The sequence below is a fragment of the Dipodomys merriami genome, unplaced genomic scaffold (genome assembly GCF_024711535.1).
Source record: "Dipodomys merriami isolate MVZ:Mamm:240054 unplaced genomic scaffold, mDipMer1.0.p SCAF_106, whole genome shotgun sequence".
Classification (NCBI taxonomy): domain Eukaryota; kingdom Metazoa; phylum Chordata; class Mammalia; order Rodentia; family Heteromyidae; genus Dipodomys; species Dipodomys merriami.
The window spans coordinates 1,626,086-1,762,391 of NW_027202338.1; the positions used below are offsets into that span (position 1 = coordinate 1,626,086).

The 136,306-nt window shown below is 53.0% G+C and overlaps 8 protein-coding genes across 15 annotated transcripts in view; 5 read left to right on the forward strand and 3 right to left on the reverse strand.

Annotated features, from left to right (window-relative positions):
- Window positions 1–204: 204 nt before the first annotated feature.
- On the reverse strand, window positions 205–10,678 carry LOC138813054 (SH3KBP1-binding protein 1). Of its 2 annotated transcripts, none has more exons than XM_070001320.1 (18): window positions 10,558–10,678; window positions 10,272–10,325; window positions 10,088–10,133; window positions 9,880–9,953; window positions 9,275–9,333; window positions 8,949–9,029; window positions 7,642–7,803; window positions 7,470–7,560; window positions 7,170–7,360; window positions 5,845–5,960; window positions 4,624–4,711; window positions 4,416–4,532; window positions 3,247–3,417; window positions 2,956–3,111; window positions 2,451–2,547; window positions 1,977–2,155; window positions 1,566–1,677; window positions 205–1,429 (listed from the first exon to the last, which is right to left on the reverse strand). In XM_070001320.1, exons 1-18 carry the CDS (start codon window positions 10,641–10,643, stop codon window positions 1,198–1,200), a joined length of 2,112 nt encoding a protein of 703 aa, XP_069857421.1. In that variant the 5' UTR covers window positions 10,644–10,678; the 3' UTR covers window positions 205–1,197. The 2 variants fall into 2 exon arrangements, with proteins under 2 accessions (XP_069857421.1, XP_069857420.1); XM_070001319.1 differs by having other exon boundaries at window positions 1,566–1,680.
- Window positions 10,679–11,289: 611 nt separating this feature from the next.
- Window positions 11,290–71,503, reverse strand: LOC138813078 (spectrin beta chain, non-erythrocytic 4). 2 transcript variants are annotated; one of them, XM_070001324.1, is made up of 36 exons: window positions 71,380–71,503; window positions 69,397–69,583; window positions 65,519–65,670; window positions 64,594–64,767; window positions 64,023–64,114; window positions 62,907–62,987; window positions 61,811–61,926; window positions 60,766–60,878; window positions 60,493–60,680; window positions 60,291–60,408; window positions 59,043–59,201; window positions 57,769–58,071; window positions 56,488–56,638; window positions 53,118–54,087; window positions 50,961–51,098; window positions 49,210–49,960; window positions 47,778–47,980; window positions 45,894–45,984; window positions 42,261–42,407; window positions 40,721–40,984; window positions 29,167–29,391; window positions 28,113–28,202; window positions 27,192–27,470; window positions 26,944–27,074; window positions 24,802–25,006; window positions 23,410–23,790; window positions 22,732–22,976; window positions 20,839–20,977; window positions 20,661–20,745; window positions 18,997–19,193; window positions 17,394–18,019; window positions 16,151–16,223; window positions 14,538–14,830; window positions 13,567–13,740; window positions 13,355–13,397; window positions 11,290–12,402 (listed from the first exon to the last, which is right to left on the reverse strand). In XM_070001324.1, exons 2-36 carry the CDS (start codon window positions 69,566–69,568, stop codon window positions 12,244–12,246), a joined length of 7,728 nt encoding a protein of 2,575 aa, XP_069857425.1. In that variant the 5' UTR covers window positions 69,569–69,583; window positions 71,380–71,503; the 3' UTR covers window positions 11,290–12,243. The 2 variants fall into 2 exon arrangements, with proteins under 2 accessions (XP_069857425.1, XP_069857426.1); XM_070001325.1 differs by lacking the exons at window positions 45,894–45,984; window positions 47,778–47,980; window positions 49,210–49,960; ... (13 more) ...; window positions 69,397–69,583; window positions 71,380–71,503 and adding an exon at window positions 44,391–44,468.
- Window positions 71,504–75,105: 3,602 nt separating this feature from the next.
- On the forward strand, window positions 75,106–85,828 carry LOC138813100 (flavin reductase (NADPH)). Its single transcript, XM_070001326.1, has 5 exons — window positions 75,106–75,268; window positions 81,996–82,160; window positions 82,300–82,389; window positions 84,781–84,909; window positions 85,570–85,828. Exons 1-5 carry the CDS (start codon window positions 75,190–75,192, stop codon window positions 85,725–85,727), a joined length of 621 nt encoding a protein of 206 aa, XP_069857427.1. The 5' UTR covers window positions 75,106–75,189; the 3' UTR covers window positions 85,728–85,828.
- A 1,985-nt stretch (window positions 85,829–87,813) lies between these two features.
- Window positions 87,814–90,887, forward strand: LOC138813112 (SERTA domain-containing protein 3-like). The gene is made up of 2 exons (XM_070001333.1): window positions 87,814–88,153; window positions 89,699–90,887. The coding sequence occupies exon 2, from the start codon at window positions 89,705–89,707 to the stop codon at window positions 90,296–90,298; it is 594 nt and encodes a 197-aa protein (XP_069857434.1). The 5' UTR covers window positions 87,814–88,153; window positions 89,699–89,704; the 3' UTR covers window positions 90,299–90,887.
- A 5,152-nt stretch (window positions 90,888–96,039) lies between these two features.
- Window positions 96,040–99,190, forward strand: LOC138811747 (SERTA domain-containing protein 1-like). 3 transcript variants are annotated; one of them, XM_069999542.1, is made up of 2 exons: window positions 96,040–96,175; window positions 98,143–99,190. In XM_069999542.1, exon 2 carries the CDS (start codon window positions 98,143–98,145, stop codon window positions 98,851–98,853), a length of 711 nt encoding a protein of 236 aa, XP_069855643.1. In that variant the 5' UTR covers window positions 96,040–96,175; the 3' UTR covers window positions 98,854–99,190. The 3 variants fall into 3 exon arrangements, with proteins under 3 accessions (XP_069855643.1, XP_069855662.1, XP_069855652.1); XM_069999561.1 differs by lacking the exon at window positions 96,040–96,175 and adding an exon at window positions 96,231–96,538; XM_069999551.1 differs by lacking the exon at window positions 96,040–96,175 and adding an exon at window positions 96,231–96,518.
- A 7,388-nt stretch (window positions 99,191–106,578) lies between these two features.
- LOC138813126 (periaxin-like) lies at window positions 106,579–122,150 on the forward strand. Of its 2 annotated transcripts, XM_070001334.1 has the most exons (7): window positions 106,579–106,636; window positions 110,563–110,606; window positions 110,692–110,790; window positions 111,649–111,774; window positions 114,155–114,311; window positions 117,401–117,597; window positions 118,251–122,150. In XM_070001334.1, exons 4-7 carry the CDS (start codon window positions 111,748–111,750, stop codon window positions 121,938–121,940), a joined length of 4,071 nt encoding a protein of 1,356 aa, XP_069857435.1. In that variant the 5' UTR covers window positions 106,579–106,636; window positions 110,563–110,606; window positions 110,692–110,790; window positions 111,649–111,747; the 3' UTR covers window positions 121,941–122,150. The 2 variants fall into 2 exon arrangements, with proteins under 2 accessions (XP_069857435.1, XP_069857439.1); XM_070001338.1 differs by lacking the exons at window positions 106,579–106,636; window positions 110,563–110,606; window positions 110,692–110,790 and having other exon boundaries at window positions 111,656–111,774; window positions 118,251–118,544; window positions 119,295–122,150.
- Window positions 122,151–124,328: 2,178 nt separating this feature from the next.
- LOC138813144 (homeodomain-interacting protein kinase 4) lies at window positions 124,329–131,862 on the forward strand. The gene is made up of 4 exons (XM_070001346.1): window positions 124,329–125,035; window positions 127,167–127,523; window positions 129,339–130,172; window positions 131,353–131,862. The coding sequence occupies exons 1-4, from the start codon at window positions 124,571–124,573 to the stop codon at window positions 131,536–131,538; spliced, it is 1,842 nt and encodes a 613-aa protein (XP_069857447.1). The 5' UTR covers window positions 124,329–124,570; the 3' UTR covers window positions 131,539–131,862.
- A 399-nt stretch (window positions 131,863–132,261) lies between these two features.
- LOC138813155 (5'-3' exonuclease PLD3) overlaps window positions 132,262–136,306 on the reverse strand; it is a 15,311-nt gene continuing 11,266 nt past the window's right edge. For all 3 annotated transcript variants that reach the window (XM_070001359.1, XM_070001368.1, XM_070001376.1), the window contains exons 9-12: window positions 135,041–135,180; window positions 133,668–133,833; window positions 132,902–133,001; window positions 132,262–132,785 (exon numbers count right to left, since the gene is read on the reverse strand). In XM_070001359.1, the coding sequence (XP_069857460.1) occupies window positions 132,598–132,785; window positions 132,902–133,001; window positions 133,668–133,833; window positions 135,041–135,180 (594 nt within the window). In that variant the 3' untranslated portion in view covers window positions 132,262–132,597. The remainder of the gene's footprint in view (window positions 132,786–132,901; window positions 133,002–133,667; window positions 133,834–135,040; window positions 135,181–136,306) is intronic.

Below are 136,306 nucleotides of genomic sequence, written 5' to 3' on the forward strand. Positions count from 1 at the left end.
GTATTTTAGATGGGGGGAGCATTATATAATATCTCTGTATTCTAGACATGCTGCCATTTTATATGCCTCCCCCTTCTCTATAATTCCTAACAGTCACATATTTCTCAGTGTTCTGAATGTCCTAGAATATTTAAAACAAAAATCCATGACAGGCATGCAACTCAGTGGCTGAGAACTTGCCTAGCATGCATAAGGCCTTGGGGTTTGATTTTGTTTTGTTTTCCGTTGTGGGGCTTTAACTCTGGGCCTGTGCACTGTCCCTCAGCTCTTCAGCACAAGGTGAGTATTCTATCACTTAAGCCACAGCTTCACTTCTGGTTTTCTGGTGGTTTATTGGAGATAAAGAGTCTCCTGAGCTGACTTTGAATAACTGGTGTGAGCCACAGGCGCCCAGCTAAGGCCTTGGGTTTTACCCCCAGCACCAAGCAAAACAAAATTTGCTTTGGAGTTTGAGGAAATCTGAAACACACAGGTTTTAGAATCCATTTCCTTTTAGGTCAACTGTTTACTCTAGATTTTGAGAGTCAGGAATCTCCATGCCATTTGGGTGTAGTAGTCCATGTCCATAATTCCAGCTACTTGGGAGACAAGACCTACAGCCATCCATCACAGTGAGCATACTAAAGGGTTCAGAAATGCTCATCTGAACCAACTCCAGCCAATGATCATCAGCCCTATGATTTCTGCTGCTAGAAAGCAAAAGAATGTTAAAGAGCTCCCTAAGATCGTCTTGCCACTGATTGACTATGATGCATCCTAGAGGAAAGCAAATCCAAGAGATAAGAGAAAACCATTGGGGGATGAGGGTTTTGAACCCCTGGATCCAGCCATGCCTGAAGTCAGATGGTAAGCCATTTCTTAAACCAGGAGAGGCAAATACTCATAAATTTACCACCAGGAACCTGGTTAGGACCCACATCTCCCTAGGGGCCACACCCGCCCAAAAAAATCTAAGAATACAAAATAGGGTGTTGGCAGTGAAAATGTTATTGAGGAGAGTGACTTTGGCTTCCTAAAAAAGTAGGGGGGGGGAGGGGAGGAGGGGAAATGGAGACCTAGTAACAAATGATTGCTTCCAGGAGGCCCTGGCCCTGAACCCAGGGCTCCCACTGGAAGCAGGCGGAGGGGGGGGAGGGGAGGGAGGACACCTGAGTCCCCTGGGAGCAGAGTATCCAAAGGCACCTTGGCAAGCTGCGTTTAAAAGGAAGTTTCATTGAGTTTCTTCTTGGGAGATGCAAGGGGTGTCCCAAGACCCGCCGAGGGCCGAGGGGCTGGTGTGGGTGGCCGCCGGGGCTCTGGCGCGCTCCGTACCAGTTCCTGGCATCTTTCCACAAAGCTGCCTCCCCCTCGGCGCCGGATCTCTGCTTGTGGGGGGCTGGGGCTCCCATGGCGGCCACACAGTGAGGTGTTGCTGGAGGCTGAGTGGAGACTGAAGGGGGTGGGGGAGGTGGGCACCAGGCATCATGGGGCAGTGGGCTGCCCCTCCCACCAAGGGCTACACTGCTGTCGCCTGTCCTACCCCCCTCCACACACACCATAAAATGGGGGAGAAATAGAGCTACTACCTGGTAAGTGAGGTCCGGGGTGAGGGGCTGGGGAGGGAGGCCCGGGAGGAAGCCAGCGGGGCCAGCTCACACTGCTCCAACTGTCCCATTAACTCTTCCTCCGTCAGACCACCTGCTGGGGGCCCAGAAAGCAGCGTCAGGGAGCAAGACAGTAGTGTAAGCATCCAGGGTTGAGATGGATGAAAAGATTTGGAGAGTGCCAGGCAGGGGTCAGAGGTGAAGGGGGGGCAGGGAAGTGAGGGTAAGGAGCTGGAGGACAGGGTAAGAAGGGAGATCACACCAAAGTAGGCTTTGATTCAGGCTCTGGAGTGACAGGGGGGCCCTGGGCTGGGTTCAAACTGAGGCAGGGAGGGTGGGCGTTGGTGGTATAGTGGGTAGCATAGCTGCCTTCCAAAGTGAGGCAGGGAGTACCAGGTGCCTGGCCAAGGCCATCCATGGCTGTGGTCAGATCCCACATGGCCAGGCTGCCATTGGCCTGCCCAGTGAGCAGGTAACGCCGGGGTCTGGAGCCCAGTCGCCGGGATCCCTCGCACTCCAGCACGGTGAAGGCGGTCGTGGCAGAGCCGTCCACGGAGCGCACGGAGCACACCCTGTGGACAACAAGCCATCAGGGGCTGCGCTGGCTGTGCAAGTCCGCGAGAGAGAGAGAGAGAGAGAGAGAGAGAGAGAGAGAGAGAGAGTGTGTGTGTGTGTGTGTGTGTGTGTGTGTGTGTGTGTGGTTTTGCTTTTTCTGGTTCTAGGACTTGAACTGAGGGCCTGGGCACCATCCCTTAACTTTTCCACTAAGATTAGCACTCTACCATTTGAGCCACCAAGCATGCTTGCCCCCCCCCCCGCCGTGGAGACCCCATTTCTGGCCTCTGTGGCCCAGAGGACAGTCCTTACCGCTGCCCAGTGGCTGAAAGACGCACGAAGAGCTGGCTGGCGCTGGGCACCACCTTCTGAATGAACACCTGCTGGTCATCTCGCTCACCATAGGGGCCTGGACAGCCAGGGGTGGGTGTTCAGGGCTAGCCAGGGACCCTTGGACCTCCAGACCCTAAGGCCTGCTTTCCCACTGCTGAACCCCCTTCTAGACCTAGGTCCTGTTCCCAGGCTGCTGGGTGGGCTCAGGGAAGAAGAGAGGGACCAGTGGTTAATTCAAGCCCATCAGGGGATTGGGTGCTGGACTGTGGGGGTGGGTGAGGCCCTGGGCCAGGAGGCTATCAGTAGGAATTGGTGAATGTGACAGCCCCACAGGAGTCATCAGGGGGTCAAGTGGAGGTTAGCAGGGGCCAGCAATCAATGGTGAAGGTCAACTAGAGCAGCTCAATTGGTCGATAGAGACCTACAGGGGTCAATGGAGAGGGGCGGGCATGGCAGTGGGGAGGGGCCAGGAGCCAGGAAGTACCAATGTCATTGCCAGCACTGCAGCCTCCATGCCCATCAGCTGACTCCAGAGCTAGGATCTTGAAGGATGCCAGGGGCGTGGAGCCCGGCTGTGTGGAGATCATGCCACGGAAACGGGTCACGGACCACGTCCGCACGTGGTTGTTGTCAGCACAGACTAAGGAGAGCACAGGACGGCAGAGAGTCAGGCTCAGCCATGGGATTCACAAAGCTCAACCCTTCCAGAACCCCAGAGTGACTCTTTTTTGCCTCTCTGCGGCCATCCAGCTGGTCTCTCCTGCAGGGGACCCACCTGAAATGAGGTGCTTCTCAGACAGCATGATTTTGATGACAGGGCTGCGATGCACAGTGAAGGTCTGGAAGAGCTGGGGCCCCGAGCCCACGGTCTCGGGGTGCTGCACAATGACTCGCACACCCCCCGAACTGGTGCCATAGGCAATCTCAATCCAGTTCCCACTGTCACCTGGTGGGGGACAAAGACAGGACCTGCATCACAGAGAGACAAAAACCAAGGGGGACAGAAAGAGGCAGATCCAGGGGAGATGCCAGAGAGCAGGGGGCAAGGCAGAGAGACAGACAGACAGGCAGGCAGGCAGGTAGACAGATACAGACAGACACAGAGAGAGATGCTAAGATGAGGGAAATACGGGGCTAGGAAGACAAAGGAGCAGAGTACAAAGACCACAAGCAAAATTTAAGACAATAAGAGAGAAGAGATAGAAAAACAGAGACACGGGGAACTGGGAAACTGAATTAGGATGACACAGAATCAGACAAACAGATAGATATGACATGAAGAGAGAAAAATGAAAGTCTGCTGGGCAGGAAGTCTACAGGACTTTTTCTTCCCGGGGTTGACTTCAAACTACAATCCTCAGATCTCAGGCTCCTGAGTAGCTAGGATTGCAGGTGTGAGCCACCAATGCCCAGCTACCTTTCTGGTTTTATGAACATACAAATGTCATGCCTTAGACTGGCGCCAGTGGCTCACGCTTGTAATCCTAGCTACTCAAGAGGCTGAGATCTGAGGATCTCCGTTCAAAGCCAGTCTGGGCAGGAACTCCCATGAGTTTTGCCATTAACCACTCCTATCTCCAGTTAACCACCAGAAAATCAGAAGTAGCAGTGTGGCTCAAGTGGTAGAGCCTTAAGTTGAAGAGCTCAGGGACAGCACCCAGGCCCAGAGTTCAAGCCCCACCACCAACAAACAAACAAACAAAAGTCATGTCTTGACCATAGGGATGGAAGAGAAACATCAAAATGAACTCCCAGAGGCCAGTTCTGCCTCCAGTGGAGAGGCTTGGCCCCAGCTAAGCCCTAAAAACAGTGCTCCATGAATGTTTGCTAAATGACTCAATAATAAATCCCATGCTAGGCCACACAAGTGGCAACGTGGCTACAGGCTGGGCCTGGGCTGGCTGGTAATGAGGTGGGGGCAGAGTAAGTTGTGTGAGAGCTTACTGGTCTTGGGGGTGAGGTAGACACTGAGGGCGGTGACCCCATCCTCCGCAGGGTCCCGGTAGAGTTCGCTGACAAGGAGGTCATTGTCCTTCATGCGTAGCGGAAACTTCTGTACATCTGGGGACGATGGGGGGGTGGGGAGGGGTGAGTGAGGCCGGTTCCAGGCACCCAGCTGGACCCCTCTGGTCCCCAGGAAGCTGTTGCTCACCCACATAGTAGATGGAGCCATTGCTGCAGCCCAGGAGGAGGAAAGAGCCAGCTGCATCATAACTGGTAATTGGCTGCACCTCTTGGACCTGAAGCCAGGACAGGCAGGGCAGGAGGTGGTAGGTAGTATGGTACCTTCCACACCTTCGCTTCTATTGTACCTCTCACAAGGTGCCCTCCTTCCCTCCAAGTCCCAGCCTGGCCAGGTATAGTCTATCTCTACGTGTCCTGTACCTCCTTTTTGAACTTTTTTTTTTTTTGTCAGTCGTGGGGCTTGAACTCTGGGCCTGGGAGCTGTCTCTGAACTTTTTTTTTTATTAATAAGGTTTTTTTTTTTTTGTGAAAATACCATACAGAGTGGGTTACAATTACATGGGCAAGGTAATGAGTACATTTCTTATCAAGCATTGTTGCCTCCTCCTTTGTTTCCCCTTCCCATCCCAGCCCTCCCATCTCCCCGGCCCCCCCTCTGCCATAACATCTTGTACATATCTCATTGTTGCAATGGGTCCACCTGTATCCCTGCTTAAACAATTTGTTTTTTCCCTTCCCCTCCACAAATTATACCAACATCAAATACAGTGAAAACAGGGATTCTACCGTGGAGGACTCTGAGCTCTTTTGTTCAAGGCTAATGCTCTAACAGTTGGAGCCACAGCGCCACTTCTAGTTTTTGCATGGTTAATGGGAGATAAGAGTCTCATGGACACTTTTCTGCTTGGGCTGGCTTTGAACTGTGATCTTTAGATCCCAGCCTCCTGAGTAGCTAGGATTACAGGTCTGAGCTACCAGCACATGGCCTTCCCTTTTGAACTTCCATCTCTGTCTCTCCTTAATTTGTTTTCTGTGTACTGGGCATAGGGCTTGAATTCAGGGCCTGGGCACTGTCCCTGAGCTTTTTTGCTCAAGGCCAGTGCTCTACTACTTGAGCCACAGCACTACTTCTGGTTTTCTGGTTGTTCATGAGAGGTAAGTGTCTCATAGACTTTCCTACTCAGGCTGGCTTCCAACCCCAATTGTCAGATCTCAGCCTCCTGAGTAGCTAGTATTACAGGCGTGAGCCACCAGTGCCTGGCCTGGGAAGACCTTTGACACACACATAACCAGGCTCTGCCCACCACTGGGTCTCCTGGCTTTCTCTAGGTAGAGTGGGAAAGAAAGGAACTCCTCTTTCAGGCTACATGATCTGGAAAGGGGACCCCAGGCTGGCCAGAGCTCTGACCTGCCAGTGCTTGGTGACAGCATTCCACACCCCAATGCGTCCCGTGTGGCTTGTGGCGATGAGTTGGTTCCCCACGAAGAACAAGGCCTCCACAGGCACACCCAGATGGAAGACTCCTGTGGGGGACAAGGAGGGGACAAGGAGAGTCAGACGGGACCCCATTTCACAGGGAGGGATGTGGCAGTAGGAACGCCAAGGCTCAGAGGATCCTATTGGGCCATGGAATTCTCTCCAGTAGAAATTCCAGCAGAAAGTAAAAAAAAAAGCTGGGTGCAGGTAGCCCATACCTATCATCCTCCATATACAGGAGACTGAGATCTGAGGATAGCAGTTCAAAGCCAGCTCAGGCAGGAAAGTCTGTGAGACTCTTATTTCCAATTTCTCAGCAAAAAGCAGTAAGTGGACCAGCCTTAAGTGAAAAAGCGAAAGGACAGCACTCAGGCCCTGAGTTCAAGTCCTAGTATTTGCACAAACAAAAACAAATGAATAAAAATATGTTGATTTAGGATGGATATATTTTTTCCCAAGGACAGATTGGTTTAAAAGTTGAGCACTGGGCTGGGAAGGTGGCTCAGTGGTAGAGTACTTGCCTTGCATGCATGAGGCTCTGGGTTCGATTCCTCAGCACCACATAAGCAAAAAGAAAAAAGCCGGAAGTGGCGCTGTGGCTCAAGTGGTAGAGCGCTAGCTTTGAGCTGAGGGACAGCGCCCAGGCCCAGAGTTCAGGCCCCATGACCAGACCCCCAAAAAAAAAAAAAAAAAAAAAAAAGTTGAGCACCAACAGCAACACAGATTCTAACAGGCCCTGGGATTTTACTCCCATGGAACATTCTAACAGAGCAAAGAGATCTAACAAAGAGCAGACTTTGATGGAGAAAATTGTACCAGGGAGGACTTTCCTAAGAAGATTTTCCTAAGAAGAGGATTTTCCTAAGAGACCAAAGAATTCCAACCAGATTTGAAATTCTTTTTTTCTCACCCAGTACTGAGGTTTGAAGTAAGGGCCTCACACATGCGTGGCTGGTGCTCAACCACTTGTGCCATGCTTCCCTGGCTTTTTGCTGGTTATATCAGAAATAGAATCTCAACGACTTTCCTGCCCCAGACTGGCTTCAATCTGAGATCTAAACTTCAGCCTCCTGAGTTACTAGGATTACAGGTGTGAAGCATGATGCTCAGCCAGGATATGAAATTCTGAAGGGTTGGAGCATTCTCATGGGATACAGAGAATTCTCATGGGGTTAAGAATGTTGTGGGGTGGGCTATTTTAACAGGCTACAGAATTCTCCAGGACAGAGGGTTCTGGAAAAGTCCAGCAGCAGTACCTATCTCAGAGCCTCCGCCTTCCGCCTGCAAAGCCCACAGCAGGATCTCGTTGCCTGTGGCCACGGCCACCATCTTGTCATGCTCTCCCAGTGCTCCACCAGGTACGCGGGCCGTTAGTGCCAAGCGCTCGATGGGCCAGTCTAGGCGGGGGCTAGAAAATACCAGCTGCCAGCCAGAGGCTTCCTTCAGCCTGATGGATGTGAGGAGAAGGGAGGGGAGAGATTACTAACCACCATCTCAGACCATCCCCATCTAAGATCAGACCCTCCCCGCCCCCCCCAGCTCCCCTTTCCTGGCACCTATAGCAGACAAGAAACTGGGCATAGGCCACAGCAATCCAGTTGTGGTGACCGCACACCAATCGCACCATCCCAGGTTCCTCCGGTTGTCCTTGGGAAAAAGAGAAGGGCCTATAATAGGATCACAGGGGTCCACAGGCTGTCCTTACCTCCCTGGAAGACAGAAAGCTACCTGATGGTGGAGAAGGGCCTCGCTCATCCAGCATTCGACCCAGCAGCCCTGCATTTCCCAGATTGGGGGGCATCGTGTTGCTTCGACGTACAGGGGCTGGGCGTACCCCACCCTGCTGGGGCCCCACCAGGCTATGTCGGTTTCGGCGCTTCACTGGGAACACTGGGGGAGGGATAGAGTAGTGATAGTTGTAATGACAGTTATGGGTGTATATTGCCTCCTTCATGTTCATACAGATGCAGCATTCAATGACACTGAGTCACACAGCAAGTTTGTCCCTTCCCAGTGCCTGTAAGTCTATTGCAGAGCAGAGTTTAGGGCTACTACAATATTAACATGAAGAGAAGCTTTCAGCCAGCCACAGTGGTTCATGTTGATAATCCTAGCTACTTAGGAGGCTGAGATCTAAGGATCATGGTTCAATGTCAGCCCCAGCAGGAAAGTCCAGGAGACAATTAGCTCCAATTTACCAACAAAAAAATCTGGAAATGAAAGTGTAGCTCAAGTGGTAGAACTCCAGCCTTGAAGTGGCTCAGTGGTAGAGTGCTTGCTTTGCATGCATGAGGCCCTGGGTTCAATTCTTAAGCTCCACATGAGCAGAAAAAGCCGCAAGTAGCACTGTGGCTCAAGTGGTAGAGTGCTAGCCTTGAGCTGAAGAGCTGAGGGACAGCGCCCAGGCCGAGTTCAAGCCTCATGACCAACCAAAAAAAAAAAAGGAAAAGAAAAAGCCAAGTGAGAGCCTAAGGCCCCGAGTTCAAGCCCAGTGTTAGCATTCATGTGTGCATGCATGCATGTACACATATTTTTTGGAAACGGGTAAAGCTAAGGAAAATAATAGCATAGGTCCTGGCAAACTTTACAACTGTAGATAATGACTGAGGCTAAGGAAATAAAGCCATACATCAAATCTCCCCATTCTGTCCCTTCTACTAATCAGCAGTCTAGTGGACTACAATTCCCAACAGCCTCTGGGGGCACTTTCTACAAAAGGTGGACTGGCTGGTTGTCTTGAGGAGTCTAATCAATAATTTCCTCCTTTCTATGTGAAGGACCCTAGTTATTCCAAAATCTTCCCAAACAGAAAACAATGCTGGACTACAACTTCCATTGTGCTCTAGTGTATGCTTTTGAGATTTCAAGGAATTAGCTGGCCCACTGCCTCATGGAAAATACTGTTTCCTACTTCCTCTCCAAGCATCAGGCCAAACATCTGATACAGAACTACAATTCCCATCAGGTCTCAGGACTCACAAGGCTGAAGCATTGTGGGAAATATAGATTACAGCCTATCCTTTGGGATTTCTCACCTGGTGGAGGTAGATAACCATTGAAGAGAACATTTCCACAGGAAGATCGATCCAACTCCTCCCTCAGCTGTAGACGACGAACTGCAACAAAGGACTCAAAGCTGGGCTTTAAGGGATGCTGAGGCAGGTCCCTTTCTACCTCCCTATCTCTTTCTCTACAGAATAAGCAAATCCCCTCAGAGGCAGAGCCAAATCCCTGTGGTCTTAGTTCTAACCCAACCCTCTTTCAGGAGAGAGAGGGAATAAAGATAGGGAACATTCAGGAAGCATCCCCAGAAGGCTGGTTGCCTATGCAGTGAGCATATTAACTGAGAATCCCCACTTACCTAGTGGAGTAAGCCCATAGAACTGGGCTTCATGAAGGAGACTGGAACCGTGGACACCCCTGGGTAGAGGAATTGACTAGGGGTCAAGGTCTGGAGTATAGGAAAGGGCAAAGAATTCTGAAGGGGAAGTTAAAGAAAACTGTACAGAAAATTTGGGAAGGCAGTTTTTTTTCCCTTCTTTTCCCTCCCTCCTCCTTCTTTCCTTGCCCTTCCTCCTTCCTCCCTCTCTCTCTCTTTTTCTTTCTTTCTTTTTATTTGTCAGTACTACTGCTTAAACACAGGGCCTACTGCAGTCCCAGAGCTTTTTCACTCAAGGCTGGCACTCTACCACTTGAGCCATAGCAATACTTCTCACGACTTTTTGGAGATATGAGTTTCCTAGACTTTTCCTGCCTGGGTTGGTTTTGAACTGTGCTCCTCAGACCTCAGCCTCCTGAGTAGCTGAAATTACAGTTATGAGCCATTCTCCCTAGCCAAAGCACTCATTTCTACTAGAATCAAGATTCTAAGTAAGCCAAATGGAGCGGAGCTTTTTGGTTATCTTAAGACATTTCTAAGGGTTTGAAGATGGTGGTGTTTCCTCCCTCCTTTTCATCCATACTAACCTGGGGTCCAATTCTTTGGTGCGTAGGAAGTTGAGGATGGGGGCAAAGACGGTGGGGTCCCTGTCGATGAAGATCTGAGGGAGGAACAGAGGGAGGGATGGAAAGATGGGGGGGGGTTGAAAAGGATGGACAGGACAAAGAGCGGGACTGAGTGGGATGCTTTCCCCGCTATGGGCCGCCCCATTTCAACCCTGGCTTGACTACTCACTGCCCCAGTCTCATCTTTCAGAGTCGAGATGCGTCCGCTCAGAAGACTACAGGAAGGAGACACAGCAGGTAATCACACACCAGAGATGGGAGAAGGGAAAATGGTGCAGATTAGGTTCCCCCCCCCTCCCACCCCGCCCTCTTTTCCCACCCCTACCCCGCCCCAAACTCCCTTCCCCGATCACCTGGAAAAGAAGGAGTCTGGGATCCAGGTGAGCGTTTGGCGGGAGGTACTGAATCTAAACCGGGAAAGCAAGAGATGAAGAATGGGGAGGAGGGTGAAACACGACGCCCCCTGCCCCCCCCCCGCCGGACGCCGCGAGTTCGCGGCCCACCCCGGGAGGCTCCGGGCCTCCCCGCACGGGGGCGGGGCGACCCTTGATTGACAGGGATGAAGTTACGACTCCCATCCGGCTCCCCGGCTCCGAGGATGGGCGGGGAGGGGGTGTCTAAGGAATCTCGCACCATCACCTCTTGCCTCCTACGTTCAGATGAATCACTTCCCCGGGAGGGCCGCGACCCAGGACCCCCTCGGCCGCCGTCTCAGCCGCCGCCATGGCCCCTGGGGGTGAGCCGGCCAGCTTGCACTCACTTCCGGGTGTGCACTCAAATCCCGCCCCCGATGCTTGCTCATTGGTTAGGAGACTCCCGGGACAGCTGGTGATTGGACAGAGTGCTCGCAGGTCGCAACTAGTTCTCCGCCTCCTTAAAGGGATCCGCCTTTCCTGCCCTGGACGGAGCGGACGGGCGCCGTGGCTTCTTTGGGGAAGTTTGTTTGTTTTTTTCCATCGCTTCAGGGTTTGCGGTTTAGATGTGACTTTAGTGGTTCATCAAAGCGCACGTGTGAGTGCCAGTGGCTCATGACTGGAATTGTAGCTACTCAGGAGGCCGAGAACTGAGAATCTGGGTTCAGAGCCAGCCCTGGCAGGTCTATGAGACTCATCTCCAATTAAGCATCAAAAAGCCGGAAGTGAAGGTATGGTTTAAGTGGTAGAGTGCTCAGCCTTGAAGGAAAAAGCTAAGGGACAGTGCCCAGGCCCTGAGTCCAGCGCCCAGTACCAGTACAGAGGAGCATGTATTTAGACCAAGAAATCAGCCCACACGGAGGGGTACATAAAGATGGTCCCTGCACCCCGCCACCCCAGCCCACTCTTCAAGCCTCCTGCTTGAGCCGGTAACACGCGAACAAACCAGTACAGATCGTCAAAGCCAAAGGGTTTATTATAGGTACATACAGTGTGCGCCAGCCACACTGCCCCATACCCACACCCCGGGGCTCCAGCGGCTCCTCCAGGCGGCCATGGGGGGACTGCCACAACCCGATACCCTGCCAGACTCCCCAGAGAGGTGCTCCAGCCAGAAGCATGCAGGGGGGAGGGCTCTCCCTCTCCCCTCCCTTCCTGTGACATGTCATTTACAGTTGGGGGGGGAGGAGAGAGGAAGACAGGTGTTTGTTTTTCTTGAGCTTTGACGCCCCTCCCATTTAAAAGCCTTGGCGCGGATGCGGGTGGAGGTGGGGGAGTGGGGAAGGATAGAGGTGGGGGTCGACGTTTTGCAAAAATAAACTAAGTCAGGAATTAACCGCATGGCTCTGAGGTGGCAGAGTGCAGGGACCTGGGCCCCTTAGCTCCCCCCTCCCAGACAGAAGTCAAGGCAGCATTGGAAGTGAGGTAAAGGCAAGGAGGGGCTGTCCCCTCCCCACCCCTAGCACCCTGGATGGTCCAGGGGACCTCACCAGCGCCCCCCGTGCCCATCCTTAGGGCGGAGAGGAGTCCAGGAATGATTGCCCCCACCACTTCAGTTTTTTTGGGGGGGGGCAGGATCTGGGGACTGGAGTAGGGGAGGGGCTTGACTTAAGTGGCCCCCTGCCCGCCACCCCCCAAGCTCAGTTATTGCATAAAAATAATGGATCCCCAGCACCTGGGGTGGGGGGATGGGGCTGGCGAGCGGGAAGGGGCCCAAGATATGGCTATAGGGGCAGCAATTCCCCCACACATACACCCACCCATTTCTTGGGGTGTGGGAGAAGTCCCCTCCTTTCTAGTGCCCGTCAGGGTGCCTCCGCGGCCATTGCGGAAGGGAAAGTGTCTTTGTGCCCACAGTGCAAGAGAGGAGGGCCAGGGAGATTTGTCAGAACCTGGGGGCAGGTGCTGGGGATCACTTCCGGCGCCCACTGGCCCTGCGCTCCCCGGCTTCTCGCTTGGGATTGCCCTCATCTGTAGACGATGTGGTAGGGAGTGTCTGGCCCCAACGGGCAATCTCTGCATGTTCGGCCACCGAAGCCGCCACAGCCTCCAGCCAACCGTTCATCTCCTCCTGGAGGAAGAAGCAGGACACAGGGTCCATATTTGGAAGACAGGAACTGAATGATCTAGATCAGAATGCCCTCATTCCCCCCTCTATTACACCGGGGTAATCATATTAATAAAGATGAGGACACAAGCACTTACACAGCAATCTATAATGTACCATTGTCTGTCCAGGGCACTTTTGTGAATTCTTTCACTTACACATATCTAGGATTATATGCAATCTCTGCTAGAGATAAATCATCAAAACAGGGAAAATATCCTGGCAGATACAGTTCAGTGATATTTTCCAGACTCTGAGTAAAGTACTTTGTATGTATCAACTAATTTAATTCTCACAAATACACTATCATAACAAATTATTTTACAGATAAGGAAAATGAGGGCTGGCAGAATAAGGCCTACTTCACAGTTGTGTGTGTGTGTGTGTGTGTGTGTGTGTGCGCACACACGCACGTGCTGGCAATGTAGCTTTGCACTGTCTCTTAGCTTTTTCACTCAAAGCTGGTGCTCTACCACTTGAGCCTCACTCCCACTTCCCGTATTTCTTTTGCGGGTTAATTGGAACGAAGAGTCTCATGGGCTATTCTTGCCCAGGCTGGCATTGAACCTGGAGCCTCAGATCTTATCCTGAGATTACAGGTGTGAGCCACTGGTGCCCAGACCCTGGATCACCCCTATTGGAAATTAGTCTCTCCTCTTATCTTTCCAGTATCACCTAAGTACCCAAGGTAAGGAAGTTGGACTTTGGCATCAGGGACTACAGCCCTCGCTGAGCCTCTTCCTACCACTCCTGGTTTAGGGGCCTTCCCTGGGTTCCCACTACCCATAGGCTTGTCATTATAGCCTTGATAACTCTAGCCTATGTACATACCTGCTATAGCCCTATCACTCTGGATCAGGACCCAGTCACCCAACCAGCCATATCACTTTGAGGGCTACACAGAGGGTCATCTCACCTCATCTTTAGCCTGAAGCAAATACTCGCTGCCATCTTGGGTCCTGGAGGAGGAGACATAGGACTTGAAAGATCTCAAGCGGCCCAGTTTCCCTCTTCCTCCCTTCCCAATGTCCTTCAGGGGAGCCCAGGGCCTGCTGGGTAAAGGAAGCTGGGCCTTTTGGATCCCTCCCACCTGCCATGGATGGGGTCGGGGGATGGGGGCCTGCTCACTGGAGCTTGAAGACGTGTTTCTTTTTCTTGTAGTCATTAGCCACCTCGCTGGTGGCCTTGTGCAGGCTGAGCAGTGGCTCCCCACCATGCGTGCCCCCTGAGGCTGGGCCTTTGGCATCCTTGTAGAAGCCTAGCTCCCCCTTGCTGAGCACACAGTAGAGGCTCACCCACGACCTGGGTAGATGACGTAAGAGTTTTAGGCAAAGCTACAACACTGTGGCTTGGCAGTAGACCTTCCTACCAATAGGCCTTTGTCCAAGCTAGTTAGCACATTTACCCAGGACTCTCTTTCCTGTGGCTGGCTGTTCCTGCACTGTGGGAATCATCTAAGGCTCCCAATATCAAGCCTATTGCCCAGTGCGGTGCCTCCAGGGCTTGTCTTTCTTTAGCCTACTCCCACTATAGTCAATTACTGTCTCCTCCAGGTTCTGTGCATCACCATCCCTTACTCAAGGCTAGCACTCCACCACCGGGAGCCACCCTTTCACTTCTGGCTTTCCGCTGATTAACTGAAGGTAAGAATCTCTCAGACTTTTCTGCCTGGGCTGGCTTGAACTCTTGATCCTCGGATCTCAGCCTCCTGAGTGACTGAGACAGGCATGCCTCCTCAAGACTCCCAGATGGTGTATGACATCTTGAGCCTCTACCTCATATGTCACTGGAACCCTCGTGACAAGACTCCACCTCTGGCTTGCTCCTTAACCATAGTCTCTAGCTTTGAACCGCGATCCTCACATCTCAGCCTCCCGAGCAGCTAGGATGACAGGCGTGAGCCACCAGTGCCCGGCTTCAGGACATTTTTGTCAAGGTCCCAACCTATCTCCGTCCACTCAGCCACGAACTAGACTCTCTCCCATTCATAGCTTTCGCTACCTAGAAGTTGAGTCCCGCCTCTCACATGCTTTGCTATTCACTGATTGGACATTGTGAGCCTGGAGGCTCCGCCTTCGAAAGCCCGCCCACATGCTCACCGATTGGATGACTTGCGGTTGGCGTCCAGCTCGCGCTTGCGCAACAGGAAGCCCTCGTGCTGCACCGTGTGAGTGGGCGGGGGCGGAGGCGCGGGGGCGGAGCCTCCCTGGGCCGGGGCGGAGCGTGAGCGCCTGCTTCCCCCGCCCTCGCCACCCTCTCTGGGCCTCGGCCGCCGTCGGGGCTTGGGCCGGTCCCGAGCCCGCGGCCGATCTGGCCGAGGTGTCCGTTCGGGCGGCTCAAGCCCATTAGGCAGGCGGCCGGGGGGAAGCTCGCGAGGCTGGGGCAGCGATGGCTGTGTGAATGAAGGGAAGGGCATGGAGGTTATCTGTCTGGAGGCGCCCTGGGTCTGGGTCCCATCCCTCTGCAGGGCTCATCCTCTGCCTTGGAGGCTAGCATGGAAGGAACTCGGGACTGGTTGGTTAACTCTTTGGGGGCTCCTTTAGATCTTGGGTGTGAGTCTGCCAGGAATCCTGCCCAAATGTGGGAAGAAAAGGGGGCTGGACCTATAGGTCGGGTGTAAAGGGAAATCTAGGGGTGTCTTCTCTTTTTTGTGGCTGTCCATGAGGAAATTTGGGTCCCCACAGGCTGAAGAAATAGGGAGTCCAGGACATGAGCCTAATTATGTGTGTAGGGTGAAGGGTAAGGATTGGGGAGGGGATGATCTCTTAGGTTAGAGGTTCTACCTATGTGTGTATGTGTGTGTGTGTGTGTGTGTGTGTGTGTGTGTGTGTGTGTTGGTGTGTGTGTGTTGCAAGTCCTGGGGCTTGAACTCAGGACCTGGCACTGGTCACTTAGCTTCTTTTGCCCAAGGCTAGCACTCTACCACTTGAGCCACAGCAACACTTGTGGCTTTTTCTGTGTATGTGGTACTGAGGAATGAACCCAGAGCTTCATGCATGTTAGGCAAGCACTCTACCACTAAGCCACATTCCCAGCCAGAGATTCCACCTTTATAAGAAGGATTTTTCTTTTGTCATTTGTGGGGCTTGAACTCAGGCCTAGACACTGTCACTGAGCTTTTTTCACTTGAGGCTAATGCTCTACCACTTTTGAGCCATAGTGCCACTTCTGGTTTTCTGGTGGTGAATTGAAGATGAGTCTCACAGACTTTCCTGCCTGGGCTGGCTTTGGATGGCGATCCTCAGATCTCAACTTCCTGAGTAGCTAGGATTACAGGTGTAAGCCATCAACACCAGGCCTAAGGGAGAATTTTTCAGATTGTAGGGCGCCTCTCGGTGTCCTAAGAGTTCCATGTTGAAGCTGGGTGCTGCCCACACCTGTAATCGTAGCAACTCAAAGATGAAATCTGAGGATCACAGTTTGAAGCCAGCCTAAGCAGGAAAGTCCGTGAGACTGTTATCTCCAATAAACTGCTCAGAAAAAGCTGAAAGTGGCGCTGTGGATCGTGCTAGAGCACAAAGAGGCTCAGGGTTGGTGTTCAGTCCCTGAGTTCAAGCCCCAAGACAGGCCAAAAAATAAAAAAAGAGTTCCACATTGGCTGTGCAGGTGCAGGTACAGAGATGGACACTGATCACTGTTTCTGAGATCCTTGGTCCTGCTCTAAGGAGAGGGGTCTTCATAGTCCCCCACAGCCAGCCATTGGTCAACTTACCACTGCAGCTGGGAGCCCCGGGCCTGCCTCTTTCTCCTGCAGCTGTTCCACAATGTCAGCCAGGGTGGCCTTCCTGAGGGAGGAGGGACAAAAAGATTCAATGGAGCAGGAGTGCGTTTTTATCAGAGCCTGGCATGCCTGACTAGAGAGAGGGGCTTCTGTCTGTTAGCCTAAAACACCAGTGCCTGTCCACTGTTCACTGTCTCCACAGATGTGTGAAAATACCAATGCCCAATACAAAGCCTCTCTTCCCTTTAAGATTTGACAGTACTGAGGTTAAAACTCAGAGGAGCCATGGCACCAGTATCTCTTGTAGATTGTGTGTGTGTGTGCGCGTGCATGCCCGCACACGCACGCCAGTACTTAAGGCTGTGAAAACTCATAGTCTGGGTATAGTCCCTTAGTTTTTTTGCTCAATGTTGGCATACTACCATTTGAACCATCTCTCCACTGCCTGCTTTGGGCTGGGAAGTTAGAGATTTTTAAAAATCCGACAGGCGGCCAGTCATGGCTCACGCCCATCATCCTAGCTACTCAGGAGGCTGAGATCTGAGGATCATTGTTCAAAGCCAGCCTGAGCAGGAAGGTCTGTGAGACTCCTATCTCCAATAAGCCACCAGAAAACTGGAAGTGGTGCTGTGGCTCACGTGGGAGAGCGCTTGCCTTGAGCTGAAGAGCTGAGGGACAGCACCCAGGTCCAGAGTTCAAGCCCCACGACCAACAAGAAAAAAAAAATCTCACAGGCTTTCCTGCCCAGGCTGGCTTTGAACGATGATCCTCAGATCTCAGCCTCCTGAGTAGCCAGGAGTCTAGGAGTGAGCCACCAGTGCCCAGCTCCCCCTTTGAATTTTAACCAGTCTCAGGATTAAAAAAAAAAAAAAAAGCAAGTTGCCATCTCCAAGTGTTCCAACCCACTGTCACCTTTCTATACCCCTCCCCTGAGTTCCCTTCCACTGGGATCCTCACCCCAGCCCTATCATTGATTGGTGACAAGTCTGTCACCCCCCAGGGACTTCTCCCCCAGATTCTGAGCTTCTTGGAGGCAGAGCTAGGATAGATTTGGTCTCTGCTCTTCCTCCAATCAATCAAGCAGGCTGCCCATGTGAACCATAGGCCCATCCACCTCTGGCGGGACCCAGGATGCCACCTTGCTCCTTGGGGTTCCTTACTGACTCTTGGGGGCCTTTGGGGTTCGGGGAGGTCTGGCTTCCCCGCACCCTTCCCGATCGCTGGGAGGCCTCACCCCTTGACCAGTTCTCCTCTGGTGGGCGTCTCCTGTTCGCTGGATTCCTGCCTCTCCAGCCGCCGCTCCCGCCGCTCTCTTCGCCTCTCCATTTGCTCGTAGCGGCCCAGTGTCAGGCTGTGCGCCGCCTCGTGCTCCACAGACTCCTGCCGTTCCGACCGCCGCCTCCGGGAAGTCTCCTCGGGTTGATCGGCCGACTCTTGGCGTTCAGGCCGCCGCCTCCGGGGCAGCTCCTCGGGGGCGCGATCTGCTGCTTCCTGGCGCTCGGGCCGAGGCCGGACCTGCTCCACCACCGTGATGGGGGACACTGGCGCGTCCACCGTGTCCGAGGGCGCGGCCGGCGGGGACACGGGCTCCGCCCTGGCCGGGGCCTCGGGCAGCCGGTCGATGCGCGGCTGCAGGCGCTCGGGCTTGAGCTCTTGGCGCACGTACCCCACCCGGGTCCGCACCTCGGCCGACAGCGTGTCCGAGGCCCTTCGGGCCAGGGGCTCCAAGCCTCTGTCGTAGCCCCCTGGTCGCAGCAGAGGGGCTGCTTTGGCTGCCAGTTCCGTGGGATCCCCAAAGAACTTGCGCCCCAGCAGAGGGGTGGGTGGTTGCTTGCTCTGTTCGGCCTTCAGTTTCTCGATCTGGAGTCAAGAAGGGGTGGGGGTAGAGGGGTCAGTTGGAGGGGCGGTTCTGCCTGGACATTCAGCTTTGTAGGAGCAAGGATTCCAGGCCCTGCGTTATTATTCTCTACCAGTTGCTTAATGAATGCCTATTCTTCAAGAAAACGAAGGCCAAATCTTTATTTTTAATGGCACTGGGGTTGGAACTCGGGGCCTTGAACTGGTCAGGGCAGGTTCTTGAGCTCAGTCCTTTTTTGCGTTAGTGATTTTTCAGACAGGGTATTACAGGCTTTGGTTTTGTTTTGTTTTGTTTTTTTGGTCTCCCCACCCACTTCCTGTTATTTGTTGATAGGGGTCTCACTAGCTTTTTGTTTGGGTTGGCCTGGAAATTGAGCTCTGGAAATTGAGCTCACTCAAGAGCCTCCAGAGCTCAATTTCCAGAGTAGCTGTGATTATTTTACAGGTGCCTTTCTGACCTCCCTCTACACTAATTCCTTAATATCCCAACTCAGACTTTCTTTAATATTCCAACTATTACTATTATTATTATTATTATTATTATTTGCCAATCCTGGGGCTTGAACTCAGGGCCTGGTCACTGTCCCAGAGCTTTGTTTCAAAGCTCAAGGCTAGCGCTCTACCACTGGAGCTACAGCGCCACCTCCAGCTTTTTTTGTGTATGTGGTACTGAGGAATTGAACCCAGGGCTTCATGCATGCTAGGCAAGCACTCTACCACTAAGCCACATTCCCAGCCCCCAGACTGTAAGTTATAAATGGTCTCTTCACCTCATTCTTCCAACCAGATCAAGATTCTCCTGGCCCTCTGGGCCTCTGCCATCCAGGCTCCCTGTATCCTGTACCCTCTGGCTCTTCCTAGTGCCAGTCTGTTCCTGCCCCCTTCACACCTGCTGATTGCCCAGTAAGCATCTGTCTCCACTCTCAACACAGGACCAAGGCCCCCAAGTCCAGGTGGGAGGCAGAGTCTGGGGTGCTGACCGTGGTCAGGCGCCGTAGAGAGCTGAATCTCTCTTCCCACGCTGCGGCTGCTTTGCGGAAGGCTTCATGTCGCCGGATGAGCTGCTCCACCTCGTCCACGCTGCTGCCCAGCTCCCGGCTCTGCAGGAGGGGCTCCTGAGCTGTCAGCCAGGCATCAGCCACCACCGCCTCCTGGGCAAACTGGTGTACTTCCAGCACTGGGGGCAGGCATGCAGGGAAAGCCGTTGGGGGGACATCTAATCCCTCTTTTGCTTCACCACCCATCCCTGGCCCAGACACGCTGACTGTACAGCAGAGTCAACCTAGAGCTATCTCCTCTATTTTTTTTTTTTTTTTGTCGGTCGTGGGGCTTGAACTCTGGGCCTGGGCGCTGTCCCTCAGCCTTTCAGTTCAAGGCTAGCACTCTAGCACTCTACCACTTGAGCCACAGCACCACTAATGGTTTACTGAGTGGTTTATTGGAGATAAGAGTCTCACAGATGGGCTGGGAAGGTGGCTCAGTGGTAGAGTGCTTGCCTTGCAAGCCTGAGGCCCTGGGTTCGATTCCTCAGCACCACAAAGAAAAAAGCCGGAAGCAAAAAGAAAAAAGCCGGAAGTGACGCTGTGGCTCAAGTGGTAGAGCGCTAGCCTTGAGCTGAAGAGCTGAGGGACAGCGCCCAGGCCCAGAGTTCAAGCCCCACGACCGGACCCAAAAAAAAAAAAAAAGTCTCACAGAGTTTCCTGTTCAAGATGGCTTTGAACCACAATCCTCAGATCTAGGCTCCTGAGTAGCTAGGATTACAGGTATGAGCCACTGGTGCCTGGCTTTTGAACCAAGTCCTGGGTCTTGAACCCAGGACCTGGGCACTGTCCCTGAGCTTTTGTGCTCAAGGCTAGCACTGTACTACTTGAGCCACAGCTCCACTTCTGGTTGTTGTTTTTTGGTTAGTCATGGGCCTAGGTGCTGTCCCTAAGCCCTTTTAGTGGTCTACCACTTTAAGCCACAGAGCCACTACCATTTTTCTGGTGGTTAACTGACATAAGGATGCTGAGCACCGGTAGCTCACACCTGTAATCCTAGCTACTCAGGAGGCTGAGATCTGAGGATCGTGGTTCAAAGCCAGCCCAGGCAGGAAAGTCCATGAAACTGTTATCTCCAATAAACCACCAGAAAACCAGAAGTGGCACTGTAGCTCAAGTGGTAGAGCGCTAGCCTTGAGCTGAAGAGCTGAGGGACAGAGCTCAGGCCCAGAGTTCAAGGCCCACAACCAACAAAAAATAAGTAAATAAATAGTCTCATGGAGTTTCCTACCCAGGCTTTGAAAGGCAATCCTCAGATCTCAGTCTCCTGAGCAGCTAGGATGACAGGCGTGAGCCACCAGTGCCCGCATCCAGCCTTCCCCTCACCCTCTTTTTGACTAGTTTATTGAAAGTAGACTTTGCTACTTGGTCTGGCTTTGAACCATGATCCTCAGATCTCAGCCACCTGTTCCAGGCTCTCTCCTGTAGTTCAATACCAACCAGATTCAATAGTAAGGGAGCCCTCATATTCACTCTCCCAGGCCCTTAGATTTGTTTCTTGGGACCTATGGGTTGGATGCAATATGTCCGTGTCATCCCTGGAACCTCGGTCAGCCATGAAGTATCTGTGTCCTTGAAACACACGTGTGCAGGTCTCCACTCACTCTGCTGAAGCCACTCCCAATGGCGGTCCCACTTGTCCGACACTTCTTCCTTCCTACTTCCCAGTTTGTCTAGCTGAGCCTGGATCTGAGATCAATGATTGGGTGGGAGAACATCAGGGGTAACTCCTGAGCCAATGAGAGGGGCAGAGGAGAACCCTCCACTCCCACCCCTTCCTACCTCATCAGCCATGGGACTCTTGTTGAGCAGGAGAGAGCGCCCCAGCTCCTGGCAGGCCGTCAGCTCAGGCACCCGTGCTTCCAGCTCCGTCTTCAGGCCCTGGTGGTAGTTCATAAGCACCTCCACAGAAGACACATCTCTGCAGTGGATGGTGGGCGGGGACCTGAGCCACAGGCAGCTGCCCTGCCTCTGCCTGTCCCCCATAGGCAGGTGCTAATGAGCCCAAATCCCTGAAATGGATTCTTCTCAGCTTCTCACACCTCCTCCTATGACCAAGTTGGGTCTGAAGCATCTTCACTAATTCAAGGAGAGGTGTGTGTGTGTGTGTGTGTGCTTGCGTGTGTGTGTGTGTTGTGTCTTGGTACTAGGGCTTGAGGTCAAAGGCTCACACACTTGTTTATGTTGTTTTTGTTTTTTCATTCAAAGTTGGTGTTCAACCACTTGAGCCACAGCTCCACTTCTGGCTTTTTTTGTGATTAATTGTAAGGAAGAATTTCACACATTTTGCCTGGGCTGGTTTTGAATCTCAGTCCTTAGATCTCAGCTAGGATATAGGTATAATACCAGCATCTGTGGGGGGGGCAGGGAGAGCAATGTAGTCATGGAGATGGGAGGGCAGGGATGGTAAGGGAAAAACAAAGGAGGAGGCAACAACAATGCTTGATAAGAAATGTACTCATTACCTTGCTCATGTAATTGTAACCTCTCTGTACAGTATTTTCACAAAAACTTAATAAAAAATAACACACAGAGGGGTTACAATTACATGAGCAAGGTAATGAGTACATTTCCTATCAAGCATTGTTACCTCCTCCTTTGTTTTTCCCCTACCATCCGTAAGTTCTCTGTATAACTATATAATGATAATAAAATATAAAAAGGTGTAAGAAAAAAATACCAGCACCTGGCTTTATTTTTCTTCATTGCAATGTTTCACTCTATGAACTAATATTTGGGGGAGAGTAGTTTAGTCTTCCCTCTCAGAATGTAAGCAGCCTTGGGGCAAGAGCTCAGCCTGTTCACCATCCAGACCCCAACAAGCATTCAGTAAATATTTTCTAGCAGCTCAGAGTAGCACATGAGCTGGCATATGAAAGGCCCAACATCAAATCTATAAATCTTCGCTGTGGGGTAATCCTAGCTACTCACAAGGCTGAAATCTGAGGATTGAGGTTTGAGGCCAGCCTAGACAGGAAAGTCCCTGAGGCTCCCATCACTTAACCAGCAATAGCCCAAGTGGTTGTTGCTCAAGGGGTAGAGTGCCAGCCTTGAGTGAAAAAGCTAAGAAACAGCACGCCCAGACCCTGAGGCCTGGCACAGGATTGGCACAAAAATATAAAAAATCTGGGCTGGAAACGTGGCTAAGTGGTAGAGTGGGGTTTGATTCTTCAGTGCCATATAAACAGAAAAAGCAAGAAGTGGCACTGTGGCTCAAGTGATAGACCACTTGCCTTGAGCAAAAGAAGCTCAGAAACAGTGCCTGGGCCCTGAGTTCAAGCCCCAGGACTGGCAAATAAATAAATATATACATAAATACATAAAATAAAAACAATCTTTGCTGAGTAAAGAAGGCTCAAGGCCCATAATCACAAGAACAATGCCACGTGACCTTGCCCTTCAGGTCCTTATCTTCTAGTGCACACTCCTGGACTTGGCCTCAGCCTCCCTGGCAGACAGGACAGGCCACTAGTTAGAAGCATGTGGTTCTTAGGTCTCCTGGGTAACCATCTGACCCAATGCTAGGCCTGACAGGAATCTTGACAAGTCTGGCACACACAGGTTGTGCCCGGATATCAGCTCTTTGCTACAGGAAGGTGACTGGACATAGGCTGGGGATGGCTGGGGAAGGATGCTAGAAGCATCTAGGAAGCCCCAAGTGGGATGAAGGGCAACCTGGGTTTGTCAGCTGCTCCGATCTGGCTGGCGATGCCGTCCATCCAAGACAGCAGGTCCCGGGCCTGGCTGTGGAAGCGCAGGGCGTCGGCCGTGGAGCTCACGTGCAGCCGGGCATCCTCGCAGGCAGCCAGCAGCTCCTTCCAGCCCTGCAGCACCTCCTGCTCCCGGCTGGCGATGGCCTCTGCGTGCTCGCCCGCATACACGGTGCGCAGCTGGGCTGCGCCCTCCTGCAGCTGCCGCACCTGAGGGGCATGCCAGGTCGGGGGGCCAGCCCTCCACCTGCCACAGGCTCTGCTCTCTCTCGGCCCCTGTGGCCCAGGCTCCGCCCTCAACCCCCTCCCCTGAGGCCCAGGCTCCGCCCCATACCTCCCCTGTGGTCCAAAGCCATGCCCTTACTCCTCGTCTCCTGTTGTCCAGGCCACGCCCCCTTGCGGCACAGGTCACGCCCCTCCCCCATGGCTAAGGCCTCTCCACCAATCCGTATGATTCAGGCCATGCCCCACCCCTTCCCTGCAGTCCAGGCCCCGCCCCCGCCCCGCCCTGTGGCCCAGGCCCCACCCTCAGTCCCCGCCCCCATGGCCCAGGTCCCGCCCCTTCCTCCTCCCCTCAGGCTCAGGCCCACTTCGCTTGGCCCTGCTGTCCAGGCCCCTTCCACTTGGCACCTTTGGCGCCCACCTGAGACACGAGGAGCTGCAAGTCGTGCTCGAAGGCTCGCAGGGTCCTCTGCATGGAGCTGGCACTGGGTCTCGGCTCCGGTGGAGCGGTCAGGCGGGGCAGCCGCCTCCGCTTCTCCTCGATCTGTCCTTGAAGCTCTCTGGCATCGCTGAAGAACTTGTGTAGCTCCCGGGAGGCAGCCAGCAGCTGGGCACGCGTGCCCATGAGCTCCAGCAGCTCGGCCCAGGCCTCGTTCAGCCCATCTTTCCACTCGGCCATGGTGGCTGCTGCCGTATGCCCGCACTCGATCAGCTCATCCACCATCTGGTTCACGGCTGCCAGCCGCTCCCTGCCGGCTGTGCCTGTCTCACTGGCGAACTCTGAGAATTTCTCCTGCAGCACCTGCCACAAGGCCATGGTGTGGGTGTGGGTGTGGGTGTGTGGGGGTGCACAGCATCAAGGTGGGCAAAAGTTCTGCACCCCCAGCCCTTCCAACCTGCTCCCTTATGTCAGATACAGTCATAACAATAAACCGGTAAAATAGAAATAACATCTAACACTTCTTAAACAATCTGTAGCAATAATAGAATCATATAATAATAGAGTATTAATAATTTACACTGTGCTGCGTATTGAGTAGGTGCTATGCACAGTTGTACTTTGTCAGATGCTGGGAATTCAGCATAGGATCTTGCGCATGTCAGGCAAGTGTTTACCACTGAGCTACATCTTCAGCCTTTTACAATGTGTTGTGGGGCTGGGAATGTGGCTTAGTGGTAGAGTGCTTGCCTTGCAAACATGAGGCCCTAGGTTCAATTCCTTAGTACCATAGCAACAGTGTCACATAAACAGAAAAAGCTGGAAGTGGTGTTGTGGCTCAAGTGTAGAGTGCTAACCTTGAGCAAAAGAAGCTCAGGGACCATGCACAGGTCCTGAGCTCAGGCCCCAGGACTGGCAATAAATAAATTAAATAATAAAATAAATAAATAAATAAATAAATGAAAATGTGTTATACCAGGACTAGGACTTGAACTCAGGGCCTGGGTGCTGTACCTGAGCTTTTCTTGCTCAAGGCTAGCATCTACTACTTGAACCACAGCTCCACTTCCACCTTTTTGCTGGTTAACTGGAGATAAAAGTCTCATGGATTTTTCCTGCCCTCACTGGCTTTGAACTGTGATCCTCAGATCTCAGCCTCCTGAATAGTTGGAATAACAGGTGTGAGCCACCAGTGCCCAGTCTCACATATAGTTTTAAGTGCTTTGCATTGTGTTAATTTGTCTCATAATAGAGCCAGGAGTGCTTCTGCTATCCCCATGATATTGAATAGGGAAACTGAGACCCAGAGAGCCTTACTAGCATACTCAGTAACTGCTCCTGATGTATACCCATGCAATTCCCCATGATGCTCACCGAGACATGCTCGAAGTCCTGGCCAAGCTCAGGTGAGCCAGCTACTACCTCCTTCTCTGCAATCCAATGCTCCAGCTCATCCACCTGACGGCTGAGCTGGTACAGCCAGTATTGCTGCTCCAGGCTCACCCTTCGCTCCTCGCCCAGCTCCTTGAGTGACACGTACAGACGATCCACCTGAGACTGACGCCGGCTTATCTGCTCACTGATGAGGGAAAGGAGGGGCAGGAAAAGAGCCCCTTGAGGCTTCCCACCCTGGAATCTCCTCTTCTGACAGCAAGGCTGTTCCCCTGCATTGCCAGGCAAGGGTCATGTCCCCCACTGTGTTCTGCAAGTCTCAGATTCAGCCCATTGCACTGGATCTCAGCACTCGGGGAAAGTGTTTACATCCAAGCTTGACCCCAATCCAGACTCACCCAGTTTCTTTTACACCTGGCCCCTTCTCTGGCCAGGAACCAGGGAACTCAATCACTTTACAAACTATCCACCACTAAGCTATGCTGTTAGCCCTTCCTGATCAATTTCTTTCTTTTTTTTTTTTTTGGTCCGGTCATGGGGCCTGAACTCTGGGCCTGGGCACTGTCCCTCAGCTCTTCAGCTCAAGGCTAGCACTCTACCACTTGAGCCACAGCGCCACTTCCAGCTTTTTCCTTATGTGGTGCTGAGGAATCGAACTCAGGACCTCAGGCATGCAAGGCAAGTGCTCTACCACTGAGCCACCTACCCAGCCCCCAATTTCTATTGGTTTTTGCTGTGAGGGTTGCTCACTTTTTTGTGTGTGTGTGACCATTCCTGGGACTTGAACTCAGGGCCTGGGCACCGTCCCTGAGCTTCTTTTGCTCAAGACTAGCACTCTACCACTTGAGCCATGATTTTCTGTTTATGTGGTACTGAGAAATCGAACCCAGGGCTTCATGCATGATGGGCAAGCACTCTACCACTAAGCCACATTCCCAGCCCCTTGCTCACTCTTTGGGTCTGACCTCTTTCTTTCTTTCCTTTCTTTCCTTCCTTTCTTCCTTTCTTTCTTTCTTCCTTCCTTCCTTCCTTCCTTCCTTTCTTTCTTTCTTTCTTTCTTTCTTTCTTTCTTTCTTTCTTTCACAGTACTAGGGAATTGAACTCTGGACCTTAAGCTTTCTTGGCACTCTACCACTTAAGTCACAATCATCTAATTCCTTTTGCAGTGATCATCAACCCTTCCTTCCTTCTTTCTTTCCTTCCTTCCTTCCTCCTCTCTCTCTCTCTCTCTCTCTCTCTCTCTCTCTCTCTCTCTCTCTCTCTCTCTCTCTCTCTCTCTCTCTCTCTTTCTTTTTGTGTCAGCCCTGGGGCTTGAACTCAAGGCCTGGTCAGTGTCCCTTAGCTGCTTTTTCTCTTCAAGACTAGTGCTCTGCCACTTAAACTATACCTTCACTTACAGATTTGCTAGATAGTTGGAAATGAATTTCACAAACTTTCCTGCCCTAGCTGACTTTGAACTGCAACACTCAGATCTCACTCTTCTGTGCAGTCAGGATTACAGCTATGAGCCACAAGTGCCCAGTTCCCAATGTCTATCAAGTGTGCCCCCTAACAGATCCCACCCCAGGGCCAGGTTTCCCAGAGGCCCAGTGAAGTGACACCACCCAACCAAATCAGGAGGCCTCAAGCCTTGGCCTCCATACCCATCTCCACACCCCAGGTTTTTCTGTCCTCCCAACACAGCCTGTCTTGGCCATGGCTTCCCTAATTCACTCCTTGATATCCAATGACCCTCCTCCCAGTTGTTCCTGGTCCCATGGTGGCAACAATTCTGTATCCAGCCATTAATCCAAGGGCTCCAGTACACGACCATGAGGACCCCATCCCACTCCAACATCCAATCCCAGTCGTGCCCCAACCTCCGACAGCAAAGCCTCGGTTCCTGTTAGTTCCTTTAACAGTGAAGCCTCGGCTCCTATTGACCCCTTTAACAGCGAAGCCTGGTTCCTATTGGTCCGTTTAACAGAGGAGCTTCGGCTCCTATTGGCCCCTTTAACAGCGAAGCCTCAGTTTCTATTGGTCCCTTTAACAGTGAAGCCTCGGTTCCTATTGGCCCCTCTCCTGGGAACCGGCCCGCCCCCTCGTTGCCCCGCCCCTCGTTGCCCCGCCCCCTCAGCCGCCCACCTGTCCGGATGCCCCATCTCCAGCAGCGCCCGGCACTGGCGCGAGAGCTGCGCGATGCTTTCCTCGTAGTTCTCCACGCCCTGCTCCAGCTGCAGGTGCTTCTTGAGCAGCTGCAGGGTGCTCTGTTCATCCTGGGGGGGGGGTGGCGAAGGGAGGGAGGGACACAGGGCGCCTGCCATGAGGCGGCAGCGGCCGGGCCCCCGGCTGCGGCGCCCCCGGACCCCCCGCGGCCCCCAGCCCGGGCGCACCTTGCCCTTGTCCTCACTCATCATGAGCAGCTCCTGCTCCCCCAGCCACGCCTCCACCTCGGCCACGTCGAAGTAGTACTGCTCCACCTGGAAGGCGGCGTCCAGCGACTGCTGCCGTCTCTCGGCCGCTTCCCGCAGCCCGCCCCAGGCGCTCTGCAGTTGCTCCTGGCCCCGGCGCACGGCCTCGGCCTCGGGGCTGCGCAGCGAGGCCAGGGCGCCTGCGCGCTCCAGCACCTCCTCCAGACGCGGCCCATGCGCCTGGATCTCGCGACGCAGGCTCTGCAGAGGGGGGAGATCCGAATAGAGGGGGGCCTCCCGAGACCCCGAGAAGCAGGATCCACTGAGTGACACCCACCCATCACTGACCACGGGCTAGCTACCATTTTGCTAGTACTCGATCACTCATAAACCCCATGCCTTTAATCGTGGCATTCAAGAGGCTGCTAGCAGGAGGACCACAAGTTGGAGGCCAGCTTGTTCTCAGAAAACAAAACAAAACAAAAACCCTAACAAGCAAAACAAACAAACAAACAAACCACGCATCATCTAGGACAAGGATGAACCACTGGCCATAGTATTTCATCAAAATACAAAAGAAGTGGCTTTAAGGCTGGATGGCAGTGGCTCACGCCTGTAATCCCAGCTACTAGGGAGGCTGGGATCTGTGAATCGCCCCTCCGCACATCACCTTTAGAGTCAGTTTTTAAAAAGTAGCATAAGTGGTAGAGTGGCAGTCCTGAATGGAAAAAAGCCAAGTGAGAGGGAGTTCAAGCCCCAGCCCCAGTGCACACCTGTGTACATACACAGAGCAATTAAGAAAAAAAATCTAAGAAAAATTTGTGGTGCCCATCTGTCTGTCTGTCTTTCCCTTACTTACCCCCTTGAGCTGTTTCTCCCTGTGTGTCAATGGGCTCCGCTCACCTGGTTCTTTTTGATGTACTGCTGGACAGCCTGCAAACCATCCCCTCGCTCAGTCAGCATGGCCAGAGGCAGCCGTTCCTGAACCCAAGCCTGGGAAGGACACAGAGAGCCAGGTCAAAGAGACTATCTCCAAGAGTGCCTACAGCCCAAGAATCCTTCGAGCCCTCTGCCACAGTATTCAAGGTCCTTTGCCTAAGAGCCATGACTTGCCTTGAGCTGCCTGCATTGACACTTGGTCTTGATGTCTGTACTTTGGCAGATTCTGCTTAGCCCAGGACCTTTGCACATGCTGCATGGAGGTTTTGCTTCCTGAAATTCCCTGCCCATTCTTCTCACTCCTGGATTTCCTTGACCTCAGAGGCTTAAGTCCTCAGACAGCCCTCCATAACTTTGAACTTTTGCCATAAGTGGGCCCAGTGATCGCAAATCTGTGTCCCCCCTCCCACCTTTTTTTTCTGTCGGTTGTGGGGCTTGAACTCTGGGCTTGGGCACTGTCCCTGCGCTCTTCAGCTCAAGGCAAGCACTCTACCACTGGAGCTACAGCACTACTTCCTGTTTTCTAATGGTTTATTAGAGATAAGAGTCTCACAGACTTTCCTGCCCAGGAAGGCTTTGAACCATGATCCTCAGATCTCAACCATCTAAGTAGCTAGGATTATAGGCGTGAGCCACCAGCGCCCGGCTTCCCTTTAGACGCTGAATTGTCTGTGGGCAGTCATCCTGCTGACCAGGATAGATTCTAAACACAGGGCTGAACCTAGAGTGATGGAGTGGGCGAGCAAATTCTTGCTCCAGTAAATAAATGAGCAAACTTAGGAGTGGAGTGGTTGAAGGAGGAAATGAATAGAGGAGAGAATGCACCGGAAGTAGATAAAACAGAATAAAGAATGGATGAGTGGATAAATAAATGCCTTCATGAATAATTCAGTGAGTGGCAGGAACAGGGGGGAGGGGGTGAAGGGCTGTCAGCCTGGACCTGTCATGGCCACCACCCAGCTCTCCCCCCCTCCCCCTCTCACACTCCCCGCCCCCATTCCCTCCCTCCTCTTCTCACCAGCTCATCATCCAGATCGTGGGCCACTTGGTGAAGCTCCTTTGAGGCAAGCAGCAGGCGGCGGCGCTCCTGCAGCGGCTCCAGCAGCCGCACCAGGCGCTCGCCCACCGCGTTTTGCCGCTCGCCCACCAGCTCCTTGCTCGCCGGCTCCAGCGGCAGCGAGGCCGTCTGCGCCTGCAACTCCCCCACCTCTCGGTACCATTCTTCCACCTGAGATTGCATAGACTGTGGGGACAGGGGCAGCGTCACTATGCTGTGCCCGTCCTTGCCAGCCTGCTGTGGCTCCCCAGTTCCCTTCCGATGGGAACCGAGGCCACAGTGAGATCCGTGCTGACCAGCCACAGTGAGGGGTATCTTATGATACCGCAGCAGTCTGAGCCAGTCCCTGACTCCGGGTTCTGCTTTGCTGTTCCTCTGCCAGGCACATTTATCCTGGCCAGTCAGACTTCAACTCAAATATCACCTGCTCAGCCAGGAGCCGGTGGCTCACGCCTATAATCCCTGCTACTCAAGCTGAAATCTGAGGATCGCGGTTCAAAGCCAACCCGGGCAAGAAAGTCTGTGAGACTTATCTCCAATTGACTACCAAAGTGGTGCTGTGCCTCAAGTAGTAGAGCCCAGGAACAGTGCCCAAGTCCTGAATCCAAGCCCCAGGACCAGCAAAAAAAATAAAAAATAATAAAATAAAATAAAATAACCCACTTAAAGAAGATTACCTAACCTTCAGGTCTAAGATGGTCTATCCATCCTCAGAGCCACCCTCTCCGCTGATCATATCAGTTTTACAGAGAAGGTAATTGAGGTTCACAGAGGTGAAGTAGTTTTTCCAAAGGGCTACATTACTTTGCCATATAGCAAAAAGAAATACAAAACTATAGTAATTTGGATCATCGGAGGACCTTGAACATAGGCAGAAAGTGCAAAAGCAGCGAGATGTGATGGCATATGCCTGTAATCCCAGCTAGTTGGAAGGCAGAGATTGGAAGGATTCAGGTTAGAGGCCACCTGGGAGAAAAAGCAATAGCCCATCTCATCCAGCAAGCCAGGCATGACGGCGTGTACTTGTCCTAGCTATAAGGTGGGGACAGGTAAAAGGACTGTAATCTACGGCTTCCCCAGGACAAAATGTATCTGATAAAATAAATTTTAAAAGTTGGATAGTGTGGTTCTACCCATTGAGCCACACTTCCAGCCCAACTTTTTGCTAGTTGAAGTCTCGTGGACTTTCCTGTCTGGGCTGGCTTTGAACGGAGGTTTTCAGATCTCAGTCTCCTGAGTAGCTAGGAATTTAGACATGAACTACAAGTACCCAGCTTGACTGTGTCTGTGTGTGTGTGTGTGTGTGTGTGTGTGTGTGTGTGTGTGTGTGTGTGTGTGTGTGTGTGTGTGTGTGTGTATGTGTATGTGTTGGTCCTGGGACTTGACCTTAGGGCCTGGGCACTGTTCTTGAAATTTTGCTCAAGGCTAACACCTCTACCACTTGAGCCACAGCTCTATTTCTGTTTTTCATGGTGGTTCACTGGTGATAAGACTCTCCTTGGGGTTGGGAAGGTGGCTCAGTGGTAGAATGCTTGCCTTGCATGACTGAGGCCCTGGGTTCGATTCCTCAGCACCACATAAGCAAAAAGAAAAAGGCCGGAAGTGGCGCTGTGGCTCAAGTGGTAGAGCGCTAGCCTTGAGCTGAAGAGCTGAGGGACAGCGCCCAGGCCCAGAGTTCAGGCCCCACGACCAGACCCCCCCCCAAAAAAAAAGACTCTCCTGGACTTTCCTGTCCAGGCTGGCTTTGAACTATGATCGTCAGATCTCAGTCTCCTGAGTAGCTAGGATTACAGGTGTGAGCCCATGGCATGCCCAGCTTGATATTCTTTTCTATCTATCTAACTGGCAAAAATATACAAGATGGCTAGGCATCGGTGGCTCACACCTATAATCCTAGCTACTCAGGAGGCTGAGATCTGAGGATCACAGTTCAAAGCCAGCCTAGACAGGAAATTCCGTTGAGACTCATCTCTAATTAACCACCAGAAAACTACAAGTGGCGCTGTGACTCAAGTGATAGAGCACTCACCTTGAGCTGAAGAGCTTAGGAACAGTGCTCAGGCCCAGAGTTCAAGCCCCACAACCACCACCACCAGCAATAACAAATACACACACACACACACACACACACACACACACACACACACACACGGATAGTATCTAGGGTTGGCAGAGATGGAGGGATGGAGGGAGATAGAAGTGTTCAGCCACCATGGGTGGTGTGAATTGGTTGAGCCTCTTTGGAAAGCAAGTTGGCAGGTCTTAATCAAAATGCAAAATGTGTAGATGCTTAACTGGGCACCAGCACTTCCCCTTCGAGGAACGAGCTCCAGACACACTGGCACCCACGCACAAAAAAAGATGTGTCCAGGAATTTCACTGTAGTGGATGGAGTTTGTAATGAGAAAAACTTGGGAATGACCTCACTGCCCAGCCAGAATGAAATAGTTAACCAAATCTGCGTGAGCGTGGGTGAGCAGAGTTCCTAGGAAGAGGAAAAAAGCCATCGAGAAACCTCCATATGATATGTATTTGTAGGGAATTGTACATGCATGAAAAATTGCCTGGGAGTAAACAAGTAATTAATAGCAGGTGGCATTGATGGGGTGGGGGATGGGAACTTTGTGAAAGGAACATAGACTGATGGAAAAAAATTTCACAAAGGATCTTTTTAAATATTATTTTTGATGCCTGAACCATGAAGATGTAGTTTTTCAAATGTGCAAATCAAAGATGAAAGATAAATAAGATGAAAGCATTAAAAGTGAATGTATTTTGCACACTACTTAATAAAAGTAAGTATTTTTCAAAGAAGTGAATGTATAATGCAATTATAAGAAGAGATTGTAAATGTACAATAAAAATATTCTTCACTGATCTGGAAATATGCACACCAAGTAAAACCTAAGGTTCATATTGGGGTGTTTGAGTGGATGTAGAGGTTCAAGGGAGATGTTTTATTGAAGACTTCTAGGTTAGTGAGTTAATCAAAAGAATATGATTATCTATTACTTATGTGATTCTAAACAGATGAAGGAAAGCTAAAGAAGAAAACAAAATAATAAAATTAAGAGGTACCAGATTATAGAAAATGGCTATAAACCAAAAATTACAACTTGAGAACTGAGTCAAGGCTTTTTGTTTTTGCTTTTGTTTGTGTGGTTGGCCTTAGGCTTCGAACTAAGGGCCTAGGTGTTGTACGTTGGCGCTCTACCACTTGAACTACAGCTCCACTTCTGGCTTTTTGGTGGTTAAATGGAGATAAGAGTCTCACAAACTTTCCTGCCCAGGCTGGCTTCCAAGTTTAATCTTCAAATCTTTGTCTCCTATATAATTACAATTACAGGTGTGATCCACTAGCACCTGGCTCTTGTTTTGTTTCTGAGACAGGGTCTTGCTATGTAACCGAGGCCTCCAATTCATGATCCTTCTGCCTCAACTTCCCAATAGCTGAGATTTCCAGTGTTTCCAGGGTTTTCTCAGAGTTTCCAAGTAAAAATGTTCATTCTAATGTTCTGTAGTATAGAGTTGTGGCTTTGCCTGAGGGCCAACACCCATTCCCTCCTTTACAAAGATCTTAAATCCCACCGAGGAACTAATCAAACCTAGAGCTCCATCCTAGGTCATGGCCAATCAGAACAGTAAAGTTACTCTGGCAATCATGATTGGGTGAGATATGGTCAAGTTACCTAAAGTAGACCAATGAAAACACTTCTAGCTTTCTTGGGGGCCGGGAGGGAGGGGGGAGATGAATCCTAGTCATGTGGCTCAGGGCTCATCAATGAAAACTTGAAACATCCCAGTTTTTGATTGGGTCAAGGTAGGCATGTGACCCAAGATGAGCCAATGAAAACTCTTCTCCCAGGCTGGGAAAGTGTGTGCTCAGTTTCCCATGGGGTTCCTAAGCTGACAGAGTGTAAGGTTACTGCAGACCCTCCCCCCACCCCCAGGAAGGGCAAAACTTGGTAAGACTAACACAGGGGCTGGTGCTGGTGGTTCACCCCTATAACCCTGGCTGAGATCTGAGGATTGTGGTTCAAAGCCAGCTTGGGCAGGAAAGTCTGTGAGACTCTTGTCTCCAATGAACCACCAGAAAACCAGAAATGGCTCAAGTGGTAGAGCGCTAGCCTTGAGTCAAAGAGCTCAGGGAAAGCTGGGTGCTGGTGGCTCACACCTGTAATCCTAGCTACTCAGGAGGCTGAGGTCTGAGCATCACGGTTCAAAGCCAGCCTGGGCAGGACAAGTCTGTGAGACTCTTATCTCCAATAAACCACTAGAAAACCAGAAGTGGCACTGTGGCTCAAGTGGTAGAGTGCTTGCCTTGAGCTGAAGAGCTCAGGGACAGCACCCAGGCCCTGAGTTCAAGGCCCATGACCACCTGCCTCCCAAAGACTAACACAAGGTTCAAAAATGGACAGATTCCTGAGAACTTAACTTGAAAACAAATCCAGCCATCCCTGTGGCTACACAAGCCCTGGGATTTTCAGTTTATGTTGCCTAAGTTGATTTGGGTGTGAACTGTACCCCACAAACCCAACATATCTAGTGCACAATCGGCATGGAGAAATTCAGCACTTCACAAATCAAAACTTTGTAAGATGGAAATTTAAAAGGCACAATTGCTGGGTACTGGTGGCTCACACCTGTAATCCTAGTAACTCAGGAGACTAAGATCTGAGGATCACATTTGGAAGCTAGCCCAGCTAGAAAAGCTCATGAGACTCTTATCTCCAATTAACCACATACACACACACACAAAATATGGAGCTATGACTCCATTTGCTAGACTTGAGTAAAAAGTTAAGGGACAGCATAAGGTCTTGAGTTCAAGCCTCAGTACACACACACACACACACACACACACACACACACACACACACACACACACACACACACAGATGAACAATTACAATTGCGGTAAAATAAAAAAGATTTACAAAAAAAAAAAAAAGCAGACTCTTACCTCTAACTAACCACCAGAAAATTGGAAGTTGAGGGCTGGGAAGGTGGCTTAGTGGTAGAGCGCTTGCCTTGCATGCCTGAGGCCCTGTGTTCGATTCCTCAGCACCACATAAGCAAAAAGAAAAAAGCCGGAAGTGGCGCTGTGGCTCAAGTGGTACAGCACCAGCCTTGAGCTGAAGAGCTGAGGGACAGCACCCAGGCCCAGAGTTCAGGCCCCATGACCGGACCCAAAATTAAATAAATAAATAAACAGAAAATTGGAAGTTGAGCTGTGGTTCAAAGTGGTAGAGTGCTAGACTTGCAAAAGAGCTCAGACACAGTGCCCAGGCCCTGAGTTCAAGCCACACAAGTGCCAAAAAAAAAAAAAAAGAAGAATTAAAGAAGAAATGGTCCTTTTAGACTTTTGGGTTGTGGCTATAGCTCAACCCAAGTCAACCCAAGTGTTAAAGCACTTGCCTAGCTTGTATGCAGTCTTGGATTTGGTTCCATCCTCAGCACCAAACATAACAAAACAAAAAATTTACCAAACCATTCTGTAGCACACTATGTAACAGTTTTGGGGGTGTTTTATTTTAAGACAGGAGTCTCAGTACCTAGCCTAGGTTGGCCTTGAACTCCTGACCCCCCTGCCTCAGTTTCACAAGGGCTGGGATTACAGGTGTATTCCCCCACGCCTGGCTTGTTATTTTGTTATTTTGGTTTTTTTTTGTTGTTGTTGTTTTTGGGTCCTGTTGTGAGGCCTGAACTCTGAGCCTGGGTGCTGTCCCTCAGCTCTTCAGCCAAGGCACAGCACCACTTCCGGTTTTCTGTTTTTTGTTTTTGTTTTTGCCAGTCCTGGAGCTTGAACTCAGGGCCTGGGCACTGTCTCTGAGCTTCTTTTGCTCAAGCCTTGTACTCTACCACCTGAGCCACAGTACTACTTCCAGCTTTTTCTGTTTATATGGTACTGAGGAATCGAACCCAGGGCTTGATGCATGCTAGGCAAGCACTGTACCACTTGAGCCACAGCACCACTTTCTGTCTTTTTTCTTTTTTCTTATGTGGTGCTGAGGAATCGAACCCAGGGCCTCATGCATGCAAGGCAAGTGCTCTACCACTGAACCACCTTCCCAGCCCTGTTATTTTGTTTTTAAGGTATCCAAGTTAAAACAAAATAGGGGCTGAGAAGTGGCTTAGTGGTAGAGTTCTTGCCTAGCATGCATGAGGCTCTGGGTTCCATTCCTCAGTACCACATACACAGAAAAATCCAGAAGTGGTGCTGTAGCTCAAGTGGTAGAGTGCTAGCCTTGAGCACAGAGAGGCTCAGGGACAGAGTCCAGGCCCTGAGTTCAAGCCCTAGGATGACCAGAAAACAAAACAAAACAGAAGAGCCTTCTTGCATAGCAGCCTCAGTCCCTGGTCATACAGTAGTCAAGGTGTTGGATCAGCCTCCTTCCCACTTGGATCCTCCATGCTCCTTTCCAACTTCCAGCTGTGGAGACTGAAGCTCCGAGAGGAACGGGAGCCATCTCTGGCCCAGAGTAAAAACTTCCCTGAGTCAGATTTTGAACCTAGGACCACAGTTCACCAGCCAAACTCCTGGCCATTCTGCTTCTCTATAAACGGGACTGTGCATCTCAAATAGGTGGGCGTCACAGATCTGGGTCTCACAAGAGAGATTCAAACCCTGGGGTGCACAGCCGGGAGAGGGGGGTGGGGAAGGATCCCCTCCCCCACACCCCCATCACACTCAGCAGGACCAGCTGGCTGGAGGGCCCCTGAGGGCTGAGAATCAGGGGTTCAGGACGCCACCATCTGTTCCCTGGGCCAGTAAGGACAGGCAAGAGGCCATGAGCCAGGATGCTGAGCACACGGCCTAGAGCAGGGAGGTGACATCCCGACTGGAGTAGTGGAGACCTGGGGAGGACACCAGGGGGTAAGGGCAGCTGGAGGAAGAGTAGCAGAGAGGAGAAATTCAAATAAAAAGAAAAAGTGAGGTGGCCAGCAGAGAGAAGGATCCAGAAGGTAAACCTTGAGGTGGTGACGGAAGGAACAAAGACGGGGGGGGGGGGGGGACAGTCAGGGCCACACACTAAGCTGGATGGCCAGGCCCCAAGGGGACAGCAGGGCCTCGGGAGGCCCCCCGCCCCTCCCCTCTGCAGCTTCTAAGGCCCCAGCTGGGCACCATCTGGGGGCGCTGGCCCCACTGGGTCCCACTCCCTGCCTCGAGCTCCCTCTGCTGGGGAACAGGACAGAGCCCAGCGTGCCAAGACTGCCCTTCCCCATCCCTCTGACCACGGATCCTTTGTCCTACCCAGATCTCAGCCTCTCCTCTCGATAATGGACACCCCATTCTCATTGTTACCCCCCCACACCCCAGAGGCCCCATGTCTGCCCTCTGACACCAATATGGCCAGCCAGAGGGACGCAAGGCCCAAGCTGGCCACTTCTGGGAGGGCCACAGAGAGAGCTGCCTGAGTCCCACCCATCTGACTGTGGAGAGGGGGAGAGGCTGCGGTGGGGACCCCAGGTGTTGGCCCCAGGGGGGGAGGGGATGGGAGTGCCTGTGGGCTGGAGCATCACTCTGCATAAGACGCCCCATAATTGGCAAAATGCAGAGAGTGGATTCATATTCTATATGCTACCCTCATAATATTTCTTTTGGGCGTCCGGTCGTGGGGCCTGAGCTCTGGGCCTGGGCTCTGTCCCTCAGCTCTTCAGCTCAAGGCTAGCGCTCTACCACTTGAGCCACAGCACCACTTCTGGCTTTTTTCTTTTTGTTTATGTGGTGCTGAGGAATCCAACCCAGGGCCTCAGGCATGCAAGGCAAGCGCTCTACCACTGAGCCACCTTCCCAACCCCTCAAAAAATATTTTTAAACAACACAGAGAAAAGTGCCCCAAGAGGGATATGAACAGGAACAAATGAAATTCGTAAGTAAAACATAACCAAGGGAAAGGGGGAGAAAAAAATAACTGTGGCCACAGCACCACTTCCAGTTTTCTGGTGGTTCACTGGACATAAGAATCTCATGGATTTTCCTGCCTGGGCTGGCTTTGAACCATGATCCTCAGATCTCAGCCTCCTGAGTAGCTAGAATGACAGGTAGGAGCCATCAGGACGCCACTCTATCTATCTATCTATCTATCTATCTATCTATCTATCTATCTATCTATCTATCTATCACTTCCAGCCCTGGGGATAGAACCCAGGGCCTCAAACATGTTAGGCAGGTATTCTGTCCACTGAGCCATAGCCCCAGTTATTTAGGGGCTGGGGTCTCAGTGGATAGACCAAGTTAGCCTGGAACTTGCTCTGTAGTTCAGGCTGGACTTGAACTCAGGTTCAAAATACTGTGCTAAGCAGCTCCTTTCTTTTTTCTTTTTTGCTGGTCCTGGGGCTTGAACTCTCAGCCTGGGTGCTGTCCCTGAGCCTCTTTGTGCTCAAGGCTAGTGCTCTACCACTTGAGCCACAACGCCCCTTCCAGGTTTTTCTGAGCCGTTCATTGAAAATAAGAGTCTCACAGACTTCCCTGCCTGGCCTGGCTTTGACCTGTGATCCTCAGGCCTGGCTTAAGTGGCACCTTTCTATGCCCAGTGAAGCTCACACAGATGAGTTCCTTGAGATAAGAGGGGAGATGTGGGGGAAATAAGAGCATGCATCTGGGCTGGGAACTGAGCTCAGGCTCTCCTCCCTGGGTCCCTGGCTGCTTTTCCTGTTTGTTTCCTCGAGTCTGGCCATCTACACTACTGGCCACACCCAGAAGAGAAGACTTACAGCCAAGTCACTGCTGTGTTCAGTACCTGCCAGCCAGGGAGGGGCCTGGAGATCTCAGCTGTGACTCATTTGTCAGAAGCCAGCCTGAGGATCGCCACAGGTCTCTAATGGGGTCCACAAGTAATCCAGGGAGAAAGGTGGAGGGGAATTAACAGGGTACTACACAGCCACCTGGTGGCTGTGTGACCTTGAGCTAACCACAGATGCTTGCTGCGCAGTGGCTTTTTCTGGACGCATGAGGTAACGGTGGCTTGCTGGCAATGCTGCAGAGAGGAGGCGGGGCTAACGGTGCCAGGCACAGCCTGGTGCAGCCATCCGCGCGTCTCCAAGTGTGGCCTCGACACCCTGGAATCCAGCATCTTGTCAAGGTTGTGGACAAGGTCACTGTTTGGGGTTTTGTTTGTTTTGTTTTCAGTACTGAGGATTGAATTAAGGGTCTCAGAGGGAAATCCCATCCTCAGTGCTTTGGTTTTTTGGTTTTCTTTCTTTCTTCCTTCCTTCCTTCCTTCCTTCCTTCCTTCCTTCCTTCCTTCCTTCCTTCCTTTCTCCCTCCCCCCCTCTCTCTTTCTTTCTTTGTTGGTGATGGTGGTGGTGGTCATGGAGCTTGAACTCTGAGCCTGGGTGCTGTCCCTCAGCTCTTCTTAGCTTAAGGCGAGCTCACTACCACTTGGGCCAGTACCACTACTGATTTTCTGATGGTTTATTGAAGATAAAGAGTCTCACGAACTTTGCTGCCCAGGCTGGCTTTGAACTGCCATCCTTAGATCTCAGCCTCCTGAGTAGCTAGGATTACAGGTGTGAGCCACCAGCACCCAGCTTGGTTTGTTTCCTTAAAATAAGTATCTTACATTTTTTTGCCCAAAGCCAGACTCCAAAACTACAATCTCTGCCTCACAAGTGACTGGGATTACAGGAAAGTAATACCACACTTGGCTACTAGTTAGTTACAACTTTAAAATAAATAAATAAATAAAAGTAAGGTCTTATTTGCCTTTCTCCTTCTAATGCCCTATGGAGTGTGCCACAGAGTTTTTCAGAAACAAGATGACCGAGGGGACAGCAACAGATCAAATGCAGAAGCACATGTGTGCAGCACTTTTTTCTTTTCTTTTCTTTTGTCTTTCCTTTTCTTTTTTCTTTTGTCAGTTGTAGGGCTTGAACTAAGGGCCTGGATACCATCTCTGAGCTCTTTCACTCAAGGCTAGTGCTGTACCACTTTGAACCACAGTGCCACTTCCCATTTTAAGTGGCTAACTGGAGATAAGAGTCTCGTGGACTTTCCTTTCCCAGGCTGGCTTTGAACCAAGTTCCTTAGATCTTAGTCTCCTGAGTAGCTAGGATTACAGGTGTGAGCCACCAGTGCCTGGTTAAATCATATCTTCTTATGCTCCACCCTTGCTTAGTTTCCTTGTACATGGCTAGTGCCCTACCACTTGAGTCATGCCTCCAACCCAGCTTTTGGCTACTGATTTTTTGTGTGTGTGCCAGCACTGGGGCCTGAATTCAGGGTCTGGGTGTTATCCCTGAGCTTCTTTTTTTTTTTTTTTTTTGGTGGTGCGGAGGTCCGGTCATGGGGCCTGAACGCTGGGCCTGGGCGCTGTCCCTCAGCTCTTCAGCTCAAGGCTGGAGCTCTACCACTTGAGCCATGGCACCACTTCCGACTTTTTCTGCTTATGTGGTGCTGAGGAATTGAACCCAGAGCCTCATGCATGCAAGGCAAGCGCTCTACCACTGAGCCACCTTCCCAGCCCCCCTGAGCTTCTTTTGCTTAAGGCTAATACTCTACCTCTGGAGACACAGCTCCACTTCCAGCTTTTTTTTTTTTTTTTTGTAATTTATTGGGGATAAGAATTTCATGGAAGGGCTGGGAAGGTGGCTCAGTGGTAGAGTGCTTGCCTTTCATTCATGAGGCCCTGGGTTTGATTCCTCAGCACAATATGAGCAGAAAAAGCTGGAAGTGGTGCTGTAGCTCAAGTGGTAGAGCCTTGAGCTGAATAGCTGAAGGACAGCACCCAGTCCCAGAATTCAAGCCCCACAACCCACCAAAAGAAAAAAAAAAGAATCTCATGGACTTCCCTGCCTGGTCTGGCTTTGAACCTAGATCTTCAGATCTCAGCCTCCTGGGTAACCAGGATTACAGGAGTTAGTCACCAGCACCCGGCTCTTGCTTGACTTTTTCTGCTCAAGGCTGGTATCCTACTACTTGGGACACAGCTTTATTTCTAGCTCAGCATTTTTATTTTCTGGTTAATTGGAGTCTCAATGACTTTTCTACCTCTGATCCTTCATTTCTTCAAACAAAAGATACTAGGATCTAGAGAGAGCTAATTATGTATCTACTGCTCCTTGGCTCTTCTTAATTAATTAATTTGTGTCGGTACTGGGCTTTGAACTCAGGGCCTGGGTACTATCCCTGAGCTTTTGCGCTCAAGGCTAGCACTCTACGACTTGAGCCACAGTGCCACTTTGGCTTTTTGGTTTTTGATGGTTCATTGGAGATAAGAGTCTCACAGACTTTCCTACCTGAGCTGGCTTTGAACTGCGATCCTCAGATCTCAGCCTCCTGAGTATCTAGGATGACAGGTGTGGGCCACCAGTGCCCAGCTTCCTTTCCATGCCCTGTGAGTAGTGACTGCTTCTAACAGTTATCACTAACAAATACTGCCTCAGTATTCCCTTTGTGCTCTTCCAGCTCTTCCACAAGCTTGAAATAATAAATCCCAGCATTAAATCCCTTCAGGTTGAAATACATTGGTGGGGGGGGGGGTGGAACCTGAACATCCCCAGCCATCCATACCTGCAGCTTCTTGAGTTGGCTGTTGACAGTGGCCAGGTCCCCACCAGGATCCACATCCTGCAGTTGACTTTCCATGTGAAGAAGTTTCTTATCCAGCTCTGCGAAACTCTGCACAAGTTGGTCTGCTTTGCTGGCCTCAAAGAGCTGCCGGGCCTTGGCCTGGGTGGTGCTCTCCAGCTCGGCCCAGCATTGCCGGATCTCACCCAGCTTCTTCCTCACAGAGGCTGCCAGCTCTGGCTTTTCCTGAATCAGTTGCTGGCCTTCCTGCGGCAGTGGTAGAGGGCAGGAAGTGAGGAAGAAGAGGCGGGCAGAATGGAGAGATAGAAGAGAGTGATCAAGAGGCAAAGAATGAATTTCCATTTAACTCCTAGTCCAGAAAACTGGACTTGGCTCTATGCTACCATTTATGAGGTACCAATGGCTATTTCAAGGTATAAGGACAATCTCCATCTCTTCATCTGAGGAAGAAGATTGGGGGTTTCCAGGGCTTGCAGGTCTAGGGGTTCAGGCAGAGTAAGGGTAGTTTTTTGTGTGTGTGTGTGTGTGAGAATACCGTACAGAGGAGTTACAGTTACATGGGCAGTAAAGGTAGATTTGGGAGTTGGATCGTAAGTAATTCTCTACCTGGATGCCTCCAAAATGATCCAGTACTTTGGTAGCCCAAAGCCACATGGATCTTTTTTTTTTTTTGTCGGTCGTGGGGCTTGAACTCTGGGCCTGGGCGCTGTCCCTCAGCTCTTCAGCTCAAGGCAAGCGCTCTACCACTTGAGCTACAGCGCCACGTCCAGTTTTCTGGTGGTTTATTGGAGATAGGAGTCTCACGGTCTCTCCTGCCCGGACTGGCTTTGAACCATGATCCTCAGATCTCAGCCTCCTGAGTAGCTAGGATTACAGGCGTGAGCCACCAGCGCCCAGCTCAGCCACATGGATCTTACATATTAAAAATACTACCACAAGCCGGGTGCTGATGGCTCACAACAGGAGGCTGAGATCTGAGGATCACAGGTTTTGTTTTTTTTCTTCTAGTCCTGGGGCTTGAACTCAGAGCCTGGGCTCTGTGCCCAACCCTCTCTGTGCTCAAGGCTAGTGCTCTACCACTTGAGTCACAGCACCACTTCCACTTTTTTTGTTGTTTATGTGATGCTGAGGAATGGAACCCAGGGTTTTATACATGCTAGACAAGCACTCCACCACTAAGCCACATTCCTAGCCTGGGGAGATCAATCTTAGAGGCTCTTATCTCCAATTAACTAGGGAAAAGAGAGAGGGGGGGAGGGAGGGAGGGAGGGAGGGAGGGAGGGAGGGACGATGAGGGGAGAGGATGAAGCTCTGAGTTCAAGCCTCAGGAGGTGGAAGAATTCACAAACAGAATGTATCATTTAGAAGAGAGGCTGGCCATTTTGCAGGTGGATGGGTAAACTGAGGCTCAAAGAGGTTGCACTGCTAGGAGGACACAGAGCTGGCTTGAACCAGTTCAGGGGTGCAGGATGGCCGCGGAGAGGCATGGGAAATGAGGCAGAGGGGCCTTGGGGATCCTCACCCTCTCGATCTTCTCCAGCCACTCCTTATTCTGAGCCAGCTCGGCCATGAATGCCTGGTGCCGGAGCCATCTCTTGTGAAGCTTGTGGCCGTCTTCACGTGTGCCGTCCCTCGCCATCAGCATTTTCTCGTGGATCCAGCCATCCAGCTGTGCAGGGCATGGCAGGATGTTTCAGCCACCCCCACCCCCACCCCATCTCAGCCTTTACAGGAAACCCCATTTGTCAGATCCTGGGCTGTTATGGTAGGTGGGGGGGGGATGGGAGAGCAGGTGGCTGAACCATCCAAACGAGGTAGAGATGGGCAAATCTTTGCAAGGGAGGCCTTTACATTGGTGGTGGCTGGGTGGTTGGAGAGGGACAAACTCAAGCTATGTCCTCTGTAGAATATGTATGGAAAGGTCCCCAAATACTAGCAAATCCTTCAGTTCGCCTGTCCTGAGACTGGACAAGTCTCCACGCAAGACCAGGGGCATGGTCAGCACCAAAACAAGCTCTCCAAACAAATCTAGCAAACTCCCAATTCAGCTCCCAGCCCCAAGCTTAGACCTATCAATTCAGTCACCTGCTCCCCTACCTAAGGATTGGTTCAAGATCTTCACCCTCTTCTAATATACTCCCTCCACCTAACTCCAGCACTCACACCAATGCAGCCAGATTGAACCCCAATAGCCCCCCATCTAATGCAGACCCAATCCTACACAACTGAATTCCAGTGTTCCCCCCCAAGAGGAACCCACAGGGCTCCCTAAATCCAGGTCGTGGTTCCCCAAACCATGATCAGCTTAAATTCCCAATCAAAGCTAATCCTTTTGCACCTTCACCCAAAAAAATGAGAGCAACAAGGCTGCCTTCTTGCTCCCCGAACCAGCCAAGCCCCCCAAAATCCAGCCCTAGACTCTCCAAGGTAAATTAAACCAAACCTCTCTGACACTCTGCTCCCCAAACAGAAACCAGCAACAAAACCATTCAAAATGTAATCACGGCATCCGCTCAATTCCCTGCACACAGGACCAGGGGTTTTCCGAGACCTTCTCCAAGAAAATAAATAAATACAAATAAAAGGCAAGACAGGACGATCCCCCCCCCCCCCCACCAAGCTACAACCTCTTTGCTATGGCCAGACCTGACACCTGAGACAAGCTTGCTCCTCCCCCCCATCTAGTCATAAGATCCTCCTCCTCCCCCCTCCGAGAGAGAGAGAGAGAGAGAGAGAGAGAGAGAGAGAGAGAGAGAGAGAGAGAGAGAGAGAGAGAGAGAGAGAGAGAGAACACCACGGACTCCAACACCACGGTCCCCGGAGGCAGATGCTGTCATACCGAAGGACAATTCCCAAGCTGGCCAGGCCCCACCCCGCACCCCTTAAGTATTTGCTCCCCAGGGGGACACACACACACACACACACACACACACACACACACACACACACACAGGCACGCACAAATGCCCAGTCCCCAGATCAATCAATCCCCAGCTGCCCCAACGCAGGGCAGAGTTCCCTGGCAGCCAGAGCCCACGGCGAAGGCAAAGCCCCCCAGGGAGGAGACGGTACCGGTCCTCCAGGTAACGACCTCCCCCCTCCCCAAAAAAAGTAATTACCACCTCTTATCACTGCGGATAAAGCCGAACTCCCCAATGACCAAGACACCCCAAGTCAGTCACCCTCCCCTCCAAACACAGATTCAATCCGCGAACCCTATCGCCAAGAGCAGAGGCCCCCGCAAAAGTGATTCACCCCCCCCCCCATCACCCGCAGCTGACACAGACCCCCCGCCAGAACCCCGGAAGATGGACAACCCCACGGCAAACCTCACATCGCCCTCCTGACCCAGAGCAGAGCCCCCCCCCCCAGAGGCTGAGCCCCCAAAGATAGCGGACTCCCCTAGCAGGAGGTCTGTTAAGTGGCCCCCGTCCCCTCCCTCTCCTGGGGGACCCCCTCCCTCCCCTCCTCCCCGCTCCCCAAGTCCCGCCCGCGCCCGCGCCGCCCCGCGCCAGCACCGCGGACAGCTCTCGGCGCCCTCGCCCCTCCCCCAGGGCGGGGGTCCCCGCCGCGGCCCCGCCCGCCCCCGCCCGCCCCCCGCCCCGCCCGCGGGCGCGCGCGCCGCCCCCCCCCCCCCCGGCGCCCCCGAGACCTGGCGGCGGCGGCGGCGGCGGCAGTGGCGGGGAGTCCGCGGCGGGGACGGCGGCGGAGCTGCGGCGGGCGCGCGCCCCCTCCCTCCTCGCCCCCGCGCCGCGGACGCGCGCCCGCCCGCGCGCGCGCCTTCTCCCCCCCCACCCCGGCCTCCGGGCCCGCCTCCATGCGGGGGGGGGCGGGGGAGGAGGCCCTAATTGGGGTGAAGGAGGACTCACCACTCCCCCTGACGCTGGGGGGAGGTAGGGGATTTTGAGCCGGCTCCCGTGGGGACCTCTGGGTCTAGGACACTCTCCGGTCTCAGGAGTTGGGGGGGGCGCACTGGACCAAATGCAATGGCGAGGGTGGGGGGAACCTGAGCCCCGGGGTGGGGAGGACTCGAGGAGATGCGAGGCACCCCCTGAGGCATCTGGCGATCCAGATGGAGGAAGGAAATAGGGGACGGGGACCTGGAACATCTGTTGTAATACTCCAGGACCGTCTGCGGGGCGGGGGCGCGCAGGACAACCATCCCCGCTGGGCTCGCGTCCTGGCCTAGCCACCTGCGCGTGGAGGAGGGTGGGGTGCGGAGGTCCCCTCGTCCATGGCGTGTTTGGGGGTTCCCTGTGGAACTATCGTTAGTTGGGGTGGGAGGAGAACAAGGACTTGACTCCAAAGCCATCTCCGGTTCATCATACTGATCCAGGGCGGAGGAGGGGCTCAGATGGAGGAGGGGGGGAGGAAGGGGCTCAGGTGGAGGATCTGGGGGGAAGAGGCCCAGATGGAGGATGGAGGGAAGGGGTTCAGGTGGAAGATCTGGGGAGAAGGGGTTCAGGTGGAGGGTCTGGGGGGAAGGAGCTCAGGTGGAGGATCTGGGGCTCAGGTGGAGGATCTGGGGGGGGGAAGGGGCTCAGATGGAAGATCTTTGGGGCTAGGATTGTCTCTCTTTAGAGGTTAGGGAAATACTGGGCCGTATCTAATGTGAGCAGAGTCTACCACAGTTCTAGAAGGAAGGGGAAGCAGCCAGTCTCCTGAATCATCATCTCTGATAGGGACCCGGCCTTAGGTGTGTGTAGAAGACGTTAGATTCCAGAACGCTTTTAGAGTTGTGGGGAGGGGGCCCAAAGTTTGAGTCAAGGTCCACCCCCAACTGTCCAAAACCCCACCCCCACTCTATGGAGCTCCTGGAACAGATCGCTTTTCTCAGACCTCTAGAGAGGTGAGATCAGTGCTCGTCCCCGCGGGACCCGTAGGCGCGGGCGCGCGCCGTTGCCAGGGGCGCCCGGGCCCCACCCCTGTCCCCTGGAGCCGGCGTGGGCGGGCCAGCGCCGCGGGGCATGCGCACTGAGACCGGGCTCCCGCGCGCCCCCTGGTGGCGCAGGGGGAGCATCGCTCCACGACCCACTTGGATGGGGCGTCCCCACCCCCACACACCTCTGCCAGGGAGCAAGTCCCTCCCCAGGAAAGGGGACACCACTGCCCCCCTTCCCTGCCAGGCCCCCGGGGGCCCAGCTGGAGGTCCTACCTCATGGCAGTCTCGGAGAAAGTGCTGCAGTCCAAGCTGGTCGTATAGCTTCTGCATCCACTGCTGGGCTCTTAATTGGTTTTCTTGGCTCCTAGGGATGGGAGAGGGAAGGGTTGGGAGAAACCCTGGTGGGGAGACACAAAAATTTAAGAGGAGGAGGGGGAGGAAAGGGTGGAGGAGGAGGTGGGACAGAGGCAGGGACTGGACTGCAGTGAGACAGAGAGAATTAGACAAATCTGGAGAGACAGAGGTAATGAAAACAGGTGCCTCACACCTGTAATCTTAGCTATTCAGAAGACTGCGATCTGAGGATCATGGTTCAAAGCTAACCTGGGCAGGAAGGTCCAGCCAATATACTAATCAAAAGCCAGTAACAGTGCTGTGGCTCAAAATGGTAGAGCACTAGCCTTGAGCACAAACACTCAGAAATGGTGCTCAGGCCCTCAAGCCCCAGGACTGGCATGCACGTATACAGACACAGACACACACACACACACATAATCAGGGGAAAAAGAGAGTCAAAATAAATTAAGCAAAAATGGGGAAAAAAAGAGAGTCAAGCCCAGAAATAATACAGAACTAAAGATAAAGTAAAAGATACTCAGAAACTAAAACTAAGTAAAAAAGGAGAGAGATGGAGGGGGGGCAAAAAGAGCCTGAGGTATTAATATAGAGACACAGACACATAAACATGGCCAGAGACCAAAAAAAGCAGAGACCTCAAGAGAGAAATATTGACAGAGACCCATAGGGGCACAAAGACAAGGAAAGAGGTGGAGGAGAAAGAGAAACAGACAGCTAGGGAATGTGGCTCAGTAGTAGAACACTTGTGTAGTACCTGGTAAATCCAGAAGAAGGAGGATGAGGAGGAGGAGGAGGAAGAGGAGGAGGAGGAGGAGGAGGAGGAGGAGGAGGAGGAGGAGGAGGAGGAGGAGAAGGAGGAGGAGGAGGAAGATGAGGAGGAGGAGGAAGAGGAAAAGAAGAAAGGAAGGAAGGGGAGGGGGAGGGGGAAGGGGAGGAGGAAAGAGCCCAGCATGGATGGCTCACACCTGTAATCTTTTCTCTTTTTTTTTTTTTTTTTTGTCGTGGGCCTGAACTCTGGGCCTGGGCGCTGTCCCTCAGCTCTTCAGCTCAAGGCTAGCGCTCTACCACTTGAGCCACAGCCCCACTTCCGGCTTTTTTCTTTTTGCTTATGTGGTACTGAGGAATCGAACCCAGGGCCTCAGGCATGCAAGGCAAGCGCTCTACCACTGAGCCACCTTCCCAGCCCCTCACACCTGTAATCTTAACTACTTAGGAGGCAGATCTGTGGCTCACAGTTCAAAGTCAGCCTGGGTGGGAAAAATCCACAGACTCTTATCTCCAATGAACCACCAAAAAAAGTAGAAATGTGGCTCAGGTGGTAGAGTGATAGCCTTGAGCACATAAAGGTCAGGGACAGTGTCCAGGCCCTGAGTTTAAGCCCCAGTAGCAGCACATATATGCACAAAGAGAAGCAGTTTCAGACAATGAAAGAGAGGGGAAGAGGGAGGGAAGTGACGGAGGAAGTTGGGAGACCCCAGTTAGGGACAGGCAGAGAAATGGTCAGATGCCACCAGGAAATCAGTCTGGTAGACAGACAGGGGATGGCAGAAATGCAAAGAGAGAAGAGAGAGATGGCATTGGAGCACAGGGAGGCAGGATGATGCCCCCACAGGGCATAGGGAGGTGGGGGGGGACAGGTGTTGCCCTGAGAACACTTAGCAGGCTGGACCCAGGCCCAGACATCCATCTCCAGTCAGCCTGGCCTCTGCTCACAGTGTAGGCCCAGGTTTCTAAAAGGTATGGGTCCCACATTGGCATGAGCGCATGCCTGTCCCGGGCCCCCTCCGTGTGAGGACCTACTTCTCCAGCAGCCGGGTCACAGCGTCCTGGGCCTGCTCCCCGTAGACGTTGCCCTGCCGCAGCAGGCCCTCGGCAGCCTGCACCGCCACCTGCATCTTTTGCTGGTTCAGCTCCATCGTGGTGAGAAAATCCCTGTGTCTTTTTATGGCTTCTTCTACAGACTCTACCGTGCCTGGGAGCTCTGCGCTGGACAGCGCCACCTCCTGGGAATGAAAGGGAACACAGGTCAGCTTCCTCCAGCTCCAGCTACCATCCAAGTACCAATCACTCTTCCCATTCCCCTTTCCTGGGTTCAAGTGCACCATGCCAGAAATGGCCTTACCTCAAGGCCTTTGCTCATGCTTGAATGCTCTGCCTGACCTCTAGATAGCACCAGGGCGGTCTCCTCTTTTTTTAAGTCTCTGAAACTATCAGTCTCTGCCAAACTAGCAAGTATATCCTTCAACTGCACTTGGTGCCCATAGCGTATACCTGCTGTCAGCTCTTGATTTTGCCTTGGTTTTTAGCTTTGTGTGTGTGTGTATGCTGGAACTAGGGGCTTGATCTCAGGGCTTTACACTCTTGCTTGGCTTTTTCCACTCAAGGCTGGTGATCTACCACTTGAGCCACAGCTCCACTTATGGCTCTGTGTGTGTGTGTGTGTGTGTGTGTGTGTGTGTGTGTGAGAGAGAGAGAGAGAGAGAGAGAGAGAGAGAGAGAGAGAGAGAGAGAGAGAGAGAGAGAGAGAGAGAGGAAGAGAGAGATTCATTGGAGATAAGAGTCTCAAGGACTTTCCCATCCAGGCTAGGTTTGAACAGGTGATCCTCAGATCTCAGCCTCCTGAGCAGCTAGGATTACAGGTGTGAGCCACCAGCGCCCGGCTAAACTGAAAGTTTCTTTCCTTTTTCTTTTTTTTTTTTTTTTTCCAGTCCTAGAGCTTGAACTTAGGGCCTGGGCACTGTCTCTGAGTTTCTTTTGCTCATGGCTAGCACTCTACCACTTGAGCCACAGCGTCACTTATGGCTTTTCTGTGTATGTGGTACTGAGGAATCGAACCCAGGGCTTCATGCATGCTAGGCAAGTACTCTACCACTAAGCCACATTGCCACATTCCCAGACCCCCTCCCCCTCTTTTCTTTTGCCAGTCCTGGGGCACTGTCCCTGAGCTTCCTTTGCTCAAGACGAACACTCTACCACTTGAACCACAGTGCCACTTCTAGATTTTTCTGAGGAATTGAACCCAGGGCTTTATGCGTGCTAAGCAAGCACTGTACCACTAAGCCACCTTCCCAGCCCCTGAACTGAGGCTTTCTATCCTCTAAATTCTTATATTTGGTTCCCTTCCCAGAATGATCTGGAAATTAGATCACGCACTTAGATCACTTCCCACCGTCCCCACAGGGGGCCCAGGACCCCCACCCATGCCAGCCCCATACCCCCTGTGAGTTGGCACCTGATTGCGCAGCACAGCGAGCGCCTGGCACAAGTCACGCAGGAAGAGCTGATAGACGTGGGCCTGAACCAGGGCCTCCCGGCGCGCCTCCCACAAGCCCAGCAGTTTGTGCCAGCCAATTTCCAGGTGTGGGAGCCACTCATCGAGAGCCAGGCCCGGGCCCAGCTCGGCGCCGTCGGCCGCCAACAGCGCCTCGCTGGCCGCCACGATGCGCGCGTAATCCTCCTCGCGCTGACCCACTTCCTCCTTGAGGGCAGCGTGGCGCGCCAGCAGTGCATCGGCCTCTTCCAGGCTGCTGGGCAGGGGCCCCTCGCTGCCCCCCGCTGCCTCCTGGGCACGCACCAGCCAGTCCAGGAAAGCATCCAGGTCGTGCAGGAAACGCTGCAGCCGCCCGGCCGCCGCCACCGCCTCGCCGCAGGCTTGGGCCGAGCTCGCCAAGGCGCCCCACTCGGTCCCCAGCTCCTGGGCGCCCTGGTGCAGCCGCGCCGCCTGCGCTGGGAAGCGCTCGGCCAGCAGGGACGCCTCCTCCAGGAGGGCCGCCTGGCGTGGCTCCAGCGCTTGCAAAGCCGCCTCTAGGCCACTCAGGCGCCACTGCAAGGCGCCGCCGGCCCGGGGTGCGCTCTCCACCGCCCGCCGCTTCTCCCGCACCTGGGCGCGCACCTCCGCCACCTCCAGCACGTGGTTCTCCACCAGCAGCACCGCGCTCACCTCCTCTTTGCGCTGCTCCACCAGCTCCACAATGCGGTTCCACCTGCCCAGGGGAAAGAGGGCAAAGGGAGGGCAGGGGCTCGGCTTATGCAGGGAGGGGCCCTCCCCCCAGCCCCACCCATCCATCCCGAAGAGAAGCCAGGCCACGGCCCGCCCGGACTTGGAAAAGACCCGTTAGCCTGTTAAAATGGAGCCCCATCCAGCACACAGCTTCGAGCAAACATGTCCTGGATGCAGAGCAAGCCAGACACTGGTAGCGCAAGCCTGTAATCCAAGCAACTAAGGAGGCTCAGATCTGAGGATGGCTGTTTGGAGCCAGCAGAGGGTGGGGGGAGGGGGGAGATATTTGAAGCCAGCCGGGGGTGGGGGGCAGAGATATTGATCTCCTGTTAACCAGCAAAAAGCCAGAGGTGGAGCTGTGGTTCAAGTGGCAGAGCACCAGCCTTGAGTGAAAAAGCTCAGGGACAGCACCCAAGTGCTGAGTTCAAGCCCCAGTATTGGCACACATGCTCTCTCTCTCTCTCTTTCTCTCTCTCTCTCTCTCTCTCTCACACACACACACACACGCACACGCACACACAATTTATGAGCTCTACCCACAGTGAACATTCAGGAAGTGTTTTAAGAAGAAAGAAACCAGTTGGAGCTGGTTGCCAGTGGCTCACGCCTGTCATCCTAGCTACTCAGGAGGCTGAGATCTGAGGACTGTGATTTGAAGCCAGCCCAGGCACAGAAGTTCCCATGAGACCCATTCACTCAAAACTTGGAAATAGCACTGTGGCTCAAGTGTTAGAATGCAGCCTTGAGCACAAAGGTGGACAGGGACAGTGCTCAGGCTCTGAGTTTAAACCCCACAATCAACAAGAAAAAGAAGGAGGAGGAGGAGGAGATGGAGGACGAGGAGATGGAGGAAAAGTTGAAGGAGGAGGCTACCAATTTGCTACAATTTGGTTTGATTATCATGGTGGTTGAATATGAAGAGAAAGATGGGAAAAACCAGTGTACAATATCAGGAAGAACTTCCAGGCCCAGTCCCCATTTACCTGCTGTTGAGGTGGTCCTGGCAAGAGCGCACCTCATCTGAACTGGGGTGACCTCCTTCCACGAGCTCTTGGACCGTGTGGTTCACATCCAGGACGCGACTCATGAAACTATTCATCTCCTGGTCTAGGCTCTCGAATCTGAAAAAGAGGATGGAGGTGCTCATGGGTCAGACTTCTGGAGCCCTGCCCTGAGTCTTGATTCACTTCCCCTTTCCTGGCTCTGGTCCTACCTTTCCAGCTATTTCCCAGAATCCTTTGCCAGTTCCTCCTCTTTGATTGGCTACAGACATGTTTGGTTGCTTAAGCACCTCATCCTGAGACTATGGGCTGTCCATCACACCCTCCCTGGCCCATCTCACCCACCCCCCACATCTTCAGACCTCACACCTCGAACTCCTGACCACCAGTCACAATTCAGTCACCAGCCTAAACTCCTTTTTGATCTACCTCTAACCTTAAAGCATGCTATACATTTCCTTGGGGCTCTCATGGCCATTGTGACTCTGCCCTAGCCTTCCTCTTCCAAGATTAACTGACCCCCTTGGGCCTTGATTAGCACCTCGATCCCAGTCCATCAGCCCCCAGGCCAGGGCCAGTTTACTTGGACTCTTTTATTTTATTTATTTTTTGGTTATGGGGCTTGAACTCTGGGCCTGAGTGCTGTCCCTTAGCTCTTCAGCTCAAGGTTAGCGCTCTACCATTTAAGCCACAGCGCCACTTCCAGTTTTCTGGTGGTTTATTGGAAATAAGAGTCTGACGGACTTTTCTACCGGGCTGGCTTTGAACCACCATCCTCAGATCTCAGCCTCCTGAGTAAGCTAGGATTACAGGCGTGAGCCATTGGCACCTGGCTTTGTACTCTTAACTATAGTTCAAGCCTATCTCCTTCCAACACGAGTCCCCAACCTAGCTGCCTCTCTAAATTTCCAGCTGTTTCTTGCTCCAACCTGCCCCTCCACATGGCTTGCCAGGGGACTGAGCATGGTCTGCTCTTGTAAAAAAACAAAATGTATAAAACAACTGGATAATTGTGGGCACAGTTATTCAAGCCCAGCTCTGGAATTGGAGATGAACTCAGAAAAATCCCTGTGCATGCATGCATGCATACATGCATGGATGAATGTATGGATAAGATGCTGGGGTGGGGGTAGGTAGAGGACAGATGTCCACCCATTTTTTGGGGGTTCCGGTCGTGGAGCCTGAACTCTGGGCCTGGGTGCTGTCCCTCAGCTCTTCAGCTCAAGGCTAGCACTCTACCACTTGAGTCACAGTGCCACTTCCGGCTTTTTTTCTTTTCGCTTATGTGGTGCTGAGGAATCGAACCCAGGGCCTCATGCATGCAAGGCAAGCGCTCTACCACTGAGCCAACTTCCCAGCCCTCCACCCATTAATTTAACACTCAGGCTTAGGTCAGGCCACAGACAACTTGGTGCATGATACATGGAGCAGGAAGGTGGGAGGTAAAGGTAAAGCAGGCGAGGGACAAGAGGTGGAGATAGGGCTGGCTTTTCCCTTGGTTTTTCCCCTTAAGCCTGGTGCTCTACCACTTGAGCCATACCTCCACTTCTGGCTTTTTGGTAGTTAATTGGAGGTAAAAGTCTCAAGGACTTTCCTGCCCAAGGCTGACTTTGAACATGTGATTCTCAAAGCTCAACCTCCTGAGTAGCTGGGATTACAGGCTTGAGCCACCAGCGCACTCCCTCCCTCCTGAGTTCATTTTATGTTCCTACCAGTTTGTGGAACTGTCCCCCCCCCCTTTTTTTTTTCGTTGGCAGTGGGGCTTGAACTCTGGGCCTGGACTCTGTCCCTCAGCTCTTCCACTCAAGGCGAGCACTCTACCACTTGAGCCACAGCGCCATTTCCGGTTTTCTGGTGGTTACTTGGAAATAAGAGTCTCATGGCCTTTCCTGCCGGGGCTGGCTTTGAACTGCGATCCTCAGATCTCAGCCTCCCCAGTAGCTAGGATGACAGGCGTGAGCCTCTGGCTCCTGGCTTTCCTCCCCATTTTACAGATGGGCAAAATGAGAGGTTCAGAGAGGTTGGACAAGCTCCAGATCGTCACAAAGCCCATTAAGGATGAGCCTGGGGACTGAGCAAAGCATCCGGAGGCTGGGGGACACCCTCCCTCAACCCCGCCACCCCAGAGCGCGCGCTCACCGGTGCTGCACCACCTCGACGTCGTCCAGGGAGTCGGGCACGCGCATGGCGAGCAGCCACTGCTCCTTCTCGCCGATCCACAGCTCGCACGCGTGCACCTCGCCGAACATGCGGTACACGGCAAGCGCGTCCCGCAGCCACTGGCGCCGCAGCGCCGCCACCTCGGCCACCTCGGCGAACAGCTGCTCGGCCTCCACCACGCGCACCTGCAGCGCCACCACCAGCGGCCCCGCGCCGCTCGCGCCCCCTAGCGTCGCCAGCTGGCGGCGCAGGCTGCCCACGGGCCCGCGGTGCGCTTCCACCTCCCCGGTGAGCGCGCGGTGCTGGCGCGCCAGGCGCCGGCTGGACGCTTCGTCGTGGCCGAAATCCCCGGCGGCTGCCAGACGGTAAGCATCGCGAAGCCAATCGAGGAGCCCGTCCAGGTCGGCTCCGAACTGGTGCAGGGCCCGCGCCTCCTGCAGCCGCCGCTCCCGCCGCGCCGCCGCCTCTTCCAGGCGTTGCCAACGGCGCCGGGCGCTCGCCGCGCGCTCCGCCAAACCCGCCAGCTGCACGGCGTCGGCGCCGGGGCCCAGATCGGGGCCGCCGCCGGCCGCCGCCAGCTCCTCGCCCCGCCGCAGGGCCTGCTGCAGCAGCGCCCGCCGCCCGCCCAACTCGCCCTGCAGGATCTTGTGCTGGGCCAGCAGGCGTGCGGTGCTGGACAGGTCGTGCGCGCCCCCCGCCGCCGCCGCCGCCGGCCCCGCCGCGCCCCCCGCCGCCGGCCCCGCCGCGGCCCCCGCCGCCGCCTCTAGGAGCCGCTCCTTGTCCCGGGCCCAGCTCTCCGCCTCCTCCAGCTCCTGCAGCAGCGCCCACAGCCTCCGCGACGCCTCCAGCTCCCCGCGCCGTCGGGCGGCCTGCGCCTGCAGCTCTGCCAGGCAGCCGTGCACGTGGTTCACGCGATTGCAGATGACCTGCGGGTCGCAAGGCTGGTAGCCTGGAGAAGGAGAGGGTGGCGTTGGGTGTGGACCTCCGAGAGGAGATGATGCTCGCGTTACTTATCCAGACCTCCTTTCCATCCCATTAGAAGCTGTCCCTTCTCCAAGGCCCACGAGGTAAGAGAAAGGAAGATCATTTAGAAAATCTTTGTGGCTGAGTGTTTCCCCCCACCCCACCCGGTGGCTCACGCCTGTAATCCCAGCTACTCCGGAAGCTGAGACCTGAGGATCGCAGATCAAAGACAAGTCCAAGCACTAAAGTCTGTGAGATTCCTATCTCCAATGAATCAGCAAAGAGCCAGAAGTGGAGGTATGTGTGTGGCTAAGGTGGTAGAACTCCAGCCTTGAGCAAAATAGATAAAAGGACAACATTAGGGCCCTAAATTCAATCCCATCCCAACACATACACACAAAAATAATAAATACAGCCAGGCACCAGTGGCTCACACCTGTAATCCTAGCCACTCAGGAAGCTGAGATCCAAGGATCACGGAGTGAAGCCAGCCCAGGCAGACAGATCCATGAGACTCTTATTTCCAATTAACCAGCCAAGAGCCAGAACTGGAGTGCATGTGGCTCAAGTAGTAGAGCACCATCTTTGAGTGAGAAAGCTAAGGGACAGTGCTCAAACCCTAAGTTCAAGACCAGTACTAGCACATACACACAAAATAAGCAATTACCATGTACATTCAATCATGTAATTTCCTCTCATTCCTATCCAAAACACCCACTGCATTGACCCATCTCCTCACCTAAGCCAGCACCAAATCCCACCAAAAAGTCCTTTTGCAAGTTTTGTGGGGTGTTTTGTTTTGGTATACCAGGGATTAAACTCTGGGCCAAAACAAATGTCTTGCCAAACAAATGTCTACCACTTGAACCATGACGCCAGCCCTTTATGTTTTATGCTGTTTCTGACAGAGTCTTACACTTTTGCCTGGGCCAGATTGAGATGGTGATTCTCCTACCTCTACCTCCTGAGTAACCGAGATTACAGGCATATACCATCACACTCAGCCTCCTTGTAATGATTCTTACTGACAGGCTATGTGGTGTCCCAAGTATGCCCATAGCCAACCAATCCACCTTGGTTGGATTACAGAGAGCTTCCTGGCATTCTCTGACTGATGGGCATTGGCTTCAGTAAACAGGAACCTTCTAGATGCCATCTTAGTTTTGTCTATCAGCACCCATGCTCTGCTTTCGAGAAGCGAGACCCATCTTCCTGATTTTCTCAGTCAGGGGTCTGACACTCTTCTTAGCCCTGGAACGGGCAGACATATCACATAGATATAGGCCAATGAAAGCCTTGCATGACCTGGTGCCACATGATTGGCTGAGCAATGAAGATGGAAAACACAGTGGGCCAATGAAATCCTTCCTTGGACCTTTTGGCAGAACTACTTGAGAGAAAGGGGAACTGTCTCCTTCTGGGTGTGTTAAGTGGTTGGGATGTTGTGGATACAAGGACGAAGCATCCCCAATTTTTCACCACAAGAGGAGGAACTGACTGACAGTGACACTAACACAGACACTTGAAACAGAGAGAGACTAAGTCTTGAAAGCATTATAGAACCACATGCCTCCCTAGTCATTTAGTTACATAGGCTAATATACTTCTCTTGACTCCTTCATATAGAGTGCATTGAGTTTCTATCCGTTACTTTCAAACAGGTCTTGACTGAACAGGTCTTGACTGAACAGGTCCTGACTAGGTATTATCAAACAGGTCTTGATTAGGTATTATCTTATCCAATTTTTTTTTGGGGGGGTGACTTTTTTTTCTGGTTCTGGAGCTTGAACTGTAGGCCTGGACACTGTCCTTGTGCTCTTTTTGCTCAAGGCTAGCACTCTACCACTTTAGCCACAGCTCCACTTCCAGTTTTCTGGTGGTTCATTGGAGACTCTCAGGGATTTTCCTGCCTGGGCTGGCTTTGAACCATGATTCTCAGATCTCAGCCTCCTGAGTAGCTAGGGTGACAGGCATGAGCCACCAGTGCCCAGCATGTTGTTTTTTTAGTGGTGTTCACTGGGATTGACCTGGGAAAGGCTGAGCCCTTAAATGCTCAATAAATATGGGCTATTTACTGTAGAATCTCAAAGCAGGAAGGGGTCAGGGGGGCTAACCTCTCTCCAAAATTTCCTAATGAACATGAGATCCTAGTCACAGGGTTGGAGGCATGGCTCAGTTGGTAGAGCTCCAGGCAATGAGTGAAAGCAGCAGGTACTGAGTTCAAGTCCCAGTCTTGGACAGAAATGGAAAAGGACAGAGAACCTAGTCTCTGCTTACATGTCTCCACAGACAAGGCTCTCACTCTCTTCCGTCTCTCAGGAATCCTCCTCACCTCCATCAGTGCCAATCCTCAGACACCTCAACTCACCCCTCCTCCTGGACTTACCCTGCAGCTGGGAGAATCGCAGGGCCGCAGCATTGAGAGCCTCTACCCGCTCGCTCTGGGCCGCGATGTCCCCCTCCAACAGTCCGTGCTTCTGTAACAGGTCGTCCGCCTCCACCAGATGCTGTCCGCACTCCCTGGACAGTAGCTGAGCCTGTAGAGCAGGAAGCACAAAGCATATGGCATTGTGGGGCCGGGGAGGGGGGGTGGCGGGCGGGAGGACACTCATCTATTCCATTTCATCCCCTCCCCCATACCAGCCCTCTGCTACAGGATATCATGGTTGGAACTCTGATCTCTGCCTGAGTGGACTTTGTTTCTGACTTTCCCTGGGTGTGTTTCTCCCTCACCTCTGTTTCTGGCCCCCCATCTCGGTGGGATCCCCTCTCTGCCTTCATCTCATAACTCCTTACCTCTACTCCTGCTCCTTTGTCGTCTTCTCTTTCTCCTTCCATCCCTTCTGTCTGTCTCCATCTATCGTGTGTGTGTGTGTGTGTGTGTGTGTGTGTGTGTGTGCATGCGCGTGTGCGTGCACACCAATCCTGAGGCTTGAACTCAGGGCCTGGGTGCTGTCCCTGAGGGTTTTTTTGCTCAAAGCTAGCACTCTACCACTTGAGTCACAGCTCCATTTCTGGCTTTTTGGTGGTTCATTGGAGATAAGAGTGTCAAGGACTTTCCTGCCTGGCTAGCTTTTATCCACACAATCCTCAGATCTCAGCCTCCTGAGTTTCTAGGATGGAAGGCATGAGCCACTAATGCCCAGCTATTCACTTATCTTTGTCAATGTCTTTTCGTTCCCAAATTGACATTAGCAGCATGTAATTTTCTGTAGATCTAAAGAGATCAAATCAAACTTTGTGCTTGTACTCTAGTTCTCTCTGTCGTGTGTGTGTGTGTGTGTGTGTGTGTGTGTGTGTGTACGTGTGCGTGTGTGTGTGTGTGTGTGTGTGTGTTGGTTCTGGGGCTTGAACTTAGACCCGCGACACTGTCCCTTAGCTTTTTTGCTCAAGGCTGGATTTGAGCCACATCTCTACTTCTAGAGTTTGTTTGTTTGTGATTAATTGGAAATAAGAGTCCTATGAATTTTCCTGCCCAGACTGGCTTTGAACTTCAATCCTCAGATCTCAGCCTCCTGCGTAGCTGCAGTTACAAGCATGAGCCACTAGTGCCTGGCTCTCTGTCTCTTAATCTCTGTCCTTCGCCTCTCTCACTCCATCTCTACCTCTTTGACCCCACTGTCCTCCAGAACCACCACTGGCCTCCAGTCCCTCCTCTGGTCCCCACCTGCATCTCCTCCATCCAGTCCACCATGTAGACCATCTCCTGGAAGACCTTCTGCAGAGCCAGGTTCTGCTCCAGGCGGGTCCGCCGGGCACCCACCAGCCCGGTCAGCAGAGCCCACTGGCGTAAGACACTGTCCCGTTGAGCCGCCACACGCCGGGCATCGTAATAGCCTTCGGTGGCCAATGCCTGAGCCAGTTCGGCCACGCCCTGCACCCGCTCCTCATAGGCTGCGATGTCTGCCTCGATTGCCTCGTGCTTCTTCATGGCTGCTTCCACGGCTGGCAGCTCGTACCCAAAGTTGTCCTGAATAGTGCAGGCCAGATGCTCAGCATGGGGCCTCAGCAGTCCAGCTGTTACCTTGGGCCCTGATTACTCCCCCCACTCCCCATCACCCTAGATACCAGGTACTCCCCACTTTCTACTTATCCTGCCTGCCAATACTACCATCCTCTGTTGCCCTGGAGACCAGCCCCATCTTTCCCAGTTACCATGGAAACCAGCTCCACCATCTTCAGCTCCCCTGGAAGTCAGCCCTACCTTCCTCCTGTTACCTTGGCAACCAGCCCCACCTTCCAATTACCTTAACAATCAGCTCTAGTTTCCTGTTACCTTGAAGACCAGCCCCATCCTGCCCACCTACCTTGGAACTGAGCCCTAACCTCTTCCATGATGCTGGGGACCAATCTCTCCCTCTCCTCTGCTGCATCTCTAACCCCTCAGCTTGTCACCCAGGAAGCAGACCCCATCTTCCCATTGTCCTCGAGTCTGGTTTACTCTTCCGTTACTTAGGAGCCCAATTCTATCCTGCTGAGTTCCCACACCAGTTACAACGCTATTTCCAAAGAAATAAATTCTTTCCTCTTTAGTTTCCTGGGGACCATGCTCCCTCTTCTGTTCACCTGGAGTTCAGCTCCACTTTCTCTCTCTTTTTTGGGGGGAGGGGGTTGCCAGTTCTGGAGTTTGAACTCAGGGCCCAGGCACTGTCCCTTGGCTTTTTCTACCACTTGAGCCACAGCACCATGGTCTTTTCTGCCCTAGCTGGCTTTGATCTACGATCCTCAGATCTCAGCCTCCTGAGTAGCTAGGGTGACAGGTGTGAGCCACCAGCACCCGGCTTCCTCTCATCTCTTAAGACACCTTTCTTGCCATCATTTGTCAACCTAGGCGGTGAGTTCAACCCTTCCCCATTGCTAAGGAGATCAAGGTTCCCTTGATCTCAACGCCATATGTCCTACGTTCCCTCCCTTCCCCTGGAACCCAGCTCCACCGTGTACCTGGGAGACCAGACGCTGGTTCTCATTCAGCCAGCTCTCTCTCATGGCCACCTTGTGGTCGAACCTCTGGGCCAGCAGTTCTAGCTTCTCCTGCCGGATCAGCTCAGCCCGTAAGGCAGCCTCCCGCTCATGCTCTGCCTTCTCCAACTGACCCCAGGCCTGAGGAAGACAAAACTCAGTCAGATTTCAACAGTATCTCCCACTTTACTTTTGTGCCAGTCCTAGGGCTTGAACTCGGGGCCTGGTGCTGTTTTTTAGCTTTTTCTACTCAGGGCTGGTGCTCAACTACTTGAGCCACAGCTCCATTTCTGGTTTGGAGGTGGTTCATTGGACATAAGAGTCTCACAGATTTTTCTTCCCCAGGATGGTTTCAAACCACGATCCTCAGATCTCAGCGTCCTGAGTAGATGGAATTACAGGCCAGAGTCATCAGCACCCAGCTTATCTCCCACGTTAATGACCCTGTTGGAGACCATTTCTGTCAGAGATAAGACCTTAATGCAAATTAGGGGAGGGGGGAGTGTAAGCAAGCATCAATGGCTCATATCTGTAACCCTAGCTACTTAGGAGGCTGAGATCTGAGGATCACAGATGGAAGCCAGGCTGGGTAGAAAAGTCCATGAGAGGGCTGGGAAGGTGGCTCAGTGGTAGAGCGCTTGCCTTGCATGCCTGAGGCCCTGGGTTCGATTCCTCAGCACCACATAAGCAAAAAGAAAAAAGCCGGAAGTGGCGCTGTGACTGAAGTGGTAGAGTGCTACCCTTGAGCTGAAGAGCTGGGGGACAGTGCCCAGGCCCAGAGTTCAGGCCCCACGACCGGACCCAAAAAAAAAAAAAAAGAAAAGAAAAGAAAAGTCCATGAGACTCTTATCGCCATTTAACCAAAAAAAAAAAAAAAGCCAGAAGTGGCAGGGCACTGGTGGCTCGCATCTGTAATCCTAGCTACTCAGGAGGCCGAGATCTGAGAATCGCGGTTCAAAGCCAGCCTGGGCAGGAAAGTTCCTGAGACTCTTGTCTCCAATAAACTACAGAAAGCTGGAAGTGGTGCTGTGGCTCAAATGGTAGAGCATAAGCTTTGAGCTGAAGACCTGAGCTGAAGACCCAACAAAACAAAACAAAACAAAGTTTCCTTATAACTCCTGAGAAAGTATCTAATAAACTAATAAGCATCTGACTCATACTGTCTATAATGTGTTCTCTCGAACAGTGCACAACAACAACTTCGTTTGTCCTTTACACCCCCAGCCTTACCTTGTCAACATCCCAGATGCCACAGCCTTCTCGAGGCACAAAGAGGCGACGGTTGCATGCACGCAATTTACTCTGGATGCTGAAGAGAAGCACCTCCAAATTCCCCTTCTCCTGAAACCTTGAAGGGGCATGAACTCAGGCGGTGTTGTTCCCATGCCTCCATCTCCAACCCCTCTCCCTTCCTCCTGAGCTGGGGTCTCACTTGACAGGCTTTTCCAGTGTGCAGTAGGCCGTGAAAGCCTGAAGCTGCTGCTGCACCCCGCTCAGGGAGTTGGCAAACTTCTGGTTGCTGATAAGACCTATGGTGCGATGAATCCAGGCCAGCAATTCGGCTGCCAGCTCCTCATAGCGCTCTATGATTTTTCCCACCTCCAACACCTGATCCAGGACCTGAGCCAGTAAAGGAAGGTGGACTTAGTGTCATTGGCTCCTAGCCCCAGCCACTTCCCAGGCCCGCTCCCCTGCTCCTCCTAACCTTCCCAATCCGCTTGCCCTCTACCGCCAGGGCCTTCATCTTGGAGAAGTAGTGGTAGAAAGACACCACATATGTAATGATTGACTTCTCATCCGGAGCTTCCATGTTCACATCTGGGGGGAAGAGGAAAGGGAGGTGGGGGGGGCGGGGAGGGAAGAAAGGGCACATGATAGAGACTTCAGTAGCTGTGACCTTCAGTGACATGGCCTGTCCCTTGGTTTTTGTATCTGTCCCCTGGGGGAACCCACCTCATGAAGTTAAATTGTGCCTGACACATAGAAACCATGATGAGATTAGTCTATACCTCATGCCCGTGGCTCATGCCTGTCATCCTAGATACTCAGGTGGCTGAGATCTGAGGATTGTAGTTCAGAGCAGTCCAAGCAGGAAAATCTTTGAACCCCTTATTTGTTTGTTTGTTGGTTTATTTGGAGGGGGGGGGAGAGAGCCCTAGGGCTTGAACTCACAGCCTGGATGCTGTCTTTGAGCTATTTTGCTCAGGGCTGGTGCTCTACCACTTAAGCCACAGCTCTACTTCCTGTTTTGGAGGTCTCACAGAACTTTCCTGCTTAGGCTGGCTTTGAACTGTAATCTTCAGATCTCAGTTTCCTAAGTAGTTAGGATTACAGGCGTGAGCCACTGGCACCCAGCTTCTGAGACTCTTACTGCTAATGAACCAGCAAAAGCCATAAGTGGAGCTGTGGCTCAAGTGGTAGAGTGCTAGCCTTGAGTGAAAAAGCTATGGGACAGTACCTACTGGCACACGCACACACACACACACACACACACACACACACACACACACACACACACACACACACACACACACAAATCAAATCGGAGATACCGGAGAAGGGGTTGGGAGAGCTAAGGGGAGGGTGTGGGAAGGGAAATCGAGGGGGAGGCAGGGCTGGGATACAGGTGGGATTTTGAACTGAGTCTGGGCTGTGGCAGTGCTAGAAGGGATGGAATCTGAGAAGGAACTGATCTTGGCCATTCCCCCTCCCCAGGGAGGAAATCAGGGCTAGGGTCACCCAGGGCTGACCTTCAGGGTCCAGCAAACGTGCCAGCCCCAGATGCTGCTCAGCTGTGCGGAAGGCTCTCTGCAGGTTGTAGTTGGCGTTGGACTTGGTGAGTTTGCCGAAATCCACAAGATCGGGCCTGGGTATGGGCACAGAGCAGGCAGTCAGCAGGCAGGCTCCCAGGGATAGCCTCATCTGAGCCCCACCCAGAGCAAGGGGACCCTACAAAGCCAAGGGGTGCTGGTGTGGGGCTGAGCTGTGTGTATCTGTGCTGTGAACAGCCTTAGGAGTGTACATGGTATGTGCATTTGTTGCTGGGCACCTGTAAATCAGTCTACATGCCAATATGTGGGCTTGCCAATCTGTGGAAGAAATGTTTGGTTTTTTGTGTATGTTGTTGGTGTTTTTGGTCGTGGGGCTGGAACTCTGAGCTTGGGCATTGTCCCTGCACTCTTCAGCTTAAAGCAAGCACTACCACTTGAGCCACAGCACCACTTCCGGTTTTCTGAGTGGTTTATTGGAGATAAGAGTCTCATGGACGTTCCTGCCTGGGCTGGCTTTGAACCATAATCCTCAGATCTCAGCCTCCTGAGTAGCTAGGATGACAGGCATGAGCCACCAGCGCCTGGCTTGTGGAAGAAATGTTTGTGTGAGTCTTTGTGGGATGATCCTAACTCATGCCTATAATCCCAGCTACTCAGCAGGCTGAAATATAAGGATTGTCTTTTGAAGCCAGCTTGCATAAGAACGTCTGTGAGATTCTTATCTCCAATGAACCACCAAAAAACTGAAAGTGGAACTGTGGCCTGACAGCATGTGGCCCAAATGGTATAGTTCTTGCCTAGCAAGTGTTGAGTTTAAACCCAGTACTGCCAACTCTTCCCAAAAGTTTTTTATGTGGGTGTGCCTGCCTGAAAAATATGAAGGGCAGATGTGGAAAGGGAAATGAATGTGTATGTGTGTGTTGGAATAAAGGAATGGAAGCTGTGGGGGTGTGGGGGTCTGTACACACACACACACACACACACACACACACACACACACACACACACAGGTGTAAATGCAGAGGCACAGGGCAGGAGGTGGATCAGAGCTGGGCTGCCCCCGAGCAGGTGGTACCTGTGCCGATGGATGAGGGCATTGAAGGCCAGGCCATCCCGCCAGCTGGTGGTGAAATTCTGTATGTTCACCTCTGGGTAACTAGCAGTGGGGAGGGAGAGGCAGAGGCAGAGGTGGGCAGAGTCAGGATGGAATACAGGAAGGGAGGACATAAAAGATGGATGTCCAGTAGGGGTAGGGAAATGTACCAATGAATGGGTGGATAGACGGACAGATGGATAGAGATAGATAGGCAGATAGATAATAGGTAGATGAATATTTAAGATAGAAAGTAGATAGATGATAGATAGATAGATAGACAGACAGACAGACAGATAAATAGAATTGATCGATCAATCAAGTGAGCCAGGGAGATGAAGAAATACAAGAGAGGAAAAGGAAAGAAATGAGAGAAGAAAGAGGAGAGAGAGAGATAGAAATGGGGGGAGAGGACAGAAAAAAAAACCCAAAGAGACAGGAGGACAGAGGGACGGGACAGACAGAGGGACAGGAAGGCAGAGAGAAAGTAGGGCAGGTGTGAGGTCAGTCCAGGGACTAGCAGACATAAAGGTAAAGACACACATGGAGTCACAGTCCTCACTGCAAGGCATAGACAGCCCCAGAATGGCAAGTCACCAAGAAGCCCACCCCCCTTGCCATCTATCCCTTCTACTTTCCTCGGTGTGCTGGAGTTCTAGGCCATGCTCCCTTCACAAGGCAGAGCACTGGGCCGCCAACATAACACACCCACTAGAGCCCATGTCTGCCTTCATCATCTCAACTACACAGAAGGTGCCCAGGACCCTTAATTACATTTCCTGGATTGCTGGAGACCAGGCAAGTACCCTGTTAAAGAGAGTGGTGGCTGCCAAGAGTCAGAGTGGCCAGAGCTAAGACATGGGCTGGGGAATCTCCTGATGTATAGGGAGGGATGGGGAAGGGGGCAGAGGAACACCACCACTTCCCCAGCACTGGGACCTCCCCCTCCCTCCACACCACCACATTTGAACTTGGCCTTCAAGTGGACATGTTTTATTTACCAATTTGTTAGCTCCGGCTGGCTCTTCCTTAAGCTCTTGTCCCAGTAGGAACCCCAAAGGCTAGGGGCCCACCTGTCTGTGAGGAGGGGGCGCTCACCCAGCTGTTTTCATCTGGCACCATAGAAGCAGAGCATCCTTGGCTGAGCGCGTCTCTCTGTTGTCCTCGGTCTCGATTTTGATGACTTGAATCTGGGAAGATGCAAAGAAAGGTTTGAGTGCCAGGCACTGGTGGCTGAACTTGGAATCCTAACTACTCAGGAGGCTGAGATCTGAGGATCATGGTACAAAGCCAGCACACCCAAGCAGACAAATCTGTGAGATTCTTATCTCCAATTAGCTAGCAAAAAAAAAAAAAAAAGCTGGATATGGAGCTGTGGCTCAAGTGATAGAGCACCAGCCTTGAGTGAAAGCTAAAGGACAGTGCCCAGACCTTGAGTTCAAGCCCTAGTACTGGCGCACACACACACACACACACACACACACACACACACACACACACATACACATACACACACACACACAGAATAAACAATATAGACATGATCATAATGAGTTGACAATTATTTTCTCCTTATTTCCCTTCCCACCACCTAGGGAACGGATGGTGGACGTCCTCCCGAGGACCCATGGGGAAGGGGAGAGCTGATCAGGGGTCCCTCGGTGATCACCTGGAAGCGCAGGATGATGGTCCAGACCAACCCCAGTGTCAGCCGGTGGTTCCCGTCCACGATGTCATGCGATCCCACGTTTTCCAAGTGCACGCGCTGCTCCTTGAGGAACTGCAGGGCCTTGTCCACATTTTCCAGTGAGTGGATCCGCATGCGGCCCCGCGTGGGCCTCGGCTAGGGCAGCGGGAGGATGGGAGAGGGGCAGTGGGCAAGGTGCCCTCGGCCACGCCCTCACGTAGCCACGCCCCTGTCCCCAAGACCAGACCACGCCCCTTCAGTCCTATCTACGATTCAAAACCCACCCAGGCCAGAAGAAAGAAATCCTTACTTGTAGATCCCTTCCAGAGTCACACTGCGTGGACTTCTCAACTTTCTGATCTCACCCTTATTCACTGATGCTCCACCTCCTCCCTGAAAGCCCCGCCCCTCCACTTGAAGCCCTGCCCCTTCATTGGGTCTGCCCACGCTCATCATGAAGCCCCGCCCCTTCCATTGGGTCTCTGCCCTCACCACGAGACCCCTCCCCTTCATTAAGTCTTATCTCCCAATGTAGAATCCACTGACTCCCTGCAACAGAATTCTTTCTGGCTTTTTTATAGCCAGGCCCCTTTCTAGCTCACAACCTGGCTATCCCTTTCTAATAAAGCCCCACCCCTTCCTGGGAGCCACGCCCCCTTCAGTGAAGCCACGCCCCCTCCAATAGTTCCTCGGCAATCTAGGCACCCCAACTCCTCACTACCAAGCTTCATCCCTGTGCCAGGGCTCCACCCATTCAAACCAAGGCGCTTTGTACTCAGAGGGCATTTGTGGGGTGCCCTACCCAACCTTTAGCTAGGCTCCCCACCCCCTGCTTGGAATCCAGCCCTTCCAGCCATGCCCAACCCCCAGGATCACCCCCTTTCTCCAGCCCATCTGGCCCCCTTACCAGCGGCTCCCCAGACAGCACTTCCAGGAGCCTGGTGAGCACGAAGCCGTCCCGCAGGTCGGTGTAGAGGTCCCCGATGTGGCAGCCCACGCGGGCGAGGTGGGAATTCACCCACTTGGTGAAGGTTTTCTTCTGCACGGCCTCCCGTTCATCTGGGGAAGGGGCCTCATGAATCCTACCTCCGCGAAGCCTTGGGGGCCCTTTCCAGCTCCTCTCCAGCCCTCCACCACCCAGCTGAACCCTGCTCAGGCCTACGTCTTGGCAGCTTCTCCCACCAGGGATGCTGTGCCTGGTGACAAGGTTGCTTTCTTTTATGAAGTTATCCTGAAATATTTTTGTTTGTTTGTTTGGTGCAGGTCCTGGGGTCTGAACTCAGAGCCTGGATGGTGTCCCTGACTAACTCAAGGCTAGCTCTCTACTCCTTGAGCCACAGCTCCATTTTATGGCTAAAAAGCCATGGAGATAAGAGTTTCACAGACTTTCCTGCCCAGGCTGGCTTTGAACTGAGATCCTCAGATTTCAACTTCCTGAATAGCTAGAATTACTGGCATGAGCCACCAGCACAGACGTTCCTGAAATATCTTTTCCTGTTTGCTAGCCTATTTGGAACTTTCATTCGTTTGTGCACCAGGTGCTCACTCCATTCTTGGAACTGTATTTACAGAATGCAGGTTAGTGGGGACACAGACAATATGGTAAGTGAACACTTAAGGAGGAGAGTGTCCAGATGACAGGTATAGCTCAGGAATTCCTCTGGTTGCTGAGTGGAGAACAGACAAGAAGGCCTTCTCTGTCTAGAGCAACAGGATTGGACAAGCTGACTCTACATTTCCTGCCTCCCAAGGGTACCAGAAGGTACATGAGAAGGTAGCAGAAGAAAGCAGAAAATTTGTTTCATTTGGCTACAGAGAAATTGATCAGGAGCCTATTTCCTAGCTGTTTTAATATTAATACTACTATTATTACATCTCCAGTATAAGGTATAAATTACATAGTATCAAATTTACTTCTTTCTTTCTTTCTTTCTTTCTTTCTTTCTTTCTTTCTTTCTTTCTTTCTTTCTTTCTTTCATTCTTTCTTTCTCTCTTTCTGCCAGTCCTGTGGTTTGAACTCAAAGCCTGGGCATTATCCCCGAGTTTGTTTTGCTCAAGGCTAGTGCTCACCACTTGAGCCACAGCTCCACTACAGGATTTTTTGTACTTTACTGATAATAGGATTCTTACCAACTTTCCTGCCCTGGATGGCTTTGAACCTTGATCCTTAAATCCCAGCCTCCTGAGTAATTAGGATTACAGGTGTGAGCCACCAGCATCCAGCTTTATTTTTTTTAATTTTTATTTATTTCTTGTTGGTTGTGGGGCCTGAACTTGGGGCCTGAGTGCTGTCCCTGATCTCTTTTGCTCAAGGCTAGTGCTCTAACACTTTGAGCCACAATGCCACTTCTGGTTTTTCTGGTGGATCATTGGAGATTCCTGCCCAGGCTGGCTTCAAGCTGCAATCCTTAAATCTCAGACTTCTGAGTAGCAGTATTATTATTATTATTATTTATTGTGATGGTAGGTTGTTTGTTTGTTGTTGTTGTTTGTCAGTTGTGGGGCCTGAACTCTGTGCCTGGGCACTGTCCCTCAGCTCTTCAGCTTAAGGCTAGCACCCTACCACTTTGAACCACAGCACCACTTCCAGCTTTTTCTGCTATGTGGTGCTGAGGAATCGAACCCAGGGCCTCATGCATGCAAGTCAAGCACTCTACCACTGAGCCATCTTCCCAGCCCCGGTGGTGGTTTTTTAATGCTGGTACTGTGATTTGAATACATGAGGGCCTTATGGTCTAAGGTCAGACTGGTACTCTACCAGTTGAGCCACATCCACTTCTTTTTTTTTTTTTTTTGCCAGTTCTGAGGCTTGAACTCAGTCTGAGCCCTATTATGCTAGCTTTATTTTTGTTTTTGTTTTTAATAAGGCACTTGAACATTCTCAGACTTTGATACTTTGATATCTTAAGGTCCTGGATCCAATCCACTCAAACACCAGGAAAAATCCACAGTTGTAAGATCACATCACAGTTCCTTTTTTTTTTTCTTTTTGTCAATTGTGGGACTTGAACTCTGGCCCTGGATACTGTCCCTCCGCTCTTCAGCTCAAGATTCGCATTCTATCACTTGAGCCACAGTGCTACTTTTGGCTTTTCTGTTATGTGATACTAAGGAATCGAACCTAGGGCTTCATGCATACTAGACAAGCACTCTACCACAAAGGCACATTCCTAGCCCCAGATTTCCTTATTTCTAATCTGCAACACTAACAATTCAAAATGATGTCTTAAGGATCTATGTATATTAGAGTTTAGTCTTTCACAGCTTTGCAATCCTTGGAGCCAGGGATCAAAGTTTCTAAGGCTTGCACTGGGCCTGGGTGGCTGACACCTGTCATCCTAGCAACTCAGGAGGCTGAGATCAGAGGACCTTGGTTTGACACCAGCCTAGGCAGGAAAGTTCATGAGACTCTTACCTTTTTCTTTTTCTTTTTTTTTTTTTGGTTGGTTGTTGTAAGCTGTCCCTGAGCTCTTCAGCTGAAGGCAAGCACTCTACCACTTGAGCCAAAGCACCACTTCCGGTTTTCTGGTGGTTTGGAGATAAGAGTCTCACGGACTTTCCTGCCCAGGCTAGCTTTGAACCCTGATCCTTAGATCTTAGCCTCCTGAGTAGCTAGGATTACACGTAGAGCCACAGGTGCCCAGCTCTTTTCTTTTCTTTTCTTCTTGGTCATGGTCATGGGTGCTGTCTCTGAGCTCTTTTGCTCAAGACTATTGCTCTACCACTTTGAGCTACAGCTCCACTTCCAGTTTTTTGGTGATTAATTGGAGGAAAGGGTCTCATGAACTTTCCTGCCCAGGCTGGTTTTGAACCAACATCCTCAGATCTTCTGATATCAGATCTCAGATCCACCTGAGTAGCTAAGATTACAGGCAGAGAACACCAGTGCCTGCTAGATCCTTATCTTTTAGCCAACAAAAAGTCAGAAGTGGAGCTGTGACTCAAATGGTTGGGTGCCAGCCTTGCTAAAAAAGCTAAGGGCGGGGCTGGGATGGTGGCTCAGTGGTAGAGCGCTTGCCTTGCATGCATGAGGCCCTGGGTTTGATTCCTCAGCACCACATAAGCAGAAAAAGCCGGAAGTGGAGCTGTAGCTCAAATGAAGAGCTGAGGGGCAACACCCAGGCCCAGAGTTCAGGCCCCATGACTGACAAAAAAAAAAAAAGCTAAGGGAGTACTAGAAACCTTGAGTTCAAGCGAGACACACACACACACACACACACACACACACACACACACACACACACACACACACACACACACATTTCTAAGGCTTGTGACTGTAAAGTTATATATTTGCAATTATTTTCATTTTATGAGCCAGGAATAGTGCTTTGCCTCTATAATCCCAGCCGTCCAGGGAGCTCAGGCAAAGGGTCTCAAGTTTGCCACCAGGCTGGGCTACACAGGGAGTTGAAGCTACCTTAGCTACTGAGGGAGAGCTTGCTTCTAAGGTGGGGCTGGCCCATGCTCAGCTCTGCGCTGAGCTCCACGTGGTTACATAAATTAAAAGTAATTAAAACACTAAGATGTAAAGTGGTCCCTCAAGTGTGGCACTAACCACAGTTCAAGTGCTCTAGAGCCACCACAGAGCCAGGCTTCCCTCACAATGGAAAGTTCTGTTGGGCAAAGCTCATTTACTTTCCTCCTTACTCCCAGCTAGCAAGGTTCTTAGGCAGTAATGTGTCTAAGGCTCCCCCAAGATCCCCTCCCACTTCCCTCTCTTCTCCCGGCTCTGTCCTCCCGCTTCCCCGCCCCATCCCACACTCTCAGCCCTCTTCTACAGACCTGCCAAGGCCTTGATCCTAGAGCACTCGAAGAGTGAAGCAGCTGCTGTGGAGGTGGCCATTGGCTCCCGGTCCCAGCCTCTATCTGGACTCTCCCAGCGGGCTGCAGGGTTGTTGTTGTTGGGGGCAGGCAAGCCCTCCATGTTGTCCAGTTCCCCTGGAACCTGTGCCATTGGGGAACGTAAGGCCTGGGGTGGGGGAGAGGGATGGGAAAAGGTAGGTTAGGGCTGGAACCACAGTCTGAGCTCAGATTCCCCCTCCCCCCATGACTGGTTTTGAGTCCAGTAGCCTTTGTCCCTGAGAGAGGGTGACATCCTGACTACTTTCAAAAGACTATGTGAATGTCACATGACTTAGTGGCACACACCAGAAAAACCACTCCACAACCTGTCACTGTTATTATTATTAAACAATAACATTAAGAACAGAACTCAAAGTAAAATAACACTAATGAGGGGCTGGGAAGGTGGCTCAGTGGTAGAGCGCTTGCCTTGCATGCCTGAGGCCCTGGGTTCGATTCCTCAGCACCACATAAACAGGAAAAAAAAAGCCGCAAGTGGTGCTGTGGCTCAAGTGATAGAGAGCTGAAGAGCTGAGGGACAGCGCCCAGGCCCTGAGTTCAGGCCCCATGACTGGACCCAAAATAAATAAATAAATAATAACACTAATGACCAAGGAGAAAAGACCATCAGATTCTTGTCTCCAATTAATCAAGAAAAAGCCAGAAGTAGATTCAAGCAGCAGAGTGCTTGGAGAAAACAAGCCATGCAAAAGTGTCTATAAGAGCCAGGTGCCCATGGCTCACACCTGTCACCCTAGCTACTCAGGAGGCTGAGAGCTGAGGATTGCAGTTCAAAGCCAGCCCAGGAGACTTTTATCTCCAATGAGCCACCAGAAAACCAGAAGGAGCTGTGGCTCAAAGTGGTAGAACACTAGCCTTGAGCAAAAGAGGTCAGAGATAATGCCCTGGCCCTGAGTTCAAACCCCATAACACACACTCTCTCTCTCTTACACACACACACACAACACACACACACACACACACACACACACACACACACACATACACAAAGACCCAGACACTTGCAATCCACTGGATTGTAGCCCCAAGTGGAGTTAATTATCTCCTTTCGTGGACACACCAAAATCCATTGCTATTCTTTGCTTCTCGGGAAAGCTGTTAAGCAAGTCTATGACCACCTGTGTGACCTGGGCCAAATCACGTCCCCTCTCTGATCTTCGGTTGGTTCCTTTGTTAAAGTCCAGGGGGTGATGAAAGATAAAACGAGTGAATAAAGCAAGGGATTGTGGTATCTGGCACACGGCAGGCTCTCAATACGATTTCTGATTTAGTGTGTGCTGGTACTGGGGCTTGAACTCAGGGCCTGAGCACTGTCCCTGAGCTTTTTTTTTTCACTCCAGCCTGGCACTCTACCCCTTGAACCACAGCTCCACTTCCCTGCTTGTATTCTTTCTGTATCTTTCAGCCGCTATCTTCCACTTGGCCTCTCGGTGCCTCAGTTTCCTTCCCTGTGAAGTAGGGCTCAAAGCTCTATACAGCACTTGGCGAGCTGGGTCGCACACAGCCGGGGAGCTGCAGTGGCCTTAGGTGAGAACCGAGTGGAAGCAGGGAGAGGAGAAGGCGATGGGAGGGGAGGGGTGCGGGGTCCTGGCCGGGCCGCAGAGCCGGGCCGCGGTGGGATGGGTAATGCCAGGCGTTTCCGAGCGGCAATGCCTCCCTGTGTCCCCGCAGGACCGGTCATCCTGGGGAGGGGGGGCCGGGGAAGGACAAGGCCTACGGGCAGACCTGGCTCCGAGGACGGACCAGATGGGGGGTCGGGGGCTCGTGTTGCTCCGATCCACCCCCCACCCCCAGCCTCCATTCAGCTCTGGGAGATCCGCGTCGGGATGCGGGAGGCAGGGGCTCAGGCCGGGGCGCCGGGGAGGATGCTGCGGGAGGGGCCCGGCCCGCACCGCCGCTCACCTGGGCCCGCGGCCGCACGCCGGGGCTGCCTTCCCCGCCGATCGCCGTCGCCGCGCCCGGCAGCTCTCCTCCCCGTCGCCGGTGTCCGCGGCCCGGCCCGGCCCCGGCTCGGTTCGGCCCCGCTGGTCCCCAGCTCGGCCAGATCCGCATGCGCCGCCGCCGCCGCCGCCGCCGCCGCCTCCTCCGCCTCCCCCAGCCTGGGCGCCTCCCCCACGAGCGCGGCCGCCGCCGCCGAGCGGAGCGCGCCCCCGGGACCCCGCGCGCCACCCCGGACCCCGGGACCCCGCGCGTCCCCCCGGACCCCGGGACTCCGCGCCCCCGCCCCGGACCCCGGGACCCCGCGCCCCCCGCCCCGGACCCCAGGACCCTGCGCGTCCCCCCGGACCCCGGGACCCCGCGCCCCCCGCCCCGGGCCCCGGGACCCCGAGCGCCACCCCAGACCCCGGGACCCCGCGCGCCACCCCGGACCCCAGGACCCCGCGCCCCCCGCCCCGGACCCCGGGACCCCGCGTCCCCCGCCCCGGACCCCGGGACCCCGCGCCCCCCCCGCCCCGGACCCCGGGACCCCGCGCGCCCGCCCCCGACCCCAGGACCCCGCGCGCCCGCCCCGGACCCCAGGATCCCGCGGCCTCACCCCCACCGCACGCGGCGTGCGCTCCGCTGGAGAGAGGGCACAGCGCAGTCACACACTATCACACACTGACACCCCACCCTACACACACTCATACTGACACCCCCACATGGACACACACTGACACCCCACACTGACACACTCACACACTAACACATACACTGACACCCCACACTATCAAACACTGACACCCCCACAGTGACACACACGGACACACACACTGACAGACACACTGACACCCCCCACACTGACACACACTGACACACTGACACCCCCACACTGCACACACTTACAGACACACACACACTGACACTCCCACACTGACACACACACTGACACCCCCACACTGACACACACACTGACACCCCCACACTGACACACACAATGACACCCCCACACGGACACACACACTGACACTCCCACACTGACACACTCAGAAGACACACAGACACTGAAACCCACCCACGCTGACACACTGACACCCCACATTGACACACTCAGACACACACTGACACCCACATACTGACACCCCACATTGACACACACTCACACACTGATACCCACACACGGACACATTGGCACTCCGACACTGACAACCCTACAGACACAACACACACAGATGCACACTGACACACACTGTCACACATTGACACCCCCACTGACACATACGCAGACACACATTGACACTGTCACAATACTGACACACAGACACACATTGACACTGTCACAATACTGACACACAGACACACACACACTCACACACTGGCACCCCACACTGACACCCCCACTGACACACTTACACAGACACCCCCACATTGACAACCCCACTAACACACACAACACACATTGACACTGCCCACATTGACACACTAACATTGCCACACTGACACATACACATTGACACATTTACCTTGACATACATTGTTGCACACACCTACACTGACACACACAGACACATATCCCACACTGACACTGCCCACACTGACACCACCCACACTGACACACACACACATGGACATACATATGGACACATCTCACACTGACACACGCATTGACACACTAACATTCCCACACTGATACATACACATTGACACGCTGACACCGGTTGTTGCACACACCCACACTGACACCCACAGAACATACCACACACTGACACACACATTGAAATCTCCCACACTGACACCCCCACAAACACTGACACTGACACACAGACACATCCCACACTGATACACAACACTAACATTCCCACACTGACACATGCACACACACATTGCCCACACCCCTACTGACACACACATTCCCACGCTGACATTCACTCACACAAACACACACACACACACACACACACACACACACACACACACACACTGGGTCACCACAACATCACAAGCACATTCTCCATATCTGTGTCACTCCCTGTGTGAGATCACTCTGGGTCAGACCTTCAAGCTGTCACACCCAGTTATCCCACACAAGAAGAGAGTGTCTGTCCCACTGTGACATGTGCAAATAGGACACTATCACCATCAACAACAATGTGGTGTTGTACACCATCACCCATCTTCACCAGCTCATAGTTGCCTTCATGTTTACACACTCAAGCTTGTCACATCAGCCACCTGTGCCGGTGACTCACACCTGTCATCTTAATTACTCAGGAGGCTGAGTAACCCCAACCCCAATCCCGGGGAAGAAAGTCCATGAGACTCTTACCTCCAATGTACCAGCAAAAAATCCAGAAGAGGGCTGGGAAGGTGGCTCAGTGGTAGAGTGCTTGTTTCGCATGCATGAAGCCCTGGGTTCCATTCCTCAGTACCACATAAAGAAAAAGCCAGAAATGGTGCTATGGTTCAAATGGTAGAGTGCTAGCTAGCCTTGAGCAAAAGAAGCTCAGGGATAGTGCCCAGGCCCTGAGTTCAAGCCTCAGGACTGGCAGAAAAAAAAATCCAGAAGAGGAGCTGTGGCTCAAGTGGTAGAGTACCAGCCTTGGGTGAAGAAAAAACAAAACAACAAAAACCGAGGGACAGCTCCCAGACCCTGAGTTCCACCCCCAATACCAGCACAAAAATAAGTAAGTAAAATTCAAGCTTGTGATCTGGGCGCTGGTGGCTCACGCCTGTAATCCTATTCACTCAGGAGGCTGAGATCTGAGGATCATGGTTCAAAGCCAACCGGGGCAGGAAAGTCCATGAAACTCTCATAAACTACCAAAACACGGAAGTGGCACTGTGGCTCAAGTGGTAGAGTGCTCGCCTTGAGCTGAAGAGCTCAGGGACAGCGCCCAGGCCCAGAGTTCAAGCCCCACGACCAATATTTAAAAAAATAATAATAATTCAAACTTGTCACACCAAACACCCAGGCACAAGGGGACACACTCAGACATCAATCACATGGTCATCACCATTAGTAACACCCCCAGAGACACCGACTATGGGGCTCTGAGCTCACACATCTTTCCATGACAAATGTGGTGTCCCAGTAACAATCGAATAATCCCCAACACGTGTGCCACACTCCTGTGCTGTCTCACAGGCTGACACTAGCTGTCACAGTGTCACCCAAGGTCACCAAAGAACACATGGAGTGCCGCCCACACGTGGGATCACACGCCTTCACACACACACGGGACGGCACCCACAAGCACGGTCACACAAGTGCATAGTCACACCGTTACAGTGGCACACCCCCACCGCCCCCTGTCCTTTGGCCCTTAGCTTGTCAGGAAAGCTCTAAGCGGAACAGAGTCCCACCTCCGACCCTAGATGCTGGGAAGACTGGGAGAAAGGGAGCAGAGGCAGTGGGCGTGACTCCCGCCCAGCCTGGCTTTCTCTGATTGGCTGGAGCGTGGAGGCGGGATGATGAGTGACAAGCTCTCTTGATTCCTCCTACTCGCGCCCTTCCCAGATGGGGGGCGGGGCCTTCAAGTGTAAGCGTGAGAGAGGGTGGCGCTAGACAGTGAGGAAGTGAAAACGGACTCCTGCCCCGCCCAGTCGAGGGGGCGTGGTTTCATGACCACGCCCCTGGATCTGTAAACCAGGGGCGGGCCTGGGGCGTGGCTCTTTAAACTAGCTCCGCCCCGTCCCTCCAACTAAAGAAGGGCGGAGAACCCTGCCAGCGGCCATTGGGTTCCCGCCCGTCCCAAGCTTCAGGTCAGGCAGACCCTTGGACCCCCCGGCAGCATGACTGTCAAGAAGATCGCAATCTTCGGTGCCACTGGAAAGACCGGACTCACCACCATGGCGCAGGCGGTGCAAGCAGGCATGAGCAGGGGTCGTTGTTGGTGGGATGGGGGCGGTGCACATGGCAGAGCATTAAGAAGGGGTGTCAGGGCTGGGAAGGTGGCTCAGTGGTAGAGTGCTTGCCTTGCATGCATGAGGCCCTGGGTTCAATTCCTCAGCACCACATAAGCAGAAAAAGCCGGAAGTGGCGCTGTGGCTCAAGTGGTAGAAGGCTAACCTTGAGCTGAAGAGTTCAGGGACAGTGCTCAGGCCCAGAGTTCAGGCCCACAACCGACAAAAAAAAAAAAAAAAAAAAGAAAGGGTGTCATAGGACCAGGCGGGGGCTGGATAGAGCCCTCAGTGTCCCAGTCAGGTGCACTGAAGAGTCAGGGAGCAAAGGAAGAAGACCACGGGGCCAATGAATGCAGGGAGGCCACGAGATTTCGTTTTACATGAGTCTAAGGCACAAAAAACTGAAATCAGCTCATGAGGGCCTGGGGGACTCCAGTGACACAGCAGTGGGTAAATCCAGGGCTCTTGTGCAATTCACGGTGATTGTAGTGGTGACTGTGGGTACACCCAGAGAGAATTTACCCAGCCAGCTTCTGCCTGCCATCCAGCAGTGCTTTCTGTTCACTTGTGTTATAACCTGACAGCCCTCATCTGGGGAGAGGGATAGTATTAGGGCAACTTGATAGAGGAGACCATTGAGGCCCAGAGAATGATTCACCCAATATAACACAGGAGTTAGGTGGTAGTGCTAAGGTTTAAACACCTCTGTGTGTGTGTGTGTGTGTGTGTGTGTGTGTGTGTGTGTGTGCACGCACCAGTACTGTGACTTGAACTCAGAAGCCTAGGTGCTGTCCTTTAGCTTTCTCCCTCAAGACTGGCACTCTACCACTGAAGCCACAGCCCCAACGTCTGGCAGCTTCAAATCATAATCCTCAGATCTCAGCCTCCTGAGTAGCTAGGGTTACGAGTGTGCCAGGTCCTGCTCTTAAGCACAAAAGGAATTTGCTGATTTTTGACTTGGATAACAGAAAAAGAACACTGAAAAAGTTACAGGAAAGGTTGTTGTGAACACTTGCTCTAATCCTAGAAATGTCAGTGAGGGCTGAAAATTCTGGTTACACCAGGAGAGGGTGCAGGATTATCTGTTACCTCTTGCCCCTCATTCTAGAGTTTACCAGTGACCAGCAGGGCCTGGGACTTCCAGATATGGGGCTCCACCCCAGTAAGCCTCAGGGACCCTGAAGATAAAATATCTGTGTGTCCCAAAAGGAGTGGAGATCTTCAGTATCCAGAATTTGCTGTTTTCAGCCAATGTCTCCCCCCCCCCCGCCCCCTTTCTCTCTCTCTGTAAACTGGGGTTTGAACTCAAGGCCTTGGCACTGTCCCTTAGATTTGAGCCATGATCCTCAGGTCTCAGCTTCCTAAGTAGCTAGGATGACAGGCATGAGCCACCACTGCCCAGCACTTTTTTTGGGGGGGGGTGGGGAGACAGTTTGGAAGTCTGATCTCACACTCACAATCCTCCATCGCAACCTCACAACGGCTGGGATTGCATAGGAGCCTTACCATGGCCTGCTGCTAGGGAGAGGGGACTCTTCTCCACTACTAGGCAGGCTGTCCTCTGCTCCTAGGGCCTTGTATGAGGATCTTGGATTTGAGGAAGTAGTGAGCCCAGGGCTCAATTAAATTTTAATTTGCTGATAAGCATTTCTAGGGACTGGATAGGAAGGAAGAGGGAGAAGTTGGAACATGCTGAGTCATCCTAAATATCTGGTTTTGTGTGTGTGTGTGTGACTACTTTCACCTTAATCCCTAAATCCATAGGTTTCACTTACATGCCTGCTGGTCCCTGGGCTGACCCAAGTGGATTGTGGGCTAAGGGGGTGGGGAACATAGGGGTGCTCAGCCTTTTCTGAGAACTCTGCAAGGTCTCCCTTGTTCCTATCAGAAATAGGAAGGGCTAGCCCGGCGCCGATGGCTCACGCCTGTAATCCTAGCTACTCAGGAGGCTGAGATCTGAAGATCAAGGTTCAAAGCCAGCCCAGGCAAGAAAGTCCGTGAAACTCTTATCTCCAATAAACCACCAGAAAACAGGAAGTGGCACTGTAGCTCAAGTGGTAGAGTGCTAGCCTTGAGCTGAAGAGCTGAGGGACAGTGCTCAGGCCCAGCATTCAAACCCCATGACCAACAAAAAAAAAAAAAAAAAAAAGGAAATAGGAAGGGTTTGGATAAATTGGGGCTTATTTATCTCCTTGTGATTCTGTTAAGGCCAAGAGGTCTGTTGGAGCCAGGTACTGGTGCCCACACCTGTAATCCCAGGTACTGGTGTCCATGCCTGTTATCCCAGCTACTCAGGAGGCTAGGATATGAAGATCATGATTCAAAGCCAGGCTGGGCAGGAAAGTCTGAGAGATTTTTTTGGGGGGGTCCGGTCGTGGGGCCTGAACTCTGGGCCTGGGCGCTGTCCCTCAGCTCTTCAGCTCAAGGCTAGCGCTCTACCACTTGAGCCACAGCGCCACTTCTGGCTTTTTTCTTTTTGCTTATGTGGATGCTGAGGAATCGAACCCAGGGCCTCAGGCATGCAAGGAAAGCGCTCTACCACTGAGCCTCCTTCCCAGCCCTGAGAGATTCTTTATCTCCAATGAACCAGCAAAAAATCAAAAGCAGAGCTGTGGCTCAAGTGGTAGATCGCTGGCCTTGAGTGAAAGAACTCAGGGACAGCACCCAGCCTCTGACTCTGAGTTCAAGCCCCAGCATGGGCACAAAAGAAAAAGAGTGCTTGCTTACCTTACATGGATAGAACCCAGGGTCTGGGTTCTATTCCATCACTACAAGAAGTAAAAAAGCCAAAAACAAACAAAAAGCACCCAGTTCACTCCTGAGAAGAGTGAAGCAGAGCCCTTGTCACGTTGGAAATTCTCTGTGTGTCTGTCGCCTCTCATTACTACTTAACACCAACTCGGAGTCAAAGCCAGGGCTGAGTTGAGAACTGTTTGGGCTGCCATAACAAATACTATCCACTAGATGGCTTATCAACGACAGAAATGTATTTTAGCTGCTGCACTAGTTGCTCCTGCCTGTCATCCTAGCTACTCAGGAGGTTGAGCTCTAAGGATCTTGGTTCAAAGCCAGCCCAGTGGGAAACTCTGTGAGCTCATCTCTAATTCACCACCAAAAGGGTGGAAGTGGAGGAGTGGCTGAAGCCTTCAACAATAACAACAACAAGGGCTGGAAAGTGGTAGAGTGCTTGCCTTGCATGCCTGAGGCCCTGGGTTCGATTCCTCAGCACCACATAAGCAGAAAAAGCCGGAAGTGGCGCTGTGGCTCAAGTGGTAGAGCACTAGCCTTGAGCTGAAGAGCTGAGGGACAGCGCCCAGGCCCAGAGTTCAGGCCCCACGACCGGACCCAAAAAAAATTTAAAAAAAATAACAGCAACAAAATAAAAAACAAAACTGATAGCTTAGATACCTCTTAGTCTCCTGATGAGCCTCGATTACAGAGCCACCAACACCAGGCCTGTGTCCTTCCTTCCTTCCTTCCTTCCCTCCTTCCTTCCTTCCTTCCTTCCTTCCTTCTTTCCTTTCTTTTTTTTTTCCCTTTTGTTGGTTGTGGAGCTTGAACTCTGGGCCTGGCCACTCTATCACTTGAGCCACAGCCTCACCCCCAGTTTTCTGGTGGTTAACTGGAGATAAGAGTCTCATGGACTTTCCTGTCTGGGCTAGCTTTGAACTGCTATCCTCAGATCTCACCTCCTGAGTAGCTAGGAGTACAGGCATGAGCCACTGGTGCCCAGCTCTTTCTTTCTTTCTTTATTGTTGGTTGTGGGGCTTGAACTTAGAGCTTGGGCGCTGTCCCTGAGCTCTTTCACTTAAGGCTAGTGCTCCACCACTTTGAGCCACAGCTACACTTCCAGTTTTCTGGTGGCTCATTGGAGATAAGCGTCTCACAGACTTTCCTGCCCAGGCTGACTTTGAACCACAATCCTCAGATCTCAGCTTCCTGAGTAGCTAGGATGACAGGCAGGAGCCACCAGTGCCCACTGTTTTTTTGTGTGTCTTTTTTCTGTTGTTTTTTGAAAGAAGAGTGATCACAGGGAGTGACTACAGGAGAGGCAGCTGAGGCCCAGTGGAGGAAGGCATTATATGAATTTCTTTAGGCAATCAGTAACCAAGCCAGTGTGTAAACTCAGATTCTTGAGGTCTAGAGTTCGAGGTCTGCTTGGGCTATTTCAAAACAAACAAAACAACAAAGCAAAACAAAAACAGGTCCACGGGGCATTCAAACCTGAGTTTTCACGTTTGTGTGGGGTCAGGGAGACAGTAGTGACAAATGACTCAGCCCTGTACTTGCAGGGCTCTTGTTTTTCTCCTGTCAGCAGGAGCACGGTGACAGAGGAAGTACAAATGGCTAGGGGACATGGGGAAAGAAGGTGAAGGGTGATCCAGACAGAGGCACAGCACATGCAAAGGCCAGGGGACAGGAAATATCATGTGTGTTTGAGGAACAGAAAGGAGTGCAGTGTCTGGATAGACCAGGCCTGGTCCTGAGGGGTCCTGGAAGAGACAGTACTGAGGAGAATAGGCTGTGTATCAAGGCTTGGCGGGGGGAGCAGGTCCCTAGAAGAATCTGATCAAGGAGACACTTAGACATAACTGGAAAGATCTGTCCGGAAAGATAGGAGCAGGTAGAACACTATGAAGCCCAGGTTTGTCCTTTTGCCTCTGCCTTTCAGGTTCTGGGATTACAGGCATGAAGTGCCATGCCCTGGCTGCTTTTTCTTTTTTTTTTGGGGGGGGAGGGGTGTCCAGTCGTGGGGCCTGAACTCTGGGCCTGGGCGCTGTCCCTCAGCTCTTCAGCTCAAGGCTAGCGCTCTACCACTTGAGCCACAGTGCCACTTCCGGCTTTTTTCTTTTTGCTTATGTGGTGCTGAGGAATCGAACCCAGGGCCTTATGCATGCAAGGCAAGCGCTCTACCACTGAGCCACCTTCCCAGCCCCTGCTTTTTTTTTTTCTTGTAACTGTTCTATTGAGCTATAATTCACTTACTATAGAACTCTTCCATTTACAATGCACAATTCTCCAGGCAACAATGGCTCACACCTGTAATCTTAGCTAGTTAGGAGGCTGAGGTCTGAGGATCACAGTTCAAAACCAACTCAGACAGGAAAGTCAAGGAGACTCTTATCTAACAAAAAAAAAAAAAACTAGAATGGAACTGTGGCTCAAGTGGTAGAACATTAGCCTTGAGCTAAAAAGCTCTGGGACAGTGCCCAGGCCCTTAGTTCAAGCCCCAGGACCAACAAAAAACAAAAGCAATTAAATGGCTCTCAATATATTCACAGTTCGGCAAAGGATATCATAATCAATTTAGAATATTTTCATCATCCTAGAAAGAAACTTCTAGAAGTCATCTCCTTTCTCACTGCCCCCACCCACCTACTCACTGTTTTCTGCCCTAACCTTCCCTCAGCCCGAGGCAACCACTTATCCACTTCCTGTTTCTGTGGATTTACCTGCTCTGACCATAGTCTTGGAGTCCAGCACTGGTGGCTCACACCTGTAATCTTACCTACTTTGGAGACTGGGACCAGAGAATCGTAGTTCAAAGCCAACACAGCCAGAAAAGTCTATGAGGCTCTTATCTCCGTTTAAGAAGAAAAAAGTCAGAAGTAGAATTGTGGCTCAAGTGGTAGAACAAGAGAGAGAGTGTGTGCTGGTGGCTCACACCTGTAATCCTAAACTACTCAGGAGGCTGAGATCTGAGGATCATGGTTCAAAGCCAGCCTAAGCAGCAAAGTCCAGTCCATGAGAGCCTTTTCTTTTTTCTTTTCTTTTTTTTTGTCGGTAGTGAGGCCTGAACTCGGCCTGAGCACTGTCCCTCAGCTCTTCACGTCAAGGCTAGTGCCCTACCACTCGAGCCACACCGCCACTTTGGGCTTTTTCTGCTTATGTGGTGCTGAGGAATCAAACTTAGGACCTCATGTATGCAAGGCAAGCACTCTACCACTGAGCCACCTTCCCAACCCCAAGAGTCTTATCTCAAAAGTTGAATTGTGGCTCAAGTGGTAGGGGGAAAGAAAGAAAAGAGAGGGAGGGGAGGAAGGAAGGAAGGAAGGAAGAGAGGGAGGGAGGAAGGAAGGGGGGACGGTACTGATGGCTCATGCCTGTAATCTAGTTCTTCAGGAGGCTGAAATCTGAGGATCACAGTTAGAAGCCAGCTCAGGCAGGAAAGTGCCAATTAAACATCAGAAAACTGGAAGTGGAGCTGTGGTTCAAGGGGTAGAGTGCTAGCCTTGAGGAAAAGAGCTCATGGATAGTACCCATGCCCTGAGTTCTAGCCCCACAACCAACAAAAAGAGAGGGGGCGGAGGGAAATGATTACAAACCAGTACCTTTCAAACCAGTATCTCAGTGCTGGGAATGTGACTTAGTGGTAGAGTGCTTGCCTAGCATGCATGAAGTCCTGGGTTCAATTCCTCAGTACTAGGTAAACAGAAAAAGCCAGAAGTGGCATTGTGGCTCAAGTGGTAGAGTGTTAGCCTTGAGCAAAAGAAGCCCAAGGACAGTGCCCAGCCCTGAGTTCAAGCCTCAGGACTGGCAGAAAACAACAACAACAAAAATCCTATACCAGTGAACCAGTGTCTCAGCCTAGTGGATGTGGGCAATGGATTTGGGGACTTATGGCACCATCCAGACTCCAAAAGCGCTCTCCCACAAATCCGCTGACCTCCCTTTTCACTTCTGGTTGACCACAGGTTATGAAGTCACTGTGCTGGTGCGGGACGCATCCAGGCTGCCGTCTGAGGGGCCCCAGCCGGCCCACGTGGTCGTGGGTGACGTTCTACAGGCCGCCGATGTGGACAAGACGGTGGCCGGACAGGAAGCCATCATTATCCTCCTGGGCACTGGCACTGACCTCAGTACTGAGCCCCCCCTGTGCCCACGGCCCACCCCTGCACCGCGGCCCCCAGCACCAGTCCCACCCCCAGCCCCTCCCCTGCCACCCCTGCCACCGCCACCGCCACCCAGCAGTGACAGCCACTCTCTGTCCCCTCTAAGGTCCCACGACTGTGATGTCCCAGGGCACCCGGAATATAGTGGCGGCCATGAAGGTGCACGGAGTGGACAAGGTCGTGGCGTGCACCTCGGGTGGGTGGTGGGTCCTGGAGGTGGGGCTGAGCTGGGAGGTGCCAACCGCGCTGGTGAGCCAGGGCTCTCGCATTTCCAGCATCTGTTGAGCACCAAGTGTGTGCCTTGACCTGTGTGCTGGCTGACTCAAGGGACAAACTGTTGGCCAGTTGAATGTGCTTGACAGAGCTCACAGAGGGGTTCCAGGTGGTGACCCCATTATGGATGGATGTCCATTATACCATCAGATGTCTTGAGGGGCTGGGATCTAGCCAAGGCCAAGGCCCAAGTGCTTGCCTGGCATGCATGAGGCCCTGGGATCCATTCCTAGCACTGAAAGGAAAGAAAGAGAAAAGGAAAAAAAAAAAAAAAGCTTGAGCCAGTGGCTCATGCCTCTAATCCTACCTATTCAAGAGGCTGAGATCTGCAGATCACAGTTGGAAGCCATCTTGGACAGGAAAGTCTGTGAGATTCTTATTTCCAGAGAACTACCCAGAAGCCAGAAGTGGCGCTGTGGCTCTAGGGGCAGGGTGCTAGCCTTGAGAGCAAAAGATTGAGAATAGCACCCAGGCCCTGAGTTCAAGTTCCACCACACACACACACACACAGACACACACACACACACACTCTGCTCTGAAGGGAGGCTGCGGTGGCTAACAAGAGTTACAGGCAATCAGTGTAGCAGCATTTATTGAAACCCTTGTCAGAGCCTCTCAGGGAACTCAGAATTCCTTTGTGTGTAAGACTCTCCCAGGAAGGAAGCAGCAAACCCAATGGCTGGCTCCCAGCTGGGTTTACTGCATCTCAGCTGACACCGCTGGCAGTTGGCAGGTACACCAGAGTCTCTCCATAGCTGTCATCATAGACATCATCCTTAGATGCCTCCCTTGTGAGGGAGCAGCTGGATTGTATTGTTGGAAAGCTGCCAGATAGTGATAAGGGGTCTGAGGCAGCAAGTACAGCATGTGCAAAGGCCCAGAGGCCTTTGAGTAAAGTCATCTCTGTTGCTCTTTGTGTGTGTGTGTGTGTGTGTGTGTGTGTGTGTGTGTGTGTACTGGTACGGGGGCTTGAACTCAATGCCTGGGCACTGCACTTTCTGTTGCTCTTTGTGTGTGTGTGTGTGTGTGTGTGTGTGTGTGTGTGTGTGTGTGTGTGTACTGGTACGGGGGCTTGAACTCAATGCCTGGGCACTGCACTTTCTGTTGCTCTTTGTGTGTGTGTGTGTGTGTGTGTGTGTGTGTGTGTGTGTGTGTGTGTGTGTGTGTGTGTGTGTGTACTGGTATGGGGGCTTGAACTCAATGCCTGGGCACTGCACTTTCAGCTTTTTGGTGGTTAATTGGAGATAAGAGTGGCAAAAACTTTCCTGCCTCGGCTGGCTTTGAACCTCTATCTTCAGATCCTTGTATCCTGGGCTGGGAAGGGGGCTCAGTGGTAGAGCGCTTGCCTTGCATGCATGAGGTCCTGGGTTCGATTCCTCAGCACCACATAAGCAAAAAGAAAAAAAGCCGGAAGTGGCGCTGTGGCTCAAGTGGTAGAGCGCTAGCCTTGAGCTGAAAAGCTGAGGGACAGCGCCCAAGCCCAGAGTTCAGGCCCCACGACCAGACCCCCCCCCAAAAAAAACAAAACAAAACAAAAACAGATCCTTGTCTCCTGAGTAGCTAGGATTACAGGTGTGAGCCATCAGACTCATTTACTTCAAACTTTGAAGGGGAAATGGAACCCAAAAGGAAGTGTGTTGGAAGAAGACATAATGTGGCTGTGTAGCCCAGGCCAACCTTAAACTTAGGATCCTCCTGCCTCAGCCTCCTGAATGCCTGCCTCACCAGGCCAAGTTTTTTTGTTTTTCTGGGTTTTTTTTCCCCCCTCTTTTGGTGCTGGTACTGAACTCAGGGACTCATGATCTTATTGGGCTTTTTCTTTTTTTTTTCTTTTTTTTTTTTTGGAGGGGGGCTCCAGTCATGGGGCCTGAACTCTGGGCCTGGGCACTGTCCCTCAGCTCTTCAGCTCAAGGCTAGCACTCTACCACTTGAGCCACAGCGCCACTTCCGGCTTTTTTCTTTTTGCTTATGTGGTGCTGAGGAATCGAACCCAGGGCCTCGAGCATGCAAGGCAAGTGCTCTACCACTGAGCCACCTTCCCAGCCTCGTTGGGCTTTTTCATACAAAGCTGGCACTCAGCCATTTGCACTGTGTCTTCACTTCCAGCTTTTTCTGATTAATTGGAGCTAAGTGTCTCACAGATTTTCCTGCCTGGGCTAGCTTGGAACTTCGATCCTCAGATCTCAGCCATCTGAGTAGTTAGAATTAACAGGTGTGAGCCACTAGCACTCAGCTGCTGAAAGATTCTGTCCTTACTGTAAAGACAAGGCAGCTCTGGCTGACCTGTTCCATATATTCCCTCCCACCCTTGCAGCTTTTCTGTTATGGGACCCTGCCAAGGTGCCCCCGCGCCTGCAGGACGTGACCAATGACCACATACGGATGCACAAAGTTCTGCAGGAGTCTGGCCTGAAGTATGTGGCTGTTATGCCTCCACATATAGGTAAGTTGTCACCAGCCTGTTCCACCACACCTTCCAGAGGTATCTATAGGGATTCTTCTCATTATTCTAAAAGTAAAAATTGAGCTGGGTTAGAAGACACAAGCCTGTCATCTCAGCACTTGAGGCTAATTCATTAATTGGAGATGAGAGTCTCAAGGACTTTCCTGCCTGCCTGCCTAGACAGGCTGTGAACCCAAATCCTTGGATCTCAGCCCCCTGAGGAACTAAAAGGGTAGGTGTGAACCACACCAACACCCAGCTTTTTTTTTTTTTTTTATGGTTTTGTTGTTGTTTGTTTTAACAAATTCTGATGACACATTTTCATCCCTGAGTTCAAGTGCCAGTACTGGCATACACATACACAGTAGGAAAAATGGGGGAGGGGAGGAGAAAGAAAGGACATCAAGGGGCTGGGAAGGTGGCTCAGTGGTAGAGCACTTGCCTTGAATGCTCAAGGCCCTGGGTTCGATTCCTCAGCACCACATAAGAAAAAAGCAGGAAGTGGCGCTGTGGCTCAAGTGGTAGAGTGCTAGCCTTGAGCTGAAGAGCTGAGGGACAGTGCCCAGGCCCAGAGTTCAGGCCCCATGACCAGACCCCCCCCCCCCCCAAAAAAAAAAAAAAAAGGACATCAAATTCACCCTGCCTTTCTTTACTTCTCAGGGGACCAGCCACTCACTGGGGCCTACACTGTGACTCTGGATGGACGGGGACCTTCGAGGGTCATCTCTAAGCATGACCTGGGTCACTTCATGCTGCGCTGTCTTACCACGGATGAGTACAATGGGCACTGTACTTACCCATCCCATCAGTATGAATAAGACCTTGCCCCTGCCTAGAAGGCTGGGATTCTGGGAAATGAGCCCTGAGGAATGACCGATAAGTAAATCTTGAGCCAAGAGCTTCAATTTATTCCAGAAGACTCAACTCTGTGACTCTTCTCTCAGCTTATCTCTTTGTTCACTTATTCTTTTCTCAAGTTTTTTTTTTTTTTGGGTCCGGTCGTGGGGCCTGACCTCTGGGCCTGGGCGCTGTCCCTCAGCTCTTCAGCTCAAGGCTAGCACTCTACCACTTGAGCCACAGTGCCACTTCCGGCTTTTTTCTTTTTGCTTATGTGGTGCTGGGGAATCGAACCCAGGGCCTCAGGCATGCAAGGCAAGCGCTCTACCACTGAGCCACATTCCCAGCCCTTTTCTCAAGTTTTTTGTTTTGTTTTGTTTTAAATTTTGGTTACTGGGGCTTGAATTCAGGGTCTAAGCATTGTCCTTGAGCTTTCTTTTGCTCAAGGCTGATGATCTACTACTTAGACCACAGCTCTACTTCTGTCTTTCTGAAGGTTAGTTGGAGATAAGAATCTTCTGGCTTGGGGGCTGGGAAGGTGGCTCAGTGGTAGAGCGCTTACCTTGCAGGCCTGAGGCCCTGGGTTTGATTCCCCAGCACCACAGAAGCAAAAAGAAAAAAGCTCGAAGTGGCGCTGTGGCTCAAATGGTAGAGCGCTAGCCTTGAGCTGAAAAGCTGAGGGACAGCGCCCAGGCCCAGAGTTCAGGCCCCACGACCGGACCCCCCCCAAAAAAAAATCTTCTGGTTTTTCCTGTCCTGGGCTGGCTTCAAACATGTGATCCTCAGCCTTGTGAGTAGATAGGATCACAGAGGAGATCTTTAGTTTGTTTGTATGTTTGTTTTGTCGGTCCTGGGGCTTGAACTCTGGGCCTGGGCACTGTCCCTCAGCTCTTCAGCTCAAGGCTAGCACTCTACCACTTGAGCCACAGCGCCATTTCCGGTTTTCTGGTGGTTTTATTGGAGATAGGAGTCTCACGGTCTCTCCTGCCCGGGCTGGCTTTGAACCGCGATCCTCAGATCTCAGCCTCCTGAGTAGCTAGGATTACAGGCGTGAGCCACCAGCGCCCAGCTAGAGGAGATCTTTAGAGCCACCTGCACCTGGCTCACTTTTTGCTGGTTAATTGAAACTAGAAATCTGGGAATCCTAATGTCTGCCCAGGCTGGTTTTGAACGGGATATTCAGATCTCAGTCTCTGGAATAGCCAAGATTATAGCCAGGAAACAAAGTGAATTTTATAGTGCCAGGCGTCTCTGGCCTGATCCTGAAAGGCTTCCAGGGGAAAGTAAGAAGTTTGAGCCAAGGGTAGTGGTGCTACTATAATCCTAGCACTCAGGGGTGGAGTTAGGAAAATGGAAGGGCCAGCCTGGCCCTTTGAAACAGTCCGTTTCAAAAACAAACAAACAAACAAACAAAGGCTTTGAACTTTATTTCCAGAGTGGTGGGGAGTCATGAAAACTTTCCAGCCTGCAGAGTGGCTATCTGGGAGGGACCACCAGAAAACGCGCAGAGAAACCACCAACCAACCTTAAAACAGGGTTCCTACTTCGGGTGCACAGAGCCTAAGAGGGGCGGGGCTGAGGTCGCCAAGCAACAGAGGCCGCACCATACTATTGGCTGGTATTTAGTGCGTCATCACCTTCCGCTCCCAAGCGCCCGCCTCGGGAAACCCGGGGGCGTGGCCTGCTCCGGCTGCTCAGCCCCGCCCTGCTGTGAAGCCGGGGGGGAGGGGGGGAGACGCCGAGTGGGGGTGGGGAGTGCCACCCTTCCTTCTTCCAGATGAAGTTCAGCCCAAGAAGAGAGAGAGAAAGAGAGAGAGCTCTATGTGGCAGGAATCTTAGCCGAATAAAAAAAGAGATTCTGTGTGTGTGTGTCCGTCGTGGGCTTGAAGTTAGAGCCTGGGACGCCTTCCTGAGCTTTTCGCTGAAGGCTAGAACTCTACCTATTGAGCCACCGCTTCACTTCCGGCTTGTGGATGGTTCTTTGGGCTGGCTTCAGAACCACGATCGCCAGATCCTGAGTAGCGAGGTTTACAGGCAGGAGCCACCGGCGCCCGGCGAAACTAAAAAAAAAAAAGCGTTCTGATGGCCTCGCCATCCTCCAGCCCAGAGACTTAACCCAGCCCCTGACAAGTCAAAAATCCTTTAAATGGTCCCGGGCGTTAGGGAGGGGCAGGCAGGGAGGGCGGTGCCGGGCGTCGGGCGGCGGCTCCGCCCAGCCAATCGTCGCCCTGCCCTGGGCAGAATTCCAGCCAATCGCAGGTGGCGGTCCTGGATGGGGCGGGGCTGGATGGGTCCAGGCCGAGACTCGGAGGCCCAAGGAAGGTGAGCGAGGATTCTACTCGGCTCTGTTCGGACGCTCGTCTGGCCGGCGTCCCTGGAGGTGGTGGTTGCGAACCTGGAGGCTGTGGTGAGGAGTGGGATTTACCTGTGGTTGGGGGCGGGAAGGGACGGGCGAAGGAGGAGTCTGAGCCGGAGTAGAGGACGCTCCTTATTAAGCTTGAGTGATGCGGTTTTGAGGGCTAAGGACCGGAGGAGACTTGAGTTCGAGATCCCAGAGGGGAGGCAAGGAAAGGTTTTTGAACTGGAGGAAGTTTAGAGTTGCGCTTTGGCGAGGGGAGCGGGTTTGGATACGAGAGCGAATCAGAGGAAGAAACTTTTGGAGAGCAAAGAATTTAATAGGACAGTTCGGCTCTTCTCGGGACGGCCTGGATTGGGAACTTCGTGCTGGTTCTGGGAAAACTGTAAGGCTGGGGTGTCGAGCATTTCTAGACAATCCCGAGACTTGTGGAATCCCCAGACTCTTCACCAGACGCCGTGGCAGGGAGTGTATGCCGGGAAAGAGTTCAGTGTTGGAGGGTCTCAGCTGCCGGACGTGGCACTAGGAGGTGAAATCTAGGGGTGTCGTGTAGTCGGAGAATAGGAAAATAATCGGAGAATAGGGGTTGGGGGGAAAATCTCAGAATTGAGATACTAAGTCTTCCCCCTACAAAAGCATTTGTATCAGAAAGCTTGGAACAAACTGATGAGAGCCCGGGTTTCTAGACTTCTCCGCCGTTTGGGGAAGAATCCCGGACCTTGGGGCGATTGTAGGGACGGGGTGAAAGCAGTCTTAGAGCTGGAGTCGGGTGGGGGATGGGTGTTCCGGGCGTGGAGCTCAGACCCACAGCCCCGGAGGCAATAGAGGGCGGGGCTCGGCTGGCGCCCGGCAGCTGGACGTCCGGGTTCCCCTCCCCCCACCAGCCAGGAGCCTAGTGCGCCTGCTCCGCGGTGGGGGCGGGGGAACCCGTCCCCTTGAAGAGCAAAGCCCCCTGGGAATTGTAGTGCCCGTTCACGTCACTGTGCGTGCCGAGCTACTGTGGGTCCACATTTCCCAGAAGCCGCCGGGGCAAGTGGGGGCGGTCCTAGATGGTCAATAGCTATCCGGGGGAGGGCGGGGCCTCTGGGACGCCGAGGTCTGGTTGGGTGATCCGTGAGGGGGCGGAGCTTGGCGCTAGTTGAGATCTAGCAAGCTTTCCTTTGGGGCGCACTTTAGGGAAATCAGAGGCGCTGTTGGAAGGAATGTGGAAGGCGGCTCCTTCCTTGCTCTTGGGTGCGCTCCCAGTCAGTTAAGACCAAGAACGAGACAGCAGGGCAACGGTGCCTCAAGCCTTTAATCGTAGCTACTCAGGAGGCTGACATCTGAGGATCGCAGTTCAAAACCAGCCCTGGCAGGAAAGTATGTGAGACTTCTGATCTCCAATTAACCACCAAAAAGTCCCAAGTGGAGCTGTAGCTCAAGTGTTAGCGCACCAGCCTTAAGCAAAAAAGCTCAGAGAAACTGCCCAGGCCCTGAGTTTAAGTCCCAAGACTGGTGCACACACACAGACAAAATCACTTCCAGCTCCACAGGCCTGCCTGAGAAATGCGATTTCAGGCCACTATTATGCCTTATTTGTCATTTGTCTCTCCACAGGGCATCATGGTGGGAGGCTTGAAGAGGAAACACTCGGACTTAGATGAGGAAGAGGAGGAAAAGAAATGGGACTGCAGCCCAGCACGCCTTCAGAGCTATCACCAGGCCTTGCTCCGAATCTCCTTAGACAAAGTCCAGCAAAGCCTGGGCCCCCGAGCTCCCAGCCTCCGTAGGCATGTCCTCATCCACAACACCCTGCAACAGCTCCAGGCTGCCATTCATCTGTCCCCAGCTCCGGCCCTACCCCCTGAGCCCCTCTTTCTGGGCGAAGAAGATTTCTCCCTTTCCACGACCATTGGCTCCATCCTCAGGGAGCTGGAGACCTCCATGGAGACAGAATCGCCTCAGATTCCAGTGGCTGCCCCAGGCCTTCAGAATGAAGGGCTGGCCCAACCTGGGCCAGTCTTCTTAGAAGCTTTGAGCTCTAGGTACCTGGGGGACTCTGGCCTGGATGACTTCTTCATGGACATTGACACATCTGGAGTGGAAAAGGAACCTGCACTGGCTGCCCCAGAACCTTCACACAACCTCTTCTGTGCCCCTGGGTCCTGGGAGTGGAATGAACTAGACCACATTATGGAAATCATTCTGGGGTCCTAAAACCCATCCACAATCCTTCTTCCAGTCAGCCTTAGTGGGCTGGGTCCCTGGATGTGACTTTGTGTGTATGTGTGTGTCTAGACTCTGAAAAAGAGACTGTGACCTCCTTTCTTCCTGTCCAGGGTTCCACAAACTGTCCCGCACGTGTGTATGTCCGGTTACCGCACCCTTCTGTGAAGGTGGCTCTTCCTGAATTAATTTATCTGCTCCAGATGCCTTAATGAGACTCTTGCTTGGAGTCTGCCTTCTCATGACCACATTTCGTCCATGTCCACCTCCCACTCCCCTGGTTGACCACACAGGGGCCTCAGGAAAGATGAAACTGGGCCAGTCCAAGAGTGACAGCACTGTGCAGCCAGCTTGTTCTGAGGGAGGAGGAGAGACTGGTCTCCCTCCATCATCTTCCTCCCAGGCTGAACCCCATTTCCTTGGCAGAAGCCCAGTTCCAGCAGCCTGATTCATAACCAGGCCGGACCATGTGCAATAATGGATGGAAACCACATTATATTTAAGAAAGGCAGGGTTTGTGGGTTTGGGGATTTTTTTTTTATTATTGTAATTTTTTTTTAATAAAAGTATTTTGGAGAGAGCTGATGTTGCTTTCAGTGTGTAAATGTCCCTGGGATGATGGGAGGGATCTAGTAAATTTCTTACCTTTTTCTCTGTCAAAGATGGAGCAGATGTATCCTTGTATGGTAAGTGTTTGAGTGCTTGTTAAAAGCACTGTTGTATGCTAGGCACTGGTGGCTCACGCCTGTCATCCTAGTTACTCAGGCTGAGATCTGAGGATTGAGGTTCAAAGCCAGCCCAGGCAGGAAAGTCTATGAGACTTTAACTCCAATGAACCACCAGAAAATGGGAAGTGGTGCTGTGGACCAAGTAGTAAGGCAATAGCCTTCAGCCAAAGAACTGAGAGACAGCGCCCAGGCCCAGAGTTTAATTACCTAGGAAATCCTTGAAGTGTGATGGTTTGGAGTAATCAGTGGTAGAGCAAGTCTCAGACCCTAAGTTCTTTTAATTTTATCTTTTTTTATGTGTGCGGGGAAGGGGGTGGGAAGGGGGGTCTGGTCGTGGGACCTGAACTCTGGGCCTGGGCGCTGTCCCTCAGCTCTTCAGCTCAAGGCTAGCGCTCTACCACTTGAGCCACAGCGCCACTTCCGGGTTTTTTCTTTTTGCTTATGTGGTGCTGAGGAATCGAACCCAGGACCTCAGGCATGCAAGGCAAGCGCTCTACCACTGAGCCACCTTCCCAGCCCCAGACCCTAGGTTCTTGTAGCATGCACAACATTCATTCCGTTTTAAATGAAAGATTATGTGCACACATGCATTCCAGTCCTAAGGTTGGGTGCTGTCACTTTTTTGTTTTCCTCAAGGCTAGTGCTCTACCACTGGAGACACAGCTCTACTTCTGGCTTTTTGTTGGTTAATTAGATCAATACAGATGGGCTGGCTTCAAACCACTGGATCCTCAGATCTCAGCCTCCAAAGTAGCTAGGATTGCAGATGTGAGCCACTGCTACTGGGCTGCAAGACAAGAGGCCTAGTTGGGTCACTCCCCCCAGTGCAGGGGAACATCGAGGCTCCTGTGACACCCAGCAAAACGCTGGCTGCAGAAGTGGAAAGGCTGGCCCTGTGGAGGAGGAATGGAGCCCCTGAGGGCAGAGTCCACCTTCCCCAACCCGTCCTCCCCCGCCGTACTGCGGGGGGGGGGGGGGGGCGTGTAAAATGGGCCGAGGTGGCCCTGGGCGGGACAGGGAGGCCTTGCCCCTCCCACCTACCAACCCTCCTCCCTGGCTGGCCAGCCAGCAAGGAGACCAGAGAGACTAAGGCCGCTGGAGTCGCCTTGGCACCTCCTCCCTCCCTGGAGGCCGAGGCTGGGCGGGGCCAGTGGCTGAGGCTGAACTCCCCAGGCCATCGGCCCTCCCTCCCCCTCCCCCCCCCTCCCCAGGGTTGGTGGCTTCCCTTCTGGTTTCATTTCTCAAGTGCTGCTGGCTCTCTCGCTCGCTCTCGTTCTCTCGCTCTCCCACTCTCCCTCCCCCTTCCTCCTTCCTCTCCCTCCCCCCTCTCTGATCCCCTTTTATCTCCCCCCCCCCTCTCTTTTCCCCAACTTTGAATTCCTTGCTCCGGATCCTCGGGAGAAGCTCAGTCTAATCCCCCTAGCCAAGGCCCCTCCCCTCACTCCCAGGCCTCTCTTCTCTTTTAGCCCTGAACACAAGCAGAAATTCTTTTTTTTTTTTTTTTTTTGTCGGTCGTGGGGCTTGAACTCTGGGCCTGAGCGCTGTCCCTCAGCTCTTCAGCTCAAGGCGAGCGCTCTACCACTTGAGCTACAGCGCCACTTCCGGTTTTCTGGTGGTTTATTGGAGATAGGAGTCTCACGGTCTCTCCTGCCCGGGCTGGCTTTGAACCGCGATCCTCAGATCTCAGCCTCCTGAGTAGCTAGGATTACAGGCGTGAGCCACCAGCGCCCGGCGCAGAAATTCTTTTTTGTCTTCATTCATCTTCCAGGGATTTTTGCATCACCCAATTCTGCAGGTGGAGAAAGAAGATCCACCAAAAGATCCAAAGGTCCTGATACATTCTTCCATCTCCCAGGCAGCTCCCAATTCAATTAACTTTGCTATCTGACATATAGCACCTCAGGGCCTTTGCACTGGCTGTTCCCAGTAAGAATGCCCAGAGTTTTGCTGCTGCTTGAATTTTGTCATGTCTGCTCAAATGACGCTTCCTCACTTCTCTCCCTCTGTACTTTATTCTCCCTCCCCGTTTTTTTGTCGGTTGTGGGGCTTGAACTCTGGGTGGGCCTGGGCACTGTCCCTCAGCTCTTCAGCTCAATGCTAGTGCTCTACCACTTGAGCCACAGCGCCACTTCAAGTTTTCTGGTGATTTATTAGAGATTAAGTCTCACGGACTTTCCTGCCCGGGCTGGCTTTGAGCCATGAACCTCAGATCTCAGCCTCCTTAGTAGCTAGGATTACAGACATGAGCCACCAGCACCTGCCTGGCCCCTTTGTATTTCTTTCTTCCTTTGTTTTGTGAAAGTACTGGGGATTGAACTGAAGGTAGGCCTTTCTACCACCAACCCTGTTTTGCTTTAGTTATTTTTCAGATAGGGTCTCCTGTTTTTTTGCCCAGATTGATTCAGACAATGATCCTCCTATCAATACTTCCTGCTTAATTGAAATCATATTGGGTGTGATAAGGGTCTCACAATTTTTTTTTTTTTTTTTGCCTCTGCTGGCCTCAAATGTGGACTGTCCTGATCTCTACCTCCTGAACAACTGGAATTGCAGGCATGAGCCACAGTGCTCAAGGATTCTCTCCCCCCCACTTCCCCTGTGTCTCCCTCCCTCATTATTATACTGAGGCTTGAACTCAGTGCTCTGTAACTTAAGCCATGCCTCCAGTTCTGACTTTCTGCCTCTTAAAAAGCCATCAGGAGGGCTGGGAAGGTGGCTCAGTGGTAGAGCGCTTGCCTTGCATGCCTGAGGCCCTGGGTTCGATTCCTCAGCACCACATAAGCAAAAAGAAAAAAGCCAGAAGTGGCGCTGTGAATCAAGTGGTAGAGCTCTAGCCTTGAGCTGAAAAGCTGAGGGACAGCGCCCAGGCCCAGAGTTCAGGCCCCATGACCAAAAAAAAGCCATCAGCCCACCAGATGTTGGTAGCTCAGGCCAATAATCCTACCTACTCTGTAGGCTGAGATCTGAGGATCATGGTTCAAAGCCAGCGCGGGTAAGGAGGACCATAAGACTCATCTCCAATGAACCACCAAAAGCCAGAAGTGGAGCTGTGGCTCAAGTGGTGAAGGCCAGCTTTGAGCAAAAGAAGCTCAGAAACAGCACCCAGGCATTGATTCCAAGCCCCAGGACTGGCAAAAAGAAAAAAAGAAAGAAAAAAGTTAAGTGGAGCATGGGGATGCATACCTGTAATTCCAGCACTGAGAGGCTATAGGAGGAGGATTTTGGATTCTAAGCCAATCTGGGCTGTACAGTGAGACAACCAATGCCAAAGAAAGAAAGAAAGAAAGAAAGAAAGAAAGAAAGAAAGAAAGAAAGAAAGAAAGAAAGAAAGAAAGAAAGAAAGAAAGAAAAAATGGTCAATGATATTTCTAGGGGTGATGACTGAGGTAGAGCTGAGTGTCAGAGTGGTTGCCTAACACCCTGAGGTCACTGGCTTCTCTTCCAATACCCCCAAAGTGAAAGAAAAGAAATAAAGAATATTCACTTACAAACCACAAGTGAAATACTATTTCCCATATTAAGAGAATGGAGAATTCCACAATATCACCTGCAATGGTTAAAGTTAAGTGCCAATTTGATTGCACTGGAAAGTGCCTAGGAAATTAGTTGAAGCTTACCTTTGGGTGTGTCTATGAAAGTATTTCCAGAGATGATTAACTCTGGGGGAAGGCTGGCCCTGAATGCTGGTGCCACCATCCCACAGAACTTGGTTGACTGAAGGAAAAGGGTTTACAAAGGAGGACGCTTCCTAGAGTAAAAAGCTAGTACTCTGTTTTTCTCTTTTTTTTCCCCCTCCCTCTTCCCCCTCCCTCTTTCTGCTTCCTGGCTGCCAGGAGGTGAGCTGCTGTATTTCCTCACGACCCCTCCTTCAGGATGGACTGAAAACTCTGAAACTGTTGAGTAAAATAATTCTTCCCATTAAGTTACTTTCCTTAAGATATTTGTAGTGGAGATGGAAGATCTTCCTAATACAGCCCCTACTATCCAGTTCATATTCAAATATCTTTTGTTGCCTTTGAACCCAGGAGATCCTTCCCAGCTTAGAACTCCCAGTAGACACTGCTATGCCTGGGTAAAAGTCATTTACAGTTGCTTTCCTTCTATCCGAACTCAAGAACTAACTAAAAGGTTCACCTGCTACTTTGGTTGCAATAAAGATACTACATAGTATTTTTCAAGGGCTCTCCCCCAATTACCACCCCCCTTCCCTTTGTTTTTGTTTTTTTTTTTTCATTTTGTGCTGGTACTGCTGCTTGAATTCAGGGCCTGAGCTCTGTCCCTAAGCCTTTTTGCTCAAGGCTGGTGCTCTACCGCTTGAGCAAAGCTCTACTTCTAGCTTTTAGCTGTTTATTTGGAGATAAGAGGCTTACAGACTTTTCTGCCCTGGCTGGCTTCAAACCTCCATCTTCAGATCTCAGTCTCCTGCGTAGCTAGGATTACAAGAATAAGCCACCTATGCCTATCTAGGTGGCACCCATAGGTGACATTCCCTTCCCACCTCACCCTGGGTCTTCAACCACAACTGAATCCAACTGTCCATCATCCGCTGAATCTGGTAGAATGCTCTTACAGACACGATCTGACCTTAACTCTCAAGAGGTAAGCAAGAAGACTCCCATTTAACAGATTTTTGGCGCAGAGTTCAGGCCTTTCTCCACAGGTTAGTGAGTTATAGAGATAGGATTTGAGCCCTAGAGTGTACCCCCTTTGAGGGTCTGGGTACCTAACCCACTGGGTTTGGCAGGAACACGAATCTGTAGTTTCAAAAGCCAAAAAGGCCTCTCCAACCTGCCTCAGCTCCCCTCCCTTCCCGCCTCCCTTCGGGCAAATCACTCCTAGCCGCCAGCAGCTAGCTGGGCATGCGCCTTTAAAGCCGACCTCGCCTTTTTTATCGACCGCATCCAGGCTCCGCCCACCCCCGCCAAGGACCAATCATTGGGAAGGAGGGCGTGGTCGCCACGCGAGTGGGCGGCCCTTAAGGGTAGTCGAGAGTCTGAAGTCGTGCGCCAGAGTCAGAACTGCGTCTCCCGAGCCGGGCGCCGGTTGCCGGTGGAAAGTGAGCGAGCGATGCTGCCGCCGCCACTTCCTGATTGGCTGCAGGTGGCTACGTCTTCGTTCTGATTGGCAGCGAGTGAACTGGGTATGTAAATGAAGGGGCCTGGGGCGAGAAGGGGTTACCGGCGGGCCCCGCTTTCTTGGCGTGTTCGATCCCCAAGGCTTAGGTTAGATGAAGGTTTACCTAGGATCGAGACGTCCGGGCCTTGACGTGCCACCCGCCCGGGGCCGGGCTGGGTGAATCACGCCGCAGCCCGAGAAGGGGGCGGAGGCGCCGGGCTCCCTGGCTCCGGCTGCGTGACTCACCCGCCCCCGCCGCCGCCGCCGCCGCCTCCACGGCCTTCCGGAAGCCCGGGGCGTACAGAACCGCCCGTCGCGGGGTCCCGACGTCGTGCCCGGCAGGCAGAAGTCGCAGGGCGAGAGTGAAGGCAGTGTTGGGGATCCCGGGGTCAGAAGGGCCGGAATCCCCTGGGATGGGGGTGGGGGGGGCGTCCCGGACGCCGCTAGGGGGCGCTGCGGGCCCGGGGGCGGAGCCAGGGTGGGGGCTGAATTCCTGCGGTTCCCGGACTCCCGGGCTGCCTGTGGCCGAGGGGGCCAAGGGGACTCCCGTTTTGAGTCGTGAGATCTCGCCTAGGAAGCGTCTCGGGGGGGCCGGACCCTGTGATCTTCCTGGTAACCCCCCCCCATGTAGTTTGGGGTCAGTGGTCCAAACACCTTCAGGCCCTCGCACCCTGCGTCTTGAAACGTCTGTCAGTCACCGACCCCCTGTCTGTCTCTCACCGCCCCCCCCCCCCACGGTGCCCATCTCGATTGCCGCCAACCCCCATTCGCAAGCCCCGTCCAACTCTATCTCCCGTAGAAGTCCTCAACCCCTTTCCATGCCCATCACCAGCATCTCCTGTCCTACCTAGGGAGACCCCCTCAATGGGTTGGGTTTCAGACCCCACAACCGCCCTGCGACACCCCCTCCCCCTTGCCATAGCCAAGGGGAATCTTCTGGAAACTTAATCAGATCACACCCTGCTTGACACCCTCCGGCCTGTGACTCCCGCCACTCAGAAGCCCAGCTCCCTGCTCCTCCCAGCTGCGGTCTTCTCCCTGTGCCCCACCCCCACCCGGACCCCTGCGGGGGTCCCTCAGAGTGGGCAGGCCACACACTGGACTTTTCCTTTTTTTTTTGCAGCTCTGGTTTACCAAGCTTCTGGATGTTTCTTTGCCTTGTGACCTCTTCCCAGAATGTTTTTTCCCCTGGGTCTTCCATGGCTCCTACCTCGTATTATCAGGGCTCAGTTCCAATGTCACCTCCTTCAGGAAGTCTTCCCAGATTACCTCTAGAATCTTTTGGTGTCTTCTTAGGACTATCTGCATTTTTAAATTTAGTGTTCAATGCATAACAGATACGCTATGTCGAACAGGTGCTTTTGTAAATGAAAAGAAGGCTCAGTATTCCACATCATTTGGTGAAGAGATATTATGAAGTTATTTAGTAATAAGAGCAATTACCAAGTAACAGGCAGTGTTGCTAGTGCTTTCATTAAATTAGCATTTATTAGTTGTACCAGGGTCTCATTGCCATACAATGTATCCCATTAAACCCATCCTTCCCTCAAGTCCTTTTTGTTTATTTCACTTAATCTCTGAAACAATGCATAAAGTAGGAATAACTATCATCCAAATCTTCAAAGTTTCCTTAGAAAGCCCAGGCTCAAAGTAGGCACTAGTAGCTCCCACCTGTAATCCTAGCGACTCAGGAGGCTGAGGTCTGAGGATTATGGTTTGAAGACAGCCCAGACAGCCCAGACAGAAAGTTTGAGCCACTCATCTTTAATCAACCAGCAAAAAGCCAGAACTGGAGGCCTGGCTCAAGTAATAGAGCATCACCTATGAGAGAAAAAAAGCTGAGCTACAGTCTGAGGTTTCTGAGTTCAAGTCCCAGGATAGTACCAAAAAAAGGGGAGGGGGTGAAGAAAAAGAAAAAAGGAAGAAAACAAACCAACGTCCAGTGTGTCACAGCCAGTGTGTGAACTTAATATTTGCTCTCCCTCCCTGCAGATGATGCTGAGCAAGGGTCTAAAGCGCAAGCGGGAGGAGGAAGAGGAGGAGGAGGTGGTGGAGAAGGAAACCCTGACAGTGGATCCCTGGTGGCTGGACTCAGGCCCCCCAACAGCACAAGCCCCTCCAGTTGTGGCCTCCAACTCCCTCTTTGACCTCTCCGTGCTCAAGCTCCATCACAGCCTACGGCAGAGCGAACCTGACCTGAGACACTTGGTGCTGGTGGTGAACACACTGCGCCGCATCCAGGCTTCCATGGCCCCCTCGGCAGCCCTCCCCTCCGTGTCCAGCCCACCCCCGGCCCCCATGGAGACTGATAACTTGCTGGCCAGCTCAGATGCCGCCCTCTCAGCATCCATGGCTGGCCTCTTGGAGGACCTTAGCCATATTGAGGGCCTGAGTCAGGCCCCACAACCCCTTCCAGACGAGGGGCCACCAGGCCGCCCCATTGGGGGAACTCCAGCAGGCTTGGGTGCCTTGGACCTGCTAGGCCCAGCCACAGGCTGTCTGCTGGACGATGGACTGGAGGGTCTGTTTGAGGATATTGATACTTCTATGTATGACAGCGAACTCTGGGCACCTGCAGCTGCCGAGGGCCATAAACCGGACTCTGAGAACGGGCTGGGGAAGGAGGAAGCGCCTGTGTTGGATGAGGCGGAGCTGGACTACCTCATGGATGTGCTGGTGGGCACACAGGGGCTTGAGCGCTGACCCCCAGGGCTGGGATAGTTAGCTGAGCTGAGTCTGGTGGTAGGACCAGCCCTTCCTAGAGACAAACGGCTGCTTCCCTGGAACAGAGGATGGGGCCTGGCCATCTTGGAGAGACAGAATCAGTCCCTGGGCAAGTTCACGTCCATCCTCTTGTCTGGGGCTGGTGGTGGAGTGGAATAGGCCCCTACTGATGAGTGACAGGACCTGGTGATTGACATGCTTGGCCCAGGCCCTGTACTAGACTGTGTTTCCTGGGGCACTAACCCTGGCTTTTCCTTCCCTAATATGGGAAGAGATCTCAACTTATTTTTTTGAAATTAAAAGCATTCTTGAGAAATCTCAACTTTGTGTGCTTCTTTGTCTGATCTCATTAATAAAAGCATGAGCTATAGCACCTTAAAAAAAATCATAGGCCAGGCAGCTGTGGCACATGCCTGTAATCCTAGCTATTCAGGAGACTGAGATCTGAGGATCATGTTCAAAGCCAGCCCAGGCAGGAAGGTCTGTAATACTCATCTCCCATGAACCACCAGAAAACTGGACGTGTGGTTGTGGCTCAAAGTGGTAGAGTGCTATCCTTAAAAGAGCTCAGGGACAGCACCTAGGCCCTGAGTTCTAGCCCCACAGCTGATAATACGTAAGTTTATTAAAACGAAGATATGAAGCTTTACTGAGCATAAATGGGGCTCCAGGCCTGTTCTAAGCATTGACACGTATTAGCTCACTTAATCCCAAAACAACCATGACAGAGACTGAGGCTCTGGCAATGACCACTGGGGGAACTGTTTCAAACCATGGATTTCACTGAAGAAGCAGAACTAGTCTGACAACTGGTGGGACTTTTTCTCCAGAACACCTAGCCCTGTTTCCTTGCCCCACCTGTGTGTTCTTAAGTGTGAAGCCCTAGGCCACTTAAAAAAGAATAAATCTGTCCTTCCCAGTGTATTTTGCAGGGAGAGGGAAGAGTGCTTCTAGAAAGGACAAGATAGATCACACCTGTAGTCTCAGCTCTGGGGAAGCTGAGGCAAGAGGGCAGACAGTTCAAAGCCAGCCTGAGATACACAGCCAACCCCTACTTCAAAAAGGAAACCAGGCTGGGTGCTGGTGGCTCACACCTGTCATCCTACCTAGTCAGGAAGCTGGGATCTGAGGATCACGGTTGGAAGCCAGACCAGGCAAGAAAGTCAGTCAGACTCTGATCTCCACCAAAAAGCTGGAAGTGGAGCTGGGACTCAAGTGGTAAAGCACCGGCCTCGAGCTAAAGAAGCTCAGGGACGGCGCACAGGACTTGAGTTCAAACCCAGACCTGGCCAAAATAAATAAGTAAAAAGCTAACCAAGAGAATAGGCTAGAAAGGAAAGCAGAACCCCACAGGGCAAGGGCAAACTCTCTAGGAAAATAGTAAAAGGGGGGTGGGGAGGGAGAGGGAGACACGGCCTCAGTTAAGAAAAAAAAAGTCTCCTAGCCTCTGATCGCCTTGGGCAAAGGGCAGGCAGGACAGCTGAAACCGGAGCCCCCTGGCTCGGTGGCCGGGAGAGGGAGCACCGGCGCCCGGGGTGGGGCTCTCCTTCCAGAAGCAGCCAGTCGGGGTCGGGGGCAGGCTGGGAGGGTCACCTGCCCAGGTGCCAGGCCGGGCCCGAGAGCCACACAGCCGCAGCTGGAGCCGGATCCGGGGCCGGGCGCCTGCGGCCGCCCCCGCCGTCCAGCCGCATTCCTGGCCCGGCTGGGCGGGGCCGCGCGCGCGGGCCTGGCACGGGACCGGGCGGCGTCCTTCCTGCGGGACGGGGGCGGGCGGGGGAGGGGCGGAAGGGGGCGGGGCCGGGGCGGGGCCGCAGGCCGGCCGGGACTCGACCCCAGGCCCTCCCCCTCCCCCTCCCCCTCCCCTCTCCTCCCCGCGGGCCGGAAGCTCCGGGCGCGGCGGCCGGCCCGGGGTGGAGCTGGGAGGAGGGATGGGGCGGCCGGAACTCGGCTTCCCGGAGCTGCCGTGCCGGGCCCGGGGGAGGCGGGTGGGGGGGTGTGTCCAGGTGCCCGGGCTGGCATGAGGGTCTTCCCCAGCGCCCCGGTGAATCCCCGCCCGGCGCGAACCACCCAGACCGCGGGAGTCCGCGCCGCGCTCGCCGGCGCCCCCTGGCGCCCGGCCCTGCGTCCTGCGGGAGGGGCGGGGGGGGCCCAGCGGGAGGGCCAGGTCGGCCTTACCTTCTGCTCACCGGGCACAGGGGTTGGGGGGCTGCTTCTGCTGGGGGTGGGGTGGGGAAATCTCTGCATCCTGCACTCTCAGCTAGTCTGCTGGTCTGCAGTGAAACGGGGTCCCATGTGGTAATGCATGCCTGTAATCCTGGCTACTTAGAAGGCAAGGACTTAGAGGATGGAGTTGGGATCAGCATGAGCAAGAGCCCAAGATCTTATCTGAGAAATAACTAAAAAGGAGTCTGGAGATGGTAGCTCACGCCTGTAATCCTAGCTACTCAGGAGACTGAGATCGGAGGATCGTGGTTCAAAGCCAGCCTGGACAGGAAAGTCTGTGAGACTCTTATTTCCAATTACCCACCAGAAAACTGGAAGTGGCACTGTAGCTCAAGAGGTAGAGTGCTCACCTTGAGCTGAAGAGCTGAGGGACGGTGCCCAGGCTCAGAGTTCAAGCCCCACGACCGACTTAAAAAAAAAAAAAGACCACCAAACTTTTTCTGGGGCTAGGTACACGAGGTGTGGGCATAAATCTCTGCTGAATGATGGAAGGATTTAAAAAATGAGGGAGGGGAGAAAGTTTAAGACAGCTCTCCAGGTGTCAGGAAATGTGTGTGGGTAGCAGGGCTGCCTGTCAATGAACACTCTAGGGCGCAGCTGGCCTGGGGTGGGTGGTGGGGCTGGGGTGGGGGGTCCCCACTGGAATACACAAAGGCACTGTGAAAAGCAGTAGTGGTGCCAGGGCGGGCGGCTCTGCCGGGAATGACGTGGGCTCTGGAATCTGCTGGCTGAGGTGCCCTGGCCCCCAGGGGCCGACCCAACATGTGGGAGTCTAGCATGGAAGGGGGGCCAGAGGTGGAGAGAGGCAGGGTCTCAGGCCTGAACCCCTCATATGCTCAGGGATTCCAGAAGGATGGGACCAGAGTGGTACTTTTGTGCAAAAGGACATGCTCCTTTCCCAAGGTATCAGGCCTCTGTTGTAAAACTGTCACCATAAACATGGACATAAGGGCTGGGTTGAAGAGAGCACTTGCTTAGCAAGTGCAACATCCTAGCTTTGACACCCCCCCCCAAGTACCAAAAAATATTTTTTAAAAAAACTCAAAAAACAACTAAGCATTGGTGACTCACCCTGTCACCCTAGCTAACCAGGAGGCTGAGCTCTGAGAATTGTAGTTCAAAGCAGCCCTGGCAGGAAAGTCCATGAGACTCTTACCTCCCAATAAGCTACCCAGAGAAAGCTGGAAGTGGGTGCTGTGGCTCAAGTGGTGGAGCACAACGAGGCTCAAGGACTGCGCCCAGGCCCTGAGTTCAAGCCCCAGGACTGGCAAAAGAAAAATCAAAACAACAAACAAAATTCCCTACCCTTTTCTCTGCCAAAGATAGAGCATCATATGATAAGCAACTGAGTGCTTGTTAAGAGCGATGTTGTATGCCAGTCACTGGTACTTCATGCCTGTAATCTAGTTACTCAGGAGGCTAAGATGTAAGGATCACAGTCTGAAGCCAGCCTGGGCAGGAAAGTCTATGAGACTCTTATCTCCAATGAACTACCAGAAAATCAGAATTGGCACTGTGGTTCAACATGGTAGAGCGCTAGCCTTGAGTGAAGAGCTCAGGGGCAGCTCCCAGGGCCCTGAGTTCAAGCCCCAGGATCTGCAAAGCAAAGAAACAAACAAATATATGGAGACTAGTTGTACAGAGGATATGCTTTTTTTTTTTTTTTTTTTTTAATATGGAGTCTGTGTGTGAGGCTGTCTGCACAACAGAACTCAGAAGCACTGGAGAGAGGGAAAATCATAGGCCAAGCAGATACAGGGGAGAATATTACCTTGCAGAAATGTAATGACATTCATACACTACTGAGGGAAGGAGCTTGAAAGAGAAGGGGAGGTTTCTGCTGGCGCTAGTGGCTCACGCCTGTCATCCTAGCTACTCAGGAGGCTGAGATCTGAGGATCGAGGTTCAAAGCCAGCCCGGGCAGGAAAGTCCATGGGACTCTTATCTTCAGTGAGCCACCGAAAAAAATGGAAGTGGAGCTGTGGCTCAAATGGTGGAGTTCTAGCCTTGAGCCAAAGAACTCAGGAATACCACCTAGGCCCTGAGTTCAAGTCCCAGGACTGGCACCAAAAAAATAAATAAGTAAATAATGGAGTCCAGAAGCCCAGGGGAGGGACAGGGAGGCCGCAGGACTTGTGAGGGTGATGGAGGATGGGGTGTGCAAGGAGGTGTGGGGACCTGAGGGGGATGATCGGGGTGCCCAGGGATGGTGACCAGGGGGAAGAGCAGATCTGAGAGCAAGCCGGTGCAAAGGGCCCCAAAGCAGGGGGTCTGCTCCCAGAGCAGGGAGTGAGAGCGGGCATGGCAGAAAGGGTGGGTATGAATGGGCTGGGCCTCACTGGGCAGGACAGGATGAGTCCTCTGCCTGCCTGGGACAGGAGAGGGTGGTCCCTGGGGGAGTGGCTTCCGCCTTCCTCCCCATCCCCCCACCCCAGCCCCACAGGATGTCCTGTGTTTACTGGAGTGACCTGGGCAGGAACCGGACACTAGTGCCACCCCTCAGACCCCCCCCCAGCCTGCTAAACTCAACTTCCTCTAGCCACACCCCCTTGGATGAAGGGAAGCAAGACAGGGAGACAGAAAAACAGAGGAGCTGCATGTAGTGGCACACACCTGAAATCCCAGCACTAGGCAGACTGAGGGCAGGAAGATGATAAATTCAAGGACAGCCTGGGCTACAGAGTGAGACAGTTTTAAAAATGAAAAATGAACACTGGGTGCAGGTGGCTCACGCCTGTCATCCTAGCTACTCAGGAGGCTGAGATCTGAGGATCGTGGTTCAAAGCCAGCCCAGGCAGGAAAGTCCATGAGACTCTTGTCTCCAATAGACCACTCAGAAAACTGGAAGTGGTGCTGTGGTAGAGTGCTAGCCTTGAGCTGAAGAGCTGATGCCCAGGCCCCCCCCCCCAAAAAAAAGATGGGTGCTGGTGGCCATCGTCTATAGTCCTAGCTACTCAGGTTCAAAGCCAGCCTGGGTAGGCAAAGTCCATGAGACTTTTTTTGTTTTGTCAGTTGTGAGGCTTGAACTCTGGGCTTGGGTGCTGTCTCTCAGCATTTCAGCTCAAGGCGAGCGCTCTACCACTTGAGCCACAGCACCACTTCCAGTTTTCTGGTGGTTTATTGAAGATAAGAGTTTCACGGACTTTCCTGCCTGGCCTGGCTTTGAACCATGATCCTCAGATCTCAGCCTCCTGAGTAGCTAGGATGACAGGCGTGAGCCACCAGCACCCAGCTCATGAGATTCTCATCTCAATTAATCACCCCAAAAAGACCCGAAGTGGAGCTGTGGCTCAAGTGGTAGCCTTGAGTAAAAACTCAAAGCTCAGGGACAGCACCTGAGTTCAAGCCCCAGGACAACCAACAAAGCCAGGTGCTAGTGGCTCACAGTCATGTCAGCTCCTCAGGAGGCTGCAATCTGAGGATTGTGGTTCCAGCCAGTCTATCCCCAAGATGGAGGTCCCCCCAAGGGTTCAGTCTCTGGAAGGTTTGTTGAATGAATAAATGAATAAGGGAATGTTTTTGAGTCAATCAGAAAGAGGGGGGCGGGAGAGAGAGAGACAGTGAGAGAGGGAAGGTCTCTCTTCCAGCAACGCTGACCACAGAGGCCCATTTCCTTCCATGGTCCCTGAAGGCTGGCGCCGGTGCTGGCTGGGTCCCGGCCCCGCCCCAGGCCTGGAAGGCATTTCCCAGAGCTCAGCACATTCCTATCTTCCCCAGTGGCTGAGAGTGGGCAGGGGGACACTCTGGAAGAGAGGAGGGAGGTCCCCAGCATTCTGGCATCTTGCCATCCTGGTCCTGCGCCCCCCACCCTCCAGGCCCTCAGAGGAGGCCTGCTCTTGGGGTGGGGGGGACAGGTGGGCAGGGGGATTACCTGAGCTGGTGCCTGGGCCTGTGGCTGCCCAAGCCCCAGGGCTGTGCCTGGCTACACAATGGGGCAGAAGCTGCTGACATATGCTTTGGGGGTAATCCCCCAGCCTCGTCCCGGCCCCTGCCCCAGGTCCTGGCTCAGAGAGCCACGAGCAGCGGAGGCAGCAGCCTAGTGGGTACCTGGGGCATGTGGGGGTACTTGTGCTCCCTGTGCCGCCCCCCGGGGTCTGGTGAGTCAGGGCAGTCTGGGGGGGCCTGGAGTAGTGGAGGGGGGAAAGCCTGGTGGCCTTGGTTTAGGAGGTGGTAGGTTTGGGTTTCTAACAATTGGCTGCTGTGGGTCTTTGGATGACTCACTCACCCTCTCTGAACCTTCTTATCAGTGAAGAGTGTAGCCCAGTCCTTCCTGGTCATGAAGCTACAAAATGAGTACCTTGAATCAGAGGCAGAACTTGGGATGCCCAGTGAACACAGCATATAGAGGGGGACCTCCCCACCTAAACAGTGGGGTTCAAGAGCCCCTTGAGAATAGCCAGCCATCTAGTTTGTGTAACAGGACAGGGATGGAACCTGGGGCCTCTCACTTGCCAAACAGATAACCAGCAAATGGCTCTAAGGCCATGCTTCCTCTGTGTGTGTGTGTGTGTGTGTGTGTGTGTGTGTGTGTGTGTGTGTGTGTGTGTGTGTCTGTGTGTGTGTGTGTGTCTGTGTGTGTCTGTATTGTTTTTTTTTTTGGTTTTTTTTTTTGGGTCCGGTCGTGGGGCCTGAACTCTGGGCCTGGGCGGTGTCCCTCAGCTCTTCAGCTCAAGGCTAGCGCTCTACCACTTGAGCCACAGCGCCACTTCCGGCTTTTTTCTTTTTGCTTATGTGGTGCTGGGGAATCGAACCCAGGGCCTCATGCATGCAAGGCAAGCACTCTACCACTGAGCCACCTTCCCAGCCTCTGTGTCTGTATTGTGAGCCACAACTCCACTTATACACTTACAGCTTGTTCTGCTGATTAACTGAAGATCAGAGCCTCTAGGATTTTTCCGCCTGGGCTGGCTTTGAACTGTGATCCTCAGATCTCAGCCTCCTGACTTGCTACGCTCTGGGCCTCATTTTGTATTTCAGAAAGGATGTTGTGCTTTTTTTTCTTTTGCTCCCTGGGCTGGCCTTGAATTCATAACCATCCTGCTTTCACCACTCAGAGAGCTGAGATTACAGGTGTGTGCCATTTCAAGAGAGGGAAAAATCAAGGCCCAGAGACACTTGGTTTTGCCAACGGTCATGCAGCCAGGCTGATGTGGATCTAAACTAAAATCATCAGGGAATAGGGAGGAAGAGGAGTTTACCTTGAAGACTCAGGGGATGATGGGGGGGGGTTGCTTAGTCTCCAAGGATGGGTGGTGGCATGTAAACCCCTTTAATAGCAGGGCTAGGTGGAGGTCACTGCTCAGGCTAGGGAGGGGCAATGTCTCCATCCCAGCACCTCCCCCCCCCACAAAGATGCAGCTAGAAGAAGGGATGTTTGTTTCCCCACCACCCACCCTCTGCTGACATCACCTCTGAGCAGCCAATGGCTGGGGTCTTCCTCTCCTATCCCTCCCCATCCCTTTTCCCCCTCAGCCTAGGGCTGGGACAGGTCAGACAGGCTGGAGCTCTGGAAGTCCTGGAGGCACCTGGAGGTCCCAGGGTAAGCAATCAGCTGGCCGGGCCCCTCCAGGCCCAAGCTGAGAAGTCTTGGGAACAAACTTGGGGGGGGGACCCGGGGAGGTTTGGGAGGTGCTGGGGCGGGAGGGTGACAGAAGAGCTCAAGGCAGGCAGGGTGCTGGTGGCTCACACCTGTCATCCTAGCTATGCAAGACGTTGAGATCTGAGGGTCACAGTTCAAAACCAGCCTGGGCAGGAAAGTCTGTGAGACTCTTTTATCTCAGTGAACCATCAAAAAAGCCAGAAGTGGAGCCGTGGCTCAAAGTGGTAGACTCTAGCCTTGAGGACAGCACCCAGAGGCTGAGTTCAAGCCCGGGACTGGTACCAAAACAACAAGCAAAGGGAAAGGGACAAACTTGAAAGCCAGACCCCGGGTTCAAATCCCAACTTTCTCTTCTTTCTGGCTGTGCGGACTCAGGCAAGATGTTTTGATCTCTGTGCCTCAGCTTTTCTATCTCTAAAATGGGCTGGTAGACGCCACCTCACTGTACTGAGGTGGTACATGATGCGGTTTATAAAGCTCTGGGGGTGAAGCTTTCTGGCTCATGAGACGGGGGGGCTGGGGAGCCTGTCTCTGGGGATTGCACCTCTCACTGCTGCAGTGAAGGGATAGTGATCACTGGGGAAGCTAAGGCTGGACAGGGGACCCCATGAGACAGATGGACTGATGGATGCTGTTGGAGGCTAGTTAATATCCATTCGGCATTTCCTGCATACTGGGGCTATTCTATGTACCTGCCAGTCTTCTAGGCCACTTGATTGGTTCCACTTGACAGGTGGAGAAACTGAGGCCCCAGAGGGAAGGTCCTCATAGCTGGGAGGGGTGGGAGCGGGGACAGAGTGAAGCCATCCAGCCAGTGCCTTAGCACCTCCCCTGCTGGCCCCTCATGGCTTCAGCCAATGTCCAGGGGCCTGCAGGAGTCAGGCAGCCTCTGATGACATCTGAGCTTGATGGGTCGTCTCTGGGGAAGAGTGGGCCAGAAGGGTCTCTGGCTCCACAGAGGGGTCCTAGCCCAGGTGACAAGGCACCCCCCCCCCCGCCTTCCCGGCCACAGTGAAGATGTTGAGCAGCCCCGAAGGGTGCCTCCAAATTGTGGGCCCCAGTGTTAAGTAAGGGCTCCAGACAGCCAGGCACCAGTGGCTCAGGCCTGTCATCCTAGCAACACAGGAGGCTGAGATCTGAGGATCATGGTTCAAGGCCAGCCTGGACAGGAAAGTCCATGAGACTCTTATTTCCAATTAGCCAGCAAAAATAAAAGCCAGCAGTGGATCACACCCAGGTCCTGAGTTCAAGCCCTAGGACTGGCACAACAACAACAATAAAAACAACCAGATCAAAACAATGGTTGGCATCTAGAAGGTTCTGCCCGGTTTCATTCACCTGGGCAACCCTGTGAGATTTTCCATCCAACCTCAGTTGGGACCCCTGGAAGGGGTGTATGTGGCTCTCCTCTCCCCCTGCCTGGTGGGATAGGCAGGGCTGGGAACAAGGAGTACCTGGGGTGGAGTGGGTTTCCTTCCGGAAGCTTCCCTCACCCCACCCCAGGACCTGCCACTCAGGAAGGGCACAGTTAGGCTAAATATAACCTGGGCTGGGCAGCTGTCCCAGGCAGGGATGAGGAAGGAGGGTGCTCTCTTGCCCCTGGTGCCAGGCTCTGGGTATGACTCTCTTTGTCTAGGCTTGGAACTGGGAGCCTGAGGCCCATGGGAGGGGTTCCCCGCCTCTCCCACACTTGACGTCTACAAGTGCTACTAAGCCCTATGCCCCCCATCTCTCCCCGCCCCAAGGTAGAGTGCCACCTGTTCCATGGTTCCTGGTAGCTCTTCCCGGCTGGGGTCAATCTTTGTCTCTCACTTGTTTTATTTTTTGTCAGGTCCTGGGGCTTGAACTCAGGGTCTGGGCACTGTGCCTGAGTTCTGGTGTGCAAGGCTATTAGCACTCTATGACTTGAGCCACAGCTGCACTTCTGGCTTTTTGGTGGTTCATTGGAGATGAGAGTTTCAAGGACTTTCCTGCCCGAGCTGGCTTTGAATCATAATCCTCAGATCTCAGCCTCCCGAGTAGCTAGGATTACAGGCGTGAGCCACTGGCTCCCAGTTCTTATTTCTCAACTTTTGAGAGGTACCACTGGGCAGGGTGAGCCAAGGCCTGGCACAGGAACACATTCATGGCACCCTCGACCCCTCCCTGCTCATGTCCCGGATGCCCTGCAGCTCAGACTCTCCCAGGGCTCCACACCCTCCGTGCAAGTTGCCTAGAGCAGCCACAAGGGCCCTGGGTGCTAACTCTGCCTGGCTGTGTGATTCTGGACAGCTCAGTTTCCCCTCTCGGAGCCTCAGTTTCCCCTCTTTACCAGTGTGATTTTGAGGCCTGTGGGATCTAATCCAGCACCCAAACCAGAGCGAGCCCGCCCTCCCCCAACAAAGGAGCCAGCCTGGGAGCTGGGGGCTCGCAGCGGGGGGGCTGGGACCCCTGAGAGATCCAGGGAGGTGCCCTCTGACACTGTGGGGGCCGACTGTGAGGTGGAGGCAGCAGGGTGCTGAGGGGGTCTTGGTTATGAGTCCTGGCTGGTGGTGGGCTATGAAGGGCCATTGTGTCTGCGGGTGGGTGGGTAGCGGTGGAATGCGGACTGGCCAGCAGACGGGCCATTGTGTGAGAGAATGTGCTGCGTGAGGTCTGACCTTTCTCTGCCAAGTAGGGGTTGGCGGGTTGGCATGCCAGGTGGGGGCCAAGCTTGGAGTTGGAGGTGGGGGGGGAGTAATCTCTATGTCCATTCCTCCAGAATGGGGCCAGGCAGGAGGCCGTGAACCCCTAGCTCCGTGCGCTGAGCCATGTTCTCTGAGCAGACAAGATGTTCGGGGTGAGAAAGTAAAGTTCAAGCCGGGCACCAGTGGCTCACACTTGTCTAGCTACTCAGGAGGATGAGATCTGAGGACTGTGGTTCAGAGACAGCCAAGGAAAGTCCATGAGGCTCTGATTGCTAATGAGCCAGCCAAACGCCACAAATGGAGCTCTCCAGTGCTAGACTATCTTAGGTACTTAGGAGGCTGAGATCTGGAGAATCACAGTTTGAAGCCAGCCAGGGCAGAAAAGTCTGTGAGACTCCCAACTCTAATTCATCAGCAAAAAACTGGGTTGGAGGCATGGCTCTAGTAGGTAGAACACCAGCCAAGCAAGCAATATGAGGGTGAAACCCCGAGTTCAGTTCCTGGTATAAGGGGAAAAATAATTATCAAGTTCACAATGGTCTGTGGGGCACTTAACTTCAGCCAAGAACAAGGATGTTCTTTTCTTTTTTGTTAGTCATGGGGCTTGAACTCGGGGCCTGGGCACTGTCCCTGAACTCCCGCTCAAGGCTAGTGCTCTACCACTTTGAGCCACAGCACCACTTCTGGCTTTCTGGGGGCTATCTTGAGACAAAGAGTGTCACAGACCTTCCAGGCTGGCTTTGAACTGCGATCCTCAGATCTCAGCCTCCTGAATAACTAGGATGACAGGTGTGAGCCACCGGCTCCTGGCACCACTTTATACCTATTAACTCACCGCACCCTCAGAACAGCCTTGCCAGGGGCTGCCCTTCTCCTCCTACCTTATTAGCCAAGGAAGGGGAGGGGGCTTTGTCCACCGGGGGAGGGAGGGAGGGACTAGAACTATTTTACAGGAAATTCTCCCTCTTTCTCTATGCCCTGAAGTGGCTGGCACCAGGGCTCAGCTGCCAGACAGATCTAGGAGTCAGTAAAGGTTTCACCATCTGTGGCCCATCTGGGTCATTTGGGGCTAAGGTTCTTTGAACCTCAGTTTCCACACCTGCACGCTGTAGACGAGGCGCTGGCAGAGCCTGCTCTGGGAGGGCCAGGCCCTGAGGAAGTGAGTGGTGATTGATAATAGTGTGCAATTGATTCTTCTAGAGTCCCGGACCCAGGAGGCCCAAGGTGCTGGAGGTGACCCTCAGGTGAGCTCTGGCTGATGCCACATGTCCCTTCCTGCCTCCCTCCCTGGCTTGGGTGGAGCCTCAAGTCCCGTTCTCTCCCTGGCAGGCAGCAAGACCCCAACGGAAGGGTTTGAGCCCTGCAAACAGCTGTCCTGTACCTCCGGCTGGGCTCCTGTTAGGAGAGAGTACCTGTACCCAGGCGGCGGTGAGGGGACACCACGGGTGGGGCTCTTCCCACCCCCTTTTTTTCCCCCTCCAAATTTTTGGTGGTAATGAGGGTTTGAATTCAAGGCCTCCAGAAATTAGGCATGTGTTCTACTGCTTGAGCCACGCCCCCAGCTGGGTTGGGTTTTTTTGGTTTTTGTTTTTTTTTTTCTTTTTTTGGTTTCATAGGGCCTGAACTCTGGGCTTGGGCGCTGTCCCTCAGCAATTCAGCTCAAGGCTAGCATTCTACTACTTGAACCACAGCACCATTTCTGGCTTTTTCTGCTTATGTGGTGTTGAGGAATCAAACCCAGGGTCTCATGCGTGCAAGGCAAGCACTCTACCACTGAGCCACCTTCCTAGCCCTGGGTTGTTTTTTTTTTTTTTTCCATATAGGATCTCAAGCTTTTGCCTGGGCTGGACTGGGATCAAGATTCTCCTACTGCTAGGTACTGGTGGCTCACACCTGTCATCCTAGCTACTCAGGAGGCTGAGATCTGAGGATCTCAGTTCAAAGCCAGCCCGGGCAGGAAAGTCTGTGAGACTCTTATCTCCAATTAACCACCAAAAAACCAGAAGCGGTGCTGTGGCTCAAATTGGTAGAGCACTAGCCTTGAGCAAAAGAGTTCGGGGACAGCGCTCAGGCCCAGAATTCAAGTCCCACAACCACCAAACAACAACAACAACAACAACAACAGCAACAAGATTCTCCTACCTCCACCTCCCAACTAGCTGGGATTAGAGAAGTGCCCTACCGCACTTGGCCATTCCCTTCTGACACCTGCCCAGACCTCCCTAGTAAACCTAACATCCACCTTCATTCCTTCCTGATCTTGAACCTCTATACGTGCCCTGGCAGGCTCAGCGGCAGCTGCTCCATGCAGAACTGAAGTTGGTCCTGCAGCAGAAGGAGGAGAGGAAGCAAGAGCTTGGGGCTGGGGAGACTTCCAGCAGTGCCATGGAGGTCAGGAGCCGGAGTGCAGAGGTGAGTGGCCACTAGCCACAAGACACTTCCATGCTTCTTTGTGCCTCAGTCTCTCCATCTGCAATATGGCAAGAGATTTAACTGTGAGAGCCAAAAAAAAAAAAAAATAGCATATATAAAATGCTTAGTTCAGTGCCTGATCCAGACCTCAACATACGACAGCTAACTCATTGGATCATAGAGGACTTAAATTAATAATGAGCTACAGCCAAAAGTAGGTACTGCTTGTTCATTCTTGTTCTGAGGAAGGATTTCTACCTGTTTTGTTTTGTTTTCCTGTCTCCTCTTTTCTTTCCTGCATACTTGCTTGGTACTAGGAATTGAACCCACAGCCTCAAGAATGTTCAGTCCTCTTGCTTTAAATTTTGTCCTCTTTTGGACAGGGTCTGTATAGCTTTGCTGGAGCCGCCTTAAACTTGCAATCCTCCTCTTTCTACCTCCTGAGTAGGTGGGAAAGCAGGCATGGCTCATGCTGGTACTGAGGCTTGAACTCAGGGCCTTGAGCTCTCACTTGGGTTTTTCTGCTCAAGCCTGGCACCCTACCAGTTGAGCCACAGCTTCACTTCTGGCTTTTTGCTGGTTCACTGGAGACAAGAGCCTCACAGACTTTCCTGCCTGGGCTGGCTTTGAACTGCAATCCTCAGATCTCAGTCCCCTGAGTAGCTAGGATTACAGGCGTGAGCCACCGGTACCTGGCCCTGACATCCTCTCTTAAAATCTCAGTTTCCCCATTGATGAAATGAGGCATCTCTGGCCATTTGCACAGTCTGGTGCTACAGCATCCTCAAATAGTGGTGACTATGGCTATGATGAAGATACATTTTCATTGATTTGTCCTACTATGTGCCACACAGAGTAGGTCTACTTTTATAGGCTCTTCACTAACGATGGGGTGCTAACAAGGGGGTCACTAATGTCTATAGGATGACCTATGGTTTCTGGGGTCAGAGATGAACGGACAAGGCCTGGCTCTTTAATTTGCTGAGTGGTATTAGGCAAGTTACTTCACCTCTCTGAGACTTAAGTGTTCCTCAGGTGTGATTGCCCAACGTTGTAGGATGAAATGAGATCTTAGGTAAAATGCTTAGCCCGGGGCCTTTGAAGCTAAAGGGAAGCGGAGATGGCCTTATTAGACCCTATTCTCTTAGAGACCCTAGCATGAGTGTCTGGCCCAGCCCTGCTCTGTTCCTCTCCAGTCCTGTCTGGTCTCAAAGCCCCCTGCTCTGCTCTCTGCTTCTTGAGGTCACAGTTCACAATCAGACATTCCTTCACCTTTCCCGATGCTACCTTTTACAGCAGAGAGATGGGCCAGAGACAGCAAGGTGGTCCCTGAGAGACCCAAGGGATTGGATTCCTAGACAGAACTCAGGTATCTCACTTCCTCTTTGGGGAGGCTTCTATGTGCGCCCCATTTCGTGCACTCCAAAGTCAGAGTGAGCCTGCACCATTTACAGTAAATATCAAGAATGCCACAATTCATTACCCACACCGTTCCCCCCCTTCACTGGATTCCCTCTCCTGTGGGCGTTATGCAAGAACATGGGGTTATACAGTCCACAATAGAGCTCAGTGTACATCATGTGTGAGCCTACAGCGGGGCAAGTCCCCCACTCCTCCATCCTGCATGGTTTAAGGGCCCAGCTCTGTCCTAAGAGTCCCATCCTTAATCCCATTGAAGGTGAGACTACTGCTTATACCTGTATTCCTGGCTACTTTAGGAGACTGGGATCTGAGGATCACGGTTCAAGGCCTGCCCAGGCAGAAAAGCCTGGGAGACTCTTATTATCAGTTAAGCAACTAGTCAGAAGTAGAGCTGTGGCTCATTGGTAGAGCACCAGCCTTAATCAGACAAAACCAAGTAAGAGCGCCAGAGGCTAAGTTCAAGCCCTAAAACTGTCATTCACACACACAAAAGCCCCACAGCGCAAATCTACCCTTAGCATTAGATTCTTTCCCAGACTCAAACCCAGCATAAACTCCAGCCACACCTCTCTCTTTTCTCTGAGAGTACCTTGGGGAATCTTATTGGGCCTCTTGAGCCTGGGCGCTTAGTCCCGCCCTCCCCGATTGGGCCCGCCCTAGACATGGCCCCGCCCACGAAGAGAAGCCCCGCCCCCATGTACAGCCCCCGCCCTCCCCGGCTGGCCCGGCTCCTATTGGTCCCACCCCGGTCATGGCCCCGCCCCCAGAGCTTCCAGCGCACGTGGGACGGGCTGTTAAACCGAAAGGCGGATCCTAGGGGGTGAACCTCCGGCGCTCACGTGCGTGAAGGGAAGACGTACCCCGAGCTCCCGCTACGAGCGGCTTTTAAGCGCGATGGCAACTTCTGGGCGAGGTTTAGCCCAGGCTCCCCATGGAGACCCCTTGCTGCCTTCCGCAGGAGCTGAGGCGTGCGGAGTTGGTGGAGATCATCGTGGAGACCGAGGCGCAGACCGGCGTCAGCGGCATCAATGTCGCGGGCGGCGGCAAAGAAGGGATCTTCATCAGAGAGCTGCGCGAGGACTCACCCGCCGCCCGTTCTCTAAGCTTGCAAGAAGGTGGGCGTGGTCACGAACTGGGCGTGGCCTCTCCGCGTGGGTGGGGGTGTTGTGGGCGTGGCCTGCGTGTAGGAGGCAGGTTTAAGAGCCTGGGGCGGTGCTTTGCGTGTGGCTGCTGCTGATGGTTCTGAGCATGCTCTGAGGGCTCTCGTTATTGTTTTGGGATTGAAAATCCTTGGTTAAACCAGGTGCTGTTAGCTACTCAGGAGGCTAAGATTTGAGGATCACAATTTGAAGCCAGCCAGTACCGAAAGTGCCCGTGAGACTCTTATCTCCAATCAATCACTCAAAGATCGGAAGTGGATCTGGGGCTCAAAACGGTAGAAAGTAAAAAAAAAAAAAGTTCAGGGACTAGGCCCAATCCATGAGTTCAAGCCCCACGACCCATAAAAACACAAACCTTGTGGGGCTGGGAACGTGGCTCAGGGGTAGAGTGCTTGCCTTGCATGCATGAGGCCCTGGGTTCGATTCCTCAGTACCACATACACAGAAAAAACTGGAAGTGGGTGCTATGGCTCAAGTGGTAGAGTGCTAGCCTTGAGCTGAAGAGCTTAGGACAGTGCCCAGGCCCAGAGTTCAAGCTCCACGACCAGCAAAAAAAAAAAAAAGAAAAAGAAAAAAACACACACACAAACCTTGGTTAACTAGTGCATGCTCTTTTTGCGCCTTAGTTTTCTCATCTTTAAAATAGGAACAATCAACCGGGCACCAGTGGCACATGTCTGAAATATAGCTACCTCAAGAAGATGAGATCTGAGAATCATGGTTCAAAACCAGCCTAGCAGGAAAATCTGTGACCCTTATCTCCAGTTAACTACTTAAAAGCAGCGAGAAGTGAAGTTGTGGTCCACGTGATATAGCACCAACCTTGAGTTAAAAAGCTAGGGACAGTGTCCAGGTCCTGAGTTCAAGCCCCAGCACTGACACAGAAAACAAAACAAGAAGATAGGAACAAGCCATACTGATCTCATAGGGTTATTATGTAGAACAAATGAGTCAGTATTTAAAACAAAACAAAACACCTTGCACAAGGTTAAGTGGCAAATAGTCAGCACTTTGTAAGTGCTAGTTAATAGTTGTGCTGTTAGGGCCAGAGAAAAAGGGTGGAGTTAACTTGGGAAGGGCGTGGAGATGCAACTTATTCATGCAACAATTATTAAGTGCGTGCTTTCCTTCTGAGACATTACTTAAGTGCTTCCTAGTGGGCACAGACATATTTAAAGAAAATAAATAGTAAATTAGATGTGTGGTTGTGCCTGGAGCAAAGCTGCATTTTTACATCAGGTAGATGAGAAACATGGAAAGGCTGAAGGAGATAGGGAACAAGCTCCCAAGGAATATAGCTCAGCAGTAGAGCCGCTTGCTTAGTATATTTGAGGCTCTAAGCTTGATCATCCTTGAGCAGAAAAAGCTAAGGGACAGTATCCAGGCCCTGAGTTCAAGTCCCCCACCTCCCTACCCCCCAAAACAAGACTAAGTTTATTTATTTTGCCAGTCCTTGGCTTGAACTCAGGGCCTGGGCACTATCCTTGAGCTCCTTTTGCTCAAGGCTAACACTCTTGCACTTGAGCCACAGCACCACTTCCTTTTTTTTCTGTTTCTGTGGTACTGAGGAATCGAGCCTTAGGGCCTCATGTATGTTAGGCAAGCACTCTACCACTAAAACACATTCTCAGCCTAAGATTGGAGGCCTTTTATTCCTGGAGTCTGTGAGTGAAGGGGGAGGAGGTTGATCTTGGTGAACTGGGGCATCAACAGTACACTAACTGTAGGGGCAGTGTTGGGAAGCAGAGACAGGATGCTTAGTGTTAAATGGTGTTGGAGATGGAAAAGAAGGATTTGAATTCTGGATCCATTTTCAAGCTGGAGCCTAGATATTTGGGACTAGCTATAGGGTATGATGAAGAGAGAGGAGTCACAGATCCAGGGAGGATGGAGTTACCAGTTCTGCAAATGGGGTACCCTGGGGCTGGGGCTTGCTTGGGAAAAGACTAGAAATAGTAGCATGTTTGCAAGCTGATGGGGATTGTGTAGAAGAGGTGTGGGGAGAGGAGAGGAAAAACTGTCCCTGGGCAGGCAAGGGAGGATTGGTGTGAGCTAGTCATTTCATCCCTAGGAAAAGGAGAAAATCACCACTAAAGAAGATAAGTCTGGGAGAGAGTGAGGGAAGAGGTGACATTGTCCAAAAAGAAATTTACTCATTACCTGATTTATGTAACCCCTTTGCACATCATTGTTATAATAATACTAAAACAACAACAACAACAATAATAATGAGAGCCAGGCACTGGTGGGTGGTGTAATCCTAGCTACTCAGGAGGCTGAGATCTGAGGATCACAGTTGGAAGCCAGCCAGGACAGAAAAGTCTTGGTATGACTCTTGTTTCCAATTAATCACTCAAAAACCAGAAGTGGCACTGTGGCTCAAAGTGGTAGAGTGCTAGCCTTGAGCAAAAGAGCTCAGGGGCAGTGTCCAGGGCATTAGTTCAAGCCTCAAGACTGGGTGTGTGTGCGTGGGGGTGGGGATAGGAGGGTGGGGGGGGGGGAAAGACAGGTCTGTTGGGGACCAGAGGCTATAATCCTAGCTACTCAGAAGGCTGAGACAGAGATCTGAGGATGGCAGTTCAAAGCCAGCCCGGCAGGAAAGGCTGTGAGACTCTTATCTCCAATGAACCACCAAAGAGCCAGAAATGGAGTTGTGGCTGAAATGGTTGTATTAGCCTAGAACACAAAAACTCAGGGACAGCACCCAGGCCCCGAGTTCAAGTTCCAGGACTGGCACAAAAATGAAAGAAAAGGCATGGGAATGTAGAGAAGTCACCATCGGATTCGATTTTCTCAATAAAGAACAGCGTGTGAACTTGTAAGGCTGGAGAAGGCGACCCTAGCTAGGTAGCACTGATTTGTTTGGGATCGGGGGCGGGGCCAAACCAATGGGGCGGGGCTCCTCGGGACCTCGCTGTACCGGGTGGGTGGGACGAAAGGACAGGACCTTAGACTTCAATTGGATGGGCGGGGCAGATGGGCGGGACCAGATGAGACCACGCCTCCGTCCTCCTCCTCCCTCCCTCCCTCCCCCCCCTTTGCAGGGGACCAGCTGCTGAGCGCCCGCGTGTTCTTCGAGAACTTCAAGTACGAGGATGCGCTACGCTTGCTTCAATGTGCCGAGCCTTACAAGGTCTCCTTCTGCCTGAAGCGCACCGTGCCCACCGGGGACCTAGCGCTGCGGCCCGGGACCGTGGCTGGCTACGAGATCAAGGGCCCACGGGCCAAGGTGGCCAAGCTGGTACGCGTGCTTAGCCCGGCCCCGGCCCCAGCGCAGGCCCCGGCCTGCCCCAGCGATCCGGTCTGTGCGCCGTGAGCCCCCTTCCCAGCCATCGTGGGCCAGCCTTGCCCCCTCTGTCTCATCACTAATCCAACGCTAATCCATCCTCTGTCCTTTGCTCTCTGCTCCCAAAAACTCCTCCTCTGGGAGGGGTCCCACCTATCCCAGACCATGCCCCGACCCCCCCCCCCATCCCATCTTAGGGAATCATCCTTATGATCAGATTCAAGCTCCCTAGGGGTACTGGAAAGCAAGAAGGCTGAGTTCCATGCATGAGTGATGCTCAGTTACAGCTGGACAAGTGTCTGTCCTTCCCTGAGCCTCAGTTTCCCTATCTCTGCAATAATGGTGTTGGGGAAATGCCTGGAGAAGGGCCTTAGAAGCCTTGGGTCCCAGTTTCTATGTTTCTGTAGGTTCCCTATGAGATTCTAAAGGCAGCCTGTGCCTTCCTGGGGAGAAACGGCAGGCAGGAAGTGGGGGACAGTGTTTTGGAGACAAGAGACTACCCCCAACAGATCCCCAGTCTGGTGCACTCAGTGACAGTTGAGGCTCTTTCTGTCCGCTCCCAGCCTCCCACTGTCCCACCGCCTCCCGCCTCTCTCCTCTCTCCCCAGAATATCCAGAGTCTGTCCCCTGTGAAGAAGAAGAAGATGTTGGTGGTGCCTGGGGCTCTGGGGGCCCCTGCAGACCTGGCCCCCGTTGACGTCGAGTTTTCCCTCCCCAAGTTCTCCCGTCTGCGCCGGGGCCTCAAAGCTGAGATCTCCAAGGGTCCTGTCTCAGCTGCCCCTGCCCGCCGGCGCCTCCAACTGCCTCGGCTGCGGGTTCGAGAAGTGGCTGGAGAGGCCCAGGCAGCCCGCATGGCTGCTGCTGCTCCTCCCCCCAGGAAGGCCAAAGTGGAGGCCGCTGAGGTAGCCACAGGAGCGAGGTTCACAGCCCCTCAGGTAGAGCTGGTTGGGCCTAGGCTGCCAGGGGCTGAGGTGGATGTTCCTCAGGTCTCAGCACCCAAGGGGGCCCCCTCTGCGGAGGCAGGCAGTGGTTTTGCCCTCCTGCCAACCCTTGGGCTAGGAGCCCCAGCTGCACCTGCTGTGGAGACCCCAACTGTGGGGATCCAGGTCCCCCAAGTGGAGCTGCCCACCTTGCCCTCGCTCCCCACTCTGCCCACCCTTCCCTGCCTGGAGACCCGGGAAGGGGCCGTGATGCTGACAGTCCCCACCCTGGATGTAGAAGCGCCTTCGGTGGGGGTGGATCTGGCCTTGCCAGGCTCAGAGGTGGAGCCCCGGGCAGAAGTGCCTGATGTGGCTCTGAAGATGCCCCGCCTCAGTTTCCCCCGCTTTGGGGTTCGAGGGAAGGAAGCCCCTGAGACCAAGGCAGTCAAGGGCAGCCCTGAGACCAAAGTGAAGGGTCCCAGACTTCGAATGCCTACCTTTGGGCTTTCTCTCCTGGAGCCCCGGCCCTCTGCCCCCGAGGCTGTTGCAGAGAGCAAGCTAAAGCTGCCTACCCTCAAGATGCCCTCGTTTGGCATTGGAGTGGCAGGGCCTGAGGTCAAGGCACCCAAAGGGCCAGAAGTGAAGCTGCCTAAGGTCCCTGAGGTCAAGCTCCCCAAAGTGCCAGAGCCAACCCTTCCAGACATACGAGTCCCTGAGGTGAAACTCCCAAAGGTGCCAGAGATAGCCGTGCCAGAGGTTCGACTCCCAGATGTGCAGCTCCCAGAGATGAAACTTTCTGAGATGAAGCTGCCCAAGGTGCCCGACATGGCGGTGCCTGATCTGCAACTCCCGGAAGTCCAGCTCCCCAAAGTGCCAGAGATGAAGCTGCCCAAGGTGCCCGACATGGCGGTGCCTGACCTGCGACTCCCAGAAGTCCAGCTCCCCAAAGTACCAGAGATGAAGCTGCCCAAGGTGTCCGAGATGGCTGTGCCCGACGTCAGACTCCCGGAAGTCCAGCTCCCCAAAGTGTCCGAGCTAAAGCTCCCTGAGATGAAACTGCCCAAAGTCCCCGAAATGGCAGTGCCCGACCTGCACCTTCCGGAGGTGCAGCTCCCCAAAGTGCCCGAGATGAAAATCCCATCCATGAAACTCCCCGAGGTGAAGCTCCCCGAGATCAAACTGCCCAAAGTCCCCGAGATGGCCGTCCCCGACCTGCACCTTCCGGAGGTGCAGCTCCCCAAAGTGCCCGAAGTAAAGCTCCCCAAAATGCCCGAGATCCCCGTACCTGACCTGCACCTCCCAGAAGTACAGCTCCCCAAAGTGTCAGAGATGCAACTTCCGGAACTGCAAGTGCCGAGCGTCCCAGAGGTGTGCCTCCCTCAGGCCCCGGAGTTGAAGGTGTGCAAGGTGCCAGATGTGCAGCTCAAGGTGCCAGATGTGCAGCGCCAAGCTGCTGCAGCCGAGCAGGCGGAGAAGATGGAGTTTGGCTTCAGGATGCCAAAGATGACCATGCCCAAGTTAGGCAGGGTGGGGTCTCCGGCACAAGGCAAGGTGGGTCCTGAGGACTCGGGGAAGCTGGTCACCCTTCCCTGTTTGCAGCCGGAAGTGGGAGCTGAGGCTCGAGGGGGCGTCCCCTCCCTCACTCTGCCTTCCGTAGAGCTGGATCTGCCAGGGGCCCTTGGCCTGGAGACACAGAGCCAAGCAGTTGAAGCAGCTAAGGTGGACCGGCCAGAGGGTCCCAGAGTGGCAGCAGGTGTTGGCGAAATGGGCTTCCGGGTGCCATCCGTTGAGATCGTGACTCCCCAGCTCCCCACTCTGGAAGTTGCAGAAGAGCGACTGGAGATGATGGAGATGAAGGCCAAGCCCTCCTCCTCCAAGTTCTCCCTGCCCAAGTTTGGACTCTCAGGATCGAAGGCGGCCAAGGCAGAGGCTGAGGGAGCCGCACGAGCCAAGCTGAAAGTGTCCAAGTTTGCCATTTCACTCCCCAAAGCTCGAGTGGGGACTGACGCTGAAGCCAAAGGGGCCGGGGAGGCAGGCCTGCTGCCCGCGCTCGATCTGTCCATCCCACAGCTCAGCCTCGATGCCCATCTGCCCTCAGCCAAGGTGGAGGCCACAGGGGCTGATGTCAAGCTCAAGGGGCCTCGATTTGCACTGCCCAAGTTTGGAGTCAAAAGCCGGGACACTGAGGCGGGAGAAGTGGCAGCAGGGGTAGTTGAGTTAGAGGGCAAGGGCTGGGGTCGGGATGGGAAAGTAAAGATGCCCAAGTTCAAGATGCCATCTTTCGGGCTGGCCCGAGGGAAAGAAGCAGAAGTCCAGAGTGGACGGGTCAGCCCAGGGGACAAGCCAGATTCCACAGTTGGAGCACTTAAGATCCCCGATGTAGAGTTGGTGACAATGGTGCCCCAGGAGGAAGGTGGGGCCCAGGGGGCCGTGGCTGGGAGTGCAGCACAGCAGGTGTCCACGGCCAAGCAGGCCCACACTGAGGGCCATGATGGGGTCCTCAGGATGCCCCCACTGACCATCTCCGTGCCCCAGGTGGAGCTAGCCAGCTTTGGGGAGATGGGGAGCCCGGGGCAGCAGGCTAAGCCTGGAAGCCAGGTGGCAGGGGGTGAGCTCTTAGTGGGCGAGGGGGTCTTTAAGATGCCCACGGTGAGCGTGCCCCAGGTTGAGCTCGATGTAGGGCTGGGCCACGAGCCCCAGGCAGGCCAGGGAGCCACAGGTGAAGGTGGGATACGGCTGAAGTTGTCCGCCCTGGAGGCAGATGCCAGGGGAGAGGGTGGCGAGGAGCAGCCCCCAGGGGCAGAGCGGACCTTCCAGCTCTCACTGCCCGAGGTAGAGCTCTCCCCACCGGCCGTGGGCAGCCACGCCGAGTACCAGGTGGCTGAAGGTGGAGGGGATGTGGGGCATAAGCTTAAGATGCGGCTGCCACGGTTTGGCCTCGTGCGGGCCAAGGAAGCTGGGGAGGAGGGAGAGAAAGCCAAGAGCCCCAAGCTCAGGCTACCCCGAGTAGGCTTTGGCCAGAGTGAGTGGGCACCCGGAGAGGGGTCCCCCAATTCCGAGGAGGAGGAGGAAGAGCACACTGGGGAGGGAGCCTCCAGCCACCGCAGCCGGGTTAGGGTCCGCCTGCCCCGCGTGGGTCTGACGGCCCCTTCTAAGACCTCCAAGGGACAGGAGGGCGAGGCGGTCTCCAAGTCCCCTGTTGGGGAAAAGTCACCCAAATTTCGTTTCCCTAGGGTGTCCCTGAGCCCCAAGGCGCGAGGCGGGAGTGGGGACCAGGAAGAGGGTGGGTTCAGGGTCCGGCTGCCCAGCGTGGGGTTCTCTGAGAATGGGCCTCCAGGCCCCAGCAGGGTGGAAGGCACTCAGGCTGCTGCTGTCTGATGCCCTGGGTAAATGGAGCCCTCCCTCCTGTCTTCCCACCCTGCCCTTTCCTCTCCCAATCTCCCTCCCCTGTTTTGTGTGTGAGATACTAGCACTAACCCCCCAAAAGGCCCACAGGTGGCCAGCTGACCCCCAACAGGGCTCCAAGACTTGTGCACTGCTCATTGGCAGGAGCGTCTGTGTCATGCCACGCCATGTGAATAAAATAATCCCCACGTCACCGTGCGTGCAGTTTTCTGTAGAGGTCCGGGTATGTGGGTGGGTGCAGAGAAAGGAGCCCCCCAAAAGGAGGTTCACAGCTTCTGGGGAGGAGAAACAGGCCACCCAGGGTCTGAGAAACAGCAAAGTAGTGTTGGGTAGGCCCTGGTGACAAGTGGCCCATCCTAGCTCTTTAGAGGGTTGTGTGTGTGTGTGTGGAGGGGGTGCTACTAGGATTTGAACTCAGGGCCTGGGTGCTGTCCCTGAACTCTTTTGCTCAAGGCTAATGCTCTACCACTTTGAGCCCCAGCACTACTTCCAGTTCCCTGGTGGTTCATTGGGGATAAGAGCCTCACAGAAGCCCAGCCCTGGTGGCTTGCACCTGTCATCCTAGCTACTCAGAAGGCTGAGATCTGAGGATCAAGGTTCAAAGCCAGGCCAGCAGGGAAGTCCATGCATGATACTTATCTCCAATGAATCACCAGGAAACTGGAAGTGGGGCTGTGGCTCAAAGTGGTAGAGCACTAGCTCCCAGGCCCGAGTGAAAGCCCCAAAACTGACAAAAAGAAAAAGTGTCACAAACTTTTCCACCTTGTCCTGGCTTTGAACTGTGACCCTTACATCTCAGCCTCCTGAGTAGCTAGGGTATCAGGTGTGAGCCACCAGCACACATGACTTCCCAGAAGCCTTTGCAGAGGACTCTCGCGAGTCCCCCAGCAGAGCGTGGCTGTGGACCCCTCTGCCTTAGGCGCCTGCCCCCCACCCCATGACACCTATCCTTTCCTCATCAGGCTTGTTTCATGGCTCTGTTCACCTCAGCCCTACCCAGGAAGTCCTACCCATTCCCTCTTGGCAATCACAGATTCGAGCCTCTACTCTACACACTAGACTGTCTCTTAGGATGAGGTCCCAAGTTCCTGGAGTATCTACCTGTCCACCTGTTCTTGAGCCATGAGCCATTTGTCCCGCTGCCCCTCCCTATTTAGGTTCTAGGCCTCCATCGCTACCTGTTTATTCCCAAGTATGCCCCCCCACCCGACTTTGGCCTCTTTTATTTGTTTTTTTGGGATTTTTTTTTGGGTCCGGTCGTGGGGCCTGAACTCTGGGCCTGGGCGCTGTCCCTCAGCTCTTCAGCTCAAGGCAAGCACTCTACCACTTGAGCCACAGCGCCACTTCCGGCTTTTTTCTTTTTGCTTATGTGGTGCTCAGGAATCAAGGCATGCAAGGCAAGCGCTCTACCACTGAGCCACCTTCCCAGCCCCTGGCCTCTTTTATTCTCAAACCTGTTCATCTTGTCACAGGGGCACTGGTTCCTTTCTCCCAGCCTTGGCTGGCTTCAAACTGTGATTCTCAGATCTCAGCCTCCAGAGTAACTAGCATGACAGCACCCAGTTTTTGTTTTTGAGGCAGGATCTGCTAACTTGGTCCAGGCTGGCTTTGAACTTTGATCTTCATTCCCCTCTGTTGTGATTACAGGCATTTCATTTCCTGGCTGTCATTTGTGCCTGGATTTTCTCTTCCATATGATTGCTACTCAATCAGTGTTTAAGTGTTTTAATCTGACCTAATCTGACCTCATCATCTTCTCCCCTACACTTCTTGTCCATGTCTCCAGAGACTGCCCTGGACCTGGTCCGATACAGCCCCCCACTTTCAGTCTGTCGGCCCCTGGGTTGTCTTCCTGAACTTACCAAAATGACTGATCTACCACCTTCTGGGTTTTTTCTGCACCCTGGGTCACCTGAGTGCTGCCCTAGCTTACTGCCTGGGTTTGGCCCTTTCCAGTTACTCTTAGCACATAGAAAAATACTTTGTGACCCTCAGGCCTAACTTTGCCCTCTCTCCCTCAAAGTCCCTGTGTGGCTCCCTAGGGCACCTAAAACCAAGTATTCAGGGCCATGCCCTGGCTATGCTTCCCTCCGATGGCAGCCATCTGCTCTGGCAAGGATTTGCTGGAAACACACACACACAGACCCCTAACTCAAAATGTTTGCCTTTTCTCACTCTGGCCTGTCAGTTGGTCTGCATCCATGTATACAGGTCCCCCACCAGATTCCAGGGTTCCGCCAGTGGGTGGGGGAGGGGACCCAACCTGGCACCCCATCCCCCCATTCCAGCCTGGGGCTCAGGTCTCCAACAACAGAACCAGAGCCACTGAGCAACGCTGGAACCCATTCGGGGTGGCCTGGGGCCCCTCGTCCCAAGCCGGGAGGGCTTTGGGGGAGGGGTGCAGCCCCTGACCGACTTGCCTTGTGGCCAAGGGGGTTGAGGGGTACTGGGGAGGCAGGAGGGCCAACCTGCTAAAGACAGGCACGAATTCAGTTCTCTTTCCCCCCCTGGGGGTCTTGAGGGGTCGGCAGCTTGTGCTGGCTCAAAGCAGACAGCAGAGCCTGTGGTTCCCGGGACAGAGCAGGGTGGTGATTGGTGGCATCATGGCCACCATCCAGTCGGAGACTGACTGTTATGATATGATCGAGGTGCTGGGCAAGGGGACATTTGGGGAGGTGGCCAAGGGCTGGCGGCGGAGTACGGGCGAGATGGTGGCCATCAAGATCTTGAAGAATGATGCCTACCGCAGCCGCATCATCAAGAACGAGTTGAAGCTGCTTCGATGCATGCGGGGCCTGGATCCCGAAGAGGCCCACGTCATCAGATTTCTGGAGTTCTTCCACGATGCCCTCAAGTTCTACCTGGTCTTTGAACTGCTCGAACAAAACCTCTTTGAGTTCCAGAAGGAGAACAACTTTGCACCTCTTCCTGCCCGCCATATCCGTACCGTCACCCTACAGGTGCTCCGAGCCCTCGCCCGGCTCAAGGAACTGGCCATCATCCATGCTGACCTCAAGCCGGAGAACATCATGCTGGTGGACCAGACCCGATGCCCCTTCAGGGTCAAGGTGAGTGGGCACACCTTGGGTGACAGCTTTGCCCAACAGCGGAGACTCAACATTCATGTCTTGCTTGGCCTACTCTCAGCCCTGAATTTCCTCCCTCCCCTCCCCTTTGTGTCTCTTCTCACTGCTGGCTCCCAATTCCTCCATTTCCCCTTTCTTTCCTTTCCTTCCTTCCTTCCTTCCTTCCTTCCTTCCTTCCTTCCTTCCTTCCTTCCTTCCTTCCTTCCCTCCCTCCCTCCCTCCTTCCCTCCCTCCCTCCCTCCCTCCCTCCCTCTCTCTCTCTCTCTCTCTCTCTCTCTCTCTCTCTCTCTCTCTCTCTCTGTCTCTGTCTCTCTCTCTCTCTTCTTTCTTTCTTTCTGTCATGGGGCTTGAACTCTAGGCTTGGGCACTGTCCCTGAGCTCTTCAGCTCAAGGTGAGCGCTCTACCACTTTGAGCACAGTGCCACTTCTGGTTTTCTGGTGGTTAACAGTAGATAAGAGTCTCATGGACTTTCCTGCCCAGGCTAGCTTTGAACCTTGATTCTCAGATCTCAGCCTCCTGAGTAGCTAGGATTGCAGGCATGAGCTACCAGCACCCAACTCTCTCTTTTTTGGGGGGGGGGCGGGGTCTGGTCTTGGGGCTTGTACTCTGGGCCTGGGCGCTGTCCCTCAGCTCTTCAGCTCAAGGCTAGTGCTCTACCACTTGAGCCACAGCACCACTTCTGGCTTTTTTCTTTTTGCTTATGTGATGCTGAGGAATCGAACCCAAGGCCTCAGGCATGCAAGGCAAGCGCTCTACCACTGAGCCACCTTCCCAGCCCTAGCTCTCTCTCTTTTTATGTGTGCTGGTGCTTTTTTTTTTTTTTTTTAAACTCAATGTTAGCCTTCTACCACTTCAGTAGAGTGGTAGTATGTTAGCACTTTACCCTTTCTGGCGTGTGTGTGTGTGTGTGTGTGTGTGTGTGTGTGTGTGTGTGCGCGCGCGCGCGCGCGCACGTGCACCATCCTGAGGCTTAAACTCAGGCCTGGGTGCTGTCCCTGAGCTTTTTCACTCAAGGCTGGTGCTCTATCACTTGAGCTCCAGCTCCACTTGTGACTTTTTTGGTGCTTCAGTGGACATGAGTGTCTCCAACTTTCCTGCCTGGGCTGGCTTCAAACCACAATCCTCAGATCTCAGCTTCCTGAGTAGTGAGGATGAAAGGTGTGAGTCACCAGCTCCTGGCTTCCCCATCCTGCTGCTGAGCTCCCCTCCACCCCAGACTTGAGGACTCCCTATTCTATACCATTCTCCATTCAGCACCTCTGACCCTTATGAAGCTGACACTGTATTGGGGAGACTGAGTGATCACGGTAAGGGGTAAAATGTGGTTTGTGAATGAGGAGAGAAGAGGAGATTGTGGAATCTTGGTTAGGGGTGGCAGATGGTCATGACTGGCACTTTAGGTGATGTAATTGGAAAGACCTCTGCAAGTAGGTGATATTTGAAGGATGTCCTGATGAAGGGAGAAAGGGAGCCATGGAGGCATCTGGAAAAGATACTGGACATCTGTCCAGATAAGAGCCAGTGCAAAGGCCCTGAGGTAGGAGCACATGCTGCTGAATTGATGTATAAAGAAGCACTGAGGACGTCTATGGAGTTGCAGCATGAAAAAAGTGAATAAGATCAAGATGTGATAGGGTTAGGGCTTTGGCTTGGATGCTGAACAGAGGAAGGACATGGGCAGGCTGGGGTGCACGTGCTGTCTATGGCTGTGTGGTGGGAGGCAGGAAATGAGCAAGAGGACAGAGGTAACGAGACAGGGTCTAAACATGGTGAGTTCTGGGTAGGCTTGGGAGCTTTGAAGCCAACCTGGGTAAGAAAGAAAGTCCCCAAGATTCTGATCTCCAATAAACCACACCCAAAAAGCTGGAAGTGGTGGCTCAAGTGGTAGAGCACCAGCCTTGAGTGAAAAAGCTCAGGGACAGCACCTGGGCCCTGAGCACAAGCCTTAGTCCTAGAACATAAAAATAAAAATGGAAGTGAAGGTCACAGGCAGCCAGCCAGCCAGAGGCAAATGACAGATGTAGAAGGACCCCCTAAGAAGAGAGAGCAGGCTATCCCCAGCACCGCACCCACCCAAGCGGACCTACTCTCTCCCATCCTGCTCTCCCACAGGTGATTGACTTCGGCTCCGCCAGCATTTTCAGCGAGGTGCGCTACGTGAAGGAACCCTACATCCAGTCTCGCTTCTACAGGGCCCCCGAGATTCTGCTGGGCCTGCCCTTCTGTGAGAAGGTGGACGTGTGGTCACTGGGCTGCGTCATGGCTGAGCTGCATCTAGGCTGGCCCCTCTACCCGGGCAACAATGAGTACGACCAAGTGCGTTATATCTGTGAGACCCAGGGCCTGCCCAAGCCACACCTGCTGCACGCTGCCCGCAAGGTCCACCATTTCTTCAAGCGCAATCCCCACCCAGATCCCACCAACCCCTGGCAGCTCAAGTCGTCAGCTGATTACCTGGCGGAGACCAAGGTAGGGAGGCAAGCAAGGGGCATGGGTATGTGTGGGGGGACAGTCATCCAGTAGACTGCTCCAAGAACAGTCTAAATTCACTGGGTGCTGTGGCTCATGCCTATAATCTCAGCTACATGAGAGGCAGAGATGGGAGAATCGTAGAATCTGAGGGCAACTCCTGGGGGGGAGGGGAAGGGAAGGGAAAAGACTGAGATCCTACTTTAAAAATAAAGCAGCTCACCTGTAATCCTAACTATTCAGGAGGCTAACATCTGAGGATCACAGTTTGAAGCCAGACTGGGCAGACAAGTCTGAGAGAGATTCTTATCTTCAATGCATCACTCAGAAAAGCCAGAAGTGGGCTGGGAAGGTGGCTCAGTGGTAGAGTGCTTGCCTTGCATGCATGAGGGCCTGGGTTTGATTCCTCAGCACCACATAAGCGGAAAAAGTCAGAAGTGGTGCTGTGGCTCAAGTGGTAGAGTGCTAGCCTTGAGCTGATTTGGCTGAAGAGCTGAGGGACAGTGCAGGCCCAGAGTTCAAGCCCCACGACCAACAAGAAAGAAAGAAAGAAAGAAAGAACAAACGAAAGAAAGAAAGAACGAAAGAAAGAAAGAAAGAAAGAAAGATAGAAAGAGCGAGCCAGAAGTGGTACTGTGGCTCAAGTGGTAGGCTTAGCCTTGAACACAAACAGATTCAGGGACCCCCCAGACCCTGAGTTCAAGCCCGAGGACTGGAAAAAAAAAAAAAAAAGATAAAGCAAGAGGCTGGAAGCATGACTCAAGTGATAGTATACCTTAGTACATCTGCCTAGCAAACATGGGATCCTGAGTTTAAAACACACCCCCCCCCCAAAAAAAAAAAAAAAGAAAAAGAAAAAACAAAACCTTCCAGGTTGGGGCTGGGAAGGTGGCTCAGTGGTAGAGTGCTTGCCTTGCATGCATGAGGCCCTGGGTTCGATTCCTCAGCACCACATAAGAAAAAGAAAAAAGCCGGAAGTGGCTCTGTGGCTCAAGTGGTAGAGCGCTAGCCTTGAGCTGAAGAGCTGAGGGACAGCGCCCAGGCCCAGAGTTCAGGCCCCACAACCAGACCCAAAAAACGAAAAAAAGAAAAACAAAAAACAAAAAAACGTGTCAGGTACCTGTGGCTCATGCTTGTAATTGTAGCTACTCACTAGGCTGTGATCTGGGCTGGGGAGGTGGCTCAGTGGTAGAGCGCTTGCCTTGCATGCATGAGGCCCTGGGTTTGAATCCCCAGCACCACAGAAGCAGAAAAAGCCGGAAGTGGTGCTGTGGCTCAAGTGGTAGAGCGCTCACCTTGAGCTGAAGAGCTGAGGGACAGCGCCCAGGCCCAGAGGTCCCCACCAAAAAAAAAAAAAAAAAAAAAAAATCTGATATCTGAGGATTGTGGTTGGAAATCAGCTCAAGCAGCAAAGTCCATGAGACTCTATCTCCAAAGAATCACCAAAAATCTGGAAGGAGAGCTGTGGCTCCAATGGTAGAGAGCTAGCCTTGAGTGAAAAAGCTGAGTGCCCAGGTTGTGAATTCAAGCCCTTAGGACTGACACGAAGAAAAAGAAAAAAGGAAATAAGATAAACAAAAAAGCACCCCTCCCCACCAAAAAACAAAAACAAAAACAAACAAACAAACAAAAAACACAGGGTATGAGTGATCAGGTTAGAACCTCCTAGCAGCAAGAGAGCCCTAGGTCTAATCACAGGCAGAACTGGATGTCAAGGGGCCCCCATAAAGAAAGTCTGGCATGCTAGGCCTGGACACTGGTCAGTGCAGTGTCTCCCTTCACCCCCCCCCCCTTCCCTCGCCCCTGTGTCACCAGGTTCGCCCCTTAGAGCGTCGCAAGTACATGCTCAAGTCTTTAGATCAGATGGAGACGGTGAACGGCGGCGGGGCCAGCCGGCTGAGCTTTCAGGACCGCGAAGCGGTGGCCGAGCTGGCCGACCTCAGGAGCATGGTGGAGCTCATCAAGCGCATGCTCACGTGGGAATCCCACGAGCGCATCAGCCCCAGCGCGGCCCTGCGCCACCCCTTCGTTTCCATGCAGCAGCTGCGCAGCGCCCACGAGACCACGCGGTACTACCAGCTGTCCCTGCGCAGCTGCCGCCTGTCCCTGCAGGTGGAGGGCAAGGCCCCCCCGGCCATGGTGGCCACCGCTGAAGATGGGGCCCCTTATTACCGGCTGGCCGAGGAAGAGGAAGCCGTGGGCATGGGTACCGGGCCCTTCTTCTGGGATGAGAAGGCACCGGGCATGCAAAGAGCCATCGATCAGCTGGATGACCTGAGCCTCCAGGAGGCAGGGCAAGGTCTGTGGAGTGAGGCCCGGGCTGACACGGTCTCTGACATGCTCACTCCACTCAAAGCAGCCACTGCTGGCCGCAGGGTCCCTGACTCAGGTCCGGAGCCCATTCTGGCCTTCTATGGCAGCCGTCTGACCGGTCGCCATAAGGTCCGGAAGCCACCCATGGGCTCCAAGTCCAACTCCAACTTCAGCAATCTGATCCGGTTGAGCCAGGCCTCCCCCGAGGACGACGGACCCTGCCGGGGCAATGGCTGGGAAGAAGGAGAAGGCCGAGGGGCTTCCGTAGAGCTGCCCACCATCCCGCAGAGGGACGGGGACGGGCCCAGTATCAAGGACATGACGATGGATGCTGAGGTAAGCCACATGGGCAGGTGGATGGGGAGGGGTTTCCTCCAGCTGTTTTTTTTTTTTTTTTTAAAGGGAACAGTCCTAGGGCTTGAACTCAGGGTGCTATCCCTGAGTTTCAGGGCTCAAAGCTATGCTCTACCACTTGGAGCCACAGCTCCACTTCCAATTTTCTGGTGGTTTATTTGAGATCAGAGTCTCACGGACTTTCCTGCCCAGGCTGGCTTTGAACCGTGATCCTCAGATCTCAGCCTCCTGAGTAGCTAGGATGACAGGCATGAGCCACCAGCACCGGGCTCCTCTGTTTTATCTGCAACATATTAATTTATCTTTGAATATGGCAAGACTTACTCCACACTAACCCACATCTGGGATGTAAGATTCAGCAGAATGCTAACCTATCCTGCTAGGTGATAGATAATGGTGTCTGGCGTTCACACTGATGCTCCTAAGACAGGACAAAGGCTTGGCCATTCTTGCTGTGGCTCAAGTGGTAGAGCACTAGCCTTGAGCTGCAGTGCTCAGAGACAGCGACCAGGTCCAGAGTTCAAGCCCCATGACTGACAAAAAAAAAAAAATAGGCTAGGTCATTCTAACCCACCTTCAGATTGTAACTAAAACTCAGGACCTAGTAATATATCTGGAAGAACTGACACGTGCGGGAGCATACACCTGTCATCCAAGCCACTGGGGAGGCAGAGGTACGAGGATTTTGAGATTAAGGACAGTACAGGGGAACCTAGCCACATCCTGTCTCTATAGCAAAACAAAGCTAGGCCTAGATGGCTCACACCTGGATATGGGTTCAGAAATAAGAAAGGAGCCGGGTGCCGGTGGCTCACACCTACAAACCCTCGCTACTCAGGAGGCTGAGATCTGAGGATCAAGGTTCAAAGCCAGCCTGGGCAGGAAAGTCTGTGGGACTCTTATCTCTAATAAACCACCAGAAAACCGGAAGTGGTGCTGTGGCTGAAGTGGTAGAGCGCTCGCCTTGAGCTGAAGAGCTGAGGGACGGCACTCAGGGCCAGAGTTCAAACCCCGCCACCGACAAAAAAAAAAAAAAAAACATAAGAAAGTTGCTGGGCACTGATAGAATCGTCCTTGCAGAGGACTTACTCCCTCTCTGAGGTCAGAGGTCACCCACACTTGTTGCTGACACTCCCCCCCCCCCCCCCTTCTCCCCTTGCAGAGGTCTGGGCCTGAGCTCTTTGAGCCCAGCAGCTGTCCTGGCGAGTGGCTGAGTGAGCCAGAGTGGACCCTGGAGAGTGTGCGGGGATCGCGGGCTCAGGGGCTCCCACCCCGGCACCCCCACCCGCATCCTCACGGTCCACCCCGTGCTACCACTTTCCTGCAGCACGTCGGCGGGCACCACTGATGGTGTCACCCAGCTTTGCCCACGACCGGGACCGCGCTAGCTGGGCTGGCATTCTTCCTCAACCTGAACTGCTCTACAGAGCCATCCCCAGAGCCTACAATTTATTCTTACACAAAAGATAATTATCCAGAATCCTCCCTTTCCCTTCCCTCCCCTCCAAGTGCATGCCTGCACCCCTCCCTCCCCAAACACTGGAGGCCTCTCAGGGTCTGGCCCATGGCCCCCTCGGCCAGGAAGGCAGGAAGATGGATGCGCGCTACTGGCCCCGAGCTCGCTCCCGGCTCTGCCGTCTCTGCCTATTTCAATAAAAGAACTGTTCTAGCACTTCCTTGTCTCTGGATTGGCACTTAGGAATCTGCCTCCAGAACATTCTCTGGGTTTCGGCGCAGAAAGCTCTCAGGCTTAGATCTTGCCTTTGGTGCACGCTGTGGTGTTTAGGCGCGCTGGTTCCCCCTGGGGACAAGGGTGATGATGGTTCAGGTCATGCTGGATCTAGGCGCCTGCTCCCTGTGTGTAGCACGTGCCAGCCCGTGCTGGCTCCATGCATGCTCAGCCTGTGCCAGCTCATGTGCATTGTCTACTGGGGGCTTAGGACACACCAAAACATACAGGTGTGCCCTGTCAAGGGCTTAGCATATTGTCACACACACCCCCAGAGACCCACATGGGCTGTCCCTTAGCCCTGACACCCTCATCTGACAGTAGTCAGTCAGACACAGTCGGTACAGACAATTATTTACTTATTATAATCTTGGGCCCTCTTTGCCCTAGAAAGGAGGGATAGCCTAGGGGTCTGGGCCCAGCATGCACCCCCACTTCTTTGGGGGTTCCCTCCCTCAGCCCTGCTAGGCCCCAGGGGCCACTGCATCAGGCTGGTGGAGGGTAGAGGTAGAGGGGGAAACGCAGGGGAGAGCCTGTGGAGCCACAATGAGGGGTAGACAGAAAGCAGGGATATGGACAGGGGGACCGGAACCCAGAGTCTGGGTCTCTGGGACTGTGGAGTGGGGAGGCAGGGGTGGGGGGAGCTTGAAGGTCTTGGCCTGTCCATTGGACCAGGTCTCAGAGCAGGCGGCAGGCATTGCCCACGCTGTCGGCTGAGGTGTCCAGGTCGTGGCTGTAGGGGGAGTCCCAGTCCCTCAGGAAGATGGCCTCCAGCTGGCTTCGCAGGCCGCCATGCCCATTCTGGGTCACAAGCAGGGAGGTTCCTGCCGTGTCTGTGAAGTAGCTGCCTGACCAGTTGGAGGTTCCTTTGGATGTGGGGTAAAGAGTTAACGGTTCCGTGGGGTGTCCAGGCCCTGGCACCTGCACACTCCTTCCTTCCAAACCACTCCCCCACACCTAGCCATGATGCTCCAACACTCACCGATGTAGGCCGCACGTTCAGTCACCATGTATTTGTTGTGATTCACACGGGCATAAGGGATGCGGGCCTGGGCCTCATCTGCAGGGACCACGAAGAGTTTCTGCCAGGGAGAAAAGAGAGGGGAGGGAAGGGAAGAGGAAAGCAAGGAAAATGAGGTGCAGGTGTGGGTGCAGGGGGTCAGAAAAGCCCCAAGAAAGCTGGGTGCTGGTGGCTCACACCTGTACTCCTAGCTACTCAGGAGGCTGAGATCTGAGGATCGTGGTTCAAAGTCAGCCCAGGTAGAAAAGTCCCCGTGAGACTCTTATCTCCAATGAACCACTCAAAGCCTCAGGATTATTTATTAAACATTTATTTATTACATTTATTTATTAAACATTTATTTATTACATTATTATTTAATAAACATTTATTTATTAACATTTATTAAAAATGTTGTCAATTGTTGGGCTTGAACTCAAGACCTGGGCACTGTCTCTGAGCTATTTTGCTCACTCTACCACTTTGAGCCACAGTACCACTTCTGGTTTTATAGTGGTTCACTGGAGGTAAGAGCCTCACGGACTTTCTTGTCCCAGCTGTCTTAGAGCTGCAGTACTCAGATCTCAGCCTCCTGAGTAGCTAGGATGACAGGCGTGAGCCACCAGCACCTGGCCTGGGTCACCATCTTGTCCCAACCCTCTGCCCCTGTCTCTCATCAATCCCCGACTCTCTGCTGGTGTCACTACTTAGTGCCTCCCAATGCCAAAGCTAGTCTGGTAGAACTTACCACCTGGATGTCAGAGTGGGTGTGGTTGTCCCTCAGGGCAGCCAGGGAGAGCAGGAAGGACCGCATGGACGGCTCTGAGTGTCCCCAGCAGCTGATGAGCAAGCGAATCTTGACTCCCCGCTCGTAGGCTGCCCGGCGCAGCCCATCGTCGATGGTAGGCCAGAACCTGGGGATAAAGGTAAGGAGGGCAGCCTTACCTACAGCCTGCACCCTCAGCTCTGGGGATCCAAGCCTGGCCCTTGTGTTGGCTTCTAAGAGCACCCCTAAATATCTACTGTACTCACGGCTGGCTCCCAGCCCGTTCCTGTCTCCTTTGAGCCCTCATCCCCTATTCCAGATCCCCAAAGCCTTGTCCCCCATCATCTTGTCTACTCATCCCCACACAGCCTCCTCCAATACCCCCTCCCCAGCCCAATCATCCCTTTGTTTTGTGTGAGATAGGGTCTCTCTCTCTCTAGCTGGCTGTCCTTAAACTCAAAATGCTCCTGCTCCTGCCTTGGTCTCCTGAGTTTTGAGATTATATGTATCTCTCCTCTGTGTGTGTGTGTGTGTGTGTGTGTGTGTGCGCGCGTGCGCGCACGTGCGTACACACACACACCAGTCCTAGAACTTGAACTTAGGCACTGGGTGCTGTCCCTGAATTTTTTTTGCTCAAGGCTAGTACTTGAGCCACAGCTCTACTTCTGGCTTTTTGGTGGTTAACTGGAGATCAATCTCATGGATGTCCTTTCTTCATTCCTGGCCTTTGAACCTTGATCCTCAGATCTCAGCCTCCTGAGTAGCTAGGATTACAGGCATGATCTATCAGCATCTGGCCAACCCTAGCTACTTCCTACATCCATTTCCAATCTTGGCTTGTTCTTAAGAGACTTGCATATTCTCCCTCTTCGTCTCCCTTGCTCCCTCTTTCCCTGTTCCCTCTCCCCCTCTTTCTCTCTCCCTCTCTTGGAACCGAGGGCCTTGCAAATGCTAGGTAAGCACCCTTCCCCTGAGCTGTACGTCCTCGACTCTTTCGTTTTGTTCTTGAGATAGAATCTTGCTATGTAGCTCAAACTGCCCAGAGCCCCCTATCTCAGCCTCTTGAGTGCTGGGATTACAGGAATGTATCACCATACCCCTTCGAGATCATGATTTCTGCTGCCCCAAACCCCACATTTCACACCCCTGGTTCAGGCTTCTAGCTGCCCTGTTCGTTTTGTTTCCCTCACCCCATCCAGTCCCTGCCTCGGACATCCGGTGGTATGTTTGTCACTTCCGTCTCCCTGTCTGCATCTATGCTCTCGTCTCAGTACCTCCTCTGCTCTCTGAGCTCCGTCACTCCCTCTCCCCACACAGGGGCTCCCCATCCCAGCCCTGTCCACGCCCAGCTGTACCTGCGAGGGTGGGAGAATTCCATGGTGGGCAGGTAGTTCATGACTGCGATGTAGATGAAGCTCCGTGCACTGTCCACCACATTGAGGAGGGCCTTCAGGTCTGGGGTGCGGCTACTTGGACACAGGGGTGGGGGTGCACTCTGGGGGTGAGAAGAGAATCACAGAAAATGTCCCGCAGAGGCAGGGTTGGGGGTTGGAGGCGTGGCTCAGTTGGTAGACTGCTAGCCAATGAGCGACAACATCAGGTACCAAGTTCCGAGTCCTGATCTCAGATCAAAAACAAAACAAAACAGAGGCATGATCATAGTGACCCCTGTGTATGGCCAGCTCCCCATGAACCAGGCCTGCTGGGTCTCATTGAGTTCCTCACCTCTGAAGGTGAGGGGACAATCACTATGTCAAAAATAGGCTCAGAGTGGGTACGAGACTTGCCGACGGTCACAGCTGATTGATGAAGCCAAGATTTGTACCCAGACTGCCTGGTTCCAGAATTTATGCTTTGAGTGGTTCCTCATTCAGCATCAATATTACTTGGAAACTAGTTAAAAATGCAAACTGTGCTGGGTACAGGTGGCTCATGCCTGTAATCCTAGCTACTCAGGAGGCTGAGATCTGAGGGTCATAGTTCTATTCCAGCCTGGGCAGGAAAATATGTGAGACTCTTAACTCCAATAACCAGCAAAAAGCTGGAAGTAGAGCTGTGGCTCAAGTGGTAGAATGTCAACCTGGAGCAAATAAGCTAAGGAAGCAGGCATGGTAGCCTCAAAAAAAAAGAACAAAAAGAAGTAGCTGGGCACCAGTGGCTCATGCCTATAATCCTAGCTACTCAGGAGGCTTAGACCTAAGGATCGAAGTTCGAAGCCAGCCCGGGGCAGGAAAGTCCATGAGATTCTTATCTCCAATTAACCACCAGAAAACTGGAAGTGGTGCTGTAGCTCAAGTGGTAGAGTGCTAGCCTTAAAGTGAAGAGCTGAGGGACAGCGTTCAGGCCTAGAGTTCAAGCCCCACTACCAACCCCCCTCCCCACCCCCAGGCCCCCCAAAAGTAGTCAGTACTGCCTGACAGAACTTTCTGGAATGGGGCTGGGAAGATGGCTCAGTGGTAGAATGCTTGCCTTGCATGCCTGAGGCCCTGGGTTGGATTCCTCAGCACCACATAAGCAAAAAAGAAAAAAGCCGGAGGTGGTGCTGTGGCTCAAGTGGTAGAGCCAAAAAAAAAAAAAAAAAAAAAAAAAAAGAACTTTCTGGAATGATAAAAAGGTTTTCT

Coding starts and splice junctions, on each gene's coding strand:
- LOC138813100 (XM_070001326.1), top strand. CDS start 75,190: ATGACTGTCAAGAAGATCGCAATCTTCGGTGCCACTGGAAAGACCGGA. Junction 82,161..82,299: donor GGGCACTGGCACTGACCTCA/GTACTGAGCCCC, acceptor GTCCCCTCTAAG/GTCCCACGACTGTGATGTCC. Junction 84,910..85,569: donor TGTTATGCCTCCACATATAG/GTAAGTTGTCAC, acceptor TTTACTTCTCAG/GGGACCAGCCACTCACTGGG.
- LOC138813126 (XM_070001334.1), top strand. CDS start 111,748: ATGGAGGTCAGGAGCCGGAGTGCAGAG. Junction 111,775..114,154: donor TCAGGAGCCGGAGTGCAGAG/GTGAGTGGCCAC, acceptor TGCCTTCCGCAG/GAGCTGAGGCGTGCGGAGTT. Junction 114,312..117,400: donor TTCTCTAAGCTTGCAAGAAG/GTGGGCGTGGTC, acceptor CCCCCTTTGCAG/GGGACCAGCTGCTGAGCGCC.
- LOC138811747 (XM_069999542.1), top strand. CDS start 98,143: ATGATGCTGAGCAAGGGTCTAAAGCGCAAGCGGGAGGAGGAAGAGGAG.
- LOC138813078 (XM_070001324.1), bottom strand. CDS start 69,568: ATGGCACAGGTTCCAGGGGAACTGGACAACATGGAGGGCTTGCCTGCC. Junction 61,927..62,906: donor GCCCTCATCCATCGGCACAG/GTACCACCTGCT, acceptor GCCCATACCCAG/GCCCGATCTTGTGGATTTCG. Junction 19,194..20,660: donor TTGGGAGTGGCTTCAGCAGA/GTGAGTGGAGAC, acceptor GCCTGCCCCCAG/TGCTGGAAGTACACCAGTTT.
- LOC138813054 (XM_070001319.1), bottom strand. CDS start 10,643: ATGGCGGCGGCTGAGACGGCGGCCGAGGGGGTCCTGGGTCGCGGCCCT. Junction 4,712..5,844: donor CTGTCACCAAGCACTGGCAG/GTCAGAGCTCTG, acceptor TCCTGGCTTCAG/GTCCAAGAGGTGCAGCCAAT. Junction 2,156..2,450: donor CTTTCAGCCACTGGGCAGCG/GTAAGGACTGTC, acceptor TGTTGTCCACAG/GGTGTGCTCCGTGCGCTCCG.
- LOC138813112 (XM_070001333.1), top strand. CDS start 89,705: ATGGTGGGAGGCTTGAAGAGGAAACACTCGGACTTAGATGAGGAAGAG.
- LOC138813144 (XM_070001346.1), top strand. CDS start 124,571: ATGGCCACCATCCAGTCGGAGACTGACTGTTATGATATGATCGAGGTG. Junction 127,524..129,338: donor ATTACCTGGCGGAGACCAAG/GTAGGGAGGCAA, acceptor CTGTGTCACCAG/GTTCGCCCCTTAGAGCGTCG. Junction 130,173..131,352: donor ACATGACGATGGATGCTGAG/GTAAGCCACATG, acceptor CTCCCCTTGCAG/AGGTCTGGGCCTGAGCTCTT.